Source organism: Pongo abelii, chromosome 11, assembly GCF_028885655.2.
Source record: "Pongo abelii isolate AG06213 chromosome 11, NHGRI_mPonAbe1-v2.0_pri, whole genome shotgun sequence".
NCBI classification, from domain to species: Eukaryota; Metazoa; Chordata; class Mammalia; order Primates; family Hominidae; genus Pongo; species Pongo abelii.
This window is the reverse complement of record NC_071996.2, coordinates 99644667-99769092: the sequence shown is the minus strand read 5'-3', so window position 1 is coordinate 99769092 and position 124426 is coordinate 99644667. Positions and strand designations below refer to the sequence as shown.

At 38.0% G+C, this 124426-nt stretch overlaps 2 protein-coding genes, 1 long non-coding RNA gene and 1 other non-coding gene across 37 annotated transcripts; 3 read left to right on the top strand and 1 right to left on the bottom strand.

Annotated features, from left to right (window-relative positions):
- Positions 1–24214: 24214 nt before the first annotated feature.
- On the bottom strand, positions 24215–118510 carry CCDC150 (coiled-coil domain containing 150). Of its 30 annotated transcripts, none has more exons than XM_024243873.2 (28): positions 118251–118510; positions 111507–111670; positions 101175–101395; positions 100892–101070; positions 99165–99233; positions 92353–92469; positions 91188–91317; positions 88158–88201; positions 85550–85642; positions 83643–83750; positions 81718–81842; positions 81254–81431; positions 80623–80691; positions 64824–64937; positions 58779–58862; positions 45238–45345; positions 43745–43888; positions 38761–38889; positions 37721–37890; positions 36718–36811; positions 35723–35892; positions 31332–31458; positions 27624–27818; positions 27151–27219; positions 26894–27055; positions 26064–26150; positions 24861–24980; positions 24215–24567 (listed from the first exon to the last, which is right to left on the bottom strand). In XM_024243873.2, exons 1-28 carry the CDS (start codon positions 118260–118262, stop codon positions 24451–24453), a joined length of 3399 nt encoding a protein of 1132 aa, XP_024099641.2. In that variant the 5' UTR covers positions 118263–118510; the 3' UTR covers positions 24215–24450. The 30 variants fall into 30 exon arrangements, 29 of the variants coding, with proteins under 29 accessions (XP_024099641.2, XP_054405589.1, XP_024099642.2 ...); XM_054549614.1 differs by lacking the exon at positions 43745–43888 and adding an exon at positions 44740–44802 and having other exon boundaries at positions 118251–118478; XM_024243874.2 differs by lacking the exon at positions 43745–43888 and having other exon boundaries at positions 118251–118483.
- On the top strand, positions 44433–59263 carry LOC112132376 (uncharacterized). 4 transcript variants are annotated; one of them, XM_054549616.2, is made up of 4 exons: positions 44433–44603; positions 44685–44748; positions 46846–46943; positions 59130–59263. In XM_054549616.2, exons 2-4 carry the CDS (start codon positions 44707–44709, stop codon positions 59239–59241), a joined length of 252 nt encoding a protein of 83 aa, XP_054405591.1. In that variant the 5' UTR covers positions 44433–44603; positions 44685–44706; the 3' UTR covers positions 59242–59263. The 4 variants fall into 4 exon arrangements, 2 of the variants coding, with proteins under 2 accessions (XP_054405591.1, XP_054405590.1); XM_054549615.2 differs by having other exon boundaries at positions 44446–44748; XR_008522928.2 differs by lacking the exon at positions 44685–44748 and having other exon boundaries at positions 44457–44603.
- On the top strand, positions 71948–72130 carry LOC112132481 (small Cajal body-specific RNA 16). Its single transcript, XR_002914247.1, has one exon. It is a non-coding gene; the product is annotated as a small Cajal body-specific RNA 16 (non-coding RNA).
- On the top strand, positions 118338–119930 carry LOC129058084 (uncharacterized). Of its 2 annotated transcripts, none has more exons than XR_008522930.1 (3): positions 118338–118633; positions 118714–118839; positions 119466–119930. It is a non-coding gene; the product is annotated as an uncharacterized LOC129058084 (long non-coding RNA). The 2 variants fall into 2 exon arrangements; XR_008522929.2 differs by having other exon boundaries at positions 118483–118633; positions 118714–118857; positions 119466–119859.
- The last annotated feature ends 4496 nt before the right edge of the window (positions 119931–124426 follow it).

Here is a 124426-nt window from a genome sequence, read left to right as displayed (position 1 = left end):
GTTCAAGCTCTGATAAGGGACAGACTGCCTCCTCAAGTGGGTTTCTGACCCCACTGTATCCTGACTGGTATACATCGCCCAGTAGGGACTGACAGACACCTCATATAGGAGAGCTCTGGCTGGCATCTGGTGTGTGCCCCTCTGGGACTAAGCATCCAGAGGAAGGAACAGGCAGCAATGTTTGCTGTTCTGCAGCCCCTGCTGGTGATACCCAGGCAAACAGGGTCTAGAGTGGACCTCCAGCAAACTCCAGCAGACCTGCAGCAGAGGGGACTGTTAGTAGGAAAACTAACAAACAGAAAGGAATAGCATTAACAAAAAGGACGTCCCCTCAGAGACCCCATCTGAAGGTCACCAACGTCAAAGACCAAAGGTAGATAAATCCACAAAGATGAGAAGAAACCAGCACAAAAAGGCTGAAAATTCCAAAAACCAGAATGCCTCCTCTCCTCCAAGGATCACAATTCCTCGCCAGCAAGGGAACAAAACTGGATGGAGAATGAGTTTGACGAATTGACAGAAGTAGGCTTCAGAAGGTGGGTAATAACAAACTCCTCCGAGCTAAAGGAGCATGTTCTAACCCAATGCAAGGAAGTTAACAACCTTGAAAAAAGGTTAGACAAATTGCTAACTAGAATAACCAGTGTAGAGAAGAACATAAATGACCTGATGGAGCTGAAAAACACAGCACAAGAATTTCATGAAGCATACACAAGTATCAATACCCGAATCGATCAAGCGGAAGAAAGGATATCAGAGATTGAAGATCAACTCAATGAAATAAAGCGAGAAGACAAGATTAGAGAAAAAAGAGTGAAAAGAAACAAACAAAGCCTCCAAGAAATATGGGACTATGTGAAAAGACCAAATCTACGTTTGATTGGTGTACCTGAAAGTGATGGGGAGAATGGAACCAAGTTGGAAAACACTCTGCAGGATATTATCCAGTAGAACTTCTCCAACCTAGCAAAGCAGGCCAACATTCAAATTCAGGAAATACAGAGACCACCACAAAGATACTCCTCGAGAAGAACAACCCAAGACACATAATTGTCAGATTCACCAAGGTTGAAATGAAGGAAAAAATGTTAAGGGCAGCCAGAGAGAAAAGTTGGGTTACCCACAAAGGAAAGCCCATCAGACTAACAGTGGACCTCTCGGCAGAAACCAGAAAAGAGTGGGGGCCAATATTCAACATTTGTAAAGAAAAGAATTTTCAACCCAGAATTTCATATCCAGCCAAACTAAGCTTCATAAGCAAAGGAGAAATAAAATCCTTTACAGACAAGCAAATGCTGAGAGATTTTGTCACCACCAGGCCTGCCATACAAGAGCTCCTGAAGGAAGCACTAAACATGGAAAAGAACAACCGGTACCAGCCACTGCAAAAACATACCAAATTGTAAAGACCATCGACACTATGAAGAAACTGCATAAACTAATGGGCAAAATAACCAGCTAGCATCATAATGACAGGATCAAATTCACACATAACAATATTAACCTTAAGTGTAAACAGGCCAAATGCCCCAATTAAAAGACACAGACTGGCAAATTGGATAAAGAGTCAAGACCCATCAGTGTGTTGTATTCAGGAGACCAATCTCACGTGCAAAGACCCAAATAGGCTCAAAATAAAGGGATGGAGGAATATTTACCAAGCAAATGGAAAGCAAAAAAAGCAGAGGTTGCAGTCTCAGTCTCTGAAAAAACAGACCTTAAATCAACAAAGATCAAAAGAGACAAAGAAGGGCATTACATAATGGTAAAGGGATCAATGTAACAAGAAGAGCTAACTATCCTAAATATATATGTACCCAATACAGGAGCACCCAGATTCATAAAGCAAGTTCTTAGAGACCCATAAAGAGACTTAGACTCCCACATAATAATAGTGGGAGATTTTAACAACCCCCTGTGAATATTAGACAGATTGACAAGACAAAAAATTAACAAGGATATCCAGGACTTGAACTCAGCTCTGGACCAAGAAGACCTAATAGACATCTACAGTACTCTCCACTCCAAATCAACAGAATATACATTCTTCTCAGCACCACATCGCACTTATTCTAAAATTGACTACATAATTGGAAGACACTCCTCAGCAAATGCAAAAGAACGGAAATCATAACAGTCTCTCAGACCACAGTGCAATCAAATTAGAACTCAGAATTAAGAAACTCACTCAAAACTGCACAACTACATGGAAACCAAACAACCTGCTGCTCCTGAATGACTACTGGGTAAATAACAAAATTAAGGCAGAAATAAAGATGTTCTTTGAAACCAACGAGAACAAAGACACAACACAGCAGAATCTCTGGGACACATTTAAAGCGGTGTGTAGAGGGAAATTTATAGCACTAAATGCCCACAAGAGAAAGCAGGAAAGATCTAGATCAACACCCTAACATCACAATTAAAAGAACAAGAGAAGCAAGAGCAAACAAATTCAAAAGCTAGCAGAAGACAAGAAATAACTAAGATCAGAGCAGAACTGAGGGAGATAGAGACATAAAAAAACGCTTCAAAAAAAAATCAATGAATCCAGGAGCTGTTTTTTTGAAAAGATTAACAAGACAGACTGCTAGCAAGACTAATAAAGAAGAGAGAAGAATCAAATAGACATAATAAAAAATGGTAAAGGGGATATCACCACTGATCCCACAGAAATACAAACTACCATCAGAGAATACTATAAACATCTCTATGCAAATAAACTAGAAAATCTAGAAGAAATGGATAAATTCCTGGACGCATACACCCTCCCAAGACTAAACCAGGAAGATGTCGAATCCCTGAATAGACAAATAACAAGTTCTGAAATTGAGGCAGTAATTAAGAGCCTACCAATAAAAAGAAGACAGGACCAGACAGATTCACAGCCGAATTCTACCAGAGGTACAAAGAGGAGCTGGTACCATTCCTTCTGAAACTATCCCGATCAATAGAAAAAGAGGGAATCTTCCCTAACTCATTTTATGAGGCCAGCATCATCCTGATACCAAAACCTGGCAGAGACACAACAAAAAAAGAAAATTTTAGGCCAATATCCCTGATGAACATCGATGTGAAAATCCTCAATAAAATACTGGCAAACTGAATCCAGCAGCACATCAAAAAGCTTATCCACCACAATCAAGTTGGCTTCATCCCTGGGATGCAAGGCTGGTTCAACATACACAATTCAATAAACGTAATCCATCACATAAACAGAAACAATAACAAAAACCACAACATGATTATCTCAATAGATGCAGAAAAGGCCTTTGACAAAATTCAACAGCCTTCATGCTAAAAACTCTAAATAAACTAGGTATTGATGGAATGTATCTCAAAATAATAAAAGCTATTTATGAAAAACCCACAGCCAATATCATGCTGAATGGGCAAAAACTGGAAGCATTCCGTTTGAAAACCGGCACAGACAAGGATGCCCTCTCTCAGCACTCCTATTCAACATAGTATTGGAAGTTCTGGCCAGGGCAATCAGGCAAGAGAAAGAAATAAAGTGTATTCAATTAGGAAAAGAGGAAGTCAAATTGTGTCTTTTTGCAGATGACAAGACTGTATATTTAGAAAACCCTATCATCTCAGCCCAAAATCTCCTTAAGCTGATAAGCAACTTCAGCAAAGTCTTAGGATTCAAAATCAATGTGCAAAAATCACAAGCATTCCTATATACCAATAACAGACAAACAGAGAGCCAAATCATGAGTGAACTCCCATTCACAATTGCTACAAAGAGAATAAAATACCTAGGAATACAACTTATAAGGGATATGAAGGACCTCTTCAAGGAGAACTACCAACCACTGCTCAAGGAAATAAGAGAGGACACAAACAAATAGAAAAACATTCCATGCTCATGGACAGGAAGAGTCAATATCATGAAAACGGTCATACTTCCCAAAGTAATTTATAGATTCAATGCTATCCCCATCAAGCTACCATTGACTTTCTTCACAGAATTGGAAACAACCACTTTACATTTCATATGGAACTAAAAAAGAGCCCGCATTGCCAAGACAATCCTAAGCAAAATGAACAAAGCAGTAGGCATCATGCTACCTGACTTCAAACTATACTACAAGGCTACAGTAACCAAAACAGCATGGTACTGGTACCGAAACAGATACACAGACCAATGGAACAGAACAGAGACCTCAGAAACAACATCACACATCTACAACCATATGATCTTTGACAAACCTGACAAAAACAAGCAATGGGGAAAGGATTCCCTATTTAATATAATGGTTTTGGGAAAACTGGCTAGCCATATGCAGAAAGCTGAAACTGGATCCCTTCCTTACATCTTATACAAAAATTAATTCAAGATGGATTAAAGACTTAAACGTAAGACCTAAAACCATAAAAACCCTAGAAGAAAACCTAGGCAATACCATTCAGGACACAGGCATGGGCAAACACTTTATGCTAAAACACCAAAAGCAATGGCAACAAAAGCCAAAATAGACAAATGGGATCTAATTAAACTAAAGAGCTTCTGCATAGCAAAAGAAACTATCATCAGAGTGAACAGGCAACCTACAGAATGGGAGAAAATTTTTGCAATCTATCCATCTGACAAAGCACTAATATCTACAAAGAACTTAAACAAATTTACAAGAAAAAAAGAACCCCATCAAAACCTGGGTGAAGGATATGAACAGATACTTCTCAAAAGAAGGCATTTATGCAGCCAACAAACATGAAAAAATGCTCATCATCACCATTATTAGAGAAATGCAAATCAAAACCACAATGAGATACCATCTCATGCCAGTTAGAATAGCCATCATTAAAAAGTCAGGAAAGAACAGATGCTGGAGAGGATGTGGAGAAATAGTAACACTTTTATGCTGTTGGTGGGAGTGTAAATTAGTTCAACCATTGTGGAAGACAGTGTGGCGATCCTTCAAGGATCTAGAACCAGTATACCATTTGACCCAGCAATTCCATTACTGGGTAGATACCCAAAGGATTATAAATCATTCTACTATAAAGACACATGCACACGTATGTTTATTGCGGCACTGTTCGCAATAGCAAAGACTTGGAACCAACCCAAATGCCCATCAATGATAGACTGGGTTAAGAAAATGTGGCACATACACACCATGGAATACTATGCAGCTGTAAAAAAATGAGTTCATGTCCTTTGCAGGGACATGGATGAAGCTGGAAACCATCATTCTCAGCAAACTATTACAGGGACAGAAAACCAAACACTGCATGTTCTCACTCATAGGTGGGAGTTGAACAATGGTAACATATGGACACATGGAGGGAAACATCACACACCTGGGCCTTTTGGTGGGTAGGGGGCTAGGGGAGGGATAGTATTAGGAGAAATATCTAATGTAGATGATGGGTTGATGGGTGCAGCAAACCACCATGGCACATGTATACCTATGTAGCAAACCTGCATGTTCTGCACATGTACCTCAGAACTTAAAATATTTAAAAAAAAAGAAAAAAAAAAAGACAGTGCTCCAACTTTGTGCTGGGAGCAAGTGTGATCACCTGTCAGGCCTTGGGGAAGCCAGCAAATTCCAGAGCAGCCTTTACCATTCATCTCAGCATACCTTACATATAGTGCTGTGTATTCTGTGTGCCACGAAACGAAAAAGGTTGAAAAGCATTACCTTCGAGTTGCAGACTAAAGCCAGCTTTGGAATGAGTGAAAAACAATTCACGTTAACTCTATCTCTAGGAAATTTTTAAAGGCCAAAAATATCTTGATAATTTCAGCTGCTAAATAACAGGAGAGGTTTTTTTCCCCCTCTCCTCAATATCTTTTATCTTCCTATTCCCATTGTTTTCCTAGAGGTTCTCTTTGGTAAGCCCAGAGAAAAGAGATGGTAAGGCGTTAACACATTGAAGTTCTGCTGCAAGTGTCAGTCAATGTTAACAATATAAAGGTCTGTTTGTCTTGAAGATAATTTACATGGAAAGGCCTAAAGTTTTCCTCCTAGGATGCATAGGACCTGTAGGAACCAAGTGAGCCTCTCCAGGGGAGAAAGAAAAAAACTGCGTGCCTCGTTGTGTACATAGCCATAATTCCTGGATTGTAGGGTACATGCATTTGAACACAGTACATGCTGCCAGGATGCCCTCCCAAATGGCTGTACCAGTTGTGTGAGGATACCTGTTTCCCCATGCTTGCTTCAAACTTCATATTTTCTTCCCAACAGATAAGTGAAAAATAATTGTTTCATTTGCATACTGGTTAAGTTGAAATCTATCTTTTCATATATTTATAAACCTTTTGGATTTTTCTTTCTTCTCTGGATTGCTTTTGAGATTCTCTGCCAATTTTTTAAAAATTGGGTCATATTTCTTATTGAATCATAGGCATTCTTATTCTAGTATTAAGCCTTTGTCACTTTTCACTTTATTTGTGGTGTCTTTAAGACTCAAGTTTTAGATTTTAGTATCATCAAGTTTATCAATTTTTTCCCCTTTTATGGCCAACATGAAACTTCAAAATAAAGTTGGATTGTGTTTAGAAAAGTAAGAAAGATCTAGGAAAGTTGAGTGGAGTTCTTAGGAGGATCCCAGAAGAAAGCAGACCAGCCCCATCATCTACATCTGACCAACAAAATAGAGAACAAACAGGACCACTGAAATAGCCGATGTGGAAAGCTAACAGGAGAAGTGGGAGCTGGGGGCGATTGTGAAGGATTTACAAAGCCCTCCAAGATTACTTCAGGATTAGAAGTACAAAAAGAGTACACGGCCTGTGGGCTTGGCTAAGCTTTATAGGAAGCTTTTGGCTCTCCCTTAAACAAAAATGAACCTAGTCTCATCAGGAAGCCAGAAGTCTTCTCACTTTGTGTCCGCTAGGGCTCGTCAAGAACTTAGTTTACAAAAGCCCTGGAGGCGGAGAAGAGTCAAGAGTGCTGCCATCTGCAGGCCATTTCAGGCAGCTCAAGAGGCAAAAGAAACGATGATTCGGAAGGAAGGAGGCAAAGCTGAGAGTTTAGAGAATCAGAGGAAACGACATAGGATAGCTCTGTTCAGCTACTCCAATGCGTCGGAGCAGTAGAAGCAGCACTGATTTTAAAGGTGTGGGAAGAGGTGCTGGCACCTACATTAAAGGCAGTAGAAATCAGAAACTTACAAGCCTCACCTAGGCTGGGAGAGAAATCCTATTTGGGTTTCCTTCGACAGGAATCATTATTATTGGTGGTAGATTCTACCTGCCCCAAGGCACCCTCTTTGGGTGCTGGAAAAGGTGCAGAAGTGCTGAGGGGCTGTCAGGAAATGGACTGGTGGCCCAGACTGAGCCAGGTCAACTCTACTCAACATTCAGCTCCATCTCCACTTGGCTCCAAGCCCTAAAGCAACTTCAGGGAAGGAATGTGCTGCCAAGCTCCTTCAGGTGGGTGCAGTTTTGGGACTGAGGTCTCTGCTTTCTTGCTGACTTTCAGTCAGGGGCCACTCTCAGCTCCTAAAGGCCACCTGCATATGTGGCTTCTTCCTCTTCAAGCCAGCAAGGGCACATGAAACCCTTCTTGTGCTTTAAATCTCTTTCTCTTCTGCAAGCATCTGGAGAAAATTGCTTTTAAAGGGATTATGTGATTAGGTCAGGCCCACCAGGATAATTTCCCTTTCTTAAAATTAACTTACATACAATCTAATTACGGGAGTAAAATCCATCACTTTCACAGTCTAGGGATGATGCAGGCATGTTCACCAGTGGGCATAGAATCCTGGGGCCTCTATTAGAATCCTGCCAACCACACCACTTCCTTGTCACCTTGCTAACTGTATTGGTTTCTCAATGTCTGACAGTCTTTGGCCTTTGTAAATTCTTTTGATCTTTTGGCCTTCTGACCTTGAGGATATTTTGTCTTTGAAATTTAATACTTTTATTAGAATTTGTCTTAAAGTTGATCATTCAATTTTTCCCAAGTATTAGGTTGGTGCAAAAGTAATTGCAGTTTTTGCTTTTTTTTTTTTTTTTGAGACAGAGTCCCTCTTTGTCACCCAGGCTGGAGTGCAGTGGCATGATCTCGGCTCACTGCAACCTCCACCTCCCAGGTTCAAGCAGTTCTCCTGTCTTAGCCTCCTGAACAGCTGGGACTACAGGCGCTTGCCACCATGCCTGGCTACTTTTTTCTATTTTTAGTAGAGACAGGGTTTCACCATATTGGTCAAGCTGGTCTCAAACTCCCGACCTCAGATGATCCGCCCGCCTCGGTCTCCCAAAATGCTGGGATTACAGGCGTGAGCCACCGTGCTGGCCTGCCATTACTTTTAACTGCAAAACTGCAACTACTGCACCCCAACCTAATACTTGTTAAACACTTTAAGTTTATAGATTGATTTTTTTCTTCTATTTTTGAAAGTGCTCTTGGATTATAGTTTTAAACATAACCTCTGTTAACTTGTTTTAATTTTCTTCCTCAATAACACAAATATTGCCGTTTTCCATTCCATTATTTTTCTCTAATCTTTTTTATTTCTTCTTTTGTCATTTTCATTTTCTTGGTTGTTTTCCTGGCTTTTTCAATGACTCTTGCTTTTATCTCTGATTTCTGTCCACTTCTATCCTGTTTTTGAATTTCTGTTTCACAATGTTTTTTCATATCCTCAAAGTTTGTCTGAATATATTTGTTTGAAATGTTCACTTTCAGTTTCTTCTCCTTTGTAATTGTTTATTGGGGAATTTTTTCCTAATTTGATATAAGGGAATTTCATTTCTGGATTTTTGGCAGTAGCTCTGTATGAACTTTCCTCTTGCTCCTGTTTGTGGTATTGGGCTGTTTATCAATATTTCTAGTTTGTCATGTCCTCTTCTGTGAATGTAGCAAAGTCCAGGTGTGTGCAAAGTCCAGGTGTTTTTCCAGGTGAGAGAGAGAGAGAGTGTGTGTGTGTGTTGGTGATTGTGGGAAGGGTTATGAGTCCTTTGATTTTATGCTTCTCTTTTTTCTTGCTAAGCCCTCTTTTCCTTTCCTTTTTTTCCTTTCCCTTTAACAATCCAATTGCCAAAAGGGGCTTTCCTCCCTTTCTTTTTGCCTTTTCAGAAGCTATGCCCTTTGCCTTTAAACATGCCTGCATCTTTAAATCCTATGTATCCTAAAGTTCCTTCCCTGTAGTTCATGCCTGTCATCTGCCTGGACACTTTTTTTTTTTTTTTGAGTATTTCCAGACTTAGGGTGCATTTAGTCTTTGTGGTGGTAGTTTCGGATCAACCTTGGACCCCTGCACTAGCTTCCTTTTTCTGTAGTCCCTACAGTTTTTCTTGCTCTGCCTTTGTTTGCTACCTTGTGGTGAGGTGAGGGTTGCGCAGAAGTACTCATATGACAGAGTGTGGAGAGGGGTTTGGTGATTTTTCTCTTTTTACTTGGATATTTTGAAGGTTTGGCATTGTCCATCTTCAAATTATGCTGAGGGTGTGGTTTTTATGCAGAACTGACTTTTCCTGTCTTGTTGCATACTGCTGGTGGAGGAAATACGGAGAGGTAGGTAGCTATGCAGCTGCCATTGTCTAGCTACCTGGAGGTTCCTATATTTAGGTTATTAAAGAATCAGTTTTTAAAAACTTCAGGAAGAACTTGACAGCTTGTGGGTATCTTATTTAAATGCTCTAAAGGAAAAGGGGTGTCAGTATAAGAGAAGAACCTAGCATAAGCTCAGAGCTCTCTGGCTGCAGCATTAATAAAATTCAATAGTGACCACCTTGGTGTATTTTCTCTACTTACAATCTTTTGACTGTTGGACATCTGTGGTTTTGGTCTGACCTAACACCATTTCCCCTTTCTTATGAGAACATCACCTTGATTTGCTTTGGAAAACCATCCTCAGTTTCAGAGATGGAACATGGCACCCAGACCCAGCATCAGTGCATAATCCATCTTTTAAGTCACAGTGATTGGTTGACTGTAGGCATATGACCAGTCCAGTGAGACTCAATATTATTAGAACTACCAAAAAAAAAAAAAAAAAAAAAAAAGGAAAGCTGTCTTTCTGTTGAGGTTGGTAAACAGAAAATATTCCATAGTCTATTTTAGTCTGCTATACACTGTACATTGTTTCTGACCATTTATAAAAGGGCTTACAATTAGAAAGTGATTTATAAAGTCTCTATTGTCTAAAGAAGTCCAAGGCAGGGAACACAGGATCACATGGTATAGTGCCAACTTAAGCCCTTTTGCTCAACGACATGACTGATCACCAGATAAGAGCCAGAATAAATGCTCTTGAGAAGAGCGATGCCAAATGTTAAATAGTTGGCAAATGTCTTAGCAGTTTTGCCCTTCTTTCATATAGTATTCTGGGGTAGAACCAACAGATTAAGTAAAGAAAGCCTTATCCTCTCTTTTTATTAATGGGCCGAAATCTAAATTTCAGAGTGTCATAAGAAAAAAAGTAAATTGAAACATTAAACTATTTTAGAAAACATCTAATATGTGAACAAATGTTTTTGGGTAGCCTTAAAAAATATACAAGCTAGAAATCAATATGACTTATGGTTCTTTATATAAAACTGACCTCTGACATAAATCTAGACCAGAAAGTCTCCTGTTAAGAATTGAAAGACTATTGAAGAAACCAGAAGATAATGTAAGTAAAAGGATCACTGAAAGAACAATGGTCTAATACTGGCTCAGAAACTGAAGGATACCTATCCAAAACCTGCCTAATGATGCCACTCCAAGGGAGACATTAGTTCACAACAACTCCTTCTCCTTTCTCTACACTCCCAAGTAGAACAATAGAGCATTCTTGTTGATCTTAGTGTCCTCTACAATTAATCCCACCACTATGGAACATCGGATCCTTCAGAGAGGAATTTTAAAGTTGTCCAAAATGCAAAAAGGCAAACTGACTTATGAGAGATTTTGTCTTAAAATCAACTGTTTATGACAGATAATAGATAATAGAAAAAGATAAAAGGTGAATTTTAGAATGCATAAAGATTATAGAAGCTTGAGGGGAAATAAACTTTATTTGCTTTGGTTTCCTAGAAACAATAAAAAAATGAGAAATTAAAATACCAAGTCCCAATCTGTAGCTGATACTTTGGGATCACTGTCAGGACAATACCCTTATATTCTCTGTGACACCTACAGATTTCATAATATATACTCCAGCTCTTACATATGATCAGAGTATAGCTGACATTAGAATACACCACTAATCTCACTAAATACCTCAAGCAACTACCAGAGAAATAGCTATGGTACAAGGGCAAAAGACTCCACAGACAGATTAACTGGAGCAAAGTCAATTATAGTACAGATGGATTCTTCCTAGATTTTCATAAATCTCTTTTTGTACAAACATGAAAATGTTAGGCCATGCTCTAGGGGTGTTAATTGAACACACTTAGAAGAAGCACTGCCTATCCCTTAATTCAGTGGCCATGGCTTAGCCTCCTTGCCTCAGAACAATGAGTTCACTCAAAAAATTAGTCAAAGCATCTACAAATCTTGTATTAAGATCAATATCCTAATTAAGATTTTTAAGAAATCTGTTGTTACCATGTGGTAAATAAATCTGTATTGCTAAAAAAGTCACTCATCATTTTTCTACTAGTTAATTACATAATTATGAATTATGGTCACTACAGACATGTGCTGCATGATGACGTTTCATTCAATGACAGACTGCATATTTGACCGTGGTCCCATTAGATACAATACCGTATTTCTACTGTACCTTTTACATATTTAGATACACAAATACCATTGCATAACAACTGCCTACAGTACTCAGTACAGTAACAGGTTTGTAGCCTAAGAGCAATAGAATATGCTATACAGCTAGGTGTGTAGTAGGCTACACCATCTAGTTTGTGTGAGTATATGCTATGGTATGTGCTCAATGACAAAATTACCTAAGGACACATTTCTCAGAACATATCCCTGTCATTAAGCAACATATGACTGTATCTTTCTCACAATACCATCCGCTGGCATAATACTTTGAACATATAGAATACAGTTATAATGATAATGTCTCTGTTTACTAATTCTAACATCTGTGTTAGTTCTGGGTCAATTTTGATTGATTTCTTTTTATGGGCCATATTTTCCTGCTTCTTTGCATGCCTGATAGTTATGGATTGGATGCCAGACATTGTGATTTTATCTTGACGAATGCCATATATTTTAGTATTCCTGTAAATATTCTTAAGCTTTGTCCTGGACACAGTTACTTGGAAACAGATCATTTGGGGTTAAGATTCATTAGGTGAGACCATAGCAGTGTTCACTGATGGCTAACAGTTCTCTGCCACTGAGATAAGATCCTTTTGTATACTCTACCCAATGAGGTTTCCAATTCTGGCAGGTGGGAACTGGCACAATATTTTTGTACCAGGTTTCATTACCGCTAACCCTTGTGGATAATTCCTTTTCCAGCCTTAGGTGGTTTCCTCACATGTGTGTGCTGACCAGAACGTCTCTGAATACTCTAAGAGAACCTCTGCAGATGTCTGAAAATGTCCCCTCTGTCCAGCTCTCCTTTCTGGTCTCTGTCCTGGTACTCTAGCTACTTCTGTCTCTTTGGAATCTCAGCTCTAGCTCTTAACTCAGGGGACCTGCTGGGCTCCACCTTGATTTCTTCTCAATACACTGGGGCAGTTTTAGGGCTCACCTCATTTGCTCCCTTTCTCTCAAGGATCACTGTTTCTTACTGCATGACTTCCAGTGTTCTTAAAAACCAATGTCTCTATATTTGTCTGTTTTTTGGTTGCTTTAGGTGGGAGGATAATCTGGTCCCTGAAACCCTATCGTGGTCGGAAGCAGAAGTCCTGGCTTAATAGCCTTAGCCCAGCAATTTTATATTTCTTACTCAATGGAAGAGAATTTCATTACAGCGTTTCAGTAATTCAAGTGCGTATTCATGTCCTGAACAGAACATATGCACACTTCAATACCAAGTTCTGACTTAATATTGTTTGTTGATGAATCTTATATTAAAAAGAAAAAGGGACAAATCAGGCTGGTTATATAATGTCAACAAATGTCTATTAAGGAATTTAATTCCTTACCAGGACCCAAATTGTTTCAATGACTAAACTATGGCCTTCGTAAGGCATGAAAAATTGTGAAAATAAAGAATGAATATATGTTCTAGTAGCTACAATACTTTTAGAATAATTCACTCCTTTGAAATGCTAGAGAAACAAAGACATCTCTTAGCTTCAACTATCCTTTAAAAATGAACAACAAACATGAATTAGTTGATGCCTTGATAATGCTTTGATCTTACTGCTGTCATAGAAGTAGAGGCCCACAATGGAGGTGAGTATATCATATTATAGACACTATAAACATAACACAGAAACACTTTAAATATATCATAGAAATACATTAGCAAATCAACATACTAAACAGGCTAACTAAAGTCCTTACATAAAGATACCTTATACAGAAAGAAAAATCCCAAATAACAAACCCATGGAAGAGTTCAAGGAATCCATCTTAAATACACTAAATTTTCCCCACTGCCAAATTCTGTAAAGAAACACTAAGAATGATTGGTTTGTAAGATCTTTGATAAGATCTAGTGAAACTAGAATGGCCACTCAGTAGCACAAGATAAAACTTCAAATGGCAGAGGATGGAGCAGGGGCAAGATGGCCAATTAGAAGCAGCTGTGGTCTGCGGCGCTTATGGAAAGGAATGAAGGCAGTGAGTGAATTCAGCCCCTTCAACTGAAATATCCAGGTTCTTGCATTGGGACTGATAGGCAACCAGCTCGACCCTTGGAGAATGAAGAAAAGCAGGGTAGGGTGACGGCTCACCCTGGAGCAGCAGGGAGCCAAAGGAAACCCCACCCCCAGCCAAGGGAAGCAGTGAGTGAGTGTGCGATCCCATCTGGGAAACCATTCTTCTCCCGTAGATCTCTGCAACCAGCAGATCAGGAGATCCCCTCGTAACCCCAAGCCAACAGGGCCTTGCGACCAATACAGAGCTGTGTGGAGTCCTGGTACAGCAGTCACTTGGGCACACATAGAGACCCAGGAGTTCTGCATACTCTGGCCCCAGGATCCCAGCAAGGGGGATGATCCGTCAGTATATATCCCTAGGAAGGGGTCTGAATCCAGGGAGCCAAGCAGCATTGTTCTGTGGGCCCCACTTCCATGGCACCTCACAAGTGAAGACACACTGGCTTGGAATTCCAGCCAGTCAGCAGTGACAGGCTGAAGTTGGTCTGAGAAGGACCGAGTTGCTGGGGGCAGGGGCAGCTGCTATCTCTGCAATTCAGTCGACTCAGCAGCTCCAGTCTGCTGACTCTGGAGAGTCCAGATGGTCTGAATGAGGAAGGGTCCCCCAAAACAGAGCACAGCTGCACTACCAAAAAACAGCGCCAGATTGCTTCTTTAAGAAGCAGATCTGTGATCCTGTTCCTCTTGACTGGGTGACTCTTCACAAAAGCGGTCTCCAAACACCTCCTACAGGTGCAGTTCAAGCTGGCAACAGGTCAGTACCCCCCTGGGACAAAGCTTCCAGAGGAAGGAACAGGCTGCCATCTTTGCTATTTCATAGCCTTCATTGGTGATACCTCCAGGTATGGGAAAAACTGAGGCAACTAGGGTCTGGAGTGGATCCCCAGCAAACCACAGCAGCCCTAGGGAAGGGTAGACTGACTGTTAAAAGAAAAAAGGAACAGAAAACAACAATGACAACAAAGACCCCACAAAAACCCAATTCAAAGTTCAGCAACCTCAAAGATCGAAGGTAGGTAAGCCCACAAAGATGAGAAAGAATCAACACAAAAACGCTGAAAACTCAAAAAGCCAGAGTGCCTTGTCTCCCTCAGATGGCTGCAACACCTCTCCAGCAAGGGCACAAAACTGGGCTGAGGATGAAATGGTTGAATTGACAGAAGTAGTCGTCAGAAGGTGAGTAATAACAAAGTTCACTGAGCTAAAGGAGCTTGTTCTAATACAATGCAAAGAAGCTAAGAATCATGATAAAACAATACACGAGCTGACAGCCAGAATAGCCAGTTTAGAGAGGAGTGTAACTGACCTGATGGAGCTGAAAAACACAACACAAGAACTTCACAGTGCAATCACAAGTATCAACAGCAGAACAGACCAAGTGGTGGAAAGAATCTCAGAGCTTGAAGACTATCTTTCTGAAATGAGACAGGCAGACAAGAATAAAGAAAAGTCGTTAAAGGGAATGAACAAAACAGGCCAACACTCAAATTCGGGAACTGTAGAGGACCCCAGTAAGACACTTCATGAGATTAACCCCAAGACACATAATCATCAGATTCTCCAAGGTTGAAATGAAGGAAAAAAAGTTAAGGGCAGCCAGAGAGAAAGGCCAGGTCACCTACAAAGGGAAGCCCATCAGACTAACAGCAGACCTCTCAGTGGAAGCCTTACAAGCTAGAAGAGATTGGGGGCCAATACTAAACATTCTTAACCCATTTATGCCTAGTGTTCCATTACTGGAACACTAAGCTTGTTGGAGTTACTTATATCCTACTGCTCATTGCCAAGGTCATTGCCAAGGTTTGATTTTTCACAAAAAAATTTTGCAACCTCCAGCATAAATGGGTTTAGAATTTCCAACTCAGAATTTCATATCCTGCGAAAGTAAGCTTTATAAGTGAAGGAGAAATAAGATCCTTTTCAGACAAGCAAATGCTGAGGGAATTCACCACCACCAGGCCTGCCTTGCAAAAGCTCCATAAGGAAGCATTAAATATGGAAAAGAATCATTACCAGCCAGTAAAAAAGCACACTGAGGTGCACAGACCAGTGACACTGTGAAGCAACAACATAAACAAGTCTGTAAAATAACCAGCTAGCATCATGATGACAGGATCAATATAACAATAATAATCTTAAATGTAAATGGACTAAATGCTCCAATTAAAGACATAGAATGGCAAGCCAGATAATGAGCCAAGACTCATTAGTATGCTGTCTTCAACAGACCCATCTCACATTCAAAAACACAAATAGGTTGAGGTCAGGAGTTTGAAACCAGCCTGGCCAACGTGGTGAAACCTCATCTCTACTAAAAATACAAAAAACTTAGCTGGGCATGGTGGCAGGTGCTTGTAATCCCAGCTACTCAGGAGGCTGAGGCAGGAGAATTGCTTGAACCCAGGTGGTGGAGGTTGCAGTGAGCTAAGATCGCACCACTGCACTCCAGCCTGGACAATAAAGCGAGACTCCATCTCAAAAAACCAAAAACCAAAACCAAAAACAAACAAACAAAAGAACACACATAGGTTCAAAATAAGGGGACAGAGGAAAATCTACCAAGCAAATGGAAAACAGCGGGGGTCGTAAACCTAGTTTCTGACAAAACAGACTTTAAACCAACAAAGATAAAAAAAAAGACAAAGAGGGGCATCATATAATAGTAAAGGGTTCAATTCAATAAGAAGAGCCAACTATCCAAAATACATATGCACCCAATCCAGGAGCACCCAGATTAATAAAGCAAGTTCCTAGGGACCTACAAAGAGACTTAGACTCCCACAAAATAATAGTGGGAGACTTTAGCACCCCAGTGACAATATTAGATCACTGAGACACAAAATTAACAAAGATATTCTGACTTGAACTCAGCTCTGGATCAAATGGACCTGAAAGATATCTACAGAACTCTCCACCCAAAACCAACAGAATACACATTCTACTCATCGCCACATGGTACTTACTCTAAAATTGAACACATAATTGGAAGTAAAACACTCCTCAGCAAATGCAAAAGAACTGAAATCATAACAAAATCTCTCAGACCCCAGCACAATCAAATTAGAACTCAAGGTTAAGAAATTCCCCTAAAACCACACAACAATATGGATATTGAACAACCTGCTCCTGAATGACTATGGGTAAATAATGAAATTAAGGCAGAAATCAAGAAGTTCTTTGAAACTAATGAGAACAAAGATACAATGTACTAGAATCTCCGGGATTCAGCTAAAGCAAGGTTAAGAGGGAAATTTGTAGCACTAAAATGCCCACATCAAAAAAATTAAAAAGATCTCAAGTTAATAGCCTAACATCATAACTAAAAGAACTGGAGAACCAAGAGCAAACAAACCCAAAAGCTAGCAGAAGATAAGAAATAACTAAGATCAGAGCTGAACTGAATGAGAAAAGAGACATGAAAAACCCTTAAAAAAAATCGATTAATCCAGGAGCTGGTTTTTTGAAAAAATAGACTGCTGGTTAGACTAAAGAAGAAGAAAAGAGAGAAGAATCAAATAAATACAATTAGAAATGGTAAGGAGGATATTACCACTGACCCCACAGAAATACCAACAACCATCAGAGAATACTATAAACATTTCTATGCATATAAACTAGAAAATCTAGAAGAAACAGATAAATTCCTGGACATATACACCTTCCCAAGATTGAACCAGGAAGAAATTGAATTCTTGAACAGACCAATAACAAGTTCTGAAATTGAGGCAGTAATAAATAGCCTACCAACCAAAAAAAGCCCAGGACCAGATAGAGTCACAGTGAATTCTACCAAAGGTACAAAGAGCTGCTACGACTTCTACTGAAATGATTCCCGAAAATTGAAAAGGAGGGACTCCTCCCTAACTCATCAAATGAGGCCAGCATTATTCTGATACCAAAACCTGGCAGAGATACAACAAAAAATGAAAACTCCAAGCCAATATCCTTGATGAACATCAATGCAAAAATCCTGAAGACAACACTGGCAAACCAAATCCAGTAGCACATCGAAAAGCTTATCTACCACGATCAAGTTGGCTTCATCCCTGGGATGCAAGGTTGGTTCAACACATGCAAATCAGTAAATGTGATTCATCACATAAACAGAACTAAAGACAAAAATCACATTATCTCAATAGATGCAGAAAAGGCCTTCAATGAAATTCAACATCCCTTCATGTTAAAAACCCTCAATAAACAAGGTATTGAAGGAACATATCTTGAAATAATAAGAGCCATCTATGACAAACCCACAGCCAACATCATACTGAATGGGCAGAAGCTGGAAGAATTCCCCTTGAAAACTGCCACAAGACAGGAATGCCCTCTCTCACCACCCCTATTCCATACAATGTTGGAAGTTGTGGCCAGAACAATCAGGCAAGAGAAAGAAATACCAAGAGAGGAAGTCAAATTATCTTTGTTTGAAGATGACATGATTCTATACCTAGAAAACCCCATCGTCTCAGCCCAAAAGCTTTTTAAGCTGATAAGCAACATCAGCAGTCTCAGGATACAAAATTAATGTGCAAAAATCACTAGCATTCATATACCCCACCAACAGGCAGGCAAAGAGCCAAATCACGAATAAACTCCCATTCACAATTGCTATAAAAGGAATAAAATACCTAGGAATACTGCTGACAAGGGAAGTGAAGGACCTCTTCAAGCAGAACTACAAACCACTGCTCAAAGAAATCAGAGAAGACACAAACGGAAAAACATTCCATGCTCATGGATAGGAAGAATCAGCATTGTGAAAATGGCCATACTGCCCAAAGTAATTTACAGATTCAATGCTATGCTAATTAAACTACCATGGATGGTCTTCACAGAATTAGAAAAAACTATTTTAAAATTCATATGGGACCAAAAAAGAGCCTGAATAGCCAAGACAATCCTAAGCAACAACAACAATTCTGGACCATTACACTACCTAACTTCCACCTATACTACAAAGTTACAGTAACCAAAACAGCATGGTACTGGTACCAGAACAGACACATAGACCAACAAAATAGAATAGAGAACTCAGAAATAAGACCGCACACCTATAACCATTTGATCTTTGACAAACCTGACAAAAACAAGCAATGGAGAAAGGATTCCCTATTCAATAAATGGTGCTGGGATAACTGGCTAGCCATATATAAAAAATGGAAACTGGACCCCTTCCTTAAGCCATATACCAAAATTAACTCATAATGGATTAAAGACTTAAATGTAAAGCTCAAAACTATAAAAATGCTAGCAGAAAATCTGGGCAATATCATTTAGGACATAGGCACAGGCAAAGATTTCATAACAAAAACACCAAAAGCAATTGCAACAAAAGCAAAAATTAACAAATGGGATCTAATTAAACCAAAGAGCTTCTGCACAGCAAAAGAAACTATCATCAGAGTGAACAGACAACCTACAGAATGGGAGAAAATTTTTGCTGTCTAATCCTTCTAACAAAGATCTAATATCCAGAGTCTACGAGGAACTTAAATTTACAAGAAAAAAACAAACAACCCCATTAAAAAGTGGGCAAAGGACATGAATAGACACTTCACAAAAGAAGACATACATGTGGCCAACAAATATATGAAAAAAAAGCTCAACATCACCAATCATTAAAGAAATGAATTGGGAGGCCGAGGAGGGCAGACCATGAGGTCAGGAGATCAAGATCATCCTGGCTAACACAGTGAAACGCCGTCTCTACTAAAAAAATACAAAAAAATTAGCCAGGCGTGGTGGCGGGTGCCTATAGTCCCAGCTACTCGGGAGGCTGAGGCAGGAGAATGGCATGAACCCGGGAGGTGGAGCTTGCAGTGAGCTGAGTTTGTGCCACTGCATTCCAGCCTGGGCCACAGAGTGAGACTCCGTCTCAAAAAAAAAAAAAAAAAAAAAAAAAGAAATGAAAATCCAAACCACAATGAGATATCATCTCATGCCAGTCAGAATGGCTATTATGAAAAAGTAAAAAAAAAAAAAAACCCAACAGATGCTGGCAAGGTGGTGGAGAAAAAGGAAAGCATTTACACTGTTGGTGGGAATGTAAATAGTTCAACCACTGTGGAAGAGAGTATGGCAATTCCTTAAAGACCTAGAGGCAGAAATACCATTTGACCCAGCAATCCCATTACTGGAAACATACCTAAAGGAATATAAATCATTCTGTTATAAAGATTCATGCACGTGTATGTTCACTGCAACACTATTCACAATAACAAATACATGGAATTAACCCTAAATGCCCATCAAAGAGAGGAGTAGACGCCTCTCTTTACTGGTTTAAGCTTATATAGTTGTGATTTAGCTATCATATGCCTGTTATAACAAATATAAGCTTTACTAGAAATGATCATCAATCTAATTATGTCTTTCTCCCAATCTAGTATAGCCAATCTATACTATAAAGAAAATGTGGTACATATACACCATGGAATACTATGCAGCCATGTAAAAGAATAAGATCATGTCCTTTGCAGGGACATGGATGAAGTTGGAAGCCATTATCCTCAGCAAACTGACACAGAAACAGAAAACCAAACACCATGTGTTCTCACTTATAAGTGGGAGCTGAATGGTAAGAACACATAGACACATGAGTGGCAACAACACACAATGGGACCTATAGGGGGCACAGTAGGGGGAGAAACAGTATCAGGAAGAATAGCTCATGGATGCTGGGCTTAATACCTAGGTGATGGGATCATCTATGCAGCAAACCACCATGGCACATGTTTACCTATGTAACAAACACACTCTGCACATGTACCCCTGAACTTAAAATAAGGGGAAAAAAAAAACCTTCAAATAGACACTTACTAAAATCTTCTATAAAACAACGTATCACAGAACGAAAAAATTTGCCACAATATTAATCACTGATAGAAACTTTTTTAGCATGCCAAAGGATGTGGCCAGATAATGTTTCATCTGTAATGAAATTAATTTGGAAAAATTATAAAGGTGGGGTATGAACTAGAACCATACCCTAAAAGACTCTGAGTACATCCAAATGGATTGTATATAACTACTTGATTCTATGTGTGTTATATATAGTAATAATGGTATATTTATTTTCTGGATGAGTGGAAACATTCCCTTGTCAAAAAGCTAGCACTTAAAATGGCTAAAAAAGGATTCGAGTTTGTGTTTCCCACCAAAGATATTACATCTATCTAATAATACAGGGACACATTAAGCTGGAATGGTTTTTCATGATTTGAATTATACAAGCTTTGCTTTTTAAATGAACTCTTACTGCTCATATCACTTCAATCCTCTGGAAAAACAGAAAAGGTCTTAATAGAATCAGAAAGTTATACCCATTAGAGATTCCAAAGTTCTCTGAAGGGCTCTCAGAAGCAAATGATCTGCAGAAACTGACTGCCAACCCAAAAGCCTCAGAACAAGCAGATAACCACATAAAACAGGCAGCTTTGGCCTAAGACCATCCAAACAAGATTCTTCTGTCACATTCTCTTAACATACCTTTGTCTGTTATTCTGTTGGTCATACTCCTCTCTTTACTGGTTTAAGCTTATATAGTTGTGATTTGGCTATCATATGCCTCTTACAACAAATATAAGCTTTACTAGAAATGATCATCAATCTAACTATGTCTTTCTCCCAGTCTCGTATAGCCAATCTGAAAATAACATAAAGGTATGTTACATTAACTTTATCAATAATGATACCCTTTGAGGACAATACATAAGTGAAGAGAAACATCCTTGTTCTGGAAAAGGAGGATATAAATATTCTTGGCATATAACTGTGACTGTCATGACAACATAAGCGGTAATACATTTACAATCCATTAAGGTTGATCATCTCCCTTGTGTAGTAACTGGGATCTTTTTCCTTTGTGGAATTCAGCACCAAGGTTTTCCGTGCCAACCCTGGACCAAGGTTAATTATTCTGGGGGGCTCCTGGTTAGGCTGTTTTAAGGTTATAATTCCCCAATACCCTCAATTGACTATATATCTTTATAAAGAGCCCAAAGGGATAAATCCCTTTTTGGGGAGACTCCTGTGTTAGTCCATTCTCACACTGCTATACAGAACTACCTGAGACTGGGTAATTTATAAAGAGGCTTAATTGACTCACAGTTCCACAGGGTGTACAGTAGGTATGGCTGGGGAGGCCTCAGGAAACTTATAATCATGGCGGAAGGGCAAAGGGGAAGCAAGCACATCTTCACATGGCAGCAGGAGAGAGCAAGTGAACAGGGAGATACTACACACTTTTAAACAACCAGATCTTGTGAGAAGTCACTCACTATCACAAGAACAGCAAGGGGGAAAATTGCCCCCATAATCCAATCACCTTCCACCAGGCCCCTCCTCCTCCAACACTGGGAATTACAATTCAACATGAGATTCGGGTGGGGACACAGAGCCAAACCATATCAACTCCTATGGATAGTGACCTATCCCATAGGAGTTTGACAACTTGAGGAGACCATAAAAAATGTGTTCTTTCACTTTAGCTGACCCAGTAAATAACACAGCCCAACCCTTGGAGACACAGCAAACAACTTAAATTTTTCATAACCAGGCGTCTTCTTAGTCTGTTTCTGCTGCTATAACAAAACAGTTGAGACTGAATAATTTATAAAGAACAGACATTTACTTCTTACAGTTTGGGAGGCTGGGAAGTCCAAGATCAAGGTGCTTGCAGATTTTATGTCAAGTGAAGACCCCGTTCCCTGTTTCTAAGATGGCACCTTGTTGCTGTTTCCTCCAGAGGGGCTGAATGCTGTGTCCTCACTTATAATCTTCTGGCAGAAGGCCAAAATGGCCCAAGCTAGTTCCCTCCAGCCCTTTAATGAGGCACTACTCCATTCATCAGGGCAGAGCCCCAAAGGCCCCCCACTTAATACCATTTCCCTAGAGGCCCTAAAGGCCCCCCACTTAATACTACCACAGTAAGAATTAAGTTTCAACATGAATTTTGGAGGAGACACATTCAAACCACACAACCAAAGTAGTTATAGGTAATAAAATAGCCATGAATTATTTTCTTTTCCCAACCAGAGAGGTGTGTGCACCAGTGCTAATACTTCATATTGTACCTGGGTTAACAAAATATTTGATGTCTATTGTTCAGTCTCAAATGCTTCTACAGAGCCACTGTCCTAACATATGATAGAGGACCAAAAGGGGGCACAAAGAATAAAATGTTTACATCCCCCCAAAAACAGATTGAGATTGATTGTTTGGAAGCCACAAGAACAAGCGGCTAGTTTTTAACTAACAGTTTTTACCAGTTTTTAACTTGTCCATTAGCTCAGTGACAATTTTCTTTTTTTTTCTTTTTTTTTTTTTTGAGACAGTTTCACTCTGTTGCCCAGGCTGGACTGCAGTGGCATGATCTTGGCTCACTACCACCTCCACCTCCTGGGTTCAAGCGATTCTTGTGCCTCAGCCTCCCAGGTAGCTGGGACTACAGGTGTGCACCACCACACCCAGCTAACTTTTGTATTTTTGATAGAGATAGGGTTTCCCCATGTTGGCCAGGCTGATCTCGAACTCCTGGCCTCAAGTGATCTGCCTGCCTTGGCCTCCCAAAGTGCTGGGATTACAGGCATGAGCCACCTCACCCGGCCAACTTGCTTTTTTGTACATGCTTTTACAAGCCTGAAAACTAGCAAGAGTCCTTTATTCCTAAAGTCAAACAAACAGAAATGGACCCACTCCAATTAACATGCTTCTGAATGTGAATCAATGAACAATAGCCTCACTCCAGTAACTACAGTTCTATAGGTATCAATATGAATTTCACATTCCCAAAAAACCTACATGAGATTAACAGTCTGCTCTGCTCAAGGAGGACTATGCCTGAACAACACTTCTCCCTTGCTATATAGTAAGCGATAAATTCAGCTTTGTTTTTTTCTATCAGATATTGAGTAGTAGGCTCATCAACCTTTGACAATCTTATATTTGATATTATTTCCAATTTCGTGATTGCTTACTTGATTTAGGTCCTGATAATATCAGCAGCAGCTATGATTACTTGAGTATTAATTAAGTCAGGTCTTATGCCAGCCATTTACATGTGTTAAATCTGGATTACCTAATCCACCACTCAACATCTGAAATAAAAAGACAAAGATAAGCTTATTGCTTAACTATAGTAAGGAAGAGCTATGTTGGTCAGGCATACTCTCCCTGAGAAGAACAGACTGCTGCATTCTATAACTTTTTTAATGACCAAGGAAGCTGTAAATATAATCTCTGAAATGCCTTATTTGAGAATAGAGATATTAGTCTTTTAAAAGATATGCTGGTAATTACCCAACATAGAAGCGTGTAAGTTTACAAGACAGTAGAGGAGTCTTTACCATTTTTCACACAATTCTATTACCAGGGATTATCTACTGCATGTTAGAGTGGGACATTTCATTGAAACAAAACATATCGTTTAGTAGCAATATCATTTAGAACCTTGCTAAAAGCTTTTTCATAAAATATACTTATTAGAAAAACAGACAAGAATTATGCAACACCATGTCCTATCATACAACAAATTAACATAAATTTATTGGGTGGAAAATGCGAAAAGGGACAAAAAAAGGGGTAGTTTTGTACTGATATAAGAGTTCATAAAGTGATAAACTCAGGTCCAAAATCTTCAGCCCACATCAAAGACTTCATGTTCTTATGACTCTAGAAACAGGCCAGCCCTGGCTGCTGGGCTCTTGGAATTATGGAGTGTAGCTATACATAAAGAAGCTCCCTTGTCAAGGACATCACTTCCTCTGTACCTCAGAATGATACTTCTTGGGCATGGGCCTAAGATTCTGTTTTTTCTCCCATCGATGCAGAACAGATTGGTTGGACATGACATCATGTTTTACATCTTGGTCCTGTTGGAAAGAAAACACACCTAACACTGACTGTTCAGAGCAAACTGCAGCAATCTGCACCTGTTTTGCCTCTACACATGTCATGTATTCATGAAGACAAGTGATTCTAATCTAAAAAGTTTGTGACAGGTGAAACTTTGTAAGAAAAAGAAATTAATTGGTTTCCTAGCATTAGTCTAAAGAAACTAAAGATTAAAAGAGAGAGTATCGAGATGATGAGAGAACTGCAGTAATTAGAAATCTGAGAAGCAACAAGCAGAAGATTGCTGAAGACATCCATGTCTTAATCTTACCTTTTCCTGCCACCTGTCTTCCCCAGAAGGCCTCTGCAACCGGTTTTTTGTCAGCTCAAGTTGTAGACCATCAAACCTGTGCTTAAACCAGCGATGAGCTTCTTCCAGATTAGCTGTTATCTGAACATATAAATATCACCATTAAAAGACACAAAGAAAGAGTTACAAGTTTTTTTGTGTATTAGTTGCAAGGATTTTTTACTTAGAAATTAAAAGACCCAAATTCTGACTGCTTGTTCTTCGCAACCTATTTGCATATTATACTTAACATCCTATACATGAGAGTAATTTCTGAGTGAGGGGTTAAAGAATGCATGCAGACTTGCTGCTTTTCATGCATCTGTTAATGTTTCCTGGATGTGAAGTAATGGAAGAGAGGACCCAGGAGAAAATTAAGAATGAAGGTATAAGATGGCTTTGAAAATGAAAAAAATATATGAAAGACTCTTAAGAATGTAGTAGTTCATGGGCCAGGTGTGGTGGTTCACACCTGGAATCACAGCACTTTGGGAGGCCAAGGCTGGTGGATCACTTGAGTCCGGGAGTTTGAGACCAGCCTGGCAACATAGTGGAACCTCATCTCTACCAAAAATTAGCTGGGCATGGTGGTGCACCATGCCCAGCTACTTGGCTACTTGGGAGGATCATTTGAGCCTGGGAGGCGGAGGTTGCAGTGAGCCAAGATTATGCCACGCACTCCAGCCTGGTGACAGAGTGAGACCTTGTCTCGGAAAAAAAAAAAAAAAAAAAAAAAAAAAAAAGTATGATTTGAAATACCCCCCAAAAGGCTAATTTAAGTTTAGAGAAAGCAAATTCACAAATTAGTTAAATAGGGTCTACTTTACTTTTTTAGTTTTTGATTGATTGAACAAAGAGCATCCACTTTCAGTAGGGTCATGTCAAATAATAATGCATTAAAATCCACACATATGCTGGTCTTTCCTTATATTTAGTAGGGAGATTTGGACTTCAGGTTTAATATTTTAGCATTCTGTTATATATCATCTGTCATCTGGACACAGACTCTTAATCTAAAAATCACTTCTTCTCTACAATAGAGACCACACTTAGGAAGTTACTCGTTCTTCCCTGTTGCATTCCTGACAACTATGTTAATGAAGGATTTCACATTGACTTGGGTTGCTTCAGGGTTGTTGTGTTGAAGGAAACGTCTAAGTCTTTATGTCCGTGGGTCTGGCTCACCTGTTCTGATTCCACACTGGCTTCTTTCAGCTTATTCTCTGTTGCCTCTTTACATTTCTTCAGGTGTCTGATAGTTTCTTCCAATTCCTGAAAATGTGATACAAAGATTTTTATAAACTTCCAACACACCATAAGAAGCCAAATGCTTCACTGTTATAATAAATGGGCAACTAAATATGAAAATAGGATGGAGTGCCTTCTAACTTCAGGTGCTACTGACATATGAGATAAAAACTGTTATTTTCAGCTTAACCTATAGTCTACATATCTACATATGTGCATATGATTACAGACTTTGATTTTTTATTTATGGAGTTTGTTGAGGAAAGTGATTAATATCTCTTTTCAGAACTGGAGAGATACTTCTCATGACAAACCCTACTGAAAGACAAGAGCTCAGTGATCTCTTGAAGTCCCTTTTCAGTGATAAGACGTTATGCTTTTTATTCATTTAGGAATACCTAAGAGTCCTGTAACAGCAACAGGTGTACCTGTGCTAAGAGAAGAAACGAGATGTACAAAGTTCCTGAAAGGCTATGAAATTCAGTTCAGAAGTCTTACTTAGTAACTGATACTTTGCATATGTAAGCTCTAGATGTTCTTTAAAAATTGACATTACTTTTATTAAACTGAAAATGGAGAACATTTGCCATATTCAAACTACAGCCTTCTTCCTAGATACTATTATTCTAAGGACTTAGCTAAGATAAACAATTTGTAAATGTGTGTTGTCTTCTGTAGACTCTAGAAAGTCTAGGTGCAATACTGCTGGGCTTTGGCACATGTCATTTGCTGACCATCTTTAAGATGAATCTTAGGAAACCTTTTACCTGGCACCGATTCTCTAGCTCCAGCCTTATTTTCCGCTCTGCTTCTAGGTGCAGCTCTTGCTGTTTATTCCGCACTGAGGCATCATATTGGCTCTTGGCCAACATCTGCATCTCTTTCTGCAGGTTAGTCATTTCACACACAAATCTCTGGATACTCAAAGACTGGAAGGATACAAAGACAGACACATTTGGTGAACACCCTCCAAGTTTGAGATTTTGCATGAAAGGTAGACACAGAGTGTATGGAAATCATCTACCTGTTCATAGTTTTTTTTCTGATATTGATCCTTAATTAGCTCCATTTGCTTCAATTCTTTTTCTATTTGCTAAAAGTAATTGGAAAATAACATAAAAAGATGATCAGTGGAAAAACTGGCTTGCTCTTTTTGCCTATAGGATGACAGAAAGAATCCAATATGAGACCAAAGTTACCAGTTCCTGCTGAGCTTTCTTTCCCATCTAGCCCACTGATCCCAAAAGAGTAAAGTCCAGTACAATCAACACGGAAGAGACAGATGGGGAGCCAGAATGTGACACTGGCAGCAAATGAGAAATCAAACATTTACACAGCAGCGTCTCCACTGAAAAAGTCTCCCCAAAGACAACTGGCTATAATTCCCAGAGAATACATGGGGCTGGTATGGTTCTAAAACCTGTCTTCCCCAGACATCATTGACTGACTACATCCTCACAGGGTATCCAGGAAGTGAGAAGAGGTTTCTCATACAACCTTCATCCTTTCTATATTCTGAGCATTATTCGCCTTAGCTGACAAGTGGAGCTTAATTTGGGTCTTTTGATTCTTTATTTTCTCCTTGTTACTTTCTAGTATTTTTTCTAGCTCTGCAAGTTTCTGTCGCAGCTCTCGGTTGGTCCGGGACACTTCCACTGATCTGAAGTTAGCTTCATCAAGGGCTTTCTTCAGCTTAAAACACAAGGGAGAAAATTGAAACATTTTTACTTTCCATTAAGAGAAGCTTACTTAGTTTTGTCCTTATATTTTGTTATCTTTGGATCTTCTTTTAAAAAGGAGAGTTAGTGAGGCAATAATAATGTCTGATTAAGCAGATTTATGGAGCAATAGACCAAGTGGTTTTCATAATTTTTATCACTAAAGAACAAAATCTTGCTTGGAATAAAGAATGTAAAGGTATATTCATCATTTGCATTTTAAGAGCATGACTTTGGAGTCAGGCCTCTGTCCAAATATCAGCTTCAGCACTTACTAGCTGAGTGATCTGGGGCCAATTAACTACCTTAAGCCTCAGGTTCATCATCTGAACAGTGTGTGTATAGCCTACTTCATAGAATACAAATAACAATTAAATTAAATAAGATCATATAGAGAAAGAAGTAGAGTCTGGCACACACAATTACTCTGTGATTATCATGCTATAAGCTCTTCTCTGTCACTTGCAACCTCACGTCTGAAGAAATGAAAATGAATTATATGGCAGTTTATATAAATATCTGTCAGGTATTGACTGCCATGGCATATATTTTTATAATTTTGCTTTTTGTTCTTCAGGATTTTAATAAACTTCTCTTGTGAAAAAAACTGCATAGTAGTTACTTAAATAATTTTACAGAGTTCACGCCTTCTAATATGCCCTTAAACTATTGCTTCTTGAAAACTTTAGGAAGAGGAGGTAGTTGAGAAGTTGAGAAGTTGAATTACTCTGTGATTATCATGCTATAAGCTCTTGTCTGTCACTTGCAACCTCACGTCTGAAGAAATGAAAATGAATTATATGGCAGTTTATATAAATATCTGTCAGGTATTGACTGCCATGGCATATATTTTTATAATTTTGCTTTTTGTTCTTAAGGATTTTAACAAACTTCTCTCGTGAAAAAAAACTGCATAGTAGTTACTTAAATAATTTTAGAGTTCACGCCTTCTAATATGCCCTAAACCATTGCTTCTTGAAAACTTTAGGAAGAGGAGGTAGTTGAGAAGGGAGAAGACAGGAAGGTGGTATTCTCTATGGATAGTAGCATTTAACATAGCAAAGAGTGAAGTCAAGCATATCTGTACCTTTTCTCTCTATACTAGTTACTTCTTTTAGATCCTAACTTTACACTACAGTCTTTTATTACTACCCAACTAACTTCCTGTTAGATATTCCAGTTACCTCAATCACAGCCTTTCTAAAACTGTATAAGCACTAACAACTATCATTTATTTTGTACCGATTATTATGTTCAGGCACTGCAATAATTACTTTACAAATGCTTTCCAATTTATTTCTCAAGACAAACTTGAAAAAGTAGTTGTGATGGTTTCCATTTTATGACTGAGGAAACTGAAACTCAGAAATTAAGTCACTTACTTAGACAGTAAATTAACACGCAGCTAGTAAGAGGCAGGGCTGGGACTCAGGCAGTGCTCCCTGAGCCCATTGCTGCTGCCAACTTCTCACTGCTGTCACTCTCACTGTTCTCCACTGTCACTGATCCTTCTTCAAAGGATTTCATTTTGTAAGTATTCTTTTTTTTTTTTTTTTTTTTTTTTTGAGACAGAGTCGTGCTCTGTAGCCCAGGCTAGGGTGCAGTGGCGTGATCTCAGCTCACTGCAAGCTCCACCTCCCGGGTTCATGCCACTCTCCTGCCTCAGCCTCCCGAGCAGCTGGGATTACAGGCACCCACCACCACGCCCGGCTAATTTTTTGTATTTTTAGTAGAGACAGGGTTTCACCATGTTAGCCAGGATGGTCTCTATCTCCTGACCTCGTGATCCACCCCCCACCTCAGCCTCCCAAAGTGCTGGGATTACAGGTGTGAGCCACTGCGCCCGGCTGTAAGTATTCTTAACAATGATCTCCGACTAAAGGTACATTTCTACATTTAGCACACCTTTATGTTCCCTAACTCTTCTATAAAAAGCAGAATTTGCTTTTTATAACATTTGTATTTATATAGTGCTTTACAATTCACAAAATTGTTTTATATTTATATACCATTATTTGAGTTTGATTCTGTGAATGGTCTGTCAATTCCAACTACTAAATGTAACAAATTTGGTGAAACACAGACCAGCTATGCCAACTAAGGAATCATTTTAATCCCTCCCTCTCCAGGATACAACATTTAATGTCTGTTTGATAATTTTTTTCTTTCTTTTTTTTTTTTTTTGAGACGGAGTCTTACTCTGTCGCCCAGGCTGGAGTGCAGTGGCGCTGTCTCAGCTCACTGCAAGCTCCACCTCCTGGGTTCAAGTGATTTTTGTGCCTCAGCCACCTGAATAGCTGGGATTACAGGTGCCCGCCACCACGCCCAGCTAGTTTTTGTATTTTTAGTGGAGATGGAGTTTCACCATGTTGGCCAGGCTGGTCTCAAACTTCTGACCTCAGGTGATCCACCTGCCTCAGCCTCCCAAAGTGCTGGGATTACAAGCATGAGCCACCTCGCCTGGCCTGTTTGATGATTTTTCTATTAAAATGGGCTTTCTAACTTAATTGTTTTCTATTTTCAACTGAACTACTTTGCTTGGCCCTAATCATCTAATACTCAAATTAACTGTTATAGTTTTCTCAAGCCTCCATGCCTCCAGTTTCTCTTCATTATCCTCTACTGTCCTCTGCTGTTACATTCACCTTCCTAAACTTATGCTTCTATCATACCACCCCTGCTCAGAAACCCATAGTGCTCCGTTTCTACCTAAGAGTTCACATCCAACATTTCTATAACTAAGGCCATCTATCAGGTGGTCCCATTTAAGCTAACACTCTCTCTCTAACATTTTCCAAAGTCTCTGCTCTAATCAAGAGAGGCTACTTTTCATCTGCTCACATGTCCTGTTCATTTTTGTAAGCTTGGCCTGTGCTGTTTCGTAAGGTGTCCAGCCCTGCCATTTCTGCTAGTCTCAATCCTGTACTCTCATTAAGTTTCCCTTCTTCTATCAACCAAATGGCCTAAAATAAACTTTCTCTTACTTTGAATTCCTTCAAAGTTGTACACAGCCTCTGCTACCCAAGAAAGTTCTCTGATGTTTTCCCTATATGTCTCATGTCCAGAGTGGAGATCCCAAACAAGGGTCATTTGGCACACAATAGGGCATGGACCATATCTTCTACTGTTTTCTCTGTGCCTCTCAGGAAATGGTAGATGCAGAATAGATGCCAGTTAAGTGAACTGAGAAGACAGATGATTTCTCTTCTGTCTATCAAATGGCAGTCTCCTTATTCCTCTATCCCTCTTGCTTATCACTCTCTGATGGAAAATCTCCCATCAAGGCACAACTTTGTTGGGCAGAGAATTATGTCAGAAACTTTTTTCTTGTGTGTTGCTTTACAGAGAGGTCTTAATTACATCTGGCCTGCTGATCAAAGGGGGACGAGAGGAGTCAAAGAACAACTGTAGCCATTCTCTGAAATCCTTGAGCTGCTTATCCTAAGAGGCATTCACCAAAAGAGAAACCTTTCTCATGACTCTATACCTCAGCCACTTCCCGTTGTGCCACTTTCTTTGCAGTTTCTCTCTCGGTTTGAAACTGCTTTCTTAGAGCTTCTATGCGTTCAGCATGCAATTCTGCTTCCACTTTGGACTCTTCAGTCATCCGGTCTCTGTTTTGAAGAAGAGAGGTGGTAAGTCCCCTTTAGAAATCACTTTAGGAGGTAAGAAAGTTTTGGAGGGGAGTGTGCAACTCTCCAAAAGGTGTATGATTTATAAACAAGCAGCCTATCGTAGCCTGGTGAACCTCACTAATTTGGAGCTCATTAACAGAAGAAAAAAGAAGTGAATTTATCTGTAGCATTAAAAAACATTAATTCTACATAAAGAGATCCAACCAAACGAGTAAAAAACTCACATCGAAGAAAAATATTGGAGGAAGAATAAACACTTTAAGAGATATTTGCTTTTGTCTTTTCTCTTGCGTCTTTTCAAACAAAACCATTATTATAGCAAAGTGATCAAGACTATGGGTTTTGGAGTCAGCCTGCTGCTGCCTGGATTGTAATCTCACCTCTAGTAAGATGGTGTCTTTTTGCTAGCAGCTATTTACTACTTAAGTTTTAACTTGTAATAATATTGTTTCCTTATCTTTAAACTGAGAGCCTTAAATTAGATCAGCATTCCTCACTTGAACTCCTTGGTCAAGACCCATGATTAATCTTCTGAGGATGCTGGAATTCTCTGAAATAATATGCAAAATGTGTGTGTGTGAGGGAGTGTAGCTGAGTCCATAGCTTCTGACTTTTAAAAGGATAAGTGACTCCAAAAAGGACTAAATGGATTTAAACAATTACTAGGCTTATTCCAGCTTTAACATTCTCTGAGCTAGCTGATAATGACTTACTGTATGATTGCTCGAGTTATTGGTTCTTTCTCAAAGGATAGGAGGAGCCTGCCCTGCCATGAAATCATCTTCATTTTCCCTCTCTCTCCTCCTGACCATCTCTTGCTCTTATTTGTATAATATATCCATGTTCTCCATGTATCTCTAAAAGCACATCTACTAATGGATTCAGTTTCTCCACTTGGCAGCATTCAGTGGCTTGGTCTATACATGAGACTTGCAGGTGGTAACTGCAACTGTCCCTCCAGTACCCCAGGCAGGAATGTATCAATATACTTTGGTACATCACATCTAAAAAGTTGCTGACAGCTGTCCTCAAGGCACAGCATAAAGGGATGGAGATCCTGAAGTCATTGGATATAATTATGGTTATTTCTTATATTCCCACACTCCTCCCCATACCCACCTCAATCTGAAAAATGAGCAAAAAATTCATGGAGATACAGAAAGAGAAAACTATCATTTTTACAGTGCTGTATTTTGATTTTAACTTTCTAAATTGCCTTTAAATTTATTGTGATTATATCAAAATGATTAAGACTATAAGTTTTGGAGTCAGCCTGCTGCTGCCTGGATCTAATCCCAGCTCTAGTAAGATGATGTCTGACCTTGAGTATGGTACACCACCTTCCCCTGCTTGTTCCCTTATCTTCAAAATGGGAATAATAACAGTAACCACCATCATAGGGTAATAGTTTGTACTAAAGGAAATAATGCATGTGAAGTCCTTAGCATATTACCCAACATATTATGAGCATGTAACAAATGTTAGCTACTGTCATCATCATCATCATCTAGCTCTAAAAATTCAAATTCTAAATTTTGGATTTTTAAATTAAATTTTTTATTAACTTTAATTTTTAATTTTAAAATTTCTCTCAAGTCTCTACCTCTACCCTCAGCCCCTACATAGCACTTCAACTCTTACTTTCTTCTTCTTTTTACTGAGGTAAGAACATTTAACATGAGATCTACCCTCTTAACAAATTTTAAGCATACAATATAGTGTTGTTCATTATAGCCCTATGTTATATAGCAGATCTCTAGAATGTATTCATCTTGCTCTTTTTTCTTCTAAGGAAAATCGCAGACCATCTACCAATCAGCCTCCTTAACAGTCTTCTGAAGACTCAACCAGCGTCTGCTTCCCTCTAGTCCCAAAGGAAGAAATGTCCAACCTTATCTTTAAAGATAACCCTTCCGCTTATACTGTCTCTTGTTTTTCTCCAGTTCGACTGAGTTCTTTCCCATAATCTTTAATCATAGTCCAGCTCCTCGCATTCTAAAAACAGGCAGCAGCAGAATAACTTTTCTTCATGTTATGCTCTTGAGCTGCTATCTGATCTTCTTTATCTTCACCATTGTCCTCTTTGCCTGCCCTTCCTCATCAATCACTTACTCTTTGTGATCTTCTATATCTACAGAAACTGGCCATCTGGAGGATGATTGGTAGATACCTGTTGCAAAACCCAGTGGCTTCCTCTCTGGTCTCTTTGACTCTGCAGCATCTGACTCACTTGTGTTTGACTCTGGTGATACTACATTCTACCAACTCTTTCCTTACCTCCACTAAATGCTCCTTCTCTGGATCCTTCTCTGGCCTCTGTTCGCCTTCTACCTGAAATGCAGCACATCTCCAAGTTCTGATGTTGGTTCTCTCTCTATACTTTTCCCATGGCAGTCTAACCCACACCAAAGCTTTAGCGTTTATCTTTTTATTTTTTTGAGATGGAGTCTCGCTCTGTCACCGAGGCTGGAGTGTAGTGGCGTAATCTCGGCTTACTGCAACCTCTGCCTCCCAGGTTCAAGTGATTCTCCTGCCTTAGCCTCCTGAGTAGCTGGGAATACAGTCACACACCACCACACCCAGGTTTGTATTTTTAGTAGAAATGGGGTTTCACCATGTTGGCCAGGATGGTCTCGATCTCCTGACCTCGTGATCCGCCCACCTTGGCCTCCCAAAGTACTGGGATTACAGGTGTGAGCCACCGCGCCTGGCGTTTAGCTTTTATCTTTATGGAGATGAATTCCAACTAGTAGCCTCTTCTTAGAACTAAGCCTGCATTTCTAAGTCTAAATTAAGTAACTGTACCTGAAACCCAACAAGTTCTCCAAAACCTGCTCTGTCTTCCTAACCATGTGCACTGATAAATACAGTTCTGCATATGATTTCAGGAGGTTCAAAGATCTCAAGTAAAGAAGGTTGATTCACCTTTGATGAAAATACAAACCATTATCATAAGCAGTGGCACAAGGGTAAATCCTGAAGCAAATGTTGCAAGGAGACCTCTAACTCTCACCTCATCCTTTTCCTGTAAATGACCTAACCACTTTTTTTTTCCTTTGGTTTTGTTTGTTTAAGCAGCAGTGGCAAGGACTACATTTTACAGTCACCTAAATAATTTTCAGGCTTTGAAACAATTACAAGCCCTCTAAATCATAATTACCTAAACTGACATTGCAGTTTTAAATGATGCTGCCAACGACTACATAAACACAATATGGAACAGTCTTAAGGCAGTAACATTTCAGCTGAATATAAAATTTGCAGAGATCATATATCTGGAAAATACCATCTCTGCTTTAGCTTGTACCTCTTTCCTGTATCAACATGCTCACTAATTGAAAATAATAAATATCTACGCTGAGAACAGTGGCTCATGCCTGTAATCCCAGCATTTTGGGAGGCCAAGGCAGGTGGATTGTTTGAGCCCAGGAGTTTGAGACCAGCCCGGGCAACATGGAGAAACCCTATCTCTTACCAAAAAAAAAAAAAAAATTAGCCAGGTATGGTGATGCATGCTTGTAGTTCCAACTACTCAGGAGGCTCAGGTGGGAGAACTGCATGAGTCCAGGAAGTAGAGGCGGCAGTGAGCCACGATCACACCACTGAACTCCAGCCTGGGCAACAGGGCAAGACCAAGTCTCAGATAAATAAATAAATAAAAAGGAATAAAGATCTACGTGCACACTGCATTTCCCTTAAGTATAAATTTTCATGGGATGCTATTATTACCTAAATATTTACCTAGGTATAATTTAAGGCAAAACTTTAGTCATTTGACCTGAACTGGATAGGTCTGATCTAAGTAATCTCAGGTCAGAACTGAAAACATTTAATGGCTTAACATCTGCTTAGATAGAGTCATTCCACCCAGGCTGATGTTTTTCCTTGTCTAAATCTGCCTTTAAAGGACATATAAGCTGTTAATAGAAAAGCCTTCATAGAAACATGAGAATGTCCCTTCCAATCAATATTCTTTAAGTTTTGATTTAACTTTTGAGTAAAGCAGCAGCTAGATAGTAGATGAAGGAAGAGCTGAGAAGGAGAGTCAAATGATCATGCTCTAGCCAGCTATTACCTGCTGGTGCTCAGCTATGCCTGGTTCTTAACATGGCTCTGCTGGAAGTACTAGGGCAAAGCAGGAGAAAAGAGTTTAACTGATTTATGTGAATGAGCCATTTATGTGAATGTGACTTACTCCTCCAGAGGTGCTTCCCTAATTTTACTGTGACTATAATGCTCTTACTTGAAGGTTTCCAAATTCTGTCGCTCAAGTTCTTTGCTTTCCAATTGCTCTTGAATGTGATCTAGCTTTGTTTGCAGATGATAATTTGTCTGGAGAGCTTGCTCCAGACTCATAGCAAGTTTCCTGTTGTCTTCTCTAGCTACATCTAGAGCTTTTTGTAGAGATTCAATCTGAAAGAGAGAAGCATGTTTTCAATTCCACTGTAACGGACAGATGCAAGAAGTCCATAACACTGTGTAATCACTCCTCACATTCTATCGTCAAGTGCCACTGAAACAATAATTAGTTGGAACCAGAAGCAAAGATTCCAGGTGCCTGGAATATATATATATATATATGAATGAGAACTCATTAGAGACATTGCTCAGGAAACACTTAGAAGGCAATGAGAAGGGCATGCTCCACTGGTCACCAGAGAGCTTTGGAAAACAGACCCAGCTTAATTTATCCTAATTTTTTAAATTTTAAACTAAATTCCCCTTCCTGGTCCTATGACCTTCTGGTCTCACTCCCTTGAAGAAAAAAACCTGTCCACTGTTCCTTATAGATTCTTACAGAAAAAAAACTTTATGAAATATCCATGTGTATTTTATATATGTGCATACAGATATGTATGCGTGTAACTACATATATACCTGTGAGCACATGTATGTGTAGATGACTCCTTATTAATAGTGGGATCACTCCAGCTGTTTCTGACAGACTATATTTTCTAAGCCTATTAACTTCTGAAATTTTTTGTGTGTTAATAAATGAATAAAAATGTAGACCATATAAGACAAAGAGATTAGTCATTATTGTGGTACTGGTTTGCCAATAAGTGACTCATTGTAAGACAGGTCAATTTCCCATTTGTAGATATGTCACTGTCCAAAACTCAGACTTGACTGAAAGAAACATTTACCTGATAGTTTCACTTCATTTCCCCAAAAACAGTAATATCCCAATAAAACTAAAAATATCTATGTTATCATTTTTTAAAGCCTGGCCCCAACCTCACTGTTGTGCTGGTCCTCCATGACAAGCATCCTGGCCTGCCACTGGTCCACTTCAGCTTCCAGCTTCTGCACCCTCTGTTGATTGAGATCCCTAAAAATGAAAAGCACAAAAAGAGTGACTACAGAAAAGAATTATGTAGGAATGATACCATTTGGGAGTTACAGAACACTTTTCTTCTAAGAAGCTCAAATAGCATCATACTTATATATCACTAGTAAATATCACTAGTAAAAAAATACATTGCCTTTACAAAGATTGAATTGCTGTTGGGATTTTTGCATCTACATATAACAGCCACTTATAAATTTATTGTGAATAGTATTTTTAATACCATTCCCTTGACCTTTTAAAAATGCAAAGGCAATATACTTTCATACTATGTAAAAAAGATAAACAATATGTAATGTAAAAAAAGAAAAAAGAAAACTCACTTGTTCTCTCATAACATAGAGGCAATATGCCCTATTAAACTCAGACCATTTATTCTTTAACCTAAAAGGAAATTTTATTTAATTTTTGAAACATTCTATGAAGGAATTTACTTATAAAACATGGCTAGAAGTGGTTCTCAGAATGATTCACCTAAAATAATTATTAATCTTGAAACAGGATAGTAATAAATGGATAATTAATTCAAACTAAAGTATGTACTTAGTTTCAATTATCTTGACAATTACTATTCTTTAGAAGCAAGGAAAGAATTAGGTTTACACGGTGCAGAAAGCAAGGGTAAAACAACAGTACAGCTAATGAATTTCTAGGAGATATAGTCTAGAAATTCCTTCACATCACTACACAATAAGGGCATTTTGAATTTTTGGAAATAATATTTATTTCTAATTCTAAATTTTCTCGAACTTAGGAATTCTTTAAACATATCATTTTACAATTTTTTTTTTGTAAAGGAAGCTACATAAAGTGACTTCATTTATCGACTTGACACTGCTCCTTAGTACAATGCAGCAATACCAATGACAGGAAAAAAAAAACCACAGGTACCTTTCTTTCTTGAGGCCTGCAATCTCTGAATCCCTCCGCCCAAGCTCTATTTGTACTTTCTCCAGAGCACCTTGCATCTTACTGTGAGAAGCCAGCACATTCTCCAACATAATTGTGACTTTGCAGTTGTCTTCTTTAGCTTCTGCCAGTTGTCGCTGAAAGTTTCCCACCTAACAGAAAATGAAACAACACAAAGACATTTGATCCTTTCTGGTTACTCTTCTGCTTGTGGATCTCATTACTCCCAGGAAAGAGCATGGAAAGCAGACAAGCAGACACAGTAGGATGTTAGCGGGAATAATTAAAGTATATTTTATTTCTAGATGGTTTCTTAAGTTATTGTTGAGAAAAAGAAAAGCTGACCCCGAGATCCTATGGTGAACTCTGCAGCTTCCCAACTGTGGTCATGTTACAGCATACACATTAACCAGAGAGGCCTGACTCAGCACAACCTGCTTCCAGAGGTGGTGCCAGGCTGGCCTCTCAGCTGTCTTCTGATGGGGTCAGATGAGAATAATACATCTGAAATGCATTAGAATTATCTGAGAAAAAAAGACTGTAAGAGAAAGTGGAAGCTGCTGAAGAATGAGGTAACTCACAGCCCTCCTCAGAGAGACAAAATCTAGCACTTGCTGACAAACAGAAGTTTGGGATGTGACCTCTATTCCCACTAAGCATACACACACTGTTAAGGAGAAAGCATCACAGAAATCTTACACCACATTAATCAAGCATAAAACTATAAAGGTTATTATTACCAAGATCAGATGTGTTTCAACAGAAAAAATTAGAACTTTCTCTTTTGAGTATTTAAGACAGAAAGTTAAAAAAAAAAAATTGGAAGTTATATATATATAATGTATTTTTAAGAGAAAAATTTTAAACTATTCTAAAATTATCTTTTCTCTAGAAAAAGAAATCCTCCCCTGATCAATCCTTATTCTTACTAATGGAAGCAAGAAAGCGAAACATATGGCCATGAAAGATTTCATAAGTGCTTCTTCTCAGTGACAGACGGTCAGAAGGGACTGATTCCTTGCCTTCTTGTTTTCCCTGTCCTCCACAGCCTCGAGGTCTTCTTTCAACTTCTGACTCTCTTTCAGGGCCGCATTACGACACTTCACTGTTCGGGACAGCTCCTCTTTACTTCTTTCAAGAATAGATTTCACCTAAGTAGGAAAAAAGAAACAATAAATAACATTACAAATCAGTGATTAGAATAAGACATAGAAATTTAGAAACCAAATTTTAAATGTTTAAATATATTTATTCACTACCATAAATAAAACCCATCTTTACTAGCTGCTTATTCCTTTAAAGGAAACTACAACAAAAATATCTGTGTGAATAAACATAGACAAATCTAATACATTAATCTCCATGAAAACACAAGAATAGGGAGAATAAGACTATCTATGAAGCTGAGATGTAAAATGGGAGAGAAATTATTATGAGACTAGCTTCCTTTTGAAAATATTAAAAAAATGCACAAACTAATATTATAAAAGCAAAGATGTATAAATACTGAATAGGTCAAGAAAACAGTGTTACAGCAGAATGAATCCTAATTAGAAGTACAGTATTAGAACCTCATATCCTTGAAACAGTTTTGGTAGAGCCACACCATCAGTTCAGATAATCATACTATTTTAAATATTACTCTTTTTAAACTTTTTACTTCATAATTTTAGGCTCACAGGATGTTGCAAAAATAGTGCAGAGTCCGACGTACCCTTCACCCTGATTTTTTTTTTTTTTTTTTTTGAGACTGAATTTAGCTCTGTCATCCAGGCTGGAGTGCAATGGCATGATCTGGGCTCACTGCAACCTCTGCTTCCTGGGATCAAGCGATTCTCCTGCCTCAGCCTCCCAAGTAGCTGGGATTACAGGTGTGCACCTTCACGCCAAGCTAATTTTTGTAGTTAGTAGAGAAGGGGTTTCACCATGTTTGTCAGGCTGGTCTCGAACTCCTAACCTCAGGTGATCTGCCCGCCTCGGCCTCCCAAAGTGACAGGATTACAGGCGTGAGCAACCATGCCCGGCCCCTTCATCCTGCTTCTTTTGCTGACATCTCATATCTCTGTAGTTCAACATCAAAACCAGGAAATTGACATGCATACATTATTGTTAACTTGACTAACTAGATTATATAGTTTATTCCATTTTTGCCATTTTTTCAACCTTCATTCATCTATGTGTGTATGCATGTGTATATGTGCATGCACACAGTTCCATGCAATTTGATCCTATTTACATATTCACATGACTGCCACTGCCAGTCAAGACACAAAACTTCCATTACCAGAAAAGAATTCCCTTGTGCTGTCTCTGTATTCGCTCTTCCCTCCAAAAACTCATCCTGTCCTCTGGCAACCACTAATTTGTTCTTGTCTTTCCCATACTACACTGATGTACAGTAATTTGTTCTCTATTTCTACAGTTCTGTCAAGAATGTTACTTTAGGCTGGGCGTGGTGGCTCACCCCTGTAATCCCAGCACTTTGAGGCCAAGGCGGGTGGATCACGAGGTCAGGAGATGGAGACCATCCTAGCCAACGTGGTGAAACACCGTCTCTACTAAAAATACAAAAAAATAAAATAAAAATAAAAATGAAAAATAAATTAGCTGGGCCTGGTGGCGGGCGCCTGTAATCCCAGCCACTTGGGAGGCTGAGGCACGAGAATCGCTTGAACCCAGGAGGCAGAGGTTGCAGTGAGCCGAGCCGAGATCGCACCACTGTACTCCAGCCTGGTGACACGGTGAGACTCTCTGTCTCAAAAAAAAAAAAAAAAAAAGTTATTTTAAACATTTAATACATTTTTGAATAGGTAATATATGATTCTTCTTTTTTAACAGTTTTTCTGAGGTATAACTGACATACAATAAGCTACATATACTTAAAGTGTACATTTTGATAAGTTTTGACATGTATAAGACTTTGAAACAATAATTAAGATATTGAACATTTCCATCATCTCCAAAAGCTTCCTTATGCTCCTCTGTAATCTCCCCCTTCTGTCTCTCTCTATTCCCACACTCCTACTGATTCTCACAGGCAACCACTGATCTGTTTTCTGTCACAATATATGAGTTTGTATTTTCTAGAATTTTATATGGAATTGTATCGTATGCACTCTTTTTTGAATAACTTCTTTCGCTCAGTGTAATTATTTTGAGAGTTATTCAATCTGCTGCATGTATCAATAGTTCTTTCTGTTGCTTAGTATTCTATTGTAGGGACATCACAATTTAGTTATCCATTCACCTGGTGGACACTTAAGTTGTTTCCAGTTTTAAGTTATTACAAATACAGCTGTTGTGAACAGCTGTGTACAAGTCTCTGTGGAGACATACTTTCATTTGTCTTTGGTGAACACTTAGTGGTGCACTGACTGGGTCATATGGTGGTAGTATGTTTCACTTTAAAGAAATTCCCAAACTATTTTCTAAAGTGTTTGTACTAACAGGTGTGTGGTAGTATCTCACTGTGATTTTATTTGCATCTCCCTAATGACTGATGCTTAATCTATTTCAAGCACTTATTTACCAGCCACATAACTTTGCTGAAGAAATTATCTGTTTAAATTTTTGCCTATTCTTTTTCTTAGGTTTTCTTCTATTTAAATTTTAAAAATTATTTCTAGTACCTTCTGGAAACAAGGCCTTAATCAGATATGTGATTTGCAAATAATTCCTCCCAGTCTGTAGCTTGTCTCTTCATTCCCTTAATGTTTCTGAAGAGCATAAGTTGTCAATTTTGATAAACTCCAATTTATCATTTTTGTCCCTTTATGGATCATGCTTTTGATATCAAATCTAAGAAATCTTTGTGTAATCCAAGATCATAAAGATTTCTTCCTATGTTTTCTTCTAAAAGTTTTACGGTTATAGGGTTTACATTTAGATCTATGATCTATTTTAATTTTTATACATTTTGTGAGGTACGGAGCAAAGATATTTTGTTTTTGCATATGGATATCCAATTATCCCAGCACCATTTGTTGAAAAGACTATCCTTTCTCTGCTTTCAGTTTTGTTGAAAAGAAAACGTTCATAAAACTATTTTGGATAGGTAGTACATTCACATTATTTTTAAAGTACAAAAAGATTAAGTGAAAAACATCCCAGCCGCCCAGTCTCCCTCCTCAAAAATAATGTTGCCAGTTTATTATGGGTCATTTTAGACAGTCTATGCTTATACAAGTGAATACATTCGTATATATTCTTTATCTCCCCACCCTTTTTACATCCAAATAGTAAAATATTACATATACTCTTCTGAACTTTTATTGTTTAAACCTAATAATATACATATATCTTGAAGCAGTATTGCAAAACTATGGATACAAACTATTATTTAGCCAGTCTCTTACTGATGAGATTTTGGTTGCTTCCTCTGTTGCTATTAGCTAACAATACTTCAGTAAGTGACCTTGTATACATGTCATGTGTACAAGCCAGTATATCGGTAGGAAAAAGTCCTAGAAGGACAATTGTAGGGTCAAACTTGTGATAAATATTGCTAAATTGCCCTCCATAGGAAGTTGTACTGTTTCATAATCCCAACAGTAACAAAGGAGGATGTCTTTTCCCCACATCTACCTCAACATTATAAAACATCCTTAAACTTGAACCTGCAACATTTAAAATACTTAACTTTTTCTACAGAAAAGGATCCCAGAAAAGTGCAAAAGATGGCAACTTACAGGTCCTGATAATCTACTGAATTTTGTTCTAGAAAAGTATACAAGAATATCATTTTTAAAATTCTACCAGTTTTTTAAGTGTATGTATATATCAGTATGTATATACACACACATATAAATGCAAAAATGCCACTAGATGTTTACAGAAGACATCTAAATAGTAGTGAGGCAGGAGAATAGGGTCTAGAGGCAGGGAACTTAAGGCCAATTCATGCTGATTTCCTAAAGCTGGATCAAGGAAAAACACCAAGGTCTGGGGACAGGGAAAGTGAGGCCAATTTCTGCTGACTTCCCAAAGCTGGATCAAAAGAAAAACACCAAGGTCTGGAGACAGGGAAAGTGAGGCCAATTTTTGCTGACTTCCCAAAGCTGGATCAAAAGGAAAACACCTGGGTCTTGGGACAAGGAACCTAAGTCCAATTAACACCAACTTACAAAAGCTACACCAAAAGGAAAAACCCCATCTCCCCAGCAAGTAGCAAAGGATCAAAGGCTACTACTCTCCCTACACTCCTCCCGCTTCCACCATGTCTCAGACGGAAAGGGAGAGTGCCTTGGATTGGCCACAGGCCAAGCATGGGCCATCCCTTCATCAGCATAGAGCATCAATTCACCTCAGCCTTTAATTAGCCACAGGCCAAATCCTTCATCCAGATAAGAGGTAGCCATAGGGACCTCAAAAGGAGTACTTAAAACCCAGAAAACTTTTTAACCTTAAAACCCAGAAAACTCCACACCCTATGGAGTTCTTTCATCATTTTAATAAATCCCTGCTTTTGCTGCTTCCTTCGTCACTTTGCACGATTTGTTCAATTCTTTGTTCAAAACGCCAAGGACCTGGACAACTCACACTCACAGCCCTCCTTCTGGTAATAGTAGCCCACTCTAGAAGATAAGCTATAGTATTTTCTATTTCTAAATATCAGATAAAGATGAATGCTCTAATAAGTTTTCTCAAGAAAATATTTTCCAATGTTAAATTTCTTGGGGTTTCTTGAATTAATTTTCTATTTGAAAATGAGGCTTTATCCAAGCATTTTAGCTCAAATGTTAAGATTAGGTAGAAATTTTGAATTTTTAAAAAAATCAAAATTATATAAAAAACGCAGTCATTACTGTTACGCCAAATGTTCTATGTCTAAAACTAATTATGTGATGGCTAGGATAATGGTTTCAATCTATATTAGTCTTTTTTCTATTTGTGAAGAACCTTATTTCCTTGTTACTCATATCTTCAAGCATTATCTTTCTGGATTAATACTTCATTCTTGTATAAATTTAAAACTTCCTTAAGATTTAACTTGTGGTCTTCACTTACCGAGTCCCGTTTAAGAAAATTTGGTGATTCATCATTTATTAAAGGTCTTGAGGCTAGAATCTCTATTTTGCCTTCCAGTCTTCCCTCCATGGTTTTAATAGCATTCAACAGAGTCTTTAGAGAGATCCTAGAGTCTCCAATATCCTGAGATGTTTTCATAGAAGGCAGGTTAGGTGCAAAGCTCACACGGCGTGTAGAGTTTGGAATAACACTAGGCAAACCAACTGATGACGTTCTTTCCTTTATACTGTTTACGTGGGACCTAGAGATTTCGGGGGATTTTGAAGATGCAGGCCGCTCTGGAGATTTCCTTTTTCTTAGAGGCATTGTCAATTATTAATAAAAACAATAAAATCAGCTAAACCTAGAGTTATTTTTCAAGGAATAGCCCCTTTACTAGGAGAAACAACACAGTGTTCTAGAAGGAGCCGTAATGGAAAATATATTGAGAATGTGTTTCTCTGCTTTCAGAGTGAAGAGATCACAATGTAAAATATGACCCAGCAAAGAAACAGACCTTACGCCAACTTCCCTGTCAGAGAGCCCCTGTCAGAGAGCCCCTGTCAGACAGCCCCTGTCAGAGAGCCCCTGTCAGAGAGCGCATCTAATGAGGCCTCCTTTAACAACTCTGTGACCTCATCACTCATCAGCAGAGTCAAGTGGTTAGAACTCTATGAGTATTCCATTTGAAAACATATTTTAGTTCCTTGGTTACCAGGGGTATAGATACACAAATATCATAGACGCAGAAGTTACATATGCTTTAAGAGTTAATGATTTAAAAATAACCTAATAATATGCATGCTAAATTTGTAAATAATTGAAATGAGTCACTTTCTTCTGGTAACACCTTCCTGGGGTATGTTCTTCACTAAATGTTTTTGTTATCTTGCTTAACTTTTTCTATTCATTTGTTAAAATATTATGTGACCTACGAAAGGTTTTTAGCTTCAAGAGCCACCATGCTGACAAGTAAGCACTTTCATTACCAATACTTCTTTCAGGTGAGCATCTGCCGGCTGCAGGTGTACCCTCTTGGCACTGAGTTCTGAGTTTGCCTTTAATTCAAAAAACAAAGATACTTGTTCCTCACAACTGCCAAAATTTGTAAGGCTCAAGTTTAAAAAGCACTGCCTTTATGAAAGCATTTCTCACTGCTTCTACTCATAATAATGCTCCCTATGAATGTTCAGTAATACACTATTTTTCTGAAAAGCATAACTTTGTATTCTCTAATAAAGTTTATGGAGTACATTTCCTAACTATAATAAGCAAGTTGAATGTCTCAATCCTGCTTCAGGTATCTTTACAATTTCTGAGGCTTAGCAGAACCTTGTATGTACTAGGTGCTTGAAAAAAAGTTTGTTAAATTGAGTCAAGTGACAGCATATTGATCTTTCTGGGATTGTATGGTAAAGTGGGGAAAAAGACATCAAACAATTTCTCAAAAAAGAAATATAGCAGCAATCCGCTTTTGTAGATATTAATCACACCTGAGCATATTTAGTCTGTAGAGACTTATTCATCTTGCGTAGATGATCATTCTGTAAGCCGGTGTCAGTAAAAGATTGTACTTGTTCTTCTAGCTGTTTAACTTTTATCTAGAGGAAAAACAAAAATACAAAAAAATTTTTAAAAATAAAGACATTTAAACATATATATTTACACATATTTATATACGCCAGAAGGGGGAAAAAAGGTCATGAGTTGTAAAAAAAAAAAAAAAAATTACAGAGACTCCTTAAAACTTGCAAAAAGCAATCCAAAGTTTAATCATGCAAAAAATGATTTAGACTCTGTAGTCATTTAAATGTACTGAGATAACTCATTTGGTTTCTAGTGCTTATAGGCCTTCAAATGGACATGACTCATGAATATAACAGTGAGATTTTGTGGCTAATATAATTCAAAAATTTGTGGCTAATATATTTGAATTGTGGTACCTGGCATTCAAAACCCTTTTGAATGTGTATAATTAGAACTGTCAATGTGCAAGAAGCAGACATATCAGACCAGAAGAATGGAGTGGGGCGGAGAACAGGCATAGAGTCTTGTGTTTCACTGACACAATATTACAAAAGTTGAATAAATGGAATTCTTATATGTTGAATTATATTTTAAAACTAATTCACAAAGATGATACTCACAAGTCTCTTTTCAAAGAAAATTATCATTTTGGAGGACAAAATCATTTAATATATACTCGTAAATCTCCAAATTATGCGTTTTTCCATATTTGCTTCCTCTTATCCCCAAACCATTCATACACAACAATCAACGTTACCGAACCTACCCCTAAATCAGGAAAATTTTCATCCAAAATTTTATTTAAATCAACTGTTCCATGTCTCAATAACTTGTTTCCTATCTGTAGAGTGCAAACATCTCTTTCAGTAGCTACTGGACATTTTCAGCAACTGTTAAAATTTGAATGGGGTGTTAGAAATCAGGATGGTTAATTAGCCTTGTGGGTGACAGTTACTGGAAGAGGGTACTGGGTGTTGGGGATGTTCTGTTTCTTGATCTGAGTGCTGATCACATAGCTATATTTACTTTATAAAAAATTCATCAGGCTGTGCCCTGTGTACTTTTCAGTATATATGCTATAGTTCAACAAGAAATTAACTGTAAAAAACAAAGTAAACCAAGCACTTACCTAACTTCTAAATTAAGGTCACAAATGCAGTTGCTTATAGGGGCCAGGCAGCTAACACAATGTTGAAATCCTAGTGGTTAAGTGATGGGGCCAATGGTAGATTAGAGTGAGGCCAAAGAACTCAAACTGACATATGTTTAAAAACAATTTTAAAAGTGCTGGAAATCTTTCAGATATATATGCCATCATCCCATCTATCCACCACTGAACTTAAAAAAAAAATTACCATTAAAATTGAAAGCTTCTGTGTAGCCTATCCCAACCAAATCTCCTTTGATCCTACAGTTAACTATTTTGCTGAATGTATCATTCCCATTCTTTAAAAAATAACTTTATATGTATCCCTAAACAGTATATAGTATTGTTTTATGAGATTCATCCATGTTAACACATGTAACTCTAATGCACCTATTTAATATGCCCTCTTAAATATTTAAAATTTCAGGCTATTCCGTTCCAAGATGACCAAATAGGAACAGCTTTGGTCTGGAGCTCCCAGCGTGCCCGACACAGAAGACGGGTGATTTCTGCATTTTCACTGAGGTACCTGGTTCATCTCATTGGGACTGGTTGGACAGTGGGTGCAGCCCACAGAGGGTGAGCCAAAGCAGGGCAGGACATCGCCTCACCTGGGAAGCGCAAGGGGTCAGGGGATTTCCCTTTCCTAGCCAAGGGAAGCCGTAACAGATGGTACCTGGAAAAACAGGACACTCCTGCCCAAATACTGCGCTTTTCCAACAGTCTTAGCAAACAGCACACCAGGAGATTATATCCTGCGCCTGGCTCGGCGGGTCCTACGCCCACGGAGCCTTGCTCACTGCTAGGGCAGAAGTCTGAGGCAGCAGCCTGGCTTGGGGAGGGGCGTCCGCCATTGCTGAGGCTGGAGTAGGTAAACAAAGCAGTCAGGGAAGCTCGAACTGGGCGGAGCCCACCACAACTCAGCAAGACCTGCTGCTTCTGTAGACTCCACCTCTGGGGGGCAGGGCATAGCTGAACAAAAGGCAGCAGAAACTTCTGCAGACTTAAATGTCCCTGTCTGACAGCTCTGAAGAGAGCAGTGGTTCTCCCAGCACAGTGTCTGAGCTCTGAGAACAGACAGACTGCCTCCTCAAGTGGGTCCCTGACCCCTATGTAGTCTAACTGGGAGACACCTCCCAGTAGGGGCCAAATGACACCTCATACAGCCGGGTGCCCCTCCAGGACAAAACTTCCAGAAGAAGGATCAGGCAGCAATATTTGCTGTTCTGCAGCCTCCGTTGGTGATACCCAGGCAAACAGGGTCTGGAGTGGACCTCCAACAAACTCCAACAGACCTGCAGCTGAGGGACCTGACTGTTAGAAGGAAAACTAACAAACAGAAAGGAATAGCATCAACATCAACAAAAAGGACATCCACATGAAAACTCCATCTGTAGGTCACCAACATCAAAGACCAAAGGTAGATAAAAGCACAAAGATGGGGAGAAACCAGAGCAGAAAAGCTGAAAATTCTAAAAACCAGAGTGCCTCTTCTCTTCCAAAGGATCGCAGCTCCTCACCAGCAACGGAACAAAGCTGGACAAAGAATGACTTTGACACCCTGACAGAAGTAGACTTCAGAAGGTCGGTAATAACAAACTTCTCTGAGCCAAAGGAGGATGTTCAAACCCATTCATTGCAAGGAAGCTAAAAACCTTGAAAAAACATTAGACGAATGGCTAACTAGAAAAAACAGTGTAGAGAAGACCATAAATGACCTGATGGAGCTGAAAACCATGGCACGAGAACTACGTAATGCACACACAAGCTTCAATAGCCAATTTGATCAAGTGGAAGAAAGGGTATCAGTGATTGAAGATCAAATCAGTGAAATAAAGCGAGAAAAGAAGTTTAGAGAAAAAAGAGTAAAAAGAAATCAACAAAGCCTCCAAGAAATATGGGACTTGTGAAAAGACCAAATCTACATTTGACTGGTGTACCTGAAAGTGACAGGGAGAATGGAACCAAGATGGAAAACACTCTTCAGGATATTATCCAGGAGAACTTTCCCAACCTAGCAAGACAGGCCAACATTCAAATTCAGGATATACAGAGAACACCGCAAAGATACTCCTCGAGAAGAGCAATCCCAAGACACATAATTCTCAGATTCACCAAGGTTGAAATGAAGGAAAAAATGTTAAGGGCAGCCAGAGAGAAAAGTCGGGTTACCCACAAAGGAAAGCCCATCCGACTAACAGCAGATCTCTCAGAGAAACTCTACAAGCCAGAGAGTGGGGGCCAATATTCAACATTCTTAAAGAAAAGAATTTTCAACCCAGAATTTCATATCCAGCTAAATTAAGCTTCATAAGTGAAGGAGAAATAAAATCCTTTACAAACACACAAATGCTGAGATATTTTGTCACCACCAGGCCTGCCCTAAAAGAGCTCCTGAAGGAAGCGCTAAACATGGAAAGGAACAACCGGTACCAGCCACTGCAAAAACATGCCAAATTGCAAAGATCATTGATGCTATGAAGAAAATGCATCAACTAATGGGCAAAATAACCAGCTAACATCATGATGACAGGATCGAATTCACACATAAAAATATTAACCTTAAATGTAAATGGACTAAATGCCCCAATTAAAAGACACAGACTGGCAAATTGGTTAAAGAGTCAAGACCCATCAGTGTGCTGTATTCAGGAGACCCATCTCACATTGAGAGACACACATAGACTCAAAATAAAGGCATGGAGGAAGATCTACCAAGCAAATGGAAACCAAGAAAAAGCAGGGGTTGCAATCCTAGTCTCTGATAAAACAGACTTTAAACCAACAAAGATCAAAAGAGACAAAGAAGGCCATTATATAACGGTAAAGGGATCAATTCAACAAGAAGAGGTAACTATCCTAAATATATATGCACCCAATACAGGAGCACCCAGATTCATAAAGGAAGTTCTTAGAGACCTTTAATGAGACTTAGACTCTCACACAATAATAGCGGGAGACTTTTAACACCCTACTGTCAGTGTTCGACAGATCAATGAGACAGAAGGTTAACAAGGATATCCAGGACTTGAACTCAGCTTTGCACCACGCAGACCTAATAGACATCTACAGAACTCTCCATCCCAAATCAACAGAATATACATTCTTCTCAGCATCACACTTATTCCAAAGTTGACCATATAGTTGGAAGTAAAGCACTCCTCAGCAAATGTAAAAGAACAGAAATCACACAAACTGTCTCTCAGATGACAGTACAATCAAATTAGCACTTGGCATTAAGAAACTCACTCAAAACCGCACAACTACATGGAAACTGAACAACCTGGTGCTCCTGAATGACTACTGGGTAAATAACAAAATTAAGGCAGAAATAAAGATGTTCTTTGAAACCAATGAGAACAAAGACACAATGTACCAGAATCTCTGGGACACATTTAAAGCAGTGTGTAGAGGGAAATTTACAGCACTAAATACCCACAAGAGAAAGCAGGAAAGATCTAAAATCAACACCCTAACATCACAATGAAAAGAAATAGAGAAGCAAGAGCAAACAAATTCAAAAGCTAGCAGCAACAGGCAAGCAATAACTAAGATCAGAGCAGAACTGAAGGAGATAGAGACACAAAAAAACCTTCAAAAAAGTCAAGGAATCCAGGAGATGGTTTTTTGAAAAGATCAACAAAATTGATAGACTGCTAGCAAGACTAATAAAGAAAAAAAGAGAGAAGAATCAAATAGACACAATAAAAAGATGATAAAGGGGATATCACTACCTATCCCACAGAAATACAAACTACCATCAGAGAATACTATAAACACCTCTACACAAATAAACCAGAAAGTCTAGAAGAAATGGATAAATTCCTGGACACATACACTCTCCCAAGACTAAACCAGGAAGAAGTTGAATCTCTAAATAGACCAATAACAGGCTCTGAAATTGAGGCAATAATAGCCTACCAACCAAAAAATGTCCAGGACCAGATGGATTCACAGGCAAATTCTACTAGAGGTACAAAGAGGAGCTGATACCATTCCTTCTGAAACTATCCCAATCAATAGAAAAAGAGGGAATCCTCCCTAACTCATTCTATGAGGCCAGCATCATCGTGATACCAAAGCCTGGTAACAAAAAAAGAGAATTTTAGACCAATATCCCTGATGAACATTGATGTGAAAATCCTCAATCAAATACTGGCAAACCAAATCCAGCAGCACATCAAAAAGCTTATCCACCACAATCAAGTCAGCTTCATCTCTGGGATGCAAGACTCGTTCAACATACACAAACCAATAAACATAATCCATCACATAAACAGAACCAACGAAAAGACCACGATTATCTCAATAGATGCAGAAAAGGCCTTTGACAAAATTCAACAACCTTCATTCTAAAAACTCTCAATAAGCTAGGTATTGACGGAATGTTATCTCAAAATAATAAGAGCTATTTATGAAAAACTCACAGCCAATATCATATTGAATGGGCAAAAACTGGAAGCATTTCCTTTGAAAACTGGCACAAGACAGGGATGCCCTCTCTCACCACTCCTATTCAACATAGTATTGTAAGTTCTAGCCAGGGCAATCAGGCAAGAGAAAGAAATAAAGGGTATTCAATTAGGAAAAGAGGAAGTCAAATTGTCCCTGTTTGCAGATGACATGGCTGTATATTTAGAAAACCCCATCGTCTCAGCCTAAAATCTCCTTAAGCTGATACGCTACTTCAGCAAAGTCTCAGGATACAAAATCAATGTGCAAAAATTGCAAGCATTCCTATACACCAATAACAAACAGCCAAATCATGAGTGAACTCCCATTCACAATTGCTTCAAAGAGAATAAAATACCTAGGAATTCAACTTACAAGGGATGGGAAGGACCTCTTCAAGCAGAACTACAAACCACTGCTCAACAAAATAAAAGAAGACACAAACAAATGGAAGAACATTTATTCTTCCATAATGCCGTATGGCCATACTGCCCAAGGTAATTTATAGATTCAAGGCCATCCCCATCAAGCTACCAATGACTTTCTTCACAGAACTGGAAAAAACTACTTTAAAGTTCATATGGAACCAAAAAGGAGCCCGCATTGCCAAGACAATCCCAAGCCAAAAGAACGAAGCTGCAGGCATCACACTACCTGACTTCAAACTATACTACAAGGCTGCAGTAACCAAAACAGCATGGTACTGGCACCAAAACAGAGACATAGACCAATGGAACAGAACAGAGGCCTCAGAAATAACACTACACATCTACAACCATCTGATCTTTGACAAACCTGACAAAAACAAGAAATGGGGAAAGGATTTCCTATTTAATAAATGGTGCTGGGAACACTGGCTAGCCATATGTAGACAGCGGAAACTGGATCCCTTCCTTATACCTTATACAAAAATTAATTCAAGATGGATTAAGGACTTAAATGTTAGACCTAAAACCATAAAAACCCTAGAAGAAAACCTAAGCAATACCATTCAGGACACAGGCCTGGGCAAGGACTTCATGACTAAAACACCAAAAGCAATGACAACAAAAGTCAAAATCGACAAATGGGATCTAATTAAACTAAAGAACTTCTGTACAGCAAAAGAAACTACCATCAGAGTGAACAGGCAACCTACAGAACGGGAGAAAATTTTTGCAATCTACCCATCTGACAAAGGGCTAATATCCTGAATCTACAAAGAACTTAAACAAATTTACAAGAAAACAACAACCCCATCAAAAAGTGGGCAAAGGATATGAACAGACACTTTTCAAAAGAAGACATTTATGCAGCCAACAGACACATGAAAAAATGCTCATCATCTGCAAAAATCCTCAATAAAATACTGGCAAACTGAATCCAGCAGCACATCAAAAAGCTTATCCACCATGATCAAGTGGGCTTCATCCCAGGGATGCAAGACCGGTTCAATATACGCAAATCAATAAATTTAATCCAGCATATAAACAGAACCAAAGACAAAAACCACATGATTATCTCAATAGATGCAGAAAAGGCCTTTGACAAAATTCAACAGCCCTTCACGCTAAAAACTCTCAATAAATTAGGTATTGATGGGACGTATCTCAAAATAATAAGAGCTATCTATGACAAACCCACAGCCAATATCATACTGAATGGGAAAAAACTGGAAGCATTACCTTTGAAAACTGGCACAAGACAGGGATGCCCTCTCTCACCACTCCTATTCAACATAGTGTTGGAAGTTCTGGCCAGGGCAATTAGGCAGGAGAAGGAAATAAAGGGTATTCAATTAGGAAAAGAGAAAGTCAAATTGTCCCTGTTTGCAGATGACATGATTGTATATCTAGAAAACCCCATCATCTCAGCCCAAAATCTCCTTAAGCTGATAAGCAACTTCAGCGAAGTCTCAGGATACAAAATCAATGTACAAAAATCACAAGCATTCTTATACACCAACAACAGACAAACAGAGAGCCAAATCATGAGTGAACTCCGATTCACAATTGCTTCAAAGAGAATAAAATACCTAGGAATCCAACTTAAAGAGATGTGAAGGACCTCTTCAAGGAGAACTACAAACCACTGCTCAAGGAAATAAAAGAGGATACAAACAAATGGAAGAACATTCCGTGCTCATGGGTAGGAAGAATCAATATCGTGAAAATGGCCACACTGCCCAAGGTAATTTACAGATTCAATGCCATCCCCATCAAGCTACCAATGACTTTCTTCACAGAATTGGAAAAAACTACTTCAAAGTTCATATGGAACCAAAAAAGAGCCTGCATTGCCAAGTCAATCCTAAGCCAAAAGAACAAAGCTGGAGGCATCACACTACCTGACTTCAAACTATACTACAAGGCTACAGTAACCAAAACAGCATGGTACTAGTACCAAAACAGAGATATAGATCAATGGAACAGAACAGAGCCGTCAGAAATAATGCCACATATCTACAACTATCTGATCTTTGACAAACCTGACAAAAACAAGAAATGGGGAAAGGATTCCCTATTTAATAAATGGTGCTGGGAAAACTGGCTAGCCATATGTAGAAAGCTGAAACTGGATCCCTTCCTTACACCTTATACAAAAATCAATTCAAGATGGATTAAAGACTTAAACGTTAGACCTAAAACCATAAAAACCCTAGAAGAAAACCTAGGCATTACCATTCAGGACATAGGCATGGGCAAGGACTTCATGTCTAAAATACCAAAAGCAACAGCAACAAAAGCCAAAATTGACAAATGGGATCTAATTAAACTAAAGAGCTTCTGCACAGCAAAAGAAACTACCATAAGAGTGAACAGGCAACCTACAAAATGGGAGAAAATTTTTGCAACCTACTCATCTGACAAAGGGCTAATATCCAGAATCTACAAGGAACTCCAACAAATTTACAAGAAAAAAACAAACAACCCCATCAAAAAGTGGGTGAAGGACATGAACAGACACTTCTCAAAAGAAGACATTTATGCAGCCAAAAAACACATGAAAAAATGCTCACCATCACTGGCCATCAGAGAAATGCAAATCAAAACCACAATGAGATACCATCTCACACCAGTTAGAATGGCAATCATTAAAAAGTCAGGAAACAACAGGTGCTGGAGAGGATGTGGAGAAATAGGAACACTTTTACACTGTTGGTGGGACTGTAAACTAGTTCAACCCTTGTGGAAGGCAGTGTGGTGATTCCTCAGGGATCTAGAACTAGAAATTCCATTCAACCCAGCCATCCCATTACTGGGTATATACCCAAAGGACTATAAATCATGCTGCTATAAAGACACATGCACACGTATGTTTATTGCGGCATTATTCACAATAGCAAAGACTTGGAACCAACCCAAATGTCCAACAATGATAGACTGGATTAAGAAAATGTGGCACATATACACCATGGAATACTATGTAGCCATAAAAAATGATGAGTTCATGTCCTTTGTAGGGACATGGATGAAATTGGAAATCATCATTCTCAGTAAACTATCGCAAGAACAAAAAACCAAACACCGCGTATTCTCACTCACAGGTGGGAATTGAACAATGAGAACACATGGACACAGGAAGGGGATCATCACACTCTGGGGACTGTTGTGGGGTGGGGGGAAGGGGGAGGGATAACATTGGGAGATATACCTAATGCTAGATGACGAGTTAGTGGGTGCAGTGCACCAGCATGGCACATGTATACATATGTAACTAACCTGCACATTGCGCACATGTACCCTAAAACCTAAAGTATAATAATAATAAATTAATTTAAAAAAAATGCTCATCATCACTGGTCATCAGAGAAATGCAAATCAAAACCACAATGAGATACCATCTCACACCAGTTAGAATGCGGACCATTAAAAAGTCAGGAAACAGCAGATGCTGGAGAGGATGTGGAGAAACAGAAATACTTTTACACTGTTGGTGGAAGTGTAAACTAGTTCAACCATTGTGGAAGACAGTGTGGTGATTCCTCAAGGATCTAGAAGGAGAAATACCATTCGACCCAGCCATCCCATTACTGGGTATACCCAAAGGATTATAAATCATGCTGCTATAAAGACACATGCACATGTATGTTTATTGTGGCACTATTCACAATAGCAAAGACTTGGAACCAACCCAAAATGTTCATAGATGATAGACTGGATTAAGAAAATGTGGCACATATACACCATTCAATACTATGCAGCCATAAAAAATGGTGAGTTCATGTCCTTTGCAGGGACATGGATGCAGCTGGAAACCATCATTCTCAGCAAACTATCGCAAGGACAGAAAACCAAACACCCCATGTTCTCACTCATAGGTGAGAATTGAACAACATGAACACCTGGACACAGGGCAGGGAACATCACACCCGGGGCCTGTCGTGGGGTGGGGAGCAGGGGGAGGGATGGCATTAGGAGAAATACCTAATGTAAATGATGAGTTAATGGGTGCAGCAAACCAACATGGCACATGTATACCTATGTAACAAACCTGCATGTTGTGCACATGTACCCTAGAACTTAAAGTATAATAAAAAAAATACTGATTTTAAAACTGGCATAATTACTTTTAGTAAGGGGAAATATAACAAAATCTAGTAAAATTTAGGATATGTACATCCTAAAACCCAGTAATTCTACTCCTAAGAATTATATTTAGCTGAGAGAATCTTCTGTATATAAGGAGACAGGTACAAAAATTCATCATATCATCATTGTTATTGTTTGCAAGCAATTAAGAACTAGCCGATTATCCATCAACAGAAGAATAAATACATTGTGGCATATTTACATAATGGAATACTGTATAGCACTGAAAAGGAAGTTCAAACCATGTTTGAACATGAGGCAGCAGTTTCCAATATAGTTTACATTAACACACAAAATCCAGTATTTATATCATTCATTAACAAGTTGATTCTGAAAATGTAGTCTTTTACCAACAATTCGTATGTATATTTTTAATCCATTCTAATCCAGTTGAGAGAGAACACACAGCAGACTACTGTTTTGACTATGTTTAGTATAGAGCTCTTCCTTTAAATTGTCTTGTAAGAGTTATGTGCTCCAAGAGCACTTTCCCTAGAGCTGATGAAGTCAGTGCCTTTGGAATGTGGCAACCCAAGACCTGACATAAAAGCACCAATGAATCAATAGTTCACAATAGTTCAAAAAGTGTTTCTTCAAAGACTATCAAAAATCTTAAACTCTTATTATAGGAATATGAACAGCAAACAGGCATGTATTTCCTTTATGATTACACAGAATCTAGATAATTTCTAAGATTGCATAGTTGAGGTTTAAAAGGTCAGACAGATAACATCAGACCCATTCATAAATTATAAAATATATTTCATTCCCAGTCAAAATTTGACTTTAAGTCTGTCATGAGGGCCTGGGATTTGTCTTATGTATTTCATAATATATTTCATTTTTCTTGAAAAAACTAAAAAAAGGTTAAAGTCATGGGTCATAGACTCTTATAAGATCATTCATTTCAGAAAGGGGAAAATTATTTTATGCCTGTAAAGATGTATATACCCAGCCTGTAATGTAGCCTATTTTTCCCAATGAGAAGTAGATAAGAGAGGTGTGCTTATTCTCCTCATTTTATAGATGATTAAGATGAAACTCAAGAAAATTAAGACCTTTCCATGGTCACACAAATGTAGATAATATTTAAATGCATCACTACCTCTGCAAAATATTAATATTAATAGGTGTTCTAGTAATTCTTTTTATTGTAGTTCTTTTTATTGTTCTAGTAATGTATTGTTCCACGAGCATCGCTTATCGACTACCTTTTAGATGGCCTGCTATTTCTGGGCCCCATCCTGTCTGCTAACCCTATGGTAAACCCTTTGAGTAGACGAGGATGAGGTTAATGCTGATGTGTTTGGCAAGCTTCTAGTGAGATTACTTATCAAATCAGCTCCATAGTTGCTGCTATGGTTTGGATGTGGTTTGACCCTGCCAAAACTCATGATGCAATTTAATTGCTGACGTAATTAAATGTTGAGAGGTAGTGGGACCTTTAAGAGGTATTTGGGTAATGAGGGATCTGCTCTCATAAAGGGTTAACGCAGTCTCACAGGGGTGAATAAGTTCTTGCTCTTGGGTTGTTATAAAGTGAGGCTGCCTCTTGTGTTTGGTCTCTTTGCAAACACCCACTCTCCCATCTGCTTTCTGCCATGACATGAGGCAGCATGAGGTGTTCACAGATAGGTTGTATGATCCTGGACTTCCCAGCCTCCAGAATCATGAGACAAATAAACTTCTTTAATTTACAAATTACCCAGTCTCAGATATTCTGTTATAGCAACAGAAAACAAGACTAGAACAGTTGCCAAGCCTAACTGGGCTTCACTTCATACTATTTAGTCTAGTGGGCCTCAACTATGGTTGCAACATTGGAATCATATGAGGAGCTTTAAAAAGTACCGAAGTCTCTTGTAATCCCAGCACTTTGGGTGGCCAAGGCAGGCAGACTGCTTGAGCTCAGGAGTTCGAGACCAGCCTGGGCTACATGGAGAAACCCTATCTCCATGGAAAAACCAAAAATATGAAAAAACTTAGCTGGGTATGGTGCTGCACACCTGAATCTCAGCTACTTGGGTGACTGAGGTGGGAGGAACATTTGAGCCCGGAAGGAGGAGGCTGCAGCAAGCTCAGATATTGCACCATTGCACTCCAGCCTGGATGACAGAGTGAGACATCACACACACACACACACACACACACACACACACACACACACACAAAGCACTTCAGTCGAGGAACTATCCCCTGAGATTTTGATTAAATTGCTCTGGGATGCCTTTCTAGTCATGGGAATTTTCCCCCTACATTTTTTTCTAGAGACAGGGTCTCACCCTATCACCCAGGCAGGAATGCAATGGCATGATCATAACTCACCATAGCCTCCAACTCCTGGGCTCAAGTGATCCTCCCACCTGGGGCTCCCACCTGAGCCTCCCAAGTAGCTAGGATTACAGGCGCTTGCCATCACGCTTGCCTAATTTTTATTTATTTAATTTTTTGTAGAGACAGGGTCTTGCTATATTGCCCAGGCTGGTCTCAAACTCCTGGCCTCAAGCCATTCTCCTGCCTCAGCCTCCCAAAGTGTTGGGATCAGGTATGAACCACCACGCACAGCCTCCCCCAACATTTTATAAAATGTTTTAAATATACAGAAAAATGAAAAGAATTTTACTGTGAACATGCATACACCAACCATCCCATCCAAATTCTACCATTAATATTCTTTTATTTGCTTATCACATATCTATCCATTTATCATTTCCTCTATCCATCCATCAACCTATTTCTTCTATGCTGCATTTCAAAGTAAATGGCAGATATCATACACTTCCCAGCATGAGGAATTTTAAAAACTGCCTAGTGATTCTAATGTGTAGCTAAGACTTAGCACCACTGATTTGGATTTCAGTGTTTCCATTGGAGTTAGTTTAAGTCAGGCTTACCTATATTAGTTGCAGGCTTCCTGCTCTGGGGTACCATAGGGACAAAACCCACAGGCAGCAAAAGAATAGTATCATCACATTTACTCAATTGCCTCTGAGTCTGTTTCCAGATTTGTTTCTTTTTAGAAATGTGTTATAAAAATTCAGCAAAAAGAGGTATACGCTTTCTACATTCTCAGTGAATGACCATGCATAAAATGATTATAATAAAGTTTCAAATAGTCACAGAATGGGTTTTGGCTTCACAATTTTAGGTTTCAGCAACTACAGTATGTAAATAGAAGTCACCTGGCTATTAATGAGCTCACAAACTTAAGGATGTTCAGAGACTATAGACTTAGTAAATGACAGAGCTAGGTATTCTCAAAAATCTAGCAATATTTAATTTGATAATTGGTATTTTTAAAATTCAGACAAGAAAAATCAGAAAATAAATCTCATACCTGGAGTTTTCCCTTTTCATAGGCCAGTTTATTTTTACTTTCAGTAATTTTTCCCAAGACTTTTTCCACCTTCTGTTGGGCAAGCTGATAAGGCAAACACAGGCATCAGAACCTCTAGGCATAGAAAGGAATAACCATTTTCATTTTTAAACAAGTATTTACATCCTTACCATTTCTATCATCATAAGATCAAGATTCCTATTTATTTGCTACTGCTGCTTTTAGTCTTTCCCTACATAGTTGATCACAGGGCTAATATGCAACATGTACAGAGACTGCTAATAAAAGCATGAAGCTTTAAGACTATCAGAGTTTGTTGGTTTTGTATATTAACTTTTTTTGTTGTGTCAGTTATTCCTTTGTAGTTGTGATCCAACACGGATGTGGTGTGGTTGTGTCAGTGACTGCAGGTAGTCTGTGGAGCATTACACAGTTCTTTACGGAAACAGCAGCTGCTTTGTGACCAGGACCACTAACAGCAGAAGGCACCTCACTTACCATGGTAAAAAGCAGTTTAGAAAAATCTCAAAAACAAAATAAATGTTTATTGGAGACTCAAACTCACTGTTTGATCAAATACTCAACACAGTATTATCTGGGGCAAACATTACCAAAGGTTTCATATTTGACGAAATTACATATTTTCATTATTCAAACAGCCTTTAATAATGACAGTTATTTTTTCATATCCTGTTGTTCTCAGACTATATCAGAAAAAAATAAGTACAAAATTTAAATTTTGGGCCATATTGGTACTTTCTTTATATGAGGGGCACCATTAAGTGATTGAAGATGGAATTTTCACTCTCCACAATCAATGCCAGTGTTAAATCTTAATAACAGGAAATATTGCCATATGTCAAAATCATCTTCATAAACCAAATGTGGAGATAATGCACACAAAGCAAATGTGACTGAAGACACAAACTCTTAATCACTCATAAGCTAACTAGCTGCACTATGGATCATTTGCAGTAAATCTAAAGTTCAACGTCTTATTAATGTTGGTAAGTATCTCATATTGACATTATTCACTATTTCTGGTTTATATTTGCTTATTCTGTGAATAACAGAACAGAGTGCCTTTTAGGCATTTTAAGCCAAAGAATTTTAGACTTTTGTTTTATGTTCAATTTTAGGTAAGCTGATAAAGATAAAACCCATGTATTAATTCACATAAGAGATATTCCTCACTATCTCCAACATGATTACAGCTATTCTTCAGTCACCACTTTGTAACATCCTTTAAGTGTGTGAACCTACCACACCTGCTTCTAAATAAAAGCAAAAACACATTCCAAACTAGATTACTATAATCTGTAACTCATATTTTCCTCTGTTCAAAATATTTTTTATGAGAAGGCAAACTAAGCTGCGCACAGTGGCTCACACTTGTAATCCCAGCACTTTAGGTGGCTGAGGTGGGAGAATCACTTGAGGCCAGGAATTCAAGACCAGTCTGGTCAACATAGCAAGACCCTGTCTCTACAAAAAAGTAAAAAATTAGCTGGGCATAGTGGTGCATGCCTGTAGTCCTAGTTACTTGAGAGGTTGAGGCAGGAGAATTGCTTGAACCCAGCTGGTCGAGGCTACAGTGAGCCGTGATGGTGCCATTGCACTCCAGCCTGGAAGACAGAGCAAGACCCCCATTTCAAAAAAAAAAAAAAAAAAAAAGGCACAGTAGTCTGGAGCATTGTTTTCTCCTTAGCAGTTGCCTTGGCTAGAAGAATTTTCATTTTTGACATTCAACACTTGATAAAAATCTATGGAAAAGCCCTTGTATACCACCTACCGTAAAATCATACACCTTTAATATAAAAACTTATACCCAATATTAGGCTTTGGTGGATTATTAACTATTAGACCAAGTATTTGTCCTGTCAGAATTAATATTTATTTCATACATTCTTATACATATTCATAATTCAGTTTTTAAAAGTTTTAAAAATCACTGTGTTGCTCCCACTAAGGCAAAGGAAAATATGTTTTAAAAAGCATTTAGACCAGTAGAGTATTGGTTTCAAAATAACCTGAGCAAAATGTAGACTGCTATCAATAAATAGGAAACCCATGATGATAAATACATTATCAAAAATTAGTTCATCATCGATTAATTTTTGTGGAAAACACAGTGCTCTTTGCCAAAATATTATCTATTTTGGGAACTATGATACAAAATCATTCCATGAATGTAACATTACAATTTAGGATTATGTTGACCAAGTCTTCAGCAGCAAATAAATTGTAAGGATGGTCAATAATACCACAAAAGCAAAGCTACAAGAATTGAACAATGAGAACACATGGACACAGGAAGGGGAACATCACACACTGGGGCCTGTTGCGGGGTGGGGGGAGGGGGGAGGGATAGCATTTGGAGATATACCTAATGTTAAATGACGAGTTAATGGGTGCAGCACACCAACGTGGCACACGTATACATATGTAACAAACCTGCACGTTGTGCACATGTACCCTAAAACTTAAAGTATAATAAAAAAAAAAGCTTAATTATTTAAAATTCGATTCAAACTTCTACAAATTAAGATGTATCAGTGTGCTGTAAAGCATAGTAAGAACATATAAAAAACCAAGAACTAGAGTTAACCTAAAATATGCTAGCTCTAACAAATACTAAACACTCAAATATAACTATCTTCTTGAAATGGGGAAAGTTTTTTTTAAAGAATAACTTAAATTATCTGGGTCTTCTATAAAAGGTGACCAGAAATTTAAAAAATAATGGAGCTTTTTCCCTATCAATACAATTCCCTCTTTCAGGCAAAGGCATAAAGAAATTCCATTAATCTTTTAAATATACTTTTAAAACAATAATTTTCCCATTTTGCCACCAAAGAGAATGCTAATGTACTAAATGAAAACTGAGCAAAATCAAAATGTGATAATATTTGACAAAGGGTCACTTATTTAAATATTATGACATACACAAAAAATAATTGTTCCAAGTTGCTAAGGGAAAGTGGATGTTAAGGCAGTTACTTAAATTACTGTTTACAGATTTAAATAGGCCCTGTACTTTCATCAACAGGAGACAAGAAATTAGAAACCACTTAAATGAGTGACTATCTCAGGTTTTGAGTTACAGAAGAGTGAACTGAAATTAACTTTTGCTTAAATACTCTTGGCAATATACTATAAACATTATTAATATACAGAGCAAAACAGAAACTGGGGAATCACTTGAGAAACATCATACAGAGAAAGATACCAAACATTAGAATATCCATTTTAACTCAGAAACAGAAAGATACCAATCTGTGGAAAAGCAGGAAGTAAAAATAGGAAGAATTATCTTAAGATATGAAAGACAGGTTGCCAAAGATCAACAGTAAGCCATAAAATTATTTCTAAAATCATTTTTTAAATCTAGGTGAGCTGTACAAGTTAGCAGAAGCTGTTAGAAGAATACACAAAACCAGTAGGATACTGGCATCTCGGTAAAGCTATTTTATAAGCAGATTGTAAGCATTTTTTAAAGTTTTTGATTATTTTGAATTTTTTATTCAAAATATTTAACAACAGTATGACATGAGCCCCAGCAAATCAAACCAACTTAGACATCTGCATGAGTGTACACTGACAATGTTATCCTGGTTTTAAGAAATAATACATTTTAGTTCATTTTTAAATTTCAAGTCATTAAAGTCCCAGTTGTACAGGGAATTATATTTCTGTCCAGTGCTACAATTTTAAAATATATGTTTAAACCCCAAAAGAGAAGTGGGGAGGAAAATCATTCAAACTGAACTCAGGCATGGTAACCTTCCTACATTTGGATCTTTTCTCACTGTGGTTCCCTGCGTGACTGCCAGGGGTAATGGAATTAAATTGCACTATCACTACAGACTAAAATGGCAAAAACAAACAAACAAACAAACAAACCTGAAATTAGGAAATATGAAAGAAATAGCAGAGAATGATATTTATTATTGCAATATGACATTAATCCTTACTGCCTGGCAAAACAGACATGACCTTCTTTGTATTCTAGTCAATCAGTGTTTTTAAAGCACCTATTATGTATTAGGCATTATGCTAGGCAAAGGAATATAAAGATGAGTAACTACTGTTCTTGCATTAGAAGAGAGTGAATGCAGATGCATAAACAGGCCAATTTCTAATCAATTATTATTAGTAGTAATTATTCTGATATAGGTGTGCAGAGTATACTGTGGGATACCTACACTAGGAGAGATCCTCTTGGTATTGCAGGCCATGAGAGGTTAAGAACCTGCCCAGGTCACACAGTAAACGGAGGTTGAAACCAGGTCTATCTGAATTCAAGTTTGTGATGTTACACACACAACACACAGTCATGTGTATCTCCAAAAATCAATGAGGGGTTAGACCAGATGGCACTCTTTATAATTTCAAGTTTTAACTCTCAAAGAACAAAAATACACTGCCAGCATTGAATGACAATAGATTTAATGATATTGCTAAGATTCAAAAACAAATCCTGAAATCCCTAGCTCATTCCTCAAACTCATATAGCCAACCGAAGCATTTCCAGGCAGGCATGGTCAGAGACACTTCTCGGTGGAGACAGAACTGCAAGCTAGAATTGCATTATCTATGAGTCATCACTGGGAACCTGTAATCAAGACATGGTAGGCAGGCAAAAATCAACACTGACCAAATCACTGGCAAGATCTGTCAAAGTCATTAATAGGGTAAGGCTAGGCCTGCTCACTGGCAATGGATTCAGGAAAGAATCAGTCATACTGAGAATGTGGTCTCCCAAAGGAACCCAGCTGAGGCTGGCCAACCAGCAAAGGACATGGCTGAATCTTTAACTCTGCGGAGAGAGAGGGTTGGTCTGAAATAGTACCAGGGATTATAGCTAATGGATCTTGTCATTCCAATAGGCACTTACAGGCTTTTTTTTTTTTTTCTCTGAGACAGTTCAGATACTAAGAATTCAATAAACGTTAGCTATCTGCTACACATTCTGTGTGTATTAATTTACTTAAGCTCAAATATCCACACAGTTATAGCCTTATTATCCTCATTTTAACAGATTAAGAAACTGAGGCTCAGAGAAGTTAAGGATCATACCCGAGGTCACAGCCAAAACTGAAAAATAGGAAATCTGGCTTGAAAACCATGACCATATAAGAAGATTTAGACTTAGTCTGTATAATTTTTCATAGCTGAAGTAATGAGCAGCTTATAACAGTTTGAAAGACTTTAGCTCAGGTTAAAACAGACTCACATCGGGGTCTTCTAGGAATTTTCAAAGATTATTTGCATGCTTAAAAGCAGTAATACTTTTTCATGTATTTGAAAGCACACAGGAAAATTATTAGCTACTTAACAGAATGACCATATCTTTAAATCCCCTTTACTTGGAGAAGATTTTTTTTTTTTTTTTGAGACGGAGTCTCGCTCTGCCGCCCAGACTGGAGAGCAGTGGCGTGATCTTGGCTCACTGCAAGCTCCGCCTCCCGAGTAGCTGGAACTACAGGCACCCACCACTATGCCTGGCCAATTTTTTCTATTTTTAGTAGTGACAGGGTTTCACCGTGTTAGCCAGGATGGTCTCAATCTCCTTTCCTCGTGATCCTCCTGCCTCAGCCTCCCAAAGTGCTGGGATTACAGGTGTGAGCCACCGCACCCCGCCTGGAGAAGGTATTTTAAGAACTGTACCGTTTATGTGTAATGCACTGACCTTGTCAAATAGCCTTCAGAAATCAGACTTATTACTGATTGCCTAATGGAGGAAACTGTCTGATGAGAAAAAAATCAAGTTTCTTGCTCATAATTTATGAAAGAGGAACTATTTTAAAACATCAGATATATTTGTATTTTTCCGTAACACAGATTGTTTGTGAAGGCAAATGTTTAATAAATCCCTTAAATTCTTGGTTTCTCAAATCACTACTGTTTGAATACTGTAAGAATCTCTGCTTAGATTTTTAATAATGAAAACACAAAGAAAACCCATCTCCTGACCTCTGGTTGTTGTTATTTCTGAACTCATTAGTCATTAATTGCTATTTAGACTGACCTTTTTATACCCACCCCATGGTAATCAGAAGTGACTTGCTGAAGTTCTAGGGAAGCCATTTGATCTGCCAGGTGCTTATTCTCTTCTTCAAGAGTCTGCAGGTTATGAGTTAACGTATTTATGTCTACCTTTAAAGAAACAAAAGTAAAAAAGAAACTATTTACGCCAGATCCAAAAAGTATTATCTTATTTTTAAAATTACAATTACAACTGTAAAATGGACAATATCTTCCATGTTTCCTTGCCTCTAAATATGGAGATATGACCAGTCAGTCTGATAGCTCTATGATTTTTTATTTTTTACTTTTTTGAGACGGAGCCTCGCTCTGTCACCCAGGCTGGAGTGCAGTGGTGTGATCTTGGCTCACTGCAACCTCTGCCTCCCGGGTTCAAGCGATTCTCCTGCCTCAGCCTCCTGAGTAGCTAGGATTACAGGCACGCGCCACCATGCCCGGCTAATTTTTGTATTTTTAGTCGAAACAGGGTTTCATCATGTTGATCAGGCTGGTCTCGAACTCCTGACCTTGTGATCTGCCCGCCTCAGCCCCCCAAAGTGCCGGGATTACAGACATGAGCCACAGCGTCCAGCCGCTCTATGATGTTTTTAAGAACCCTTTTCTCTGTGTGGTTTGTGGGTCTAACATTTTTTCTAAAAAGAACCCGTTTTCTCTCTTTTCCATTTTTTGAGTTTTTCTAGTTGCCCTCAGCAAAAGGGATATCGTAAATTATATAGTTCCCCTTTACTATAAGTTAAAGTCCTTCTGGTATTTACTTAAAATCAATTCAAGCTTATGAATATAGATGCGAAAATCTTCCGACCAGGAGCGGTGGCTCACGCCTGTAATCCCAACACTTTGGGAGGCTGAGGCAGGTAGATCACCTGAGGTCAAGAGTTTGAGACCAGCCTGACCAACATGGAGAACCCTCATCGCTACTAAAAATACAAAATTAGCCAGGCGTGATGGCACATGCCTGTAATCCCAGCTACTTGGGAGGCTGAGGCAGGAGAACTGCTTGAACCCGGGAGGCAGAGGTTGCGGTGAGCTGAGATCATACCATTGCACTCCAGCCTGGGTAACAAGAGTGAAACTCTATCTCAAAAAAAAAAAAAAAAAAAATCTTCCACAAAATATTAGCAAAATGAACCCAGCAATATATAAAAAGATAACAAATTAGGACTAAGTGAAGCTCATCTCAGTAATGCAAAGCTCGTTGAACATTCAAAATAAATCAGTATAATACACCGTTTCAACAGACTATAGAAGAAAACACATATAACCATCTCAATACTCGCAGTAAAAGAATTTCATAAAATTCAACATCAATTCATTATAAAAACTCAGCAAACTAGAAATGAAAGGGAACCACCTCTAGTTGATTAAAAAAATGTATCCATAAAAATCCTACAGCTAATATCAATATTAATAGTGAAAAACTTTCCCCCTAAAACTGGGAAAAGGCAAAGGTATCCACTTTCACCACTCCTATTCCACATCATACAGGAGGCCATAGCTGGTGCAGTAAGGCAAGAAAACATAATAAAAGCCATTAAGATTGGAAAAGGAGAAATAAAACTGTCTCTACTCGAGACATATGATTGTCTAAAAAGGAAATCCCAAAGAACCTCCAAAAATGATGCTAGAATAAGTGAGTGTGTCAAGGCTGAAGGATATAAGGGCAAATCTATTGTATTTCTATATATCAACAATGCACAATTGGAAATTCACGTTTCATTAAAATGCCATTTAAAACAGTACTAATACTATGAAATTCTTTAAGTACAAATCTAACAAAATATGTCTAAGATATGATGTGCTGAAAATTATGAAATACTGAGAGAAATAAAAAACCAAAATAAAACAGAGAGATATACCATGTTCATGTACCGACATGTGTTGCATAACAATGTTTCAATCAATGACGGACCACATACACAACAATGGTTGGAGCAACAAGCTACACTATATAACCTAGGCATGTCACAGGCTCAAAATAATGGAGGAGAATCTGCCAAGCAAATGGAAAACAGAAAAAAGCAGGGGTTGCAATCCTAGTTTCTGAAAAAACAGACTTTAAACCAATAAAGACAAAAAAAGACAAAGAAGGGCATTACATAATGGTAGAGAGTTCAATTCAACAAGAACTATATCTTAAATATATATGCACCCAACACAGGAGCACCCAGATTCACAAAGCAAGTTCTTAGAGACTCTCAAAGAGACTTAGACCCCCACACAATAATAGTGGGAGATTTTAGCATTCCACTGACAATATTAAATCATGGAGACACAAAATGAACAAAGATATTCAGGATCTGAACTCAGCACTAGATCAAATGGAAATGACAGATATTTACAGATCTCCCCACCCCAAAACAACAAATATACATTCTTCTCATTGCCACATGGCACTTACTCTAAAATTGATCACATAATTGGAAGCAAAACACTCCTCAGCAAATGTGAAAGAACTGAAATTATAACAGTCTCTTGGGCCACAACACAATCAAATTAGAATTCAAGACTAAGAAATTCATTCAAAACCACACAACTACATGGAAATTGAACAACCTGCTCCTGAATGACTCCCAGGTAAATAATGAAATTAAGGCAAAATTCAATAAGTTATTTGAAACTAATGAGAAAAAAGAGATAACATACCTGAATCTGTGGGACACCGCTAAGGCACTATAAAGAGGAAAATGTATAGCACAAAATTCCTACATCAAAAAATTAGATCTCAAGTTTACAACCTAACTTCACAACTAAAGGAACTAGAGAATAAAGAGCAAACAAATCTCAAAGCTAGCAGAAGACAAGAAATAATCAAAATCAGAGGTGAACTGAAGGAGATAGAGACACAAAAACCATTCAAGAGATCAACAAATCCAGGAGCCGTTTTTGCTTTGTTTTTGAGATGCAGTCTTGCTCTGTTGCCCAGGCTGGAGTGCAGTGGCGCAATCTCAGCTCACTACAACCTCTGACTCCCGGGTTCAAGCAATTCTTCTGCCTCAGTCTCCTGAGTAGCTGGGACTACAGGCCCATGCCACCATGCCTGGCTAATTTTTGTATTTTTAGTAGAGACGAGGTTTCACTATTTTGGCCAGGCTGATCTCGAACTCCTGACCTCATGATCCACCCACCTCGGCCTCGGCCTCCCAAAGTGCTGGGATTATAGGAGTGAGCCACCGTGCCCAGCCCAGGAGCTGTTTTTTAAAAAAATAAAATAAAATAGATAGACTTCTAGCTAGACTAATAAATAAGAAAAGAGAAGTTTCAAATAAACACAATCAGAAATGATAATGGAGATATTACCACTGACCCCACAGAAATACAAACAACCATCAGAGAATATTAAAAACACCTCTATGCACATAAACTAGAAAATATAGAAGAAACAGATAAATTCCTAGATATATACACCCTCCCAAGAATTAACCAGGAAGAAGAAATTGAATCCCTGAACAGACTAATAACGAGTTCAGAAATTGAGGCAGTAACAAATAGCCTAGCAACCAGAAAAAGCCCAGCATCAGATAGATTCACAGCTGAATTCTATCATAGGTACAAAGAAGAGCTGGTACCATTTCTACTGAAATGATTCCAAAAAACTGAAAAGGAGTGACTACTCTCTAACTTATTCTATGAGGCCAGCAGCATCCTGATACCAAAACCTGGCGGAGATACAACAAAAAAAAGAAAACTTCAGGCCAATATCCTCGATGAACATTGATGCAAAAATCCTCAATGAAATACTGGCAAACTGAATCCAGCAGCATATCGAAAAGCTTATCTGCCATGATCAAGTAGGCTACATCCCTGGGATGCAAGGTTAGTTCAACATATGCAAATCAATAAATGTGATTCATCACATAAACAGAACTAAAGAGAAAAACCACATGATTATCTCAATAGATGCAGAAAAGGCCTTCAATAAAATTCAACATCCCTTCATGTTAAAAACTCAATAAACTAGGTATTGAAGGAACATACCACAAAATAATAAGAGCCATCTATGACAAACCCACAGCCAATATCATACTGAATTGGCAAAAGGTAGAACCATTTCGCTTGAAAACCAGCACAAGACAAGCATGCCCTCTCTCACTACTCCTATGCAACATAATATTGGAAGTTCTGGCCAAGGCAATCAAGAAAGAGAAAGAAATAAAGGGTATTCAAATAGAAAAAGAGGAAGTCAAACTATCCCTCTTTGCAGATGACATGATCCTATATCTCAAAAACCCTATCGCCTCAGCCCCAAAGCTTCTTAAGCTGATAAGCAACTTCAGCAGTCTCAGGATACAAAATCAATGTGCAAAGATCATTAGCATTCCCATACACCAACAACAGTAAAGCTGACAGCCAAATCATGACTGAACTCCCATTCACAGTTGCCACAAAAAGAATAAAATACCTAGGAATACAGCTAACTAGGTAGGTGAAAGGTCTCTACAAGAAGAACTACAAAATAGAATGGCAATCATTAAAAAGTCAGGAAACAACAGGTGCTGGAGAGGATGTGGAGAAAAAGGAACACTTTTACACTGTTGGTGGGACTGTAAACTAGTTCAACCCTTGTGGAAGGCAGTGTGGTGATTCCTCAGGGATCTAGAACTAGAAATACCATTTGACCCAGCCATCCCATTACTGGGTATATACCCAAAGGACTATAAATCATGCTGCTATAAAGACACATGCACACGTATGTTTATTGTGGCACTATTCACAATAGCAAAGACTTGGAACCAATCCAAATGTCCAACAATGATAGACTGGATTAAGAAAATGTGGCACATATACACCATGGAATACTATGTAGCCGTAAAAAATGATGAGTTCATGTCCTTTGTAGGGACATGGATGAAATTGGAAATCATCATTCTCAGTAAACTATCGCAAGAACAAAAAACCAAACACCACATATTCTCACTCATAGGTGGGAACTGAACGATGAGAACACATGGACACAGGAAGGGGAACATCACACTCTGGGGACTGTTGTGCGGTGGGGAGAGGGGGGAGGGATAGCTTTAGGAGATATACCTAATGCTAAATGATGAGTTAATGGGTGCAGCACACCAGCATAGCACATGTATACATATGTAACTAACCTGCACATTGTGCACATGTACCCTAAAACTTAAAGTATTATAATAATACATAAATAAATAAATAAAAATAAATTTAAAAAAAACACTGCTGAAAGAAATGAGAGATGACACTAACAAATGGAAAAACATTCCATGCTCATGGATAAGAAGAATCATGTCATTAAAATAGCCATACTGCCCAAAGAAATTTACAGATTCAGTGCTATTCCCATTAAACTACCATTGACATTCTTCACAGAACTAGAAAAAACTATTTTAAAATTTATATGGAACCAAAAAAGAGCCTGAACAGCTAAGAAAATCCTAAACAAAAAGAACAAAGCTGGAGGTACCACGCCACTCAACTTCAAATTATACTACAGGGCTACAGTAACCAAAACAGCATGCATGGTACTGGTACAAGAACAGACACATAGACCAATGGAACAGAATAGAGAACCCAGAAATAAGACCACACACCTTTGGTTATCTGACCTTCAACAAACCTGACAAAAAAAGCAATGGGGAAAGGATTCCCTGTTAAATAAATGGGACTGGGATAACTGGCTAGCTATATGCAGAAGATGGAAACTGGACCCCTTTCCTATGCCACATACAAAAATTAACTCAAAATAGCTTAAGGATTTAAATATAAAACCCAAAACTATAAAAACCCTGGAAGACAACCTAGGTAATACTATTCAGAACATAGGCACGAGCAAAGATTTCATGACAAAGACATCAAAAGCAATCGCAACAAAAGCAAAAATTGACAAATGGGATCTAATTAAACTAAAGAGCTTCTGCATAGCAAAAGAAACTATCAAAAGAGTAAACAGACAGTCTACAGAATGGAAGACTATACATCTGACAAAGGTCTAATATCCAGCATCTATAAGAACTTAAATTTACAAAAAGACAACCTCATTAAACAGTGGGCAAAAAGCATCAACAGACACTTCTTAAAAGACATAAATGTGGCCAACAATCATATTAAGAAAGCTCAACATCACTGAACATTAGAGAAATGTAAATCAAAACCACAATGAGATACCATCTCACACCAGTCAGAATGAGTACTATTAAAAAGTCAAAAAATCAAAAAATAACAGATGCTGGTGAGGTTGTGGAGAAAAAGGAACACTTGCACACTGTTGGTGGGAGTGTAAATTAGTTCAACCATTGTGGAAGACAGTGTGGTGATTCCTCAAAGTCCTGAAGACAGAAATACCATTTGACCCAGCCATCTCATTACTGGGTATATACCCAAACGAATATACATCATTCTATTATAAAGATACATGCATGTGTGTATGTTCACTGGAGCACTATTCACAACAGCAAATACATGGAATCAACCTAAATGTTCATCAATGATAGACTGGATAAAGCAAATGTGGTACATATACACCATGGAATACTATGCAGCCATAAAAAAGAATGAGATCATGTCCTCGTGATCATGGATGGAGCTGGGGGCCATTATCCTTAGCAAACTAACACTGGAAAAGAAATCCAAATGTTGCGTGTTCTAAGTGGGAACTAGATGAGAATATATGGATACACAGAGGAGAACAACACGTACTGGGTGTGTCAGAGGGTGGAGGGTGGGTGGAGGGAGAGGATCAGGAAAAATAATAATATCTGGGTGATGAAATAATCTGCATAACAAATCCTCGTAACACACATTTACCTATGTAACAAACCTGCACACGTACACTGAACTTAAAAGTTAAAAAAAATAACCTAGGTGTGACCACTGAGGTTTGTGTAAGTACTCTCTATTGCATGACAACAAAACTGCCCAGAGATGCATTTCTGAGAATGTATCTCCATCATTAAGTGACAACCTAACTGTATTAGAAGGTGCAATATTGCTGAGATGTTAACTCTAATTTCAGTTGAATCCCCACAAAACATCATTAAGGTCATTCTAAAACACATATGAAAGAGCAAACGAACTAAAATAGCTAAAACACTTTAGGAAAATAACACTGTTGGAGGACTCTACCTAATTTCACAATTTATTATAAAGCTACAATAATCATAGTCTGTGGAAAGGCTCCTGTGTTGTTGAACTTGCCCAGTTGTGGGTGCAGCCATGTACCAGGCAGCCCAAGCCTGACATAAAGTAAATTCCCAGGAGAAGTCTTTCCTGGGTTTTGAATTTGCAGTAACAGGTGTAAGCATTCCAGCAGCAGTTTGTTGATCATGTGATATCAGAAATGAAAGCTAAAGGAGAGTTGCCAACTGTGGGAATGAGTGTAAAAGACATGCCCCAAAACATACATAAGTAAACTGTTGAAAGCAAGAGACACAAAATCTTGAAAGTATCAAGAGAGGAGTGGCTCCTGATGTACAAGATAATCTCAGCAAGATTAACAGCTGATTTCTCATCAGAAAGTTGAGGCCAGAAGGCAGTGGGATGACATATTCAAAATGCTGAAAGAAAAACATTCAACCATGAATTCTAAATTCAGCAAACCTATCCTTCAAAAACAACAAAGAAATTAAGACATTCCCAGATAAATAAAAATGGAAATAATTCATACAAGAGCTTTTCTTCTAGTTTAAACACACTCTTGAGAATGTGGTTCTTCAGACTTCACCTAAAATGTGGAGTAATTTCTCCAGGTCCCCATTTTTGGTGGGGTTTGGATTGTGAAGCTAGAAAGCATATGCTGTAAGAAATACTAAAGGAAGTTCTTTAGGCTAAAATAAAAGGGCACTAGACAATATCTGGAATCCACATAAGAAATAAAAGGTAACAGTAAAGGGAGCAACACAGGTGTATATAAAAGGTAGTATATATTTTTGTTTGTAATTCTTTTTGTTACCTATAAACCAAAATATAGAATAAAAGAAATGATAAGGGAGTTAAAATGGTGAACTAGAAATATATATATTTGACATAAAAGATGGCACTAATTGAGAAATAGAGGAATGAAAAGCAAAAAATGAAACAAAAAAAGCAAAACGGCAGATATAAATCCTACCTTAATAGTAATTATATTAAATACAAATGGATTAAACCACTGCAATTACAAAGCGCAGAGATAGGCAAAATTAGTTTTTAAAAAAACAACTATATGCTGTTTATAAAATATACACTTTAGATTCAAAGACAGAAATGCGGTTGAAAGCAAAAGGATGGAAAATATATACCATATAAATTAAACAGTAATCTAAAAAGAGCTAAAATGACTGTACTAATATTAGACAAAATAGACATTAAGAAAAAACTGGTGAGATAAAGGGCATTATACATCGAAAAAGTGTTTACCCATCAAGAAGATGCATCATTTATAAATATATATGCACCTAACAGAGGCCACAAATATATGAAGCAAAAAACGACAGTATTGAAGGAACAAATAAATAATTTAACAGTAATAGTTGGAGACTTCAATACCCCATTTTCATTAATCAACAGAACAACTGGACAGAAGATTAATGTGGAAACAGAAGACATGAACAACACTATAAACCAAGTAGACCTAACGGACACCTATAGAACAATCCTCCCAATAATAGCAAAATACACATTTTTCTCAAATGCACATGGAACATTCTTCAGGGTATATCCCTGTTATACTATAAAACAACTCTCAATAAATCTGAAAGGACTGATATCATGCAAAGTATGTTCTCCCACCATAATGGAACAAAATTAGAAATCAATAAAAGAATATTTGGGGAATTCACATATGGGAATAAACTAAACATGTCACTTCTAAACAACCAATGGGTCAAAAAAGAAATCTCAAGGGAAATTAAAGAACAGTTTGAGATAAACAAAAATGAAAACACAAAATAACAAAACATCTCATATGCAGCTAAAGCAGTGCAGAGAGGGAAATTTATAGCTGCAGAAACTTATTTTTTATGGGCACTCCCCTGAACCAGAATAGGTTCAGAGTGACTCCTATAGGCACTTACGTTTAAAAAATGAAATATTTCTCAATCAATAACCTAAGCTTATCTTTAGAAACTAGAAAAAGAAAAGCAAATTAAACCCCAAGCAAACATAAAGAAGATAACAGTAAGGATTAACGCAGAAATAAGATAGAGAAAAATCTATAAAAACTTCCACAAGTTGGTTCTCTAGAAAGATCAACAAAATTGACAAACCTTTAGCTGGACTAAACAAGAACAAAATACAGGAGACACAAATCATTAAAATTAGAAATCAAAGAGAGAACTCTGCTACTGACCTTACAGAAAGAAAGACAAGGGGCTACTCTGAAAATAGTATGCTAACAAATTAGATAGCCTAGATGAAATGGACAAATTCCTAGAAAGAACCAAACTACTGAAACTGACTCATATTAAGGTAGAAAATCTGCATAGACCTATAAGAATAAAAATAATAAACCAAACAAAAAAACAAAACCTTCTACATACAAGAAAGCCCAGAACCAGATGGCTTCACTGGTAAATGCTACAAAATATTCAAAGAAGAATTAACCCCAAGCCCTCACAAACTCTTCCCAACAATAGAAATGGAGGGAATACTTACCAAATCATTTTAAGAGACCAATATTATCTTGATACCAAAACCAAAAAGATTACAAGAAAATAAAACTACAGAACAGTATCTCTTATGAATATAGATGCAAAAAATCTTAACAAAATACTAGCAAACCTAATGCAACAACATATAAAAAGGACAACATGACCAAATAAAATTTATCCAAGGAATACAAGCTTAGTTTTGCACTTCAAGTCAATCACTGTAATACACCATAGTAATAGAACAAAGAACAAAACCCACAAGATCATCTCAAGAGACATAGCAAAAGCATTTAACAAAATTCAACATATTTTCATGACAAAAATTCCCAACAAACTGAGAATAGAAGGGAATTTTCTAATCCTGATGAAGCGCATTGAAAAAACCCCACAGTTGACATCATACTTAATGGTGACAAACTAAAAGCTTTCCCCCAAAGATCAGAAACAAGACAGAGATGTCTGCTCTCACCAATTCTATTCAATACTGCACTGGAGATTCTATCAGGCAATTATATACAAAAACGAAATAACAGGCAGCCAAATTGGAAAGGAAGAAGTGAAACTATCTCTATTACAAATAGACATAGCAAATAGAGAGCCCAGGAGTTCGAGACCAGCCAGGCAACAGAACAAAACTCCATCTCTACAAAAAATAACTATCTCTATTACAAATAGAGATAATTTATAGAGATATAGTTTATAGAGATAGTTATAGAGATGACACTATCTTATACAGTAGTCCTCACTGTCATTGATAGGTTCTTGGAGACTGCAACTTTAAGTGAAATGATAATGTATAACAAAATCCATTTTTTTCTTATCAACATCATAACACAACACTGAATGAAATGATGTTATTCAAGGACCTGCTGTATGTCGTTTCACTTGAAGTTGAAACCTAAGAACCTACTGATGACATTAAGTGAGGACATACTTTATACAGAAAATATACAACAAATTGTATTATTGAGATTGTAATACTCTTCAAATTGATCTACAGATTCAATGTAAACCTTACCAAAATTCCAGCTGTTCTTTTTTACAGAAATGGAAAGTCTGGTCCTAAAATTCATATAGAAATGCAATGACCCAGAATGACTAAAACAATCTTTAAAAAACAACAACAACAAAAAAAGTTGGAAGATTCACATTTAGACGTCAAAACTTCCTACAAAACAATAGTAATCAAGACTGTGTGGTATTAGCATAACGACAGACATATAGATCAATGCAAGATAATTAAGAGTCTAGAAATAAACTTACATATCTATGATTAATTGATTTTTGACAGGGGAGTGAAAACTATTCCATAGAAAGACTGAATGATCTTTTCAACGAACAGTGTTGGGAAAATTGCATATCTATAGCCAAAATAATGAAGTCAAACCCTTACCTCATAGCACATATAAAATAAACTCAAAGTGGATCAAAGACCTAAATTAATACATGAAACTATAAACAAATTTAAAATATAAAATAGGTATAAATCTATATGATCTTGAGTTAGGCAAGAGTTTCTCAAATATAATACTAAAACACAAACAATCCAAGGAAACACAGATAAACCAAACTTAAAATTTTTTAAACTTTTATGCATCAAAGGACATTATCAATGTAAAAATACAACCCACAGAATGGGAGAAAATACCTGCAAATCACATCTGATAAGGTTGTAGTATCTAGAATATGTAAAGAACTCATACAAGTTGATAATTAAAAAGATAATCCGTTTTAAAAACAGACAAAGGATCTGAATAGACATTTCTCTAAAGAAGATATACAAATGGCCAGTAAGCACACAAGAAGCTGCTTAACATCATTAGTTATTATGGAAATGCAAATCAAAACCACAATGAGGTACCACTTCACACCCATTAGGATGGCTATAATGAAACACAAAATAAGTGTTTGTGAGGATGTGGAGAAACTGGAACTTTTGTACATCGCTGGTAAGAATGTAAAATGGTTTAGTGCTGTGGAAAACTGGTGATTCCTCAGAGTTAAGCATAAAATTATCGTGTGACCCAGAAATTCCACTGTTAAGATATATATATCACAAAGAATTGAAAAGGGGTACTGAAATATATGTATATACAGGTTCATATCAGCACTAGTCACAATAGCTAAAAGGTAAAATCAGTGCAAATGTTCTTTGACAGATGGACAGATAAACAAATTTGGTGTGTGTGTGAGTGTGTGTGTGTGTGCACATACATACATACAATTACCATTACTCAGCCATAAAATGAAGTACTGATACGTACTACAATGTTGAAGAACCCCAAAAGTATCATGCTAAGTAAAAGAAGCCACACACAAAAGATCAAATATTGTATGATTATATTTATATAAAATATCCAGAATAGGTAAATCCATAGAGACAGAATGCCAACTAGTTGTTGTCAGGGCCTGGGAGAAGGAGGGAATGGGGAGTGACTGCTTAACTAGTACAGGGTTTCCTTTTGGGGTGATGAAAATATTTTGAATCTAGACAGAGGCAGTGGTGGCACCACACTGCAAATGTACTGAATACCACTGAATTGTTCACTTTAAAATGGCTAATTTTATATTATGTGAATTTCACCTCAATTAAAAAACCACAGTGAGATATTTCACACCCACTAGGATGGGTATTTTAAAAATGTGAACAATAACAAGTGTTAGTAAGGATGTGGAGACACTGGAACTCTCAAACATTGCTGGTGGGATTATAAAATGGTGTAGCCACTTTGGAAAAGAGTTTGGCAGTTTCTCAAAATGATAAACATGGAGTAATCATATGACCCAGTAGTTCCACTCCTAGGTTATACCTCGGACAACTGAAAACATATGTTTACACAAAAAAATTGTATACAAATGCTCACAGAATCATTAATACCCAAAAAGTTGAAACAACCTGAAAGCCCACCAATGGAGAAATTTAAAAAGGTACTAGGCTGGGCATGGTGGCTCACGCCTGTAATCCCAGCAATTTGGGAGTCTGAGATATCTGGGCAGACTGATTGAGCCCAGGAGTTCGAGACCGGCCAGGCAACATAACAAAACTCCGTCTCTACAAAAAATAAAAAAATTAGCTGAGTGTGGTGGCATGCATCTGCAGTCCCAGCTACTCAGGAGGCTGAGGTGGGTGGGAGGATCACCTGAGCCTGGGGAGGTTGAGGCTGCAGTGAGCTGTGATTGTGCCACTGCCCTGCAGCCTGGGCGACAGAGTGAGACCCTGAAAAAAAAAATGAAATGAACCCTGAACAATACCTTGCATGATACATAAAAATTAACTTGAAATGGATCATAGACTTACTATAAAACCTAAAACTATAAGACTTCTAGAGGACAACAAAAAAGAAAATTGTGGTGATCCTAGGTTAGGCAAAAATTCAAAAAGTATGGTCCACAAAATTTTTAAAATTGATCATTAGTCTTCATTAAAATTTAAAACTTCTGCTCTTTGAAAGAAAATGAAAAGACAAGTCATAAAATGGAAGAAGATATCTATAAAACACATATCTGACAAAAGACTTGTATATATACAAACAGTAAAAATATTTTTAAGATTATAAGAATATGTTTTAAAACCTCTGAAAACTCCAGAAAAACAACTGAATTTAAAATGGTTAAAAGATTTGATGAGATACTTCAATTTGTAATGGCAAATAAGTGCAGGAAAAGAAGCTCAATATTATTAGTCATTGGAGAAATGCAAATTACAACCACAGTGATAAGGCTGCTACACACAAATTCTAATAGATAAAACTAAAAAACTGACAACCAAGTGCTGGTGAGAATGTAGAGAAACTGGAACTCATGAATTACTGATAGAAATGTAAGATGGTACAGATTGTTTGAAAAACAGTTGAGCAGTTTGTTATTATGTTAAACATACATTTATCACAGGAACCAGAAATCCAACTCTTGATATTTACCCAACAGAAATACATATGTGCATATTTGAATATTTATAGAGGCTTTATTAACTGCCAAAATCAGGAAACAAACCAAATGTCCTTCAGTTGGTGAATGGATAAAGAAACTGATACATCCAGGCAATGGAGCAGATTATTGACACACAACATGGATGAATCTCAAATGACTTAGGCTAAATGAAAGAAATTAAATTTAAAATGCTACATACTGTATGATTCTATTTATACGACACTCTGGATAATTTATAACTACAGGGACAAAAAAAAACAGATCTGTGGTTGCCAGGGGAAGGAGGTGGAAGAAGGCATTGATTACAAAAGGGCACAAGGGAACTTCCTCAGGGTGACAAAAATGTTCTATATTTTGATTTTGGTGGTGGTTACCTGATTGTATGTGTCAAAATTCACAGAACTATACACTAAAAAAGGGTGAATTTCACTGTATGTAAATTATAACAATTAACCTGACTTTTTAAAAAAGCATAGCGTTAAAAGAACACATATTTAAAAAATCAATTTATATACCACAAAATGAGATTTTCTATAAGCATTATCATTTGGCTTCATAGAATGTCTCCAACGAGCTAGTATCTTTCAGCACCAGGAACTTACACTTAGTCTACATTAAGATGAATGAAACCAGACAAGCAAAATAATAATGCTATGTTTTTATCCCAAACATATTCACAGCATTTGCCTTGGCCATGTAACATTCACTAACTTTTTTATGAGACAGAGTCTCACTCTGTCATCCAGGCTGAAATGCAGTGGTGCAATCTTGGCTCACTGCAACCTCCACCTACGAGGTTCAAGCAATTCTCATGCCTCAGTCACCCGAGTAGCTGGGATTACAAGTGTGCGCCACCGCACCTGGTTAATTTTTTTTGTATTTTTAGTAGAGACAGGGTTTTGCCTTGTTGGCCAGGCTGGTCTCAAACTCCTGGCCTCAAGTGATCTGCCCGCCTCAGCCTCCCAAAGTGCTGGGATTACAGGTGTGAGCCACCACGCCCGCTTTCATTCACTAACATTTTTAAGCAAAAAGCATTACTGAATTTAATAGTAGTCACCAATTTTCCCAATTTTAGAAAGCATGGTTGGGGTCAAATTGATACCACCAAAGTCCTTGCCACAGGAAGTCAGCCTCATTTGAGGATTTTTAGGGTGGACTATTTTCATATCACTAGAACCAGAGAAAGCACCTGCTAGCTTGGTGGTAACTGCATTTGAGCTCAGGCTCAAACTCTAGCATTTCTCCTCTCTCCAATCCTTAAATTAAAAGTTTACATGTATTTGTATTTGTATTATGGTAATACAAATGCTACTTGGGCAAACCAGAAGCAAAGAAACAGTCAAGGCTTGACGACTATACCCAACACCTATTGCTGGATTTCTTGTCTAAGTGAGCTAATAACTCCTTGCTGCTCCAGATATATTCTCCAGATGACAGTGATACATAATCTTTACTCTCTTCAAAATTTGAAACACAAACAGCAATGTTTTAAAGATTGGTTCTTGTTTAATTTTAATAAGGATTTCATTTGTTTCTCTGGACATTCTACTGTTTTAGAACCCAGAAAATGGTACCTTGAAGATAAAGTGGCAGGTGCTGATAGGTACTTAGGCAGCCTTAGTTTTTTTTTTTTTTTTTTTTTCTTTTTGACAGGGAGTCTTGCTCTGTCGCCCAGGATGGAGTGCAATGGCACAATCTCTGCTCACTGCAACCTCTGCCTCCTGGGTTCAGGCGATTCTCCTGCCTCAGCCTCCCGAGTAGCTGGGATTACAGGCGCCCACCACCACACCCAGCTAATTTTTGTATTTTAGTAGAGATGGGGTTTCACTATGTAGGTTGAGCTGGTCTCGAACTCCTGACCTCAAATGATCCACCCGCCTTGGCCTCCCAAAGTGCTGGGATTACAGGCGCAAGCCACCTCACCCAGCCTTTAGTTTTTTATTTAAAAACAGCCTAGTCAGCAATCATCTCTTTGCCTCTCACAGGCCCATTAGCTAACTCTCAGGTGACTTCTTGGCTAGAATCCTCAGTTAACACTAGGGCCAGAGGCAGTGATGACTCACTGGCAAACATCAGATGCTCAACAAGAAAATGTTCCCCAGAAACAACCTTCTGCTACAGTGACCGGTATGCTTTGAGTGGCATCCAGCTTCATAGCTCTCCTTTCCCTGCAGCTTGGTATTCCTCAGCCATCTCCTCATTAAGATAAGCTGATACAGTAGTCAGCAATACAGAAGGAAATATAGTGAAATATCAGCAAGTAAAATGTAGAATACCTTGTTTTTAGCTAATTCCTTTTCCAAATTGCATCTTTCTTGCGCTATTTCTTTTTCTGTTTTATTAACCTGCCCAAGGGGGATGGGAAAAAAAAAGAAATAGGTCAATTTTATAGCAGCTGACAGGCTCCACTATAGTACACATATTCTGTATGTCAATTAATACCTACACTGCAGAGATAGCACATCCTCTCAGAAAAGGGGTCAATCAGGGAGTCTCTGAGGCAGAGCAGACTTCACAAATTGCCCTGAAATTAGAAAGACATGTCTGCATGTCAGACTCTGCTGGTTCCTTCCTAAGTAGGAAGACAGGGCTGTTCCCCCTTAACCTTCACTGTCCCACTCCTTCAGGGGAAATCAATTTTTAAAATCTGACCCCTTAACTAACACGAGGATGTGTGAATTACTAGTTAACATTCACTAACGCTGGATAAGTATATACTGTTCTATTTGGCACAGACTACTTCACATGCTAAAAGGCATAGGTTAGCCACCTAAAGATTCTTTATTGGGCAACTCAGACAAACTGCATCTGGGTTTTATTTCTTTTCTTGTCTTTTGCATTTAGAATGCAATTTTAAAACATCATCACACCACAACGAGAAGATAATGTAAATTTGCTTCTACCTACCTCCCTCTGAAATCTATCTTTCTCCTCTAGCAGAGACTTCTTCTCTTGCATTGATGCTTCCAATTCACCTCGCAATCTTGCAATAGTTGATTCTAGCAGCTCTTTTTGCACAGTTGTTCTCTTTTCAGCATCCTGTGCTTTCTGGATACACTGGTTATGCTCAAGGATTAAATGATCCCTGCAGGAAGAGAACAAGAACATATGAAAGCTAAATTAGAGTTCTAATTTAACAGAAAGAGCAATTAAATGTTCTTATAGAACATATTTCCTGACTGAGAGTAGTTACCAAAACGTTCTAACAAAACTAGTTTCTTGAGGGCAGAGTCTTTATTTTAGCTCTGTGGCTGGCCCAAAAAATGCAGAATCAAATGTTTTCATTGACGATAAGACTGAGACGGACACATGATAAGAAACACACATGCAAGAACAAAAGATGTATAAGAAGTTGCCCATAATTTACTTACAGATGTGCTTGGAGTTGGGTTTTCTCATTCTGAACAGTCTGTAGTTCATTTGTGATACTAGCATGGGCTGCATCCAGCAATAAGTTTTGTTCTTGAAATGTCTGCGACATCATTTTCTGCTCTACCTGAGTGTTAAAAGCAATATTAGAAGTTGAAGCTCCAGAAAGTCTTTTGATAGGGTGTCATTTGGAGTAACTGATCAAAAACACTGAACTAACTTAAAAAAACAAGTTTCATTTACATAAATAAAACCTCTTTTTAAAACAATTTATTTCAATGCCCAGTTTCTCTTTGTCCTCCTCTGAGTTGACTAGTTCTATCATTTTATAGCTCCACTAGCCAATAGTCAAGATGCATTATTTACCCAGCCTGCTGAAAAATTATAAAACTCCTAATACCAACAAATTTTTAAATATAGAAAATTATATTACAAGTATTTTTGGTATTTTAAAATTTCAATATGGTACTTTATTTTTAAAAGTAAAACAATATAAATGTATATAAAGTGAAAAGATCCTTTCCTCTCTATCTGCACTTCCCCTCCAAATAATCCCACATTCTAAGGATTATCATGTTTAACAGTTTGCTGTGAATTCTTTTAAGACTATCTTAAATTGCACTCAGATAATGTTACAGCAGAAGCACTATAACTGTTTTACATAATTTATTTTCTCTGGCTCACCATTTTGGAATTATCAAAACATGACATTTTTATGTACCATATACCCCTACAAATAATCCATAAAGTTTTTGCAAATACAGGACATATCAACAATTAGTTTTATAAATACTTTTTAAAAAACTTTTATTTTAACAATATTTGATTGCAAAGCAAGTCTTCACACTGGTAAAATGGGATCCCAATTGTGTTATATTCCAAAATTTTGAAATATTTGTAATAAATATTTCACTATATATTCAGTCCACTGAATTATAAGTCCATGAAAGTAGGAATTTTGTCTTGTTCACCACTATAATCCTATCTAGATATAGCATTATACTTGCACAGAGTTAAAAACTAAATATTTATTGAGTATATGTTATGTGCAAAGCATGCTTAGCACTATGAGAAATAAAGATATATAAGGTAATGTCCTTGCCTCTAGAGAGCTCACAGCGTAATCTAGGAAATGAACCAGCACATAAATTACTACTAGAGAATGCAGAATAGGGATGCAGCATAACATAATGATTATATACATTGACTCTGGAGTCACCCTAGGTTAAAACGCAACTCTACTTCTTACTAGTTAGGTGAATTTGGGCAAGTGAACTTCTCTAACCCTCATTTTCTTATCTGTAAAATGAGGATAATAAATATCCTTTTACATAATGGCTGCTACAATTAAAGGAGGTAATATGTGTAAAATCCTTAGCACAATGCTTAGTATATATAGTAAGTGTGCTCACAAAAAGAGAAAGTGATCTATTACTATGATGGTCTGTTTAGTGTCCCAGGAATAGAAGTTGAAAGGGAAAACTTATCCCTTCTTGTTGGGATGATCAAGCTGCCTGATGAAAGTGACTCTTAAAGAATAAACAGAATTTCAGATATTGAAGATGAAGTAAAAAGCATTCTCAGCAGAGAAAATGGCATAAGCAAAAGGAGAAATCGCAAGGTGTTTGAGGAAAAGGTTAAGTACTTTAGGGTTAGTCATACGTGTTCTCCATGATTCTATAAACAATGGGACAAATAATTATTTTTCCTCAAGTGATGATATTTGAGAAGAAATCATGAAAAGCCCTGAGTGTAAGGCCAAATCACCCCTCTGATGAAAATTGAAAAGCACTAATAGAAATAAGATAATTCAGTAGATTTTTTGAAATTTATTGTTAAAATATTTTATTTCTCCAGTTGGCCATAAACATTTCCGGATCTATCAACCAGGCTGGCTTTCTGGTTGGCTTTCGTGTTAAACGAATACCTGCAGAATAGCCTGATGGTCAGCAATGATTCTGGCTTTTTCCATAGTAACAGTCTGAAGCATGCAGCTCAACTCTGAACACTTTTTAGTCAATTGGTCATTCAAAACCTAAGAAAACACACACAGCAAGTCATTGGTCTCTCCAATAAAGAATTAGTTTTACTTATGTATTATTATTTTTAATGATTGCATAGTATCTCACTGTATATATGAACCTAATCTATTTAACCTATCCTCAATTCACATGTCATTAGTTTAAAAAGTACTTCCAAATATTAAAAGTCTATACCATAAATAATTCTAAATTAAGAGAGTTGCTGATTTGGTAGAGCAACTGAAGCATATGGCATTTTACTGATCTTCTATTCTTCACAACTTTGAACACTGGTTCATTAGAGCAAGACATCTGCAAAATGGAATTTACAATGTCAGTACCTAGCCAATATTATAGAAATCCATGAGCATTCAGAATTATTTAGCTGGTAACACAAAATACCTAAGCTCCTTCACCACCAGCTGACAATATTCATAAAAGCAAAATATGGATGATTTTACCATCATGAGATTAATCTTTCAAAATAAAACAAAAATTGTTTGAGCTACACAGATCTATCATATATGTAGGTAGTTAATAATTCTCTTTTCATAATTTGAAATTTGTATTATTGAGAAAAACATTTATCTCAATTATCAGTTATTTTTGCAAGGTAGATTTGGCAAAGATCTTATGTTTTAAACAAGTTCTTCAAGAACAAGCAACTTTGAAGGAGCACTAGGAAAAAAACATGCAAAAAATAAAATGGAGTAAAAGAAAAGATAAATAAAAGATTATCTGGCAAACATCACAAGTGGTATGGGCAGTACAGTAGTTAGAAACAAATTCAGGGGCTTAAAGTCACACCAGATGCAGATGTACAAGCTATTCATCAAAGAATACCTGGGGACAAAACAGAGAACCCTTGCTCTTTGAAAAGAAATAGCTATTTTTCTTTGGAGCCAGGTTACCTGAGTTCAAATTACAACTCTGCCACCTATTATCTATGTTCCTGAACTTGTCTGTACATCAGCTTCCTTATCTTTAAAATGTGAATAAGTTTCCATTTCATAGGGCTATTGTGAGGATTACAATTTGTTACTAATATAAGGTGCCTGGAATTGTGCCTGGAATGTGGAAGGGGCTCAGTAAAAATGTTACCTACTATTAGTATAGGAAGAGTAATAGTAGTTGATGTTATTATATTTAAAAACACATTCATTTTATACTTCATTATTTTTATTATGCAGAGAGCCCAGCAACACTATGAACCTAATACTGAGACAACCAAATTGTACCAAGAGAAAAGTTATTTTAAATGATAAACACTTCTTTCGGCTCGGTGATAAGTAACTCCAATTTGCCTGCATATCTGGTGACTTCTTGTTGCAGATGCACATATATATAAAACATCAGCTAAATCTGGGAATCACCATCCCAGAAATGATTACATCTAACTTCAAAATCCAGCAAGCATTTGTTAGGTTCCTACTGTATAATTATTTACTATAGAAGATACAAAGAAAGTATAAGACATAGCCCTTGCCATGGAATTATTCAGAAGTTCACTTTGGAGGGGGAAATACATATATTTAATGAGCAAATTAGAAAGCAAGCAAAGGCAAAGTGTAAACTAGTGCATAATTTTAGTGGTACATCTTGTATACTTATATATCATAGGAATTTGGAGAGTGAAATGAGAAATGTAGTTAATTTGATAATGTTTCAAAGATGAAATAAATCTTATGGAAATGAAAAGTTGGGGGATGGAGATGGTATGAATTTATATAATCAAGACTAATTTTGTTTCTTGGTTATTTAATTGAACAAAATTAAATAACATCTAAAAACTAGCAAAATCATGAGTATTTACTTGTGCTTTTTCTGATGCTTCATGAAGAGACATTATTTCGGACCTCAAATATGCATTTTCTTCATGTTCCTTGTTGAAAGATATCTGCACGTTCTATAAGAAAAAAATTACTCTCTTTTTCACATATAAGAGATAGTATGTGCACCCCTATAAAAATAACTGTTTTGTATTTCGGCCAGTACAAGTTCAAGTTCCAATGACATACACTGGAACTTTATAAATGTCTTATACAGAATGTATAAAAATCTTGGTATCTTCAACTCCTAAACTTCTGTTTATTTCAAAACTATTTATCAAAACTGTTTATTTAAAACAATAATGAGATACCACTACACACCTATTACAATGGCCAAAATCTAGAACACTGACAACACCAACTGGTGTCAAGGATGTGGAGCAACAGGGACTCTCATTCATTGCTGGTGGGAATGTAAAATGGTACAGCTACTTTGGAAGACACTTTGGTGATTTCTTACAAAACTAAACATATTCTTACCATATGATCCAGTAATCATGCTCCTTGGGATTTACCCAAAGGAGCTGAATACCAATGCCCAGACAAAAACCTGCACACAGATACTTATAGCAGCTTTAATCATAATTGCCAAAGCTTGGAGCAATCAAGATGTCCATGAGTAAGTTAATGGATAACTTGTGATATATCCAGACAAAGGAATATTATTCAGCACTAAAAATAAATGAGCTTTCAGCCAGGCACAATGGCTCATCCCTGTAATCCCAGCACTTTGGGAAGCTGAGGCAGGCAAATCACCTGAGGTCAGGAGTTTGAGACCAGCTGGCTAAATGGTGAAACCCCATCTCTACTAAAAATACAAAAATTAGCCAGGTGTGGTGGAGGGCACTTGTAATCCCAACTACTCAGGAGGCTGAGACAGGAGAATCGCTTGAACCCAGGAGGCGGAGGTTGCAGTGAGCTGATAGTGCCAATGCACTCCAGCCTGGGTGAGAGTGAGACTCCATCTCAAAAAAAAAAAAAAAAAAAAAAAAAAAAGAGAGAGAGAGAAAAAGAGAAAAGAAAGAAAAATGTGCTATCAAGCCATGAAAAGACATGGAGGAAACATAAATACTTATTACTAAGTGAAAGAAGCCAGTCTGAAAGGCTATAGACTATATGATTCCAACTATATGGCATTCTGGAAAAGGCAAATCTATGGAGACAGTAAAAAGATCAATGATTGCCAGGGATTAGAAGGGGAGGGAGGGATGAATAGGCAAAGCACAGAAGATTTTTAGAGCAATGAAACTACTCTGAATGATACTATAAAACGTAACTACTATAATGGTAGATATATGTCATTATACATTTGTTTAAATCCATAGAATGCACAACACCAAGAGTGAACCCTCCATAGAATGCACAACACCAAGAGTGAACCCTAATGTAAACTATGGACTCTGGGTGATAATGTGTCAATATAGGTCCATCAACTGTCATAATGTACCACTCTGGTGAGGGATGTAAAATGGTGCATCCATTTTTTCAATGGACATCCATCAAACGGCTAATGAGGAAGGCTATGCATGAATAGGGGCAGAGAGTATTTGGGAAATCTCTTTACCTTCTGTTCAATTTTGTTGTGAACTTAAAACTGCTCTTAAAAATAAAGCCTATTTTTTGAAAACTGTTTATTAAATCCATTCTTATATTGAGATTCCAGTTAGAATTTGCCTGAAACCATAGCCTAAATATACCTAGTATCTTTATATCACAGTTCTACTTCCTAAGATTAAATATTTGTTATTATTAAACATACACATTTTTTCTTATTAGCAGTAAGATCTTATGACTTCAAAGGAACACATTCAAGGATCTTTTAAAGTTACAAGTGAAGATATTTTCAAAAACAAGGAACCGAGAGTGGAGCAGAAGAAAACACCTTTGTTCTGTGGTTATAGAAAAAAAAAAAAAAAAGCTAGTTTTCTTTGAGATGAGAGAAGTGATACAGATGTGCATTGTAGGTGGGGCTTTCCCTAAAAGGTACTTAGCAGAATGGAGAAGGACAAAGTATAAATCTTCTTCCTACAGAGGAAGAACCACCCTTCTATTTTCCCAGGAGAAGCATCTCAAGAAAAACAGACAACATATAACACAGGATGAGATAGCATCCAAAAGAAATAGAATCGACACATCAAGAGACTTAGAAATGTAGTAAGATATAAAATCATTATGTTTTGTTTTAAAAATTATGGCAAAATATACATAAGACAAAATTTATCATTCAAATCACTGTAAGTGTGTAGTGTCATTAAACACATTCACACTGTTGTGCAACCACCAACACCAAAAGTAGTTATATTTCTTACATTTCATTAAGTTTATTTTATAACAATTAGTTTACAATAGGCAAAAAACACAAGTAAGTCTTATTATTTTTGCCAAATGACATTTTTCAAACTCTAATAACCTTCATGAAATGATTTCTTAGTTCCTAATACTATTATCCTAAATATACTACTCATTTACATGAAACTTTTTAAATAAAACTTTGATGGGAATAAGCAGCACTGTAAGCCAACATGGAAGAGGAAATAGGACTTAGTGAAGAGAGGAAAGACCACCTCTGTACTCCACAACTTCAAAACTCACCTTATTTTCTTCAACCAACTTGGAAATGAGGTCATCTCTAGAAGCTAAAAACAAAAATTCCACATAATTATGATAATAGTAACTTGCTACATTAAAATCACATAGTGAGAAGCTTTAAATATTTTATGTCTATTTTTTGTAGAGATAAGGAGAACCCAACTATTTCTATCATAGTTTTATAGACTAGAAACTGTTATGGAATTATCAAGAAACTAGTCCACAGTCATTTGCAATGGGAAATGAGGTCTCTGAAGGATTTTAAGCTGAGGAGGGGCATGATCAAAAGATTTTTGTTAGAAAGATCACTCTAACAAAGGTACAATAAAGGCAAGGAGATGAATTTAGCAGCTGTTAAAGTAACTGACATATGAGTAAACGACAATTCAATAAAGTAATGACAATGAGGACCGACTCTCACTGGTCATGACAACAGAGACACAGAGGAAAAACAGATCTGTGAAACAGTCAACAGAGAGCACTTTTGGACTTGGTGGCTTACTGGTGGGGTAAAACAACGGATGAGACAAGGAGAACATCTGGCATTCAGACTTGGGCAGCAGGGTGAACAGTGGACTCTTCAGCTAAATAGGGAATACAGAGCATGGAGCAGGTTTCAGGGATAGAATGAGTGAAACACTTAAGTTTTCTATGTGTTTTGACAAATCTGCAAAGCATCCAAATGTAGATATTTAGTTGGCAGTAAGATACTGGTCTAGAACTCAGGAGGATGATTTTGTACGGAAAAAAAGATTTGAAACCACTCAGAGCATGTACAGTGAAAAGAAAACCAAAGACAGAAAATTGTGGAACAGTTTGGCATTATATACTAGTAGCCAAAAAGTGTAAACTTATCTGAGAGTAATGTTTTGCCTTCACAGAAAAATTTGTATCTATCTATCAGTCTTGTTTCACTTAAATATTCTAAAGCCAGAAATTATAAAACACATAAAAACTGATATTTTATATAGGATATACCTTAGAAAAACTATACTTTTTGAACATATGAATCCACAATTCATCAGAATAAACTCTAATTTAAAATACATGAAGGGTAAAAAAGATGAACTATACGACTTTGGGAAAATTCTACTAATCAAAGTTAAGAATGAAAGGGGAGTGTTTATCTTACTTTGAAGAACAATTTATTCATCTTAAGTACTATAAATCCGCATATAAATGCTTATTGTTGATAAACAATTACATGTTTTAATTCACTGAAGCAAATATTTAAAGGCATTCCTTTTATTAATGTAGCTCAAACAACTACTTGTACCTTAAAGTAATAAAATTGCATATATGTCGTCTATAATTCAATATTATGCACCTAGTTGGCATTCAGACAGGCTTCCTTTTCCTCATGTCAGTTTGAATTATTGTTGTTTTAATCTTCATTTTTTAATGGTGTTGCACAAACTCTTTATAAAATTCAAAAATAAAGCATTAATCCAACAAGAAAGTAACATAAAAATTCAGAGGGCCAACTAATATAATAGATACCTGTTTTAGGCTCAGCTATTCTACTTGCTGTGGGTTTTTGGGTACAGGGGTACAGTCAGTGCGGATCCTTTTATATCTTCTTTTTTTTTGATGGAGTCTTGCTCTGTCGCCCAGGCTGGAGTGCAATGGCACGATCTTGGCTCATTGCAACCTCAGCCTCCTGGGTTCAAGCGATTCTCTGTTTCAGCCTCCCAAGTAGCTGGGACTACAGGCGCGTGCCACCACACTTGGCTAATTTTTTGTATTTTCAGTAGACATGGGGTTTCACCGTGTTAACCAGGATGGTCTCAATCTCCTGATCTCATGATCCACCTGCCTGGGCCTCCCCAAGTGCTGGGATTACAGGTGTGAGCCACCGCACTCAACCCCTTTTGTATCTTCTATAGAATGTGTGTATTTTCTTATCTTTCTGACAGGTTGTTGCAGTGCTCAAATGAGATAATGTGGCAGCACCATAAAATATACATGTATTTTTGTAGGCACACAATTACAGAAAGACAGAAAATTATCCAGGGGCATTGTCGGTGAGAACTTCACACAGTAATTCACTACTATAAGAAAAGGGAATATTTTCTGCTAAAAGCAGTAAGTCAAAACATTGAATAGATTACTCTTGCTCTATATTTTTTATAATTTCCATTTCCTTTTTGGTATTCTCTGCCCCCATCACAGCCACAGAGCACAGAAGGTGAACTGGAGAGTACACTAGGCTTGGAGTTAGAAGATCCAGGTCTAGGTCTTACTTTGCCATTTTTTCCTTTTGTAACTCTGGAAGGATAGCTTTGAGTATTGAATGAAATAGTTTATGTGAAAGTTCGGTGTAAACCATGATGTATTAATCACATGAAGCACTGCCCTGTAACTCTGTGACCTCTGTCATTGAGACTATCTGGAAACTGCTTTATAATGAAGTACTACCAACAGTAGTATGGTAAAAGGCTGATGGGTTAGAAGAAACATGACCGAACACCTTGGGATCAAGTCTAGGCTCTTTCCTTTCCTAGCTCTGTCATCTTTGAAGACTCATCTATAAAAAGAGGAGATTAATCTAAGCTCTCTTAAAGGTACCTTACAACTATCCATCTCTACAAATAATAGGTTAACCAAAATAGATTGATAACATGAAGAATGGAGAATCTGACACGATGAACTGACAGAATCCATAAGTTATCAAGGATTCATGGCCTTACTACCTTACTAATATTCTATTATCAAATATTCAATCTATTGTTTTACTTTTTTGCCCAATATTCAAGCCAGATGTCTAGAAACCAAATATTCCCAGGTCCACAAACAAGCTGGAAAAAAACAAATAAGGAATAGTTTACAATTAAGAGGGTCAAATATATTATTAACAACATTCCTTCTCTGTCTCAGTACTACAGGTAGAAGGGAAATCTGCAATTTTTTACATACAGCACTGTCGGAAATACCAATAACACTGGCCACTTTAAGAATTTGGGATCTTAAGAGTTTTTCCAGGAAATCTCAAAAAACTAACAAGAAGGTGATTTCTAGCATCTATTTTCATACTTAGATCAGATTTGAGCTGTGAAGTAGCAATCTCCAACTCTTCTTTTTTTTTTTGTTCCTGGGCCAGTAGTTCTTGAGTGCTCTGTATAGAATCACGTAGAGCAATGCAGTTTTGCTGCAAAATGTGCACCTGAAATTGTATAAGAAAAATTCCTTTTCTGTAAGATAAAGATTTCAAATAAGCTGCCTTATAGCACATGTATAAGGCAACATTCCAACCTTAATGTCACTGAGAAGCAACAAGAAGTTAGTCTATGTTACAGTTAAAATCTCAACAGAATGCGGTCTTGGAGCAGTGCCATCCAATAGAAACTTCTGTGCACCTCCAATGCAATAATCCACTAGCCACAAGTGGCTACTGAGCACTTGAATGTGGCTAGTGTGTGAAGAAATAAATCTTTTATTTAACTTATTTGAATAGCCGTATGTGGCTAATGGCTACCATATTGGCATTGCAAGTTACAGCAACAAAGGATCATTTGCAATTCCTAAAGTAGAATCCTTGTTATAATTCAGTTATGAAGGGAAACTTTATCCATTGGTTAAAATAATAAAGATTATGTCATCCAATTATATTAAAATATGAAAATATGAACTGACTTGGTTAGAATTTAAAGTATTCTAAATTATTTGTAGGTACTTCAAATAACAAATATGAAGGCGAAATATCATGTTAAAATAAATGATAATTGAAAACAGCAGTGTAAATATAGTCCTGACTGTTTTACTTATTGATACGCTTCCAGTGTTAGATCGCTTTAGACTTTATTTTCTATCCATGTCAGACATATACAGCATGAGACCAGGGCTATGCCTTCCAAAATCAATGTCTATAACAGAGATTGTATGGTATAAGGGAAAAATACTTTATCTTTCTCTTAGGAGCTAAGAGTTCACCTCTATAAAGCCTGAGGTAAATTAACCTCTCCAGTCCTTAGCTCTCTGATTCATTAATTAAGAGTGTTGAATAATGACATTAGGGTCTTTCTTATTTTGCACTAACTTAAAAAAAAAACTGTAGTAAGATTGTTAACATATGGCTAACAAAAAGTAAATATTTTAATAAATCTAGAGGAAATTAGTAAAATTTTAAGTTTATAGGTAAAATATCAGTCTTTCTTTGGTTTCATTTCCCAAACCACACAAGGAAAAGAAATATTTCTACCTGTTTTCGTTCTACCTCCACTGTTGATCCCATTTCTTGTATTTTGAGGAGCATGGCTGATGCTGATTTCTCTAAAGATTCCCTAAGGTACTTCTCCTGAGCCAGTTGTCTCCTTAGCTACAAAGCAACACTGCAGTTAGGCAAGACCAATTGAACATCATACTAGTTTAACAAAGATCAAAGTTACCTGAGAAGTTTATCAGACACGCCATCTCACCCCCAAACAGTCTTAATTCATTTATGACTACTCAGAAACATGCTTTTGTTTCTCCCTAGATTACCTAGGATTACCTCCTAAGGAATGTAAATCAAACTTATTGTACCCATCCTCCTATAATTTAGGTCTGTTTTCTAAACTGGAGGTCAAAATCCATTAGTAAATTGAAAGAAGCACTCAGAGAAAGGAAAAAATAAAAGAGTAGAAAGAAAGTATCAGAGTGCATGCAAGTAGTAAGGGTAAGTGCTGCTTTGGGAAATGTTTGTGTATATGTATGTGTGTTGCAGTGTAAAATATATGTCCAACAATGGATTGTCAAAAAAAGTTTGAAAAACACTAGTATCTTACCTTAGTATTTTCTGTATATTTTCTGACTTATTTTCAACTCTTATTTTCCTGTATTTTGATTTATCTATATATTTTTTATCCTGCAGTATTATACACATCACTCTGAAAACTGTTTTCATTCTATTTTGGAATTTAGAGGTCCAAACAAATAATGAAGTAACCACTAAGTAGCAGACCAAACCGACACTCAAAGAATTTGGGTACTGTGCTATTGTGATATAAGAAATATATATTTCATCTCTGACCCTGGTTCCTGGCACACAGCTCGTAAAAAACTTGGAATCACCTCATAAGAGTGTCTTTTGTGTGCTAATGACTGATTGGCTGGGGGTGGGGGAAGGTAGGTAGCTGTGGATGGGGGCTGGTCCCCAGAAAGATCAAGGCATGACTAGAGGACTGGGACTTCTAGTCCCTCCTCTCAACCTCTAATGAGGGGAGAAGGGCTGAAAGGTAAGTTGATCATCAATGGCCAATGATTTAATTAATCATGCCTATGTAATGAGGCCTCCATAAAAATTCAAAAGAACTGGGTTCAGAGTGCTTCTGGACAGCTGAACACACGGAGGTGCTTGGAAGGTGGTGAGCCCCAGAAAGGGCCTGCGTCCCTTCCCACATGCCTTGCTCTATGCATCGCTTCCATCTGGCTGCTCAACTGTATCTTTTGTAATATCCTCTACAACAAATTGGTAAATACAAGTGAAGTGTTTCTCTGAATTCTCTGAGCTGTTCCAGCAAATTATTTCAACTTGCAGAGGGGCATCATGGGAACACCGATTTTTTGCAAGTCAGTCAGAAGGACAACTTGGCTTGCAATTGGCATCTAAAGTGGGGGGCAATCTTGTGAGACTGAGTCCTCACCTGTCTTCAGGTAGATAGTGTCAGGACTGAATTGAATTACAGGACACTCAACTGGCGTCCACTGAAGAACAGAATTTCTTGGTGTGTCGTCGGGTGTCAGAAGTGTTCTGCTGCAAGGTATGTGAGAGTAGAAAAACACACTTTTTTTTTCTTCCCTGTTTTGGAGGCACACTGACCTTATTTCTGTCAATAAGTGACTACAAAAAGAATCACATTAAATATAAAGAAGGTTAAGAGTCTCTTTTATTATTAGGTAAAGAGATCCTTCCAATAATAAGAGTCTCTTCTATTATTAGGTAAAGAGTCTCTCTTATTATTAGGGAAAGAGATCCTTTCCAATTGAAATGGGAATTGCAGAGAATGCTATTCCTTTTAAGAAGTGATGTGAAACTGAAAGAAATCCTATTTTAAAACCCCAGTGTAGATGACATTAAGAGTACACTATACCTGTTTTCTAAATTGTACACTTTTTTTTCTCTACGGACAATATATTTTATAATTTTTAAAACATTTTTTAAAGGTTAAAAGAGGTAAAAAATGTGTTGGGATATAACTGTTATAAGATTGCTCATTTTGGAAATGCTCTATAACTTTTTAAATCATATCTTTGATATTTGACATGAGGGTTTTTCCAATTTTTCACTATTGTAAATACTGCTCTCCTGAACATACTTGTGAGTAGATCTTTCCTTACATTTCTGATTATTTCATTAAGATAAATTCCTATAAGAACCTTTTTTTCAATTGTTACCTTCATAATTTTCCAATGATTACCTTATCAATAGTATTTGAATAAATCTCATCAGTACTATGTATTAAAATTTTCTTAAATCTCTTCTGATCTAATAAATGAAAACATCTTAATAATTTTGGATTTCTTTGGTTACTGTGAGATTAAATATCTTCTAATATAGTTATCAACTCTATATATATTTATGTAATAAACTGTCATACTTATTCTTTGTCCATTGTTTTTGGGCACTTTTAGACAATTTTACTTTTTTTGTTTTTGTTTTTGAGACTGGGTCTCACTGTGTCAGCCAGGCTGAGTGCAATGGTGCAACCATGGCTCACTACAGTCTTGACCTCCCCCGACTCAAGTGATCCTCCCGCCTCAGCCTCCTGAGTACCTGGTACTAAAGGAGTATGCCACCATGCCTAGCTAATTTAAAAAATTTGTTGTTGAGCCAGGGTCTCACTTTGTTACCAAGGCTGGTCTCAAACTCCTGGGCTCAGGCAATCCTCCTGCCTCAGCGTCCTAAAGTGCTGAGATTACAGGTATGAGCCACCATGCCTGGCAGTTTTAAGTTTTTGCGGGGTGGGTTTTGGAGACAGGATCTCACTCTGTGGCCCAGGCTGGAGTGCAGTGGCATGATCACTGCAGCCTCGACCTCCCAGGCTCAAGTGATCCTCCCACCTCAGCCTCCTAAGTAGCTGGGACCACAGGTGTACACCACTGTGCCTGGCTTTCTTTTTTTTTTTTTTGAAATGGGGTTTTGCCATGTTGCCCAGGCTGTTAAATTCTTTAAAAGGGAAAACTATTAACACTTTGTCTATTTGTGTTATAATACCTTGTTACAGGGGTTGCCAACCCCTGGGGCCACAGACTGGTACTACTCCATGGCTTGTTAGGAACCAGGCCACATAGCAGGAGGTGGGCAGTGGGTGAACCAGCCCTACCACCTGGACTCCGCCTCCTGTCAGATTAGTGGCAGCATTAGATTCTCATAGGACCGTGAACCCTATTGTGAACTGTGCATGCAAGGGATCTAGGTTGCGTGCTTCTTATGAGAATCTAACTAAGGCCTGATGATTTGAGGTGGAACGGTTTCATCCCAAAACCATTCCCCTCAACCCCCACAACCCCATGGAAAAACTGTCTTCCAAGAAACTGGTCCCTAGTGCCAAAAAGGTTAGGGACTGCTGCTTTATTAGTATTGCTTTTTATATGTAGAAGTATTCTTATGTGGTCAAATCTATTGACCATTTTATAATTTTGCTCTTTTTAAGCTTAGAAATTGCTTACTTGTCCAATGATAAGTTAAATATTACAATCTTATGTAAGAATGAGCCATTTTATTTGTGGTTATATTTTTTCAGATTTTAGTATCAGATTATAATTACTTTAGCATATAGAGTAGCTTAATATACTTTCCTAAACTTTATATCAAATTAGGTACTATAATTTGTTCAAGATATAATTTATTCTTTGAAAGTTTCAAAATACCCAGGAAATCATCTCATTTAAAGTTTAGTTGCATTACTGTCAAATGTGATTCAATCTCTAGTTCATTCAGAATTAAATATTTCACTCTTTTAAATTCTGTTTTAATCACCCCCATTATGTAGGCTCGAAAGCATTCAGCTGGCCACCTTTTTAAAGAACGGCCACTTTTAAAAAGGGACATTTTCCTCTTTTATACATGATATACCTACAATGTGCCATACAAAAGCACATTACAAAGAGAATCCTTTACTAATGAAGTATTTGTTTCTGAAGTACTATTAAGGGCAATAAATTAATCCATTTAATGTTTATCACATCCAGATTTTGTATCTATTTTATATATATTTATTATCTCTTAGGAAGATAAATACCACACTTCTTCTATCTGTATATAACCCTCTGTCATAGGCGGAATTGTGTCTTCCAAAATTCTTATGTTGAAGCCCAACATCTGCTACCTCACAATGAGACTCTATTTGGAGACAGGGCCTTTCAACAGGTGATTAAATTAAAATGAAGCCATTGGGGTGGACCCTAATGTGATCTGACCATATCCTGATTAGAAGAGATTTGGACACACAGAGACACCAGGGATGGGTACACACAAATAAAAGGGCATGTGAGGACCCAGTTAGAAGGCAGACACCTGCAAGCCAAGGAGAAAGGCCTCAGAAGAAACCAAATCTGCTAACAACTTATCTTGGACTTCAAGCCTCCAGAACTTCAACAGATAAATTTCTGTTTATACCACCAAGTCTTTAGGATTTTGTTATGGCAGCCCAGCAAACTAATATACCCTTTCTATTTCACATACCCTCAGAATGCCCATGTTTGACTAGCATAGTACTTCTGCAAGTCTTTGACAGAGCTTAATCAAAATTCAAGACTTTACCATAGAACCAAGAATTAAGAATAAGACTTCCCCAGTAAAAAATAATGTTAAATGGCAATCCAAAGGAGCAAGGATTGTCTTTTCAACAAATGGTGCTGGAAACACTGGACATCCACATGCCAAGAAGAAATTCATCTAGATACGGATCTCATACCTTTCATGAAAATTAGCTCAAAATAGATCAAAGACCTAAATGTAAAATGAAAACCTATAAAATCTCTTAGAAGATGATACAAGAGAAAATCTTAGTGACTTGGGTTTGTCGACTTTTCAGATACAATTCTAACATTACAATCCATGAAAGAAAAAAACTGATATATTGGACTTCATTAAGAGTTCCTTCTCTGTGAAAGACAGCTAAGAGCATAAAAAGATAAGCTACAGAACAGGGGAAAATAATTGCATAACACATCTTTGATAAAGGACTGGTATCCAAAATATACAAAGAAGTCTTAAAACATAACAATAAGAAATAACCCAGTTACAAAATGGGGTAAAAGTCTAACAGATAACTCACCAAAGGAGATATACAGATGGCAAATAAACACATGAGAAGATTCTCAGTGTCATTATATCATTAGGGATTGCAACTCAAAACAGGATACCACTACACACCCATTGGAATGGCAAAAATTCAAAACACTGACAAGACCAAATGCTGGTGAGGATGTGCAGCAACCATAACTCTTATTCCTTGCTGATGGGCATGCAAACAATACAGTCATTTTGCAAGACAGGTTGGCAGCTTCATACAAAGCTAAACATAGGCTTACCAGATGAACCAGCAATTGCACTCCTAGGTATTACATTTACCCAAATGAGTTGGAAACGTATGTCTATGTAAGAACCCGCACACAATGTTTATAGCAGCTTTATTCATAATTGCCAAAAATTGGAAGCAACCAATATGTCCTTCAATAGGTGAATGGATAAACAAATTGTGGTACATACAATAGAATATTGTTCAGCTATATAAAGAAATGAGTTACTGAGCCATGAAAAAACATGAAGGAACTTTAAGCACATATGCATAAAAGAAGCCAGTACAAAAAAGGACTACATACATACTCTATGATTCCAACAATAACAGAACTAGAGAGACAATAAAAAGATCAGTGGTTGTCAGGGGCTCAGGGGAAGACATGAGGAGGGATGGGTAGGTGGAGCACAGGGCATTTTTAGGGCAGGGCAACTATTCTGTGTGATCCTGTAATGATAAATACATGGCATTATGCATTTGTCAAACCCACAGCACTTTACAGCATGATGAATAGTGAATCTTAACATATTTCACTAAATGATGGCTCAACATTGGCTTACCAAATGTTACAAAAGTACCATACTAATGCAAGATGTTAATAATAGTGAAACTGCAGGAGTGGAGAGAGGGGTATACAGGACTCTGTGTTTTCCGCATAATTTTTCTGTAAACCTAAAACTGCCCTAAAAATAGTCTAGTACAATATCTTAGAAATAAACTGAATACATTCTAACTATGAGCAATCAAGCTTTTATCAGTAATTACTGGCAAATAAAGTACTCAATATAAGACAATTTTCCAAATACCTATGCTTACCACCTAAGCACTAAAATTTATAACCTTAAAAATAGTTTTGCATAAGAATTTTCCTAAAAAGTATGTCTACTTCTCTATTTTGTATTAACAGAATCTTTTAAATATAAATTGACCCATTAGATTTGAACATCAATTATTAATACTATTATGTCAGGGAATATTGAGGTTTCAGGCCACTGCCAGAGTATATTGAGTTAGTAATTCTACTGATTCTTCCACTGTTTTCAGCTGCAAATTTTTAGTCCAACAGCTTTTAGCAGCCACCTACTTCATATTTCCCAATCTGCTATCTACTAAAACAAGCTGAAATGAAAGTTTAAGGTAAAATTAGATGAACAGACTTATTAATAGCTTTTTATTTTAAATACAACTTTAGATTAAAAGGACTTTGCATGAAAGTGTCCACTTAACTATGGTGCACGGGCAGCCACGAGTGGTAACTATTCCTTCCTGGTCACAAAGCATTTATTTTTTCTTTCTAGTTTTATGCCAGTATTGAGGTAAAAGGAAGTCTTAATGTCATGTAAGGGCAGGCACTTTCACTTGAATTCAATGTGGCATATTTTTAAAGTCTTCCTACTACATAGTCACATATTTTCTTCTTCAAAGGTTTCTTTCCATTCTCTCTTTCTGCTTTCTTGATTTCCCCTCTGCAATTCCAACACCTCCTCCACCCTCCATCTTTTTGTCTTACCTCTTGAATTTTAAGGTTCATTTTACGTTTTGTGGTCTTCAGTTCCTCTTCAATAATGGCTGCATTCTTCTAAAAGCAGAAGGAGAAAAGATTCTAAATAATCTGAAATGACAGGAAGAAACTGTCTATAGGTATATCAGATCAAATCAGGTTTTTTTCTGGCAACCTATAAATGCTATTTTTAATATGGTTATAAATACTCCTTGTTATAAGTCTGAAGTAATTATTACCAGGAGTTACTTAACAGGAAAGTTATTTTATTACTTTGATACATGATTTCTATAATTTCCTCTTTTATATCGTAAACAGTGATTAATCACACCCACCTCCTATATAAAATTCAATAATTAGAGGTCAATCTGGTAATTGACAGACATTTTACTTACAGGGTATATTCTTAATTTTTTAAAGAACTCTATTTTTCCAGCTTCAAATATTATTCGTGCTTACAAGCTGAGGATGAAAAACACAGCTTTCCCTACTTATTCTCTTTCTTATTAAGATAAATGGCACCACAATCTCAGATGTAAAACCTCAGAGCGATCTTTGCCTTCTTTACTGCCTTCAGTCCCTCCCAGTACCATATTTGAGCATATTTTTTTTTAACAGAACATTCCTCTTTCCTTTCAAAATGCCACAACCCTAGATCAGACCTAATTTGGCTCATGCCTCAAATAATGCAATCGATTCCTAATTGGTTTCCCTGCCTCCAATTTCTCTCCCTATTTTCAATACCCTATAATACTGCTAAATTTGTTTTCCTGTTTTCATTATGTCACTTCCATATCAAAAATCTCAATCACTCCCCATAGGATCAACCCCAACTACTAATTATTTCTGATTTTCAGATGCTCTATAATGTCATTGCTAGCTAATATCCAACTTATTTCCCACAAACAAATCCTCACTCTTGTAAGGCTAGTTTATATATTTCTCCTAGCTGTACCCAGTAGAAAGATCCAGGTTCAAACCTGGGTAACAAGAAGACAACAGGTATGTCTGATCTTGGACAACTGATTTATCCCAGGGACCCAGTACTATCATTGTTAAAAAATGGGGATAATAATATCCTACTTCACAAGATTTTTGCAAAGATTAAACAAAATAACACGTTGAATATCCATTACATTGCCTAGCCCATGAAGGGAGAACAACATTGTTAGTTTCTTTTCCAAGCAGTCCTTATTCTTTGCTGCCTCTGCGTGTGCTCCTTGAAATGTCCTCACCCCTACACTTTGCTTCTAAAGGTCCTATCCCTTCCCTGAAGCCTGCCTGATCTATTCTAGATAGAGCATCCTCACCCTTTCAAATATGTCTGAACACAAAGCCCTTACTCGGCAATATTCACTTTTTGTCCTATACTATTCTGTAACATTTCCTATACTCTTATGTTTTCCTTATTTAATTTCTCATGCTGTAGCTTGTTCTCCCAACTAGCATATGAGTTCCTGAAGAGCACAGGCTCTATCTCATACCTCTGGATCCACACCATCACTTGTATGGGGTAAGGGTTGTACAAATAATCAATCACGGATAGCACACGGTGGTTTAGGTTATCAGTGCAAATGTCATAGGCCAAGAATCCTCAAATCAACATGCCAAATGTCAAATGCCAAGAATCCTCATATCAACTTCACCTACTTTTAAAAGTCAGTGTCATAGGTCTGTTGCCTCCTCCAGCTAACACATAACAGTGTGTTTATACTTCAGAACTCTTAGACTCAAACCTTTGTTTGCGAGGCAATCTCCAGAGTGGCAGTCAACCTTTGCACCTCATCTTGTGCCTTGTCTTCTTCCTCTTTTACAGCTCTCAGTTGCTGGCGCAAATTCGTAACTTCAAGATGCAACAGTTTCAGGTCCTTAGAATGCTCTTCCTGTATTGCATTCAGTCGATCTTTCAGAAAAGCTACCAGACCGCACAGGAGGGGCATCAAGCAGCAGAAAGAAGGTCAGTAAAGAAAACCAAGCACCTATACAGGACCACATTTCTGATGATTCTTATCTCTATACCTGTTTTCTGAGGATTCAAATCCTTTTCAGTTTGCAGCCGAAAGATGTTCATCTTCAAGGACTGAATGAGGCTTTCAAGACGGCACATTCGATTTACCAGAAACTCACAGTTCTTCCATAAAATATCTCTTTTTCCTGCACAAATTGCTTCATTTTGGATAGGACTAATGACTTCCTGGCTGTCCAGGTCTTCTAAATGGTTTGGAGCTTCCAAATAGCCTCTGGACAAAGATCCCAATATAACAATATTATGCAATGCAATTTCTACTACGGTAATCCCAAAAACTGAGTCAATGTAACATTTCCAATAAGAACAATAATTGGAGAGTGACATCACCAACATGGCAGGCTTCTGACTCTCCCTCCACATAGGGACACACTAATCAGTTCCCTCTGAGAATTGATTAATTGACACACAGATCAATTCCCTCTGAGAGAAAGTCAGAAACAAGTTGAGAGACTCTTCTGTATCTGGCAACTGAGAAAATATCCACATTGACTAGGTAGGAAAAGCTGAGGCACACTCAGGTCCAAACCCCACCCCAGGCACTGTGCCATCCAATTAAGAAGGTATCCCCAACACCTATCCTCTCCCTGAGGAGAGAAGGGTTTGGACCTCATATTTACCACCCTAACTCTAAGATTCCCCACAGTGTGGCTTTTAATTCACCTGCCTCTAGAAGCAGAAGGGATTAGGCATACACAAGTCTCCCCAGACCACAGAACAAAGAGGTGATTATACATGGATGTGTAAGCACTTACAGAGAGGCTTCATCCCCCAGGATCAGGGTAGAGAAGGGCCTACAACTCAAAGCTCCCAGTTTCTGCCTGGAAGGGGTTGCCAATGTACTCTGTCAACTGCTGCTGTTACCAGTTGAGCTTCATACAAGCCTGCGTCAGGGAATTAACTGGGCTGACAAACATAACCTTTGGCAGCCTGAAGGGGAGCTTGGCAGCCCCCAAGCCTATTCCCCTGGCTCACTCCCATCAATAACTTCAGTCTACCAATCCCTCCTGGAAAAAGTTTTTCCATGCATCAAGCACCCCAACTTTTGTAACTTCTACTTGAGGGACTGCATCTTAAACCTCCTAGCTCTAGAAATAGAAAGGATTAGGAATATAAGAGTCTCATATGAGAATCTCCCCAGATCACAATACTAAGAGGTGGTTTTAAACAGGAGTGCAAGCAGTTCCAGGGACTACACCTCTTGGAAGCAGTGCAGAGAAAGCGCTGAAACACACAGTTCTGTTTTTCACTAAAAAGGATTTCTCTGTACATTCTTCCAGTGAATACTTGATGGTCTGGCTTCTAACTAACTTGCATCAGGGAGTTAATGGGGCAGGCAAACAATACACCTCTGGCAGCCTAAATGAGAGCTTGGTACTTGCCAAGACTTCTCCCTTAGCTTGCCCCAGCGATAACTCCAAGTCTACAGAAGCTTCCTAAAAGTAGTCTGTCCACTTATCGAGTGACATAACTTCTACAGCTCTCATGTAAGGACTACCTCCTTAGCCACCCAGCTCTGGGAGCTGATTTGGCTCTGCATTTCCAAGTGTCTCTAGACCACAGAAAACAAAGAGGTAGATATACAATGGGCCCACTCCCAGTGGCCATACCCTCAGAGGATGTAGTCTGAATGACAGTAGTATAGGTATTTGCCACAGAGCTTCTCCCTGGCTTAGAGTGGAGAGAGATAAATGCCTGCCTTAGTGCAGATAGATAATGCCTGCTTTAGTGCAATAAGAGATAAATACCTGCTCTCAGCTTCACCCTGAGGATAGAAGGAACTGGAACATGCATCTAACACCCTAATATTTTCAGCTGCATCTAGAGAGCGTGGCTTCTGTCTTACTGCTCTCATGGTACTAACAAGACTTGGCGCATCTTAATCTTCTGGGGCCACCAAAAACAGAGATATCAGATTGTACAAACACAGAGATTTGAGAGATACATTATAATTTCTGGCTGTACGAATTGGTAAGATCTTCTAAATAGGGGCCGGTTTGACAAGACTGGGAGAGGTTACTGTCTTGATGTACAGAAACCAACACAGCGAGCTAAAAGAAAAATGAAGAAATAGGAAAATATGTTCCATATAAAAGAATAAGATAAATCTCAAGAAACCGATCCTACTGAAATGGAGACATGTGGTTTTTCCAAGAGCGAATTCAAAATAATGGTCATAAAGATGCTCACCAAGGTCAGGAGAATAATGCAAGAACAAACAGAATTTCAACAAAAGAGAGTAAGAAAGTATAAAAAAGTACCCAACAAATCATGTAGCCGAAGAATACAATAAGAGAACTTAAAAAATTCAATAGAGGGGTTCAATGGCAGACTATATGAAGTGGAAGTGTATAAGTAAACCTGATGACAGGTCACTGAAAATCATCCAATGTGAGGAGCAGAAAGGAAAAAAAAATGAAAAGGAGTGAAGATAGCTTATGGAACTTATGAGATACCATCAACAGAAGAATACGCCCATTATCAAAATTGCAGAAGGAAAAGTGAAAGGAACAGAAAACATATTCAAAGAAATAATAAAAAAAAAAGCAAACTTCCCAAGCCTGGGGAAGGACATAGAAATCCAGATCCAAGAAACCCAAAGGACAACAAATAAGATGAACTCAGAGTTCCACAGTCCCATACTTAGACACCTACATAGTGTGGATGTCTGTTCCCTCCAAGTCTCATGTTGAAATGTGATACCCATTGTCAGAGGTAAGGCCTGGTGGGAGCTGTTTGGGTTATGGGGCAGCTCACTCATGAATGTTTTGGCAATGAGTGAGTTCTCACTTTTTGTTCACACAAGAGCTGGCTATCTAAAGGATCCTGGCATCTCTTCCTCTTTCTCTCACTTCCTCTCTCACTTCTTCTTCTTCGCCTGCTCCCCCTTTGCCTTACACCATGATTGTAAGCTTCCTGAGACCCTCATCAGAAGGTAAACAGATGCTGGTGCCATGCTTTTTAGCCTGCAGAACTATAAGCCAAATATATGTCTTTTCTTTATAAATTACCCAGCCTCAAATATGCCTTTACAAGCAACACAAAATAAGCAACACAGAAAGTTGGTAACAAAGAGTGAGGCATTGCTATAAAGGTAATTGAAAATGTAAAAGCAGCTTTGGAACTGGGTAATGGGCAGAGATTGGAAGAGTTTGGAGGGCTCAGAAGAAAACAGGAAAACGAGGGAAAGTAGGACTTCTTAGAGACTTATGTGGTTGTGATGAAAATGCCAATAGAAATATAGACAGAGAACATGCTGATGAGGTCTCAGATGATAGAAATATAGACAGAGGACAGGCTGATGAGGTCTCAGATGAAAATGAGGAAGTTATTGGAAAATAGAGTAAAGGTCACCCATGTGACACCCTAGCAAAGAACTTGGCTGTACTGTGTCCATGCCCTTAGGGATCTGTGGAAGTCTGGATTTAAGAGTGATGTCCTAGGGTATTCAGCAGAAGAAATTTGTAAGCAGTAAAATGTTCCAGAAGTGATGTGGCTGCTTTTAACAGTCTAAATTAGATATAGGAACAAAGAAATGACTTAAGGTTGAAACTTATATTGAAAAGAGAAGTACAGCATAAAAATTTGGAAAATTTACAGCCTAGCCATGTGGTAGAGAATGAAAGAACATTTTCAGGAAAGGAATTCAAGTGGCCTGTGGAGCAACCATTTGCTAGAGAGATTAGCATGACTAAAAGGAAGCCAAATGCTAATAGCCAACACAATGGCAAAAAGGCTCTGAAGGCATTTCAGAAATATTTGAAGCAGCCCCTCTTATCACAGGCCCAGAGGCCTAGGATGAAAGAATGGTTTTGGGGACTTGGTGTCACTGCCCTGCACCACCTCAGGAATGCTCCCCACATCCTGGCTGCTCTAGCTTTCATCATGGCTCAAAGGACCCCAGATACAGCTCAGGCCACTGCTTCAGAGGACATAGGCCATAAGCCTTTGTAGTTTCCATGTGGTGCTAAGCTTGCAGGCATGCAGAATGCAAGAATGAAGGAGGCCTGGCAGCTTCCACCTGGATTTCAGAGGATGTATGAGAAAGCCTGGGTGCCCATGCAGAAGGCTCTGCTCCTGCAACAGGCTTCTTCTAGGGTAGCACTGAAGGGAAATGTGGGACTGGAGTCCGCCTGGGGGCACTGCTCAGGGGAGCTGTGGGAATGAACCCACCCTCCAGACCCCAGAAAGACAGAGCCACTGGCAGCTTTCACCCTGAGCCTAAAAAAGCCACAGGCACTCAACTCCAGCCCTTGAGAGCAGCCATGGAGGCTGCAACATGCAAAGCCAGAGGGATCGAGCTGCTCAAGGCCTTGGGAGCCCATCTGGCATACCAGTGTGCCCAGGATGTGGGACAGAGAGTCAAAGATTGTTTTGGAGCTTTAAAGTGTGGGACCCATTGCTCCTTTCTTTTAGCCAATTTCTTCCTTTTGGAATGGGAATGTTTACCCAATGTTTGTACTACATTGTATCTTGGAAGTAAATAACTTTCTTTTTGTCTTACGGGTTCACAGGTGGAAAGAACTTGCCTTGAGTCTCAGATGAGACTTTGGAATTGAGACTTGGGACTTTTGAATTAACGCTGGAATAAGCCTTTAGTGTACTATTGAGAAGGGATGATTATATTTTGCAGTGTGAGAAGAACAAGATTTAGGGTCCAAGGGCGGAATGATATAGTTTGGATGTTTGTCCCCTCCAAATCTCATGTTGAAATGTGATCTCCATTGTTGGAGGTAAGGCCTGGTGGGAGCTGTTAGGTCATGGGGGCAGATCCCTCATGAATGGCTTGGTGCCCTCCCCATGGTAATGAGTGAGTTCTCACTCTGTTAGTTCACACTGGTTGTTTAAAGGGGCCTGGTACCTCCTCCTCTCTCTTGCTCCCTCTCTCATCATGTGACTCACCTACTCCCCCTTTGCCTTCCACCATGATTGTAAGCTTCCTGAGGCCTCAACAGAAGTTGAGTAGTGCTGGCACCATGTTTTTACAGCCTGCAGAACTATGAACCAAATATATCTCTTTTCTTTATAAATTAACCATCTCAACTATTCCTTTATAGCAGTGCAGAATGGACTAACACAGACACATTATCATCAAATTATCAAAAGTTAAAGACAAAAATTTTTAAAAGCATCAAGGGAAAAGTAGTTTGTTACATACAAGAGAACCCATACTAGACTATCGATCAAGTTTTCAACAGAAACCTAGTAGGCAAGAAAAAAGTGGAATATATAGTCAAAATCCTGAAAGAAAAATAAAACTGTCAACCAAGAATACTATCTCAGCAATGCTATCTTTCAAAAACAAAGAGGCAATAAAGACTTTCTCAGACAAACAAAAGGTGGAGGAGTTTATTGCCACTACCTTACAAGAAAAGCTAAAGAAAGTTCTTCAAGCTGTAGGAAAAGGATACTAATTAATAAAAGAAAATACCAGAAAGCATAAAAATCACTAGTAAAAGCACTGTCAAATTCAAATCACTCTAATGCTGTAATAGCAGGTTATTAATCAATTATATCTCTAGTATACAGGTTAAAAGACAAAACTAATAAAAACAACTATAGCTACAATGACTTGCCAAGGGATACACATTATAAAAACATGTAATTTGTGACATTAAGAACATAAATAGTGGGAGCAGGGAAAGTGAAAGTGTGGAGTTCGGGCATGCAGTAAAAATTAAATTGTTATCACCTTAAAATAGCCTATTGTGTTTTTTGGTAATCCTCAGAATAACCACACAGCAAAATAAGAACACATTGGATAACCTAGAAGAAATGGATAAATTCCTAGAAACATGTAACCTACCAAGACTGAATAATGAAGAAACTGAAAATCTGAACAGACCAATAAAGAGTAAGAAGATTGAATCAGTAATAAATAAAAAGTTTCCTCCTATCAAATAAAAACCCAGTACCAGATGGCATCACTGTGAATTTCTACCAAACATTTAATGCAGAATACCAATTCTTTTCAAACTGTCAAAAAATATCAGAGGAGGGAATACATCAAATTTGTTTTACAAGGCCAACATTACCCTGAAATTAAAGGCAGACAAAGACACTAAAAGAAAATTACAGGTCAATATTCCTGAACACAGACACAAAAATTATCAATAAAAACACTAGCAGCCGGTATGGTGGCTCACGCCTGTAATCCCAGCACTTTGGGAGGCCGAGGCAGGCAGATCATGAGGCCAGGAGTTTGAGACCAGCCTGACCAACATGGTGAAACCCTGTCTTTATTGGAAATACAAAAATTAGCCAGGCGTGGTGGCATGTGCCTGTAATCCCAGATCCGCAGGAGGCTGAGGCAGGAGAATCGCTTGAACCCGGGAGGCAGAGGCTGCAGTGAGCCAAGATTGCACCACTGAACTCTGGGCGACAGAGCAAGACTCAGTCTCAAAAACAAACAAAACAAAAAACAAACAAACAAAACACTAGCAAACCATGTTCCACAGTACAGTAAAAGGATCATTCACCATGATCAAGTGAGATTCATCCTTGAGATGCAACAACAGTTCAACATGCCCAAATCAATAAATGTGATCCACTGTATTAACAGAATGAAGGATAAAAATTATATAATCATCTCAATAGATGCAGAGAAAGCATTTAACAAAATTCAACAATGTTTCATAATAAAAACTCTCAACAAATTAGGTACAGAAGGAATGTACCTCAACATAATAAAGGCCATATATGAAAGCCTACAGATAACATCATGTTCAATGGTGAGAAGTTGAAAGCTTCTGATCAGGACTGAAATAAGGATGCCCACTCTCACCAATTCTATTCAATGTACTGTTGTAAGTCCTAGCCAAAGCAATTAGAAAAGAAAAAGAAATAAAAGAAATCCAAACAGGAAAGGAAGAAGTGAAATTGTCTCTTTTTGTTGAAGACATACAAAATCTTATGTACAGAAAACCCTAAAGACTCTACCAAAAAACGATTACAATAAATGAATTCAGTAAAGTTGCAGGATACAAAATCAACACACAAAAATCAGTAGCATTTCAATTCACCAACAATGAACTATCTGAAAAAGAAATTAAGAAAATAATCCCATTTACAATAGCATCAAAAAAGTACTCAGGAATAAGTTTAACCAAGGAGGTGAAAGATCTGTACAATGAAAACTCTAAAAGGCTGATGAAAGAAATTGAGGATGACACAAATACAGTAATGAGTTATGTAATGACAGGGATACATTCTGAGATATGTGTTGTTAGGTGATTCTGTCACTGTACAAATATCATAGAGTATATTTACACAAACACAGATGGTATAGCCCACTCCGTACCTAGGCTGTATCTCCTGGGCTATAAACCAGTATAGCATGTTACCATACTGCATACTGTGGGCAACTGTAAAACAATAGTATTTGTATATCTAAACATAGAAAAAGTGACGCCTTGCACTGCATCGTTACCATGACTATGACATCACCAGATGATAGGAATTTTTCAGCTCCATTACAATCTTATGGGACCACCACTAATATACACTCTGCCACTGACTGAAATGCCCTTATTGTGCCACATGACTGTAAATTGAAAGATATCCCAGGTTTATGGATTAGCAGAATTAATACTGTTAAAATGTCTATACTACCCAAAGCCATCTACAGATTCAGGGCAACTCCTATTAAAATCCCAATGTCATTCTTCATAGAAATAGAAAAACCTGAAAATTCATATGGAACCACAAAAGACACCCAAAATAGCCAAATCAATCTTGAGCAAAAATAACAAAGGTGGAGGCATCACATTAGCTAATTTCAAATATATTACAAAGATATAGTAATAAAGAGTGCATAGTAGCAGCATAAAAAGACACATTGTCCAATGAAATAGAATAGATAGCCCAGAAATAAACCCATGCATTTATGGTCAATTGATTTTCAACAAAGGTGCCAAGAATACACAATGAGGAAAGGACAGTCTCTTCAACCAAGTATTAGGAAAACTGACTATCCACATATAGAAGAATGAAATTGGGCCCTTATTTCGCCCCATATACTAGAATCAACTCAGAATGGATTAAAGACAGATGTAAAACATAAGACCTGAAACTAAAACTACTAGAAGAAAACATGAGGGAAAACCTCTTTGATATTGGTCTCAGCAATGATTTCTTGGATATGACTCCCAAAGCACAGGCAACAAAAGCAAAAATAGACAAATAGGAATGCATCAAACTAAAAGGTTTCTGCACAGCAATCAAAACAATCAACAGAATGAAGAGACAACTCACAGACTGGGAGAAGATATTTGCAAATCATACATCTGATAAAGGACTAATATTCAAAATATACAAGAAACTCAAACTACTCAATAACAAGAAAACAACCTTATTTTTTAAACATGGGCAAAAAACCGGAATAGACATTCCTCAAATGAAGACATACAAGTGGCCAACCTGATACATTAAAAAAATACTCAACATCACAAATCATCAGGGAAATACAAATTAAAACCACGGTGAGAAAACCTCACACCTGTTAGAATGGCTACTATCCAAAAGATGAAAGATAACAAGCTGGCAAGGGTATTGAGAAAAGGGAACCCCCTGTACATAGTTGATGGGAATGTAAATTAGTATAGCCATTTTGGAGAACAGCATGGAGGTTCCTCAAAACACTAAAAGTAGAACTGCCATAGGATCCAGCAATCCCACTTCTGGGTACGTATCTTAAGGAATTGAAACCAGTATGTTAAAGGGATATATGCACACCTGTGTTCACTGTAGCACTATTCACAATAGCCAAGATATAGAAACAACCTAAATGCCCATCAATAGGGAAATAAGCCAGGCATGGAAAAACAAATATGCATGATTTCACTTACATGTAAATCTTAAGAAGTCAAACTCACAGAAGTAGAATGTAGAACAGTAGTTAACAAAGGCTGGGTAAAGGTGAGGAGGTGGACAGGGGAATAAGAGATTGTTCGTCAGAGTACAAAGCTCCAGTTTAAGAGGAGGTATAAGTTCTAGCGATCCACTGCAAAGTACATTGACTATAATTAATAATAACGTACTATATATTTCAAAATTCTTAAAAGACTAATTTTAAATCTTTTTGCCACAAGGAAATAAGTATGTGAGGTGATGGATATGTTAATTAGCCTGATTCAATAATTCTACAATGTATGCATGCATCATAGCATCACATTTACCCCATAAATATATACAATTATTTTTCAATTAAAAATAAAATATAAAAAAAGAAAAAAGAATATATTAGTTAACAAGCATTTATTATCCACTCCAATTTTAAATATATTTCTTGTCATTAGGTAAAGATGAGGCCAATGTGTGATAAATGAGGACCACTGACTTTTTAATTGTTGTTTAATATGGATTCATAAAACTTTTCTTGTTACGTAGAAACAAGTGATAAAATATGTTAAATATTTAAAGTGTGATAATTAGGTACATAATATATACATGCATTTAAAATATATATGCATATATGTATATTTTATATGCATATTTTATATGCACAAAAATGTTAAATGTTAATTCTATTATAGTGAACTAATTATTAAAGTCAGCATAGAGGCAATATATTCATGTTTTTAGAAAATTTTTAAAGTCATAACAAATATTCCTATTGTGTTACCAACATACTCAACATCTGAACCAAATTTAATCTTTAACTGCTAAAGGGTTATTTATTCCATGGGTGTTATACCAACTATACTAATTTTATATCTTTCCTGAGAGACACTCAGGAAATATATATGTAATTTTTTAAAAATCACACCAGTAAATTCTAAATTGGCTGCTTAAACCCACAGATTCTGCAGGCCATTGATAATCCAACTTTTAATAACTTCTTTAGAAGCACTAGGGAAAAAAATTTTTTTTTAGTATCCCATTCTAAATTATAAAATTTTTAAAGACTTCAAAAACCTCTTTTAATTTACAATAAATATGAGAGAAGAAAATGACCAAATTAATGGCATGAAGCAACATTTTAGCTTTTAACCTTAATATGTCTCTTTTTATTTTAAAATAAGAACAAATCTTTTTTTATTACATGAAAAATTACATTTGTTTTTAATCAAGTGAACAGAATACCAAAGTTTGTATACCCAATTAACACATTTTAAATATCTGCTTAGGAAAAAAGTGATAGTAGCTCTAGCTCTATCACAGAATGACAACTCTTCATTTTGCAAATGTTTTCTAAGTAATGCTCAAATGAAAATTATTTCTCAGTTCTTTTGCAAATATCCATCTCATCTGCTAAAGTACTGTGACTTAATAAGCAGTGAAGCAAAATTCTTCAACCTACAGAGATCTAAGTTCATTTTTGTTACCTTTTTTCACCAAAATCCAACATTATTAGGTCATCCCTCAGTGAACTGGTCTGTTCCTCAACTATTCTCATCCTTTGCTGAAGTACTGTGAATGTTTCAGAAGCTGTAGCGTTGATGTGGGTTGGAGAAAGGACCGGTCTGGACACTGTAGTTTCCATATGTACCTAAGAATACAGTCACAATCTTAGTGTGGTAGGTCCTATTATTGTTCAAAAATAGTCACTGCCATTCTTGTGCCAGGATTAGGCATCAGTGTCCTGTTGAACTCAGGAATGGTGATGTGTTCTGCTTTGGCCAATTAAATGTAGGTGGAAGTTATAATAGCCAGCTTGTTCTTCACCATCTGTCTCTTTTCCCTCCCCTATGAGATGAGCAACATCCCAGGTAGGACTTTCTCCATGCACTAGGATCCCACGGTGACAATGACATCCAACAGACCCACAACCCATTCATGATATACAGTGTAGATGTCATGACATACAATAAACCTATGTTGTTGTAAGCCATTAAGATTGTTGAGTAGTTTATTTCACCATAATTTAGTCTATTCTATTTGCCACTATTAGTCAAACACAAGGACCTATGACTTGCTGAGGAAATGGCTTTTATTACTAGCCATTTTCATCATAACATTACCATTCAACCTTCTTGAAAAACATTCTATACTTGGACCTCTGTACAGCTGTCATAAAATAAATGACTTACCAACTATGTATCCTACATTGAAGCAGCATTTTAAAAAATAACATGCAACCTTAACTTCAAGCCAGAGCAAGACCTTTCTACAGCTATTGACATCAAATTTCCACAGACTCCTCCCCCAAAACCCAATGAAAATAAATAAGAATAGTGAGAATACTTTCAAGATATTAGTGACAGAAGCAGAATTAGCTTATATGTGATCCCAACGTGTAAATGAATCGTGTTCAATGACAAGGTAATCGGTGAAAACTTTAAAAACATTGTCCTGCAACTCCGTTCTGTACAGACATTTCTCTACTAATCATGCTATAAACCTTAGCCATTTCTAGCGATAGTGTTCGTATGGGAATGTGTTCACAAGGGTCCGACTTGGGATATCAGGAATACACCTTTCTACCCACTTCCTATGTCATCAGGTATCTCCCTGACCCTCACCTTCCTGGAAGTGAAAGGGAGGTCCACCTCATGTTCAAGTTGCTAAAGGTGGTCCCGGGACCCAGGGCAAGAATTCATGAGGTGGGGAGGACGGGTGGCAGGATTTAAGGGAGCAAGAATCATGGTGGGGCTGAGCTTGCTATACCCACTGAGGATATTTCTTCATCCTGAAATAGCTCTCCAATTCACTTTGTATCTTCTTCCCACAGGTCCCAGAAAATGGCCTATTTTTTCTTTTTTGAGACAGAGTCTTGCTCTGTCACCTAAGCTGGACTGAAATGGAGTGATCTCAGCTCACTGCAACCTCCACCTCGTGAATTCAAGCAATCCTCCCATCTCAGCCTCTCGGGTAGCTGACATTACAGGTGTGTGCCACCATGTCCAGCTAATTTTTTTTTTTTTTTTTTTTTTTTGTATTTTTAGTAGAGATGGGTTTTCACCATGTTGGCCAGGCTGGTCTCAGACTCCTGACCTCAAGTGATCTGCCAGCCTCAGTCTCCCAAAGTGCTGGCATTACAGGCATGAGCCATCACGCCCAGCCTATCTTTCTTTTTACTCTTACTATGGTGTTTCTGACCAGAATTTTTCTTTCACGTCCTACTGTGAAACATTTTTTGACACAAGCTTTTTGCATTCTTTAGATTTGCTGTTAAGTCAGCTTAAGGACATGGGGTGAAAGAAGCTCCCTTCTATTAATTAACTTTCATTTTTTCAGATCATTCCTGAAGGAAAGACAACAACATGCAGATATTGATGCAATCTCTGGACATACAAAAGATTCGAAGTAGGGTTCCTCTACATTTCTGGAAAAAAACAAAACAAAACAAAAAACAGATGTGGAGACTCCTGGTAACGTTACCACATAAGCCAGTATAGTATTCCTCAAGTAGTAAAAGGAAGAGCCTCTGAGTAAGTCCATAGGGCTGGATCAGCTGCCATAAACCAGGGCTGGAGTTGGGGCAGCCACCAACAGCACTGGGTGGGGAAAGAATGGAGGGGTAACAATGAAGAAGCACCTCCATTCTATTTTCTGTCACCTGCTGTCCAGCTACTGACCTAGAGATAAATCAGGCCAAAGATGGGGATAAAAAGTAGAGAAAGGGTGGCTAATGGGGTGTGTACAGACACAGCTCCTTTGTACTCTCTCCAAAAGAAGCAGAAAAGCCCCTGACCCCAGCCTCGCCTCAGTGGGCACACTCATGTGATATATTCTGGCCAAAGAGACTTTGGGCAGAAGTTTGCAAAAGGGCTCCTAGGCAGACTTTTGTTTTTCTAGATAAAAAGGAGAGAAATGACGGCACCTGTCTTTTCCTACCCCCTTACAATTCCCAGAGCGTTCTATCAGTCAGGCATGCAGCAACTCATTCTCAAATATAAACAAAGAGCCAAAGATCACCAGTGTCTGATAAACACAAGGAAATGACAGAGAACCTCAGACTAACATGACACTTGGGCAAAACCAGTAATATTCAAACTCTGCTTATGTGAGATAAAAAACTTTTGTTTTTTTTGTTTTAGTCACTTTCTTCTACATACAGTAGGCCCAGGCATTAGCCGATGGAAAAACAAGTAGAAGGAAGAAGTAAAAATGACAAGCAGTGCCGGAGAGGGGAAGGGAGAACAATTTCTGTGGCAATTTATTAGGCCCAGGTAGCTAGTTATAATATAGAGTCTTGTCTATGTTCATTTATATCAGAAGCCAAGCACATAATACTAATACTCATATTGCAAAAGTCTATGTTTGGAAAAAAATATAGGAAATGGAGAAGTTCCCCCACATATTTTGAATAGGATGCAGATTCCCAACTAAAATTTTTTCATGTAATTGTTCAAATGTCTAGTTTTGTTGATATTTCCCTAAGGAACCTATGATCTGTATTAAATGCTTACAGTGGCTCTCCAGGACATGTGTACATTCAGCCATGAAAACAAAACAGCAAATCATTTAAATTGCTTCATTTGTTTAAAAAAAAAAAGAAGGTCCAACATGTTGCGGTAGGAATTTGGTTTGCATCCACACTGAGTGCCACCCGACCCTGCTCTACACTGAAGCTTCTCAGGCTTCCACAGAGAAAATATACTTTCAGAAAGGAGGAACCAACTTGGCCCAGCCTCTGAGGGGCAGGAGGTTTATAGAAAATTCACCCCAAGAAGGGGGAGACTGAGGTGACTTGGACACTCATTGATGGTTGGCAGGGGACAAAGCTTTTGAGTGAAATACATGGTGTTGTCCTTAAAATATCCTCTTAGTCAATCGCTGAGAATCCTGTTCAGGTCATCAAAGTTGCTGATACAAAAATTAAATAAGCCAATCTAGCCTTTGGGGATTTACTAAAAACAGATCTCATGGCCAGGCACAGTGGCTCATGCCTGTAGTTCCAGCATTTTAGAAAGGCCTATGTGGGAGGATCACTTGAGGCCAGGAGTTCCAGACCAGCTTGGCCCACATGGCAAGACCCTATTCTCTTCCAAAAATTTTTAAAAATGAGCTGGGCACGGTGGCCTGTGCCTGTAGCCCTAGCTACTTGGGAGGCAGAGGCAGGAGGATTACTTGAGCCCAGGAGGTAGAGGCTGCAGTGAGCTATGATTGTGCCACTGTACCCCAGCCTGGCTGACAAAGCAAGACCTTGTCTCTAAAAAAATAAAAATAAAAACAAGTCTGAGGGTTAGTTAAAAATCTTCCCTCCCAACCACCACCTCCACTTCCCACCATGGGAAAACAAAAACAAAAATCAAACAATGCCAAGGTCAGGAGAGTCCTTGGAAGCAAGGGAGGGGGCAGTGATGGCTGAGTAGCAAGAGGACAGCCTTAAAGCCACCAGGCAGAGTCCCCGAGTATCTGGGAGGCTGTTAAAGTATGAGATAAGAACTTTCAATCCAGTAAATTAATCTACCAAGTTGGGGCTTAAATTTAGAGATTCTTATTTTCACTGCAGTTGTTCATACCGTTGCCTGTCCTCCCCATCTGGTAGGCCCAAAGCAGGGATAGCAGAAATGCCACCCACACCCCTACATACATAAATACACAAACACTCTCCATTGGCCACCTGGCAGATCCTTATAAGTCATAGTTCTATGGCTCATAGTCTAAGAAGCACAGTCTTACATGAAAAGAATCTACCTGTAATGGCTGACATTCTAGCAAAGAGACAACAGCTTCAACATATCTGTGCTTTGTTGTGTTTGAAAAGGAGCAAATATTGATTGCTGCCTTGAATCTAAGTCCTAACGCTTGATAGTAACAGTAATAAAAATACTGATATAAACTTTTATTTTTAAAAAAGTTCATTCATAACTAATTTCTATGCATATATCATTATTAAACTAATAGAATTCTGTCTTAATGTTTAGGGAGAATATTTCCAAAGAGCTTCTAGGCAGGTAACCTTATGGAAAGCATGGCAAGAAAAAGACCACTGTTACAAGTAATATACCAGTAAAAGCCAGATGACTTTGAAAAGAGAACACGTGCTTCTGTGGACACAGGCTCCATTCCTACACCTGGCAATAGGTGTACAATGGCAAAAGCATATACAAGTATATGCTGTTGGTTCCAAAATAACAGTCCAGGGAGTCAATGTTGTTTATCACAACCACTGGAAAATAATATGGTAACACTGTCTTCATTCACTCACACATCTAACAAATATTTCCTGAACATTTACCATGAGCCACACACTGTTATAGGCAATGGGGCAGGGGGCAGGGGGCAGGGGCGGGGTAGAGCAGTACTGACAAAACTCCCTGCCTTCGTGGAGCTTATATTCCAGCTGAAGAAGACAGACAGTAAGTAAAATACATAGTTTGTTTATTGGTGATAAGTGCAAAGGAGGAGAATGAAACAGGAAAGAACATGGGATGGAGGCTACAGGGCAGATTTTCATTTTAAACAGGGTGGTCAAAGAAGGCCTCATAACATTTGAGCAAAGACCTGTTATATAATGGCAGAAAGGCCCAGAAGACGGAAACAGCAAGTGCAAAGGCCTGAAGTTAGAAGGTCTGTTGAGTCCACACACAATAAAGAGGTGGGTTTGGCTGCAGAGGAAGGAGTAGCACAGAGAACATTGAGAGATGAGGTCAGAGAGTAATAAAAAAACCAAAATATGGCCGGGCGCGGTGGCTCACGCCTGTAATCCCAGCACTTTGGGAGGCCGAGGCGGGTGGATCACGAGGTCTGGAGATCGAGACCATCCTGGCTAACATGGCGAAACCCCGTCTCTACTAAAAATACAAAAAAAAAAAAAAAAAAAAAAAAATTAGCCGGGCGTGGTGGCATGCGCCTGTAGTTTCAGCTACTCGGGAGGCTGAGGCAGGAGAATGGTGTGAACCCGGGAGGCGGAGCTTGCAGTGAGCTGAGACTGCTGCACTCCAGCATGGGAGACAGAGTGAGACTCCGTTTCAAAAAAATAAATAAATAAACCAGAATACACAGAGCCTTGAAGGCCATTGTAAAAGTTTGGCTTTTGCTGTCAGTGATTCTCAGAGCCACTGGAGGTCTATAGCTGAGGAATGCTATCTAACTTTCCTTTTAACTGGATCACTTTGACTCCCTCCCACTCCAAATGGTGGAAGAACAAGAGCAGAAGTAGAGATGCTGCTGGTTAGAACCAAGGTGACAGCAGCGGTATTCCTACTGTAAGAAGTGGTTAGTGGCTAGATATACTTGAAAGATAGCTTTTGCTGATGCATTAGATATGAGATATGAGGGAAAGGAAGAAGCCAAGATTACTACAAGGTTTTTGGCCTGGATGGTGCTATCACTGAGACAATGCAAACTTATTAAGGAAGAATCCGTTTTGTGGAAAAGATAAAGAGTAGTTTTTAAAATGTCAAATTTAAAACATGAAAGATACTAAATACATTATTGAATTTGTGGATCTGAAGTTTGGGGGTGAGGTGTGGACTGGAGATTAATTTCTGAAGAGCTCAAGAAAACCATAAGGCAGGATAACAGAGAACAGGACCTAGTCCTGAGCACGCCAAGATTAACAAATTAGAAGCATGTGGGGGGGGGGGGCATTTAAGACGGACTAATACGAACTTCTCCAAAGTGTGGTTAAAAGTAAACATTTTTCTATCTTTAGAGCCTAGTACAGTGCCTGGGAAATTATAGGTGGTAAATAAACAGAATACTTCGACAGGAATTTAACGAATGTCTATTCCGTTCTAGCAAGAGCGCCAGGTACTGCGGAAACCGTAAAGAGCAAGCGCAAATTCCTGACACCTACATTCTGGTAAGCAAGCCAGGGAGGATTAACTGGTGGCAAAAATCAAACATCAACGCCGAAATAGCCTTCCCAGGAACCTATTAAACTCCAGTTTAACACATAAATGAAGGTGGTATTGGGCTTATCTGGAGGCTTCGGTGGCTATCCCCCATCCCTCAGCCGGAGCCAGGCCAATGCAAACTTCGCTCCTAAATGGCTTTCACCGGCAGCCAACGACGAAGCGCCTTAAATCAGGGCCCTGAGGTCCAGGGAGGGAGACTGGACTCCGTCAGGACAGGGAGAGGGCGCCAGGGAGTGGTGACTGTCCTTATCTGAGACGACGACTCTCCCCCACGAGCCTCCGACCACCGCTCACTAGCCCAGGGCCCGGCAGCCTCACCCTACAGTCCATCTGTCCGCCTGAGGGTCCGTACTGCAGCAGGCGAGCGGGTTTCCACGGAACTAACACAGCATTTTAAACCAACCCGCTCCCCGGCGCAGTAGCTCCGGTACGCAGGCGCACCCGTGGCAGGGCATGTCGGGAACTGTAGTTTTCCCGGCCCAGGAGGGCCCTCCGCCCTGGGCGGGACCCAGGCCGGCATCCGGCGGCGCTCAGGGAATGCGTAGCGCCGTGAACCAAATGACGACAGGCTCCATTGTGCTCGCGAGCGGGGCACGCCGGGATATGTAGTTTCCGGCCCCCGCCCTCCGGGAGGTCCTGTGCTGCCCACTTCACAGTGACTTGTCTCTGCCTGGTGAACTCGCGGTGTTCTGCTAATCTTGGTAAATACATACCCTACAGCAGAGTAAAGAGCATAAAAATTGGTTAAAAATTCAGAGCTTAAACATTCTTCTCGTTAAAGGAAAAATCAAGTCCCTCTTCTTCCTCGTCCATGATGGCCACATGGAGAGTAAAACACAGAAATCTGTTCTCTGGTCTTTCGTCTCTTCGGCATAAATTATTTCTTGCCCTGTCGACAAGTTAATAGGTATTTGTAAATCTGAGTGTAAGTAGCTATGAAACGAAAAAGAGCATTGAACTGTTCCTGGTTTTTTTGGTGGTTTGTTTTTTTGAGATAGAGTCTTCTTCTGTCGCCCAGGGTGGATTACGGTGTTGCAATCTCGACTCACTGCAGCCTCGACCTCCCGAGCTTAAGCGATCCTCCCATCTCAGCCTCCCCAGTATCCGAGACCACAGGCGCGCGCCACCACGTCTGGCTAATTTTTGTGTTTTTTCGTGGAGGCGGGGTTATCACCATATTGCTCAGGCTGGTCTCTTTGGGCTCGAGCCATCCGCCCACCTCGGCCTCCCAAAAGTCCTGGGATTACAGGCGTGCATCACCACGCCAACGTTTCTGAGTTGTTTTGCTTTAAGAATATGTATTCCCACTTAAGGGAAAGCCTTCTATAGTGCGAAGACGACACGGCTTTGCATTTTGGTAGCTGGACAGAACACCTGTTATCCCTGCCAGGGCAATTAAAATGCATTTCTCTCTTCTCCCTGAGAGTGCAGCCAAGAATCACTTCAGCCCTCTCATATAAGCAATCAGATCCGAGATGAGACCTCATTTACTTAGCCTGACAATTGATCTTGCTATTCTAATTCTTTTCATAGCGGAGCCTCAATGTGAGATGCAGAGACTGCCCATCAAACCACAGCCATATTCATCAAGCTTTGAGCCGATCCGGTGAAGGAGAAATGAGCACTGCATACATTATTCAGAGAAAGGGACCAAATAAAGCTTTTAATAGGAAATGAAAATGTATTTTAAAGCGTCAGTGCAAAGAGCCAATTATTTTCATTATGTATGTTTTATCTTGCAATGACCTCTGGTTTATCAGTGGAATTAAGAGATGAGTGATCCGTGTATCCACGTGTTTTTGTGTAATGAGAGTTTTCACCTTCTCAAATCTCCATATTAAGCAGCAGTCAGGGAACCAAACTGATTAAATTCGTGTTTTTCATTTGTTTTCCCCTATTCACCGTCTGGCAAACCGTATAAGAACTTAAGCAATTACGAAGTTAGAGAAAAGGACCTGAAGTCTTCAATAAACTTGAAATCAGGGAGTATAGTTCTCCAACTTTGTCCTTTCTCAAATTTGTTTTGGCTGTTCCTTTAACTTTCTGGTTCCTTTAACTTTCTCCCAAATTTTTTGAATCAACTTGTTGATACCTACAAAAATTCTGCTAGGATTTTGATTGAAATAATGCCAAACATACCGATTTTCTTGCTGATTTCCCTCTTGATTTTCAGTTGATAAATAGTTCTCAGACATTACCCCATTTATCAAACAAGATCATTTCATTCATGGAAATCCTAGCTATTCCATGAAGACCACATTCTCTTTCACTTCGATGGTCTCCTAACTGGTTTTCCTATTACCCCTTCCAGAGTATCCTTCATATGGCTACCAGATCTTTTTAAAAAGTAAATCTGATTATCTCAGGTCTTTGCTTGAAAACATTTAATGGTTCCACCATTGAACTAAAAGTTTTCCGTTGAGCAGGATGAAGACCAAACTGGTAATAGCTTCAGCCGAACCCTCCAGCCTACTCTGCCCTTAGTGCCCCAGTGGAACTCTGAATTCAAGCCTGCTACCATAGAATGTCTTTGTGCTTGCAGGTTATGCTCACTGCTGCTCATGGCCTTCCTCTTGTCAGTCTCACCAGTTCAACAGAAACTTAGCCTCTTCTGTGAAGCCATTCTATTCTCTCCCAAAGCACTTCATAATTGTCAATGTATCTTATTTCCCCTTATTTGAGCTGTAAGCTACTTAAGGACAGGAATTTGTTTTTTTCTTTTCAACACCAAGTACAATGCCCGGCACACAGTAGGCGTTTGGAAAGTTTTTGTTAGGTGAGTGAATGAATAAATTTTGAACAGCTCTACTAATAGAGGCTGTGTTTCACTCTCTACTTGTAAGCCAGGAAAAGGCCTCCAAATAGAATATATGCTGCAAATGATTGGACATTGTAGTTACACGAATGGCAGTAAAGTTCCCTGCAACTACTTCCCCTTGGAGTTGGAAATGTATTCCGTGGACAAAGAAATGCAAACAAAACACCCAAAGTTTTCATATCTTGTTGGTACAATAAAAGAATAAAAATGGCAAATTCACTAACTGGTTCCTCACCTTATGTGGGCAATCCAGATATTTTGGTAAAGTATTGGCTCTGGGTATAAAGATTAGGATTTGAAAGAGTCTTTGGCTTTTTAATGAACTGGTGAATCAGCCCAAGGCTGAGAAGATAATTCTTTTTTTTTTTTTTTTTTTTTTTTTGAGATGGAGTCTTGCTCTGTGGCCCAGGCTGGAGTGCAGTGGCTGGATCTCTGCTCACTGCAAGCTCTGCCTCCCGGGTTCACGCCATTCTCCTGCCTCAGCTTCCTCAGCAGCTGGGACCATAGGTGCCTGCCACCACACCCCGCTAATTTTTTTGTATTATTAGTAGAGACGGGGTTTCACCATGTTAGCCAGGATGGTCTCGATCTCTGGACCTCATGATCCGCCCGCTTCGGTCTCCCAAAGTGCTGGGATTACAGGCGTGAGCCACCGCGCCTGGCCAAGGCTGAGAAGATAATTCTATTAATTGAATTGGCCAAGGGTAACAGTGCTTCTCATAAGGTCTCTGTCACTTAGCTCCACCAACTAAATTTTATAGTCAGGTAGATTTTCACCTTGTTGCATTAACCAAACTTATGAATAAGGTCAAGGCTATGATGACACTGCTGCAGCTCTATTTTACATTTCCTAAGATTAAAGTACTCTTTTGTACTTTATAACACCACCACACATGATTCTGACTGTAACCTTTGGTGTAGTAGTTATATTCTCATTTTACTGATGAAGTAACTGACACCGGGGGAAGTTAAGTAACTTGCCTAAAGGCCATACAGCCAATAAGTGGCAGAATGGTTATTTGGAGTTGGCTCTATCTCACTTCAAAGCTTATGCATTTTGGTTAGACTCCATCTCCTACCACTCTCCACCCCATCTGACAGCAGTGGGGTAAGACAGAATTTTCAGCATCTAACTATGCAATGAGAAATATATGAATTAACTTCACACAGTCAAAAACCATGTTTATCAAAGAAAATAAGGAAATCCAGGTGGTGGTATGTGAGTATTTACTATGCCATTCTTACAAATGTTCTGTATGTCTAAAATTATTTTCACGATAAAAATTTTTTTATGAGGAAAATGTCTATGTACTTATATGGAAAATTCTATAGGATATATTTTAAGTTGAACAAGTGTGGTATTGTGTAACACCAAGGGGGATAAGAATTTTATATTTGTATAAATAAGCACTGGGAATATACACAAGAAATAAATAAAAGTACCTTTTATTACCTGTGTAGATAGTATGACCATATAATTTTTCATCCAAACCAAGATAATATATCTCTCCACATATCTAAGGTCTTCTTTGGTTTCTTTAATTAGTATCTTATAGGTTTCAACATATAGATACTATATATTTTGTTAGATTTGTATTTAAGTTTTCCACTTTTTGTTAATAGTTTTTTTTTAAATTTCAAATCCATTGTTTGTTGCTAGTATATAGAAATATAATTGACTTTTGTATTTTGAGCTCTTATCCTATGACCTTGCTAAACTCTCTTACTAGTTTTAGGACTAGCTTTAGAATTTTTTTTGTATGTTATTTGGGATTTTTTTACATAAACAATTCTGACATCCGCAAATAGAGTTTTTTCTTTCCCTTTCAATCTGAATGACTTTGTTTTTCTTGCCTTGTTGCACTGGCTAAAACTTTTACTATGATATTGAATAGCAGTGGTGAAAGAAGGATGTCCTTATCTTGTTCCCATTAAGTATGATGTTAGTCATCGGTTTTTACAGTTGTCCTTAATCATATGCAGGCAATTTCCTTTCATTTCTAGTCTGCTGGAGAGTGTTTTTGAAAGAAATTTGAATTTGTCAAATGCCATTTATATAATCATGTTCTTTTTCTTTAGTTTGGTAATCTGGTAAATTACATTGGTTGAGTTTTCCCAAATTGAAACAATCTTGCATTCTTTGGATAAATCCCACTTAATCATTCTGTATTTTCCTTTTTTATATATTTCTAGACCCAATTTAATAATAATTTGTTGAGTATTCTTGTGTCTATGTTTGTGGGGGATATTGGTCTTTCTTTTTCTTTTTTTTTGGAAACAGAGTCTCTGTCACCCAGGCTGGAGTGCAATGGTGTGCTCTCAGCTCACTGCAACCTCTACCTCCTAGATTCAAGCAATTCTTGGGCCTCAGCCTCCCAAGTAGCTTGGACTACAGGCACTCACCACCACACCCAGCTAATTTTTGTATATTTAGAAGAGAAAGGGTTTCACCATGTTGGCCAGTCTTGTCTCAAACTCTGGGCCTCAAGTGATCTGCCCACCTCAGCCTCCCAAAGTGCTGGGATTATAGGTGCGAGCCACCGCACCTGGCCTGGTCTTTATTTTTCTTTCATTATACTGTTGTTATCTGGTTTTGCTATTAGGGTAATGCTAGCTTCATAAGATGCATGGGGAAGTGTTTCCTTCTCTTATAAATTCAGAAAAAGATTGTATAGAACTGTTATTGTTTCTTCCTTAAATGTTTTCTAGAATTTTGCAGTAAAATATATGGGCAGGGAACTTTCTTTATTGAAAAGTTTTTAACTACAAATTCAATTTATTTAATAGTTGTAGGATTTTTTTTTTTTTTTTTAGTGAGTTTAGGTAGCTTGTGTATTTTAAGAATTTGTCTGTTTTATCTAAGTTGTTGGATTTATGGGCATACAGTTGTTTTCAGGACAGTAAGTCCTTACTTAACATCCTCAACAGGTTCTTGGAAATGGCAACTTTAATTGAAAGTTTAAGGAAACCACTTTTATTATAGCCTAATTGATATAAACGAGAGTTAGGTGCCTATGACATACTTCTGGTCACAAAAACATCACCAAATTTCTAAATAAAGGCCAAAACACTTCTAATATTAAATATTGAAATAAATGAGAGCTATACATACATTTAAGAAAGATTAATAGGCCAGGCGCGGTGGCTCACGCCTGTAATCCCACCATTTTGGGAGGTCGAGGTGGGTGGATCACCCGAGGTCAGGAGTCCAAGACCAGCCTGGCCAAGGTGGTGAAACCCCGTCTCTACTGAAAATACAAAAATGCTGGGCATGGTGGCACGTGCCTGAAGTCCCAGCGACTGGGGAGGCTGAAGCATGAGAATCGCTTGAACTCAGTAGGCGGAGGTTGCAGTGAGCGAAGATTGAGCCACTGCACTCCAGTCTGGACGATAGAGTGAGATGCTGTCTCAGAAAAAAAAAAAAAAAAAAAAAAAGATTAATAAAAACAAGTAAGATAATTATTTACCCAGTTATCCCAGTTCAAGGTTGTGGGTGGCCAGAGCTTTTACCCAGTTATCCTAGTTCAGGGTTGTGGGTGGCCAGAGTCTATCCCCGCAGCTCAGGACACAGGGCAGGAACCAGCCCTAGGCAGGATGCCACCCTGTCTCAGGGCACACACACACACACACACAAACATGCACACACATACACAATCAGTTACACGGGGACCATTTA

What these genes read in the sequence shown, in the direction of transcription:
- CCDC150 (XM_024243873.2), bottom strand. An exon ending in TGAACCTTAAAATTCAAGAG is followed by an intron (nt 92,470 to 99,164) that starts GTAAGACAAAAA and finishes GTTGCTTTGTAG; the next exon opens with CTAAGGAGACAACTGGCTCA. An exon ending in AAGCATCAGAAAAAGCACAA is followed by an intron (nt 83,751 to 85,549) that starts GTAAATACTCAT and finishes GTGTTTTCTTAG; the next exon opens with GTTTTGAATGACCAATTGAC.
- LOC112132376 (XM_054549615.2), top strand. Translation starts at nt 44,620, where the DNA reads ATGTTTTTGTTATCTTGCTTAACTTTTTCTATTCATTTGTTAAAATAT. An exon ending in ATTACCAATACTTCTTTCAG is followed by an intron (nt 44,749 to 46,845) that starts GTGAGCATCTGC and finishes TTAAAATTTCAG; the next exon opens with GCTATTCCGTTCCAAGATGA. An exon ending in ATTTCTGCATTTTCACTGAG is followed by an intron (nt 46,944 to 59,129) that starts GTACCTGGTTCA and finishes TTGTTGTGTCAG; the next exon opens with TTATTCCTTTGTAGTTGTGA.